At 38.3% G+C, this 144,179-nt stretch overlaps 3 protein-coding genes across 3 annotated transcripts in view; 2 read left to right on the forward strand and 1 right to left on the reverse strand.

Moving 5' to 3' along the window:
• Positions 1-37,504: 37,504 nt before the first annotated feature.
• LOC139718450 (discoidin domain-containing receptor 2-like) lies at positions 37,505-103,821 on the forward strand. Its single transcript, XM_071629921.1, is given in 17 exon segments — positions 37,505-38,017; positions 45,864-47,067; positions 66,510-66,621; positions 71,318-71,555; positions 72,103-72,250; positions 76,555-76,607; positions 76,609-76,733; positions 77,398-77,732; positions 81,870-81,941; positions 95,167-95,277; positions 96,132-96,476; positions 96,988-97,094; positions 98,119-98,256; positions 98,900-99,030; positions 100,687-100,911; positions 102,358-102,592; positions 103,358-103,821. Coding segments are annotated over 16 exon segments (2,766 nt in total). The 5' UTR covers positions 37,505-38,017; positions 45,864-46,982; the 3' UTR covers positions 103,664-103,821.
• A 9,245-nt stretch (positions 103,822-113,066) lies between these two features.
• LOC139718398 (sulfiredoxin-1-like) lies at positions 113,067-120,456 on the reverse strand. Its single transcript, XM_071629870.1, has 2 exons — positions 119,796-120,456; positions 113,067-113,486 (listed from the first exon to the last, which is right to left on the reverse strand). Exons 1-2 carry the CDS (start codon positions 120,144-120,146, stop codon positions 113,277-113,279), a joined length of 561 nt encoding a protein of 186 aa, XP_071485971.1. The 5' UTR covers positions 120,147-120,456; the 3' UTR covers positions 113,067-113,276.
• Positions 120,457-134,905: 14,449 nt separating this feature from the next.
• Positions 134,906-144,179, forward strand: part of LOC139718399 (uncharacterized) — a 10,935-nt gene continuing 1,661 nt past the window's right edge. The window contains exons 1-9 of the mRNA XM_071629871.1: positions 134,906-136,125; positions 137,104-137,282; positions 138,193-138,427; positions 139,028-139,128; positions 140,000-140,129; positions 140,746-140,960; positions 141,633-141,880; positions 143,236-143,480; positions 143,836-144,038. Coding sequence (XP_071485972.1) covers positions 134,956-136,125; positions 137,104-137,282; positions 138,193-138,427; positions 139,028-139,128; positions 140,000-140,129; positions 140,746-140,960; positions 141,633-141,880; positions 143,236-143,480; positions 143,836-144,038 — 2,726 coding nt within the window. The 5' untranslated portion in view covers positions 134,906-134,955. The remainder of the gene's footprint in view (positions 136,126-137,103; positions 137,283-138,192; positions 138,428-139,027; positions 139,129-139,999; positions 140,130-140,745; positions 140,961-141,632; positions 141,881-143,235; positions 143,481-143,835; positions 144,039-144,179) is intronic.

Genomic DNA, 144,179 nt, shown 5'->3' on the forward strand with positions numbered 1-144,179 from the left:
CAGTATAATTCACCCTGACTATTGGGAAACAGGAAAACTTGTCAAAAACTTTGCCCAAATAACGTTAAAGAGAAGTAAAGAATGTAAATAAGTTATGAAAGCTTGTGAACTCAGAATATATGTATATGCTTTGTGTTCATGGGTACACTGATTTAGGCCTTAAACCTATAGATGAAGAGAATGGGTAGTCTCAACACTGTCACTTTGTTTTATCAAAATAGTACCCAGGTATGTGAAGTCTTGGAAACTTTGCCATCCAATGGTAACTACCATGGCAACAATACTCAACAGCCAATCAAAATCAAGAATTCCATGGAAGTTACCATTGGATGGCAAAGTTACCATAATAAGTAACTTTTATGCAATGGGCCCCAGAGGGGCTGTATTCATTACAGCAATGATCCTAGATTCAGAAACATGCAAATTTTTGTAAGGTCCTGTACTGTAAGAAGAGTTTCAGAAAAAAAACCCAAACTCGTAACTCCTTTGCTAATTTTAGGACTGACGTGACCTGTGACAAATATTGAGTGTTTCATATTCTATAGAATTTGTAGTTTTATAATGCATAGAATTTTCAGGTGTTAGACCAACATTACTGTTTCCTATGATGTTTGCTGCCCTCAACATGTTCTGAAGCAAGCAGCAACTTCTTGTACTCTCTTGCTGGTCTTCTAATCCCTGTCCTGTCTTTGATCGGACGGCTTCTAAAGGAATCTGTTATCCATCTGAATTAACCCATACATTAATTCTGCACCCCAGGGTTAACTGCTATGAATGCAGGGATAATAATAATAATAACCAATATTTATATAGCGCTTTTTCTAAACAGACACAAAGGGCTTCAACAATTGTAACAAAATACCAAAAAAATCAACAGTATTTACAAAACAAAACAGAGAAAGTACAAAGCAAAACAAATAAACACTGACTTTACACTTGTCAGATCACTAGCAGTGGAGGCCTTACTTCTGGAACAAATAAGTTTTCAACAGTTTTTTAAATTGATCTGTGTTAACTGCTGATTGGACATTTGTAGGGAGACTGTTCCAGGATTGAGGATACCAGTCTTAATGTGTCAATTTTTAATGGGGGGGGGGGGGGGGGGGGGGGGGGGATCAGTGACTGCTGCAAAATTTAAAAAAAGAAATGGATTTGTATCTGCAGTTCCACTACATTTTGATTCAACTATCCAACACATATCATTCCATTCTCACAATTATTTATGCCTAGAGTCATTATTGGGCACTGTAAGTCTTATAACACTTTTAATAATGATGGGAGGTAACTTTTTAATAGGTCGCCTACATCACCTTTACATTTATCATCACATACCATTGTAAATACATGGATAAGGAGATTATTTTATTATTTGACAGAGGTAATTCAATTGTTCCAAGGAATTATGATATTTTAAAGGTCAAGTGATAAAGATTTATATTTGTGTGTGCATGGGATTAAGATTTCCATGCTTGGTTTTTTGTTAATATGATACATAGAAAGTCAAGGCATTATGTGCTGAGTATGCTTTGATGTTGTGATATGAGTCTATATAGTATTCATGATTAAAGCTCAAGGTATAGGCCTAATCTAGGGTGTGATGCATGAATGAGTGTGTGACTCATTTCAATAGGCTTCCTAAAGAATTCAAACATTAGAATTTCAGTGCATTTATGTTGGTATAACATATAGTATACAGTGATGGCCTATATTGTGAGTAATTTGCTTTTGGAAAGATATGAATCTTAACCTTGAGTGCAAGGAGACAAATGATTGGGTTGTAAGAGTTGGATAGTTGCAATTCATTAGATGACTGAGGCTTTCTTGTTGCAGTCTAAATAGGCTGCTCAAAGATGGCTTGAATTTGTCAACCATGCGTAACACATGACTGATGTGTTTTTCAGTTGATAAGATGTGTAGTTCATGAATCATATGGAATGTTACATGATTCTCTTCAATGCATTCCATTCTAGGTATGAAGCAATTAATCCTATTTCAAGGCTTCCAAGTAGAGTAAAAACCCACTAAAGAAGACTCAAGCCCTCTCCAGTTACTTCAACACCCACACCCATTGACTTGCACATCCTGTCCATTCAACAAAACTGAGCAAAGCGCCCTATTGTAATACAGATGTCTTTCAGGCCCTCTGTTGTCCCATTTAGTGTGTGTATCCATAGGGCATGTTTGGGATAATCAGCAAACACTGTTGACAATAGAGAAGGAATTACAGCATGGCCAAGAATGTTTGCTAGGGTGAATGAAGACATGTGGCTCTGTGGCTAATGACCACCAACTGAGAGGTTTTTGCCATCATCCCTGCTGATCTGTTGATGCTATTCAGCGACACGTATTAGCTCATCAGACATACATGTAGGCACTACATACTGTAAAAACGGTAATAAAGCAAAGACATAAGGGCCCGAATTCATGAAGGTGGTACAATAGAGACCCTAGTTTTGTATGGGGCGCAAAGTGTTGCATGGCCTATTTCCTTACGAAATGGTCATTTTGTCAACGAAATGACTGATTTCGCAACGAAATAGGTACAAAATGTCATTTTGTTATGAAATGGCTGATTTCGTAACGAAATAGGCCATTTGACACTTGGCACCCCACAAAAAACTATGGTAGATTGTACTACCACCTTTGTGAATTCAGGCCTCAGAGAGTCAAAGGTTGCAGGTTTTGCTTTAATAGCAAGACTTGTAACAGATCACAGAGGAAGCTTTTCAGTGCCCCAACACCTTTTTTTTCCCCCTTCATGTATTTGTGTATGCGTTCAGATATGTAAATTTTAAGCACAACAAACATAGGCCTACTGGCTCAATCAGACATGAAATTTGAAGAGACTTCTTTGAAGAGAGTTTCATGAGCATCATGCTTGGTTAATTTTTAGGTGATCCGAGTATCCTCTCGGATCACCTTCTGTATCTGTACGGATTCTTTGTTTTTCTTCTTCTTCTTTATTTCTCCTCAAAAGTTGTGCAGAGGTTAGCTCAGAAAGTGCATTGCCTCTCAATGTCAGACTTATACCATATATGTATCATGTCGCAAAGACGACAGCGCAAGTAAAATCATAGTGATCAGTCGACCGTGACGTCACTATGACGTCATTATATGAAAACACATTTTCATGCATATCTCATTAATGGAATGGAATATTTCAATGAAATTTACGTCACATATATTTCAAGTCAAGCGCATTCTACTCATATTCTCAAAATTCATTTTTATTTCAAAACGCGCGCGTACGCGCGCGTTGAAATATTTGTATGCTCAAATCCAGCTCAAATTTTTTTTGCACACGTTTCAGACCATTTGGAGCATTTTTTGAAAAATTGAAAAAATCGGACGGACGCGTACGCGCGCGCGCATATACGCACGCACAGCTCATATGCAATTGAAATTTCCAGTTTTTTCACTTTGATCGCATGTCTGAAATGTCAAGGAATATTTATACCACGTTTCAAGTCAATCCGACTCAATATGACGTCATACGGGGCCGTCAAAGTTGAAATTCCGCGCGCGCGTCAATGGCGATATACAGTGCAACTATGCCAAAAAACTGCCAATTTTAAATCCGATTTTACTCGTCAGGATGGACGGTGACCCCCCATTTTCTTTACATATATTGAAAGCTGATGAGTTGTACATGTCATTTCATGGGTAGGCAATGCTGACAAAATGATTAAAAGATATCAAATTTCTTAATAAAGTAAAAAAAGTAAATTTTCAAAATGACGTCATCAAATTACAAGTTTACTCGAGCGTATCTCACTTATCCTTTGCCAATTTTCTCCCATATTTCAGTATGTTGTAGCTTATGAAATGTTCTTTCATTAATGTAAAAACAACATTTTGATTGGATGACGTCATCGCCTCGTAAAAATGGATTGAATGTATCCTTGTAGAATTTGACCAGTTTACGTGTTATCTCTATGGGAGAGCAGTTTTTCTGGCAGTGAAAATTGACATGACTCTCTTTTTCGAGCACTAGCTCACTTTTGCTTCGGTGAATTTTTCCCAGATTTTAGTATGTTGTAGCTGAGACTTTGGGCTATCGTGAGTGTGCCCTTCATTTTTTCATACGACGTCGGCATCACGTCGAAAAACTTGGTTGAAAATGGCACGTGGCTTCGATGCAGCATCATTTTGCTTAATACACAGGGCCTATGGAGCATGAAATAGGTCATTGCATAGCGCATCCGACTCGTAATCCTAAGGTCCCTGGTTCGAGGCTCACCCCTGCCAATATTTTTTTTTCATTTTTTTAAACACTTTTTTTCTTCTTTTTCTTTAGTTAGTCTTAATCTCCCTTCCTAACTTTATCTTTTTCTGATTTTTTTATGCTTCTCCTTCAAATTTCTATAAAATAACATATTTTTTTCTTTATTTTTCTTTCTTTCTACTACTTTCTGTGCAATAGATGAACAACAACAATGGCTATCAATCCCATATTTTGCACATGTTTAGTTCATGTCACGTACATTATTTCATAAAATAACAACTACTTGATCAGACACCATCTTGGGTATGTAAATTAGGGTCAAAGGTAATAAATGTTTCATCCTGTATCTTGGTGAATACATGTCCTATCTTTCCCATATTTTGCACACACAAAGACCATGTAACAAGGATCATTTCACAAAATAACCACTTTTTGCTCAGACGCCATCTTGGGTGTGCAAAGTGAGGTCAAAGGTCATATGTACTTCTTTCTGTATTTTCGTTATGACGTGTTATCTCTATGGGAGGGATTTTTTGTAATGTGAAAATCGACATGCTTTTCTTTATCGAGCACTAGCTCTCACTTACCCTTCGGTGAATTTCTCCCAGATTTTATGTTGTACCTAAGACTTTGCATGTTGCATCTTGGTGAATACCTGTCCTATCTTTGCCATATTTTGCACACGAATATAGACGATGTCGCAAGAATCATTTCACAAAATAACCACTTTTTCCTCAGATGCCATCTTGGGAGTGTAAAGGTGGGTCAAAGGTCATATGTATTCGTTGCTGTATCTTCGTTATTCAGTGTATACAGAATTGGTACCAAAGATGGCAGATATGACTCCCTTTTCTAAATGAGAATCCAAACCTCACACGGCCAATGTCTCTAAACACAGATGAAACTTGTATTGTCATGCCTATTACGATCAGGACTCGAATCATTGATTAAAAAAAAATCGGATCACCTTAATTTGTCAGTGATGACAAATTACAATCTCTAGTTAGGTGATCCGAGTATCCTCTCGGATCACCTTCTGTATCTGTACGGATTCTTTGTTAGGTGATCCGAGTATCCTTCGGATCACCTTCTGTATCTGTACTGATTCTTTGTTATTTCTCCGCAAAAGTTGTGCAGAGGTAATCTCGGAAAGTCCTCTTCCTATCAATGTCAAAATCATACCATACATGTATCATGTCCCAAAGACGATCCTCCTAATAAAATCATAGTGATTAGTCGACCGTGACGTCACTATGACGTCATTATATGAAAACACATTTTCATTCATATCTCATTAATGGAATAGAATTTTGCAATGAAATCTACGTCAAATACATTTCAAATTATGCGCATTTTACTCATATTCTCAAAATTCATATTTTCTCTTAAAACGTGCGCGTACGCGCGCGTTGAAATATTTGTATGCTCCAATCGAGCTCAAATTTTTTTTGCACACGTTTCAGACCATTTGGAGCATTTTTTGAAAAATTGAAAAAATTGGACGGACGCGTACGCGCGCGCACATATTCGCACACACAGCTCATATGCAATAGAAATTTCCCGTTTTTTTACACTTATCGGATGCCTAAAATGTCAAGGAATATTTCTACCAAGTTTCAAGTCAATCCGACTCAATATGACGTCATACGGGCCCGTCAAAGTTGAAATTCCGCGCGCGCGTCAATGGGGATACACAGTGCAACTATGCCAAAAAACCGCCAATTTTAAATCGGATTTTACTCGTCAGGATGGACGGTGACCCCCCATTTTCTTTACATATTCTGAAAGGTGATGAGTTGTACATGTCATTTCATGGGCTGGCTATGCTGATAAAATGATGAAAAGATGTCAAATTTCTTAATAAAGTAAAAAAAGTAAATTTTCAAAATGACGTCATCAAATTTCAAGTTTACTCGAGCGTATCTCACTAATCCTTTGCCAATTTTCACCCACATTTCAATATGTTGTAGCTTATGAAATGCTCTTTCATAAATGTAATTACGCAATTTTGATTTGATGACGACATCACCTCAAAAAAATGGATTGAAGGTAACCTTGTCAAATTTGACCAGTTTACGTGTAATCTCTATGGGAGTGCAATTTTTATGGAAATGAAAATTGACATGACTATCTTTATCGAGCACTAGCTCACTTATGCTTCGGTGAATTTCTCTAAGATTTTAATATGTTGTAGCTGAGATGTAGGGCTATCGTAAGTGTGCCCTTCATTTTTTCATACGTTGTCGGGATGACGTGAAAAAACTTGGTTGAAATTAAAGTTTATCTTCGATGTATTGAAATATTTCTTTCTTTTTGCAACTTTCTTTGCAATAACTCAAGAAAAACAGCCCCTATCACCTTCATATTTTGCACATGTTTAGTTCATGTCACGAACATTATTTCATAAAATTACAACTACTTGATCAGACGCCATCTTGGGTATGTAAATTAGGGTCAAAGGTCATAGATGTTTCATCCTGTATCTTGGTGAATACATGTCTTATCTTTCCCATATTTTGCACACGTAAAGACCATGTTACAGGGATCATTTCATAAAATAACCACTTTTTGCTCAGATGCCATCTTGTCTGTGCAAAGTGGGGTCAAATGTCATATGTACTTCTTTTTCTATCTTTGCTATGACGTGTTATCTCTATGGGAGGGAATTTTTTAGATGTGAAAATTGACATGACTCTCTTTATCGAGCACTATCTTACTTATGCTTCGGTGAATTTCTCTCAGATTTTAATATGTTGTAGCTGAGACTTTGCAGTATCAGGACTCGAATAATTGATAAAAAAAAAAGATCGGATCACCTTAATTTGTCAGTGATGACAAATTACAATCTCTAGTTTTTATTTTGTTACTGAAAAACCAGAAACTTTCATGTGCATTTCAATTACACAAGAGCCAAGATTTGCAAAATGAAGGTGCATGCGTAAGTTTTTGTCTACACTACAGACATTAAATGCCAGTGGCAATTCACAAAATTTCATGTGACACAAAAGACTGTCAGCTCCAATTCTCGAAAATTTCATGCTTCCATGTACTGTACTAGTCACTTGCACACTTCCCTGGTTGCATTCTTGTAAAATTCCATAAAATCCACTGGAAGTACTGGTTAACAAAATAATATTCCATGACTGTTTTTGTAATGCATGTTAGAGGGGAAGAAGGATACCATTTGTTTTCTTGGAGGCTTATTATCTATAAGCAATCATTGTCATAATAAGTTTGATGTTCTGTACAGTGTAGAGGCCAATTTCTGTTATCAAACTTTGCAGGGAAAGCAAGGCATGATTCTGTCAAAAAGTTGACTTCTGTACTTGTATTTAGTACCTACCAGTTTACTCAAGGGCTATTAAATGTTGTAGATATTGTTGAAAAACTATTTAGTGAACATCAAGTTATTACATTGATAGGAGTCTTTACTCTGTTTTTAGCATATTTGTAGAATATTTTCCACATCGTGGTATCTCTTCAGGCAAAGGAAAGGGAGATACCTCCCTGCTAGATGATTAAGTCTTAAAATGAATAGAATGAAGATAAACATTGGAGAGCTTCATAGCCCCATTTACCTCATTCAAGCTGAAACCATTATTTGACCCTCGATTCAGAATGGGTCTTTTGTTACTGGCCTGTAATGACCTGGGACACTTCAAAGACACCGTTGGCCTTTCTCTTTGTTGTGAAATTTCTTGGTTTGTAAAACACAATAGAGTCACCAACAATACCAGGTTTTAGCAGGTTTACTAGATATTTTGAGGTGCTTGTCTTTGAGGAACCTTACACTCTATGCAATCAGGCCAGTGAGTTTTCATTAAACATGTCTTCCACCACTGGCATGGAGTTTTCTGGTGTTAAACTAAGTTATTGAGGTTGACAGAGCTTAAGGATCTTGGAGTGGCAGTACTTTTCCATTATAAGCTTGTACTGATTTTGAATGCTGATAAATTGTTATATCAGTCATAGCCTGTTGTTTGAAGTGTTGAGAAAAAAAAGATCTATCCTTATGTTTCGTAAAAATCTCATTTATAAACAGAAATCTTGTTTGCTGTAAAAGCGCTAATGCTGGGTTTTTGTTTCATCTGCAAATGGTAAATTATGCCTTTAACCCGATGAGGACGAGTCCCGAGTATACTCGGGCAGGTGTCTATGGGAATTGCGTGTTGTAGCAAAATCAAACCGTCCTCAACGGTTAAGTATGCATCATTCCTAAAATACAACTTTCCTAGGGTGCTTTTATCAACTCTTTTTCTCGGCAGAAACAGGTTTTCCAAACGGCTTTCAGGGAATTTTTACGAGATGATAAACGCAAAGCTGTTTTGATCATGGGGTTCGGAAAGCCTTTTTGAAAACCGCAAATTTGTGCTTTCTGAAACAGGTTTCCGAAACAGGTTTCCAGAAACCTGTTTCTAGAAGCCCTTTGAAGCGAGATGAACGCAAACCTGTTTTGAAATGGCTTTGTATTGCAGTTACGAACCATGTGGGTCAAAATGCGCAATGCAGCTGCGCAGTGACAAGGCCAGTTTTCGTGTTCGCTATGAGTTGATAAACGCAACTATTTTGGAAGCCGTTTCTAAAGGGCTTTGGAAACGGCTTTGGAAAGTCGTTTCAAACAGGGTAAAGATGATAAACGCAGCCATGGACAGCAGCACTTCGCTGTCCCCTTCAATGTTTTCGGCAGCAATTGTTTGGTTTGCATAGAATATATATAGGACACGCAAAGAATATCAGTAAATGTTGTGCTTCCTTAACTGTAAAGTGCTATATAAACTAACATGCAGAAACACGCATTAGCCAGATACTTGATTTGAAAGACATTCAGTTGCTAAACCTGGCAAACAATATTATGCACAAATGTGCGCAAGATGGTTATACATTTTCATGATATTCATACTAATACTCCTTTTTCAGTCCCGGGATTAGTAACAAGGATATTTGAAGAAAAACTGAAAGTAGTTATTTCGTACAAGATTACCACCAAGTTCATACAGGATTTCAACATTTCCTCTGAAACACAGCTTAAAAGAACCTGTTCTTTGGTCTCTACTATCCAAACTACAGAAGAGCAGCTTGGTGCCTGGAACAGCAAAGCCAGTGAAATGCAACGCATTCAGTTGTCATGCTTTAGAACCTATGCATAAATTTGCACAGATTGCGAAGAGATTCCATTCACTCTCCAACACCTCCCTTGTAGGAAGCTGAGTGTACATATCCTCAAGAGGTGATGTTTTAGAAATTATATAGGCCTGAATGTTTGCTTGATCTACACGTAGTTTCTTTGAGGTCCATGATGTCTTTCATGTAATTGCAGTTACAATTGTTGTAGTATTGCAGACTTCCCTTTCTCGGAGGGAATGTAACTTAATGCTTGTATTGGTGCTTATCATGCTGAAACCACAGGGCATGCTAGTGTAGCATGCAGTATGCTTATAAGTTACATGCTGAGCTCTGACCAGCCCCTTTGCCATTCCCACAATTCATCTGTAGGCACTGCTGCAATACCATCAGAATTGTTTTTAACAATGAATTGGAATATAGCTGCACCATATTGGCACACTGTGCTTGAAAGTTCTTCCTTTTCTTTACTGCTGGTGGTGTTGTGCTGTGCAGATGAATTAAACAACCATTTTTTTTTTTTTTTTTTTTTTTTGGGGGGGGGGGAGGAATATCTTCTTTTTGGCTAATGATGGTCGTCTTAATTTTGGATTTATCACTGTCATATTTTCTGAACTAAGAGCTGCATTATGGCTGAACTCACCATAAACATATTTCTGACCTGATCCTCACATTCGTTTGTAAAGTGATAATCATTAACTTGAAAACCTAACCTATGATTTTGATAGCAGATAATTTCTTGAAATTGAAGAAAAACTCACACCTCAGATAATTTCTTGTTGATTTCCTTTTCAGAATCAGTTGGGGATTTGTGGAACAGAGCAAATGGTGGCATTGGAGGCTTCTGGGCTTGACCGAATTAAGTTGTGAGTTTTCCAAAATCGTCATCAATTTTAGAGACAATGCAGTTCTACCATGAATTGACAGTGTTGCTCTATTTTCCACAGTGCCATTGCTTCTGCTGTGGAGGAAAACTCCAATTGAATAGGTTTTAACTATTAAGTTATTCATTACCTTATCAGTGCCAAGGATTGCTTTTTAATGTAAGTGCATGACTTTAAGAATTATTGCAATTCTCCATGATAATACCTAAATTGTTACCCACCCACACTAACACAGTCCACGTGAGCACGTGTTATTATAATACATTAGTTAGTTGTAGGTTTTTGTCCTGTTTTTATGTAAACTCATAGTGATAAACACAGTTTCTTCAACATCATATGAGTATAATGATAATTAAATTGCTTTCAGCAGATATTTTATAATGGTTTAAAGGGAAGCAGTCCTGAGATTTTCCCTGTACTGATAATTAAGAAGAGTAAAAAATATACACTTTCACCAATTTATACGCTTGGACATCAAAAATTGTCTCCGTACGCGATTTTTGAAAAATAATTCCTGCAAGCGATCGTGAAAGAGCCGGCAAAAAGATGCTACGTAGTGCATGCCCTACTCACCAAGTTGACAGCCGTGCCTCTAAAAACCAATTTAAGTGTTCAAATGATTAGTTGCAATTTTATCATATAATGTGAAAGTTTGTGGTTTTATAATTTCAAACAAAATATTTCAAGCTTAGATATATATAATTTACGAAAAATTAATATTGTAAACATAAATTTATATGTATTTTCAAACCAAATATACCATGAACTTGACATCAAATAGGCACGGTCGTTTTCTAGCTTCCGTCCGTGTTGCATACTTCTTAGCGTAGAAACCACTCTCGCGTGCAAATCCTTACCATACCAGTGTATACATACACAGTACACTCGACTCCGTCCAGTCGATTTTGGCATTCAAACCGAAGATAACCTGTGCATGAGAGAGTCGAATTCTTCAAAGAAAATATTGTTTGTATCTCAATATTTCTGTAAGTAGTCAGATAATCGCCTTTCCTCGAAAAAAAAAAATATGACGTGAGCCGGGAAGGGTAAACACAGGGGGTCGTAGGGATATGATTTCGCTCCACTTTGCCGTGCATGTCCAGTCGGCACTGGCAGCAGCTAGCTCAGTGGCACTGTACTGTGCACAGTCCAACCCCGGCTGCAGGCCCACGGTAAATTAAACATAGCTAGCCACTTTCCTTACCTCTCTACGCTTTTTTTTCCCTCGGTTCTCTTCGAATTCGATGCTCGAGGTATTTCTGTTTTATAACTCATGTGAGCAAATGGTCAGGATTGCATCTGGTTTCAGGAGTTTTCTCGGTTTATAACCGAGGGCCACAGCCTGCCGGTCCACGTAAAAACATCGCTTCACAAATTGTCCACGCACAGGTAGGTCACAACACGATTTCGAGATTTTGTAGGCCCTAAGTTTCTTATGTTCGGCATCGTTGTACCGATATTTCCCAGCCATACAGCTCACCTTTCACGATACTTTTGTTGGTCTGGGACGGAAAAAAAGAATTTTCCTGGGAAATTTTCTGCACGATTCGAGCAAAACTACTGATGTAAGATAGCCTGACCAGACGACGCTGAATGCGGTCGCCCCTGTAGTGTACTAGCAGGCCTGTGTAGAATCGTTTCTACCTTCAAATATGTACACTCTGTACGTACTATAGAACATGCATGAGCGGCGACAGGTAGGGCTGCAGCTGCGCTTGAGACTGGAAAAGTGCGAAGGGCAAACCGCGTACGGGGTGCGTACGCGTATCTACCGTAGATCTATCATCTAGTTGTACCGTCCACACGTGCGAATATAATACACAATACATACACACACACACAAACACACAACGTTGTAACAATGTCAAATACGAGTCGGAGTAGCCACCGACGTCTTCATGCATCCGGGTAAACTAGGGAGCGTACGGATAACGAGCAGAACACGGCTGGGAAGAGTTGTGCATCGACGACGTATGACTCTCCGCCAAGACTTGCTCATTAGCATATTCACCATGCAGAGTCACACTTTTTCAACCAAAATGTACGAGCTTATTTGGTGATTTTAAAGTTTGTTTTTGGTGAGAGTAGTTCATTGGAGGTACCAACAACAACATATTTTTTTAAATTTCGTGAGGACTGTGTCCCTTTAATGTTGTGATCTACATGCTAAGTCACAAGTAAGGATAAACATGAAATAGGTAACATGATGATGTTAACATTTATTGTATGCAGTGCATAACCTTTAGCAGTATTGTCCTGTAATAAAGCTCAATACACAAATAGTATGCTCATGACTGATAATTTACATCATCCTCCCATCAAACCGTGAGTTAATGGAGGAAATTGCCTAGCAACAAGGATCTTGTTGCTATGATGATTGTGAAAAGTGTGGTGAGATTGAGGTGGTCAGTGCACAGGAGTGACAGGTAATTAGTTGCCTGGAAGGCCAGGTTAATGAGAAGTTTATGACTCCAACAAATGATTAGCCCACTGGTAAGATGAAGCTTGGCAAAATGTCTGTTTTACTGAAGAGCTCTGGCTGTAAAGTACTCTTTTAACGTTCTTTTTAGCATTTCAAATTAAGTCTGCGTAGCAATGGAATCTGTTTTCCTGATCTTTAAATACATTGTAATATGGCAGCCTTCTAAGCCACTTTTTAGTATGCAAGAGATATTCCTTGCCATTTTCCACTAATAAGTGCATGGCAACAAGTGGCCATATCTGAGTTTTGTTTTGTTTTGTTTTACCTTCTTTGATAGAGAATAATTGTTAGCACTGAAATTGGTAAGTAGTCTCAGGGCCTCGTGGTCATGTACTGATACAGCCAAAGAACTGTTTGCAGAAGAAAGGGCTTATAAATAGGACTATGAATAGAGACTGTCACGTAATCTTTCTGCCAGATCTTATGCCCACCTTTGTAATGTGACACAATACGTAATATTGTACCAGCAGCTATTCAAACATACATACTGATGAAACATTAAAGCCTTGTGACATGAGTATTTTTAATGTAATTTAGTGCCAATCCCATGTGATAGATATGTTACAGAACCTAAATTACAGCCATGTAAGAAAGCAATGATGATTATAACACATTGACTACTTGCATAGCACTTCTTCAAGAATTATTGAAGTATTTGAATAAAATTTATATATATATATATTTTATATTTTTACTCTTATGTTGAGCTAGAGTTTGATCACTACAGCTTCATTGACACCAATTAGACATTACCAGTGTGTAAAATGTGCTTGCAATATTGGGTCACTGGTAGCAAACAACCAGTCCCAGTGAAAATCACTTGCCCGTCATCACCACAGGTCAGATATACTCTAGTTTGGGAGTCTAGACAATAAATATTGCATTTAGAGGCACATTTAGAGGCACAACCTGCAATGCTTCTAAGTGAATATTTGCAGAGTAGATGCAGGAAAAAAAAGTTTCTTAAGCCTTTAAAATTCAGGGTCAAGGGTAGAGCACATTTCATGGTGTCATTAAGTGAGGTTTGAAACTGACATAAAGCCATGCATTCCAAAGTTACAGTGGGAGCAGCCTTGTGATAAGCTTTTCAAATCATTGATTGACCATAAGGTATTGATCCATCACTTTAAAAAAGAATACAATTTAAAAACTATATTTTTGGTGAACTCATGAATGTTTTCAGGGCTCAACTTGAAAGTAATATAATGGAAATTTATTCATTCCATCACCATTAAATACTTAAATAAACCCATACTGCACTTTCTTTGGTGATTTGTGCAGATACTGTCCCTGTATTTTGAATTTGATTGTCAATGAATATACTGTGCCACCATAGCCTTCCTGTTGGACTTTAATAGACCATGTTGCTACACCTACATGTACTATGCAAGTGGCTTGACACATGAAGGGTTAAATAGAAACCCAAAATTTTAATAGGAAAAGCCATTATAGGAGTTGAATTCTCTAAGCACAAAAATGAAACATTTACAGTACTTACATTCATTTTGTTTCCACATAACATTTTGAATTCACTGAGGGTTATGCTTTTTCAAATAAACCCAGGAAATCACCATCACAATTGCACCTACCTGTAGAGTTACACCTGCAATTAATGAAGGAAAGTTTCTTGAAAAGCCAGATGTCAAATTCTTAGGTGTTGATAGATTGATCCTACTTCTTATTGGGATTGCTCTTGTTTCAAGTGCAATTCTTTACCATGTGTAACTGGCTGTAATTAATTGGAATAAACAGAAAATCGGCAATACATCTTTTATGTGTACAGTGTATAAAAATATACACTTGGTATATACCCTTGTGCAGAAGCCACTATAATTAATGTCATCATTTCAGTTGATGTGCATATAATGTGGCTATGACCAAATGGCTAACATTACTGATTAATGAATACGATAAAACTTATTGAATTTCTAGCTTATGTTTTCAATTTCAAATCTAAAGTCATTTTTATGTACAACCTTCTTAATTTTGTTCAATTTTGACCCTTTTTTGTCACCTTATTAAAATACATATGATGTGGATGTGTGATTATAACATTCATCGCTGTTTTCCTTTTCATAATTTTTCATTGATTATATTTCAATGTTTCCCCAGCCCTGTCTTTTACACTACTAAAGTTTTATCATTTCAGTTTGAAAAGTCAAAGCTGCATGGTATTACATAGCACAACAACAAGAGCATGTAATATCATGTGAATATGAAGTTTTTAAGAATTAGCATTGAACAGAGCTTTTATACTTCAAAAAGTAAAAATCTGTGCCTGACCAGTTTTACCACACTCAATACTTCCAATCAGGATAGGATAAGAGTAACAGAGCCAAGTCTCCCAGATTTTGCAGGAGGTTTTCTGAAAATTCAAATCTCCTCACGTGTAGATCAGAGAATAGAAAATCTCATTGACTGAAAAATTATTGTTATGCCTGTTGAGATGTACACCCGTACATCATACAGGTATGCAGGTATTAACACACAATTATCTCTCTGACTGCTGCCTGGAATCTCCCTGATTTTGTCGACAGGCTACCTGGAATAAACTTTTTAGTAAATTTGTCAGCATAATGATATTTGTTCGTAACATATTTTCAAACAACAGCATGATTATCAAAACTTTCGTATACAGATATTTTGATGCATTTAAACACCATCATTCAGCTCAGTGAGCACGGTTCACAAGAATTTCTGAAATAAAGTCCCCACAATGTTAAGCAGTGTCTGTAATAGTTCATCATTCCATGTTTTTGGGTTGTCTCCTTTTCAACATCTCTGGGTCTGATGGATTGATATTTAAGTGTTCCCACACCTACAGTTTGTACCCTATGACAGCAAGGTGAGATGATGCAGTTCTTGAGACCCTGACATTGTGTTTAGATACCGATAGTACCAAAAGTTTTCTGTTCTTTACAACACCGAATTGTATTGTATTGTGTGATAAGGTTGCTAAATGAAGCTCTGTTTTCCCTCTATCAAGCCTGAGAAAGTAGTTTCCTTGTGGCTGAGGTTAACAAGCGCAAACAACAGGACAAATGAGAAAGGAAATGTTTGTTCAAAAGAAGAAGATAAGCTAGCAGTAGGTGACCTTTGTATTGACTTTACATGAGAGTTGAGGATAAGCCCACAGAATTCAGCAATTGTTTGGTGCAATTTTGCTAAAGGCACTGAATTGCAAACAGTAACAGATTATATGAAAACATGCCTGTATTATCATATACTCAGTTGATAACAAGGTTTGTGATAAAGTATTGTAATTGTTGAATTGTTATATTCCTACATTTATAAATTTATATAATTTGAAAGAAAGTGAATTTTAGAGAGTGACCCCAGTACATAGTGATGATGATATAAATGATCATACAATACATCAATTGTATGGTGGGATTGTAAAACCAGTAGGTAAGCACATGAAAAGAGAAAAGCTAAGTTTGTTCCAATTTTTGATGAAATTTACACTATTGATTGGTTTCTTAACACAACTCCAAGAAGTGCTAGTGAAAAACATCACAGTTCGTAGTACTCTTAATCCCAGCCACTCCATGCATGGGGCTAATTATTATGATTAATGTCCAATGCTAGTCATGATTGGCATGTGAAGCATACACTTGATAATTAAGCTTGCTCCAATTTGTCAGTCATTTTAATGTTTGTTTGAGGCACTCAAGGAATATGGCAAAACAGTCATTATACCCCCGCCAAACGAAGTTTGAAGGGGGTATATAGGAATCAGCGGACGGTCGGGTGGTCGGGCGGTCGGGCGGTCGGGCGGTCGGGCGGTCGGGCGGTCGGTCGGGCGGTCGGGCGGTCGGTCCGTTGCAAATCTTGCGTCGCGAACTACTTCCTCAGTTTTCAACCGATTCCCATAAAACTTGGCACAGATGTGTGCCTTGGGTTGTAGATGTGCAAGACGTATTTTTTGACAGTACCCAAAAGTACGTTGCCATGGTAACGGCATATTATGGGCAAAAATGGGTACAAATCTTGCGTCGCAAACTCCTCCCACAGTTTTTGATCAATTTTTATGAAATTAGGTACAGATGTTCATCTGAATATGTTAATGTGCAAGACACATATTTCCGCAGTGGCAAAAAGTGCGTTGCCATGGTAACGGCATGTTATTGGTAAAATATAGGGCAAAATGCTTCATGGCAAAACTGCTTCATCAGTGTTCTTCCAATTCTCATGGAATTCATATTAAATGTTTGTCTTAGGATATAGGTCAGCATGACACATTTCTTGACAGTGACAAAAAGTATGTTGCCATGGTAACAGCTCACATATTATGAGCCAAAATGATGGAAAATTTTGTGTTGCAAACTACTTCCTCAGTTTTTGCCCAATTTCCATGAAACTTGGTACAGATGTGTGCCTTTGGTTGTAGATGTGCAAGACGCATTTTTTGACAGTACCCGAAAGTACGTTGCCATGGTAACGGCATATTAATGGCAGAAGATCAAGGAAAGATCTTGCGGATTGAACTACTTCCTCTGTATTCGACTGAAGCTCATGAAATGTGGCACACACATTGGTCTTGGTGGGAAGATGTGCAAGACATATTTTTTGGACGTGTCGAAAGCTGCGTTGCCATGGTAACGGCATATTAATGGCGGAAGATCAAGGAAAGATCTTGTGGATTGAACTACTTCCTCAGTTTTTGACAAAAGCTTATGAAATATGTGGCACACACAATAGTCTTGGTGGGAAGATATGCAAGACATATTTTTCGGATGTGTCGGAAGCTGCGTTGCCATGGTAACGGCATTTAAATGGCAGAAGATCAAGAAAAGATAATTCCTCGGGTAAGACTGTCGTCACGGGGCGGGGGTATTAATCACCTTAAGTGATATTTCTAGTTTTATTGAAGATTTGCTGAGATAGCATGGATTTCAATAAAAAGCAACAAACTATTCTTTGTAGCATGCGGTCATAAGATAGCCCACTAATGTGATTACAGTAATCCAAGCCTTCCGGGTTTTCTGACCCATTGATGTTTATCCCGCATGAGAGTAAAGCTTGTACACCTGTAATATCAAAAATTCAAAGTGAATTGTGATTTGTATTCTTTGCTTTTACAAGACAATATATTATGTTAGATTTAGAACCTCAGTTGTAAAACACTAGTTTGCTTTCAGTCTTTGAAGGAATCAACGGCAACTATTTGCAAGATAGTTGAATCAAAAGAAATAGACCTAAAAGTTGCAGTAGTGATGGCTAAATAAAGGTGCTTGTCTTTCAATAGTGGGTTGGGTCATGAGGACAGCCATATTATGCCATAATGACCACCACAAAAAACCTACCCAGGACTTTTGTTGGAGGGATTAGGGCAAATTCAATCCCCATTCAAGGTCTGTTACCAGGAAGCTGTTAAAAGCGGCATATTCAGCGAATGCTACACCTTTATTGTCCAGTAGATGGCTGTTTGTGTTTATTCCCTCGTAGAGATGTGTACAGTAAACTCCAGTGCAGTTCTCTACATGATATAGGTTCATTCATCTTCATAAAGCCTACATCTCTTGACATACAATGTATAGGCCTACACTCTAATGTGTGCTGTTTGAAGGAATGTCTTGAAAAGTCTCATTGAGTGAATCAAATATTCCTGGTGACTGTCAGTACAGTATGTCCCAAAAAAAAATTACAACGGGGCCCTCTGCAATGATATCTTTAAAGATAATAAAAAGTTTTGGTACCTCAAAAGTGTCCTTGAATTTCCTTGCCTTAGTTTGTGTTTCAGGTTAAAGTACCTTTCATATAACTAACACTGTGAGACTTACTCGCCCCAAAGTGCTCTCATGTCTTAGTAATCATGCAATTAACTGCGACCAGCAGCCCCATACGCATAGCGACCAGCAGTCCCATACGCATAGCGTAATCGGGCTTCGCATTGTAGCATTCAGGATCATGACAGATTTAGTATCGCAGGGTAAATGTCAACTTCAAATCCCATAAATTCTTCAATTTGAAGACTTACCAATTAAGTTGAAGTATTGAAAACAGGCTTCGGGCAACGTTTGGTTCTGCCTATAGTCCCTTTCTGTTCGAATTGATGACTGAATGTGACTCGGTCGACAGGACCTTAGGAGAGCTACATACAGTACACTGAATACTACAGCCAGTGCCTGCGAACACATCATATGCAGCCCGCACACAAATTTCAAATCCATGAACGGATAAGATGTTTGTGTGCGCATGCGCTGGCCATGGTATCCAGTGTATGTAGCTCTCCCAAGGTCCTCTCGACCGAGTCACATTCAGTCATCAATTTGAACAGAAAGGGACTATTGGCAGAACCAAACGTTGTTCGAAGCCTGTTTTCAATACTTCAACTTAATTGGTAAGTCTTCAAATCGAAGAAATTTTTGGATTTTAAGTTGACATTTACCCGCGATACTAAATCTGTCATGATCCTGAATGCTACAATGCGAAGCCCCATTACGCTCTGCGTATGGGGCTGCTGGTCGCAGTTAGCTATGCGTACAATGGGCTGCACGCTGCTGGTCGCAGTCAGTGGTTTCGTACAATATTTATCGACGCTGGTCAGCGTCGGCTCTGGTACGAAACCATTATTGCATGATTACTAAGACATGAGAGCACTTTGGGGCGAGTAATTCTCACAGACAACGTACTTTAACCCGAAACACAAACCAAGACAAGGAAATTCAGGGAAGCTTTTGAGGTACCAAAACTTTTTATTATCTTTAAAAATAGTGAATCAATCTAAATACAAATTCATGGTATGAAACTATAACTCATTGTCCACATCTTACAGAAAACCCCATTCGATTTGCTTCAGTGGTCAAAGAGAAATGAGGAATTGTGTAGCGGATGTCGGGAATCTCTTCTGTCCAAATTCCGTCTATTACTCACACACAAGAGCATTGAATTGCTAAAATTGGAAGAATCAGACTCATGACATGCTTTACAACAATCCACATTTCTCTGTGACTGCTTAACCAAATTGAATGGGGTTTTCTGCAAAATAGAGCTAAGATATTATATTTTAAGACGCTGAAGTAGCACTTAGACAGGTTGATCATATTGGGTGTTATCAATTCGAAAATCTGATTGTAATTTTCAGGGCGACTTACTGCAGTATGTCCCCAAAAAAATTACAATCAGATTTTCGCATCGATAACGCCCAATATGATTACATTTTTAAAATGCTACTTCAGGGTCTTAAAGTATAACATTTTAGCTTTATTTTGCAGAAATCCCCATTCCATTTGGTTAAGCGGTCACAGAGAAATGTGGTTTATTGTAAAGCAGGTCATGAATCGGATTCTTCCGAGTTTAGCATTTCGATGATCTTGTGTGGGAATAATAGACAGAACTTGGACAGAAGAGATTCCCGACATCCTCTACAAAATTCCGTATTTCTCTTTGACCACTGAAGCAAATCGCGTGGGGTTTTCTCTAAGATGTGGGTAATGAGTTGTAGTTTCATATCCTGAATTTGTATTTAGATTGATTCACTATTTTTAAAGATATCATTGCGGAGGGCCCCGTTGTAATTTTTTTTGGGACATACTGTATAGGCCTACATGTATGTTGATGACATCCCCACATTTAGCTTGTACTGTGATTGAGAAAGTCAATTTCTGAGTGCAATTCAATAAGAATTCTACTTACTGGTCATTTCATACAAAACAGCAGTTAGGCTGTATACATAAAATGGCACCGGCGTGTAGGCCTATATGGTATTGTGAGAAAGACCTCATTCTAGAGGTGCGTATGTGATACTCACTATTTTCTTGATTTTGGTTTTAAATTCTGCACAAATTTTTCTTTCAGTCTCACTTATCGATTGTCACTTTTGTTACTTTGTAACAAAATAATGTACTTTTGTCAGGGAAAATGAACCAGAAAGGAACAAGTACATAATGTTCTGTAGAATATGCTGAAATCTTTACTGCTTCCCTCAGTGGGATGTCTGTATTTCAAAGATTTGGAAGCAATTCATGCATGTATTTATCAGTCGACCATAGCATTGCAGCTGGAATTGATACACAGGATCGAGAATGCAATCTGTCTGTTATTCACTACCTGTCTGCAGCCATTGAACACACTTCTCTTGCCAGTAGATTTACTGGTAGCCCTGAGTGTGTCATCACATACGGATTAATCTCAACCAGCCTTCGGTCTCACATGAGAGAACTCACCTTCGCCTGGTATTGCAGGTGTTTTGAGGTGAAGCTGGACTCTAGAAGGTTTCTGTTTTCACTTTCAACCTTTAACTCCAAGTTGATTCCCATGAGGAAGAAATTAATGCCCCAAACATAATTGCACACATGAGGCCCATTTACACTTGCTTGGAAAAATCGCGATTTTTCTAAAATCGCGACATTTGGGTGTAAGTTGCTAAGCAACTACACCCAAACGCCCTCGAAACATCGCCAGAAAAATCGCCAGCCGGAGTGCGATTTTTTGAAACATCGCGAAGTTTGAGGCGAAGTTAGCCAGTGTAAACCCAAGCTGCAGAAATATCGCGATTTTTCATCACGTGACTCTCGGTATCGGATTGCACCGGGAGTTTACACGCGCTCCCGATCCCTCTTTGGAACGTGTAGAGAGTACGTCGGTCATTGGCCGGAGTACTAGTACACAGTATAGACAGCTGTGTACAGCCACAGGTCTGGCCGATCCTCGGTCGGCTTGTGGTCTCTCACCGCCCCCCTCCCTGATGAAACTAGTACACTGTACGTGAAAACTACTACTGGTAGCAAACCTGAAGTTCTCCAACCACTTATCATCACCCTATGACAACTTCACAAAATAATGTTCTCCCAGAAATGCGTTGATTCAGATTGTGGGAGTGCCCGTACTGCTCTCGATATATATACGTTGTTTGTGGAATACTTAGTACAGGACTCAGGAGTACGTAACAAGTGTAAGTTCTTGCTGTCGCCTGATAAAATACCAGTCCTAACTTCCAAGTCTTACTTCCCACTTTCGTCATATCGGCGAAATTTCATGATCCTCCTGAATGCTGCTACTACGCATGTGATCTAACTAATAGCAGGGAGGTGAGTTCCTCTCACCTCCTTGCTAATAGCAAGCTATATAGTTCTACCGTAAGTAAATTGTCTCGATAAGCACAAATTTACAAAGCCCTGGCTCAACGTTCCAACCAGCCAGCTGTGATCGATCAGTATACTGCTGCACTGCAGTGAAAACGAAAAGAATAGCGCGCGCTTCCACCCAGCTAGCGTGTTGAAAACAGGTAAATTACGCATGCGCACTACCGACCAAAAAATCGCGATGTTTCGTGAAGCTCAAACTTTGCGTGCTTTTGCGCAAGTGTAAACGGTGGAACCAAATATCGCGATTTTAAAAATCGCGATGTTAGTAAGTATAAATGCGGCTATGTTTAAAGTCTTGAATGAAGTCATACTGGATACATAAAAGTGGGGGGAATCTAATTAGATGTCGAAGTCTCCAATTATCATGTGTCCATACTGTAGGCCTATATATAAGTCCCAAGTACTTTGCCTCCTATGTCTGGTTTGTATCACAACGCCGGTTTATTAAATGATGATGACAGTTGTGCTGTTTATTGATTTATTCACCTGGTAGATAGCTAGGACTTTTATTTGTCATTGGATCAACAGTGTGAACTATCTCTTTTGAATTCCTATTCTCAGGGTAGTTCACATCATTCTCACAGTCACTACTAAAAGTTGAAAGTGTGTGAAATTCTACCTGAAGGTAGTAGCCCTATATGAGGATTAGAGTGCATAGGCCTATATTTTTGTTGCTTTGTAGATCTTGTAAATTTATATGTGTAGGTCTACATATTCTGATTTAATGAGACCATATTGGTGAAGAATCCATTACCATATTTTGTGGGAATTTTGCTGCTCTTGGGTGATCAAAACTTAACTTTAATGTGGAACTGTTTGCTGTTTGTGTCTGGTCATAGAGGATGAATCGAAGCAAGAATGTCGGAGAAGAAAAGTTCAATACCAAAACAAGTTTGTTGTCTGGTGCGTACTTCACAAGAGCTCCACACATTTGAACATGAAATTTCACATATCTCCCATACTTTATTAGAAGGATTTATTTCTTTGTTGCTTTGCATAAAGATGTATCAAGATCAGTGTGTTGCAATATCCTCCAATAGAAGAGTCAATACAGTATCTTCAAAGTTGTAGCAAATGGCCTATGTATAGCAACCCTACCCTGTTTTATGTTGATTTTATGGATGAAACAAATGAGAACTCAGGCATGAGTTCTTTGTATTATATATCATACCATTGCTGATTGTCAACTACTTAATGAGCATTAGTTTGCATTTACTAAAACTTTCAGTCACCTGATACGTGCTACCACAGACATGTGTGTCATGCAGGATATTTATAGGCTCATACGGGGTTTATCAAGTAAGTTTGGCAAGTAGGACAATGTGCTTTTGCCGTAGAAAAATTGAAAGCAGCATTCAGTGGGGAAAAGAGAAGCTGTCTTGAAATTCAGCAGAATTTGCCTGCAGTTGAGTGAAAAAAAAAAAACCCACTGAATTTGTGGGAACTGATCCCACTCAAGGAGGTACTAGGCATATTACCTCCTTGTCCCACTGCATACCATGTGCAAATTCCTGTGATTTATGATTTTGTGAAGCATGAGTCAGTGCCATATGAGACAGGTGTGACCTTGATTGACCTATTGCATATTGCCCACTGAGCTGTGTTCACACATATAACTCCATATGTGTTTACACTCTCTCTCTTGGTCAGATCTTGACCGCTCTTCAAGTGCTGTTGTGTTTTACATCCACAAATATCTCTTTGCTCTTTTTTTTAAAAATAGAAAATGTGGCTGAGGATACTGAGTGTTAGTTGACTATTGAGGGAAGTTACTTGTTAAATGTTATGGTCAGCCATGGATTGTCATACCTTCCAGGATGGACAAGGTCAATTCTGCCCACTCAGGGTACTTCCATATAGGTGCATTGAAATTGGGCTCTTTCCAATGAATACACACCTGCTGCACACAGCAGAGGAACATGGGGTAAACTCTGTTTCATTTGTGGTCTGAAGTATTTTCCAAGTGCAGGTGTTTCCTATTTGCACATTGTTCCTAGGGGGGATTATGTCTAGAACATGGCCCAGAGTAGACTTGTGGTATTTGTAAAGTGTGGGTCTGTCTGTCTGTCTGTCTGTCTGTAGGTGTGTGGGTTTGTGTATGCATGTGTGTATACATACAACATCTCAGGGCAGTCCCATTAGCATGTATAACCACATTGAAAGGTCCTAAGAAGACAAAATGTGATACCTATGGAGTAGGCCCTATGACTTCTCTTATACAAAAAAATGCTGATATGTAGGGCCTTCCACTTCTTGTTTAGTAAAGGGAGAGTAGAAAACTTAATAGGAGTTTCTCCTTGAAAACTGTGCAAACAAACAAATAAAGTCTACCCACACATATACACAAGGGATATGAGACTGGGTGTATCTGCAGCTGGAAGTAGTTCTTTGCTACCAAAGAGGAAAATATGAAGTTTGTGAGTTCCATTTATCATATGGAAAAGTTGTGCGCATCTGCTCCGCACTCCCCGCGCGAACTCGTTTAACACGGGAAGTGAACATCAAAATTAGTGCTTTTTGATGAATTGACTGTAATAATGCGAAGCAGGTCACTTTTTTCGAAAACCTTCGGGCGGATTTTGAAACTTTAAAATGTTTTGCGTACAATGATGCTAGATTTGCAATTATTCAATGAGGGGAAAGGGTAGACTTTTTGGCATTTAAATATCCATGTTTTCATCTTCCCTATGGAGATTTCGCTAAATTTCCCGATTTTCAGGGCTCGGTGTACAATCGAAAGCTTGTCAAATTTTACTGGAGTATGGTATAAATTTTCTTCGGGCGGATTCTGAAACTAGAAGATTTTAGCTTGAGATTCATGTTACGATGGTTCCTACTCGTCAATAGGAAACGGTAGACTTTTTTGGATCTTTCCAGACATAGTTTTATCAAAAGTTGCAGTTTGCTAAGATATTACAGCGCTGGGTCTGTACGTACTTTGCACCAAGTGCATATCTTCCTATATCCCTCTTAACGCCGCAGCGCGCCAGTGCTCGCAGTGCGCTGCGTAGTTGCGTGCTGTTGAAATTGCTGAGCGACAATTCACGTACCGATCCGCGAGAGGGAATTCAACGACAGGCCTACTGGAGGGAGCTCATCAAGTTAGATAGCTTGTGTAGTTGTTTCATCAGTATGAGTAAGATAGACCTATGAATAACGAAACGGCTTATAGTATCAAAACGTTCAATGTTAGAGTACCTACTAAGTATCAACAAAGCGTGTTTTTCTGAGCAGTCATCACGTAGCCGTCTCGGCGTCTGCACTGCGTTGCTACCATACGTACTGTGTACTAGCTATAGGCACATACAGCCGTAGCCTAGCCTGGCGGCGTCTGGTCGGGCTAGCAGTACTTGACGCGACGTACCGTAGGCGCCGCGCTGCCTGTGTGTGTAGTGGTGTGTAGCGTATGGATGGATTGGGGAAAATGTATCATTTTGATCTGTGCGCGCACGACTGCACTTAGCCTACGTGTAATACTTTCTGCGCGTTTTAGGGTGAAACTTTTTCATATATTTGCTAAAATCTGAATGATGGTACACAAGTACTTGTATCCAATCAAGTTACAAAAAAAAATTAAAAAATGTGTGGTACAAAGTACCTCTAAATGATGGTACACAAGTACTTGTATTCAATCAAGTCACAAAAAAAAAAAAATGTGTGGTACAAAGTACTGTAGTTCAAATGCACCAGACTACAAATCATATTGGTAATACTTGTGCTACCTTCAGAAGTTTCCATTAAGTGTAGATTTAGTGTTATTTCATGCGATACAAAATTTGAAGAGTGTTGTATGAGCAGTATCAGTGTCCTGTGACCAAAACTGAGTCCATGCTGGTACCTATGACATGCCATGTTGAGAGGAAGTACAGGATCTGATGGTGTCATGAAAATGTGATGGCACTTGATCCCCAGTATTAATAATTCATTTTTACAACCCATTAAAAGAAAGTAAGTGCATAGCTCATCTTACAGTTGACCTATTGGCTTCTTGTATTTTTTTTCCCTGAAATCTTTGACATCTGCTACTGTGACTAGTGTGAGAAACACAGTACCTTGCAGTGAAATCCAGTCAAGATGTTTGTGGTACATGTGATAATTGGTAAAAGCAACTTTCTGACAATGAAAGCAGGATTCTTCTACCAACATTCAAAGGGTCATGCCTATTATTTTACCAGTTTTCTCAAATGTACACTTCTTTTTGCATGCACAGTGTTGCTTGATCATACCATTTGCATAGGCCTACTGTTTCTCCACTGTTTCTGTTCTTTCGCTCCATCACCCGATATTCTGTTTTCCTTTTGATCACTGACTTCTCCCGAGTTCTTGATCCCTTCTTCCAGGAACTGAATAGCCCCCGTGACCTTTGCTCTGAGCTTGTGTACCTCAGCATTTATTTTGCAAAAGTAAAGAGATGATGTATAGAGGTCATTGGAGGGCTACTGCCTTCTCCCATTCCATTCAAATGTTAATGAGGATGCTGATGGTGCACTGGAATCATATTGCTCTGTGCCTCACACTCTATGTGACTGCTTTCACTACAGTACTGTGCATGATTTCCCTTTTCTTGTTTAAAGGGATCATATGAATGAATGAATGAATTGCTTTATTGTCCATAAAGGAAATTCTCTTTTCACTGGTTTTTTTACATGTAGTCCACATAGTGAACAAGACAAAAAATTACAATTACATATTACAAATTGACAAATTCATCATAGTTCAAAGGTACATATTGCATAACATATAATTCTGCTTGCCCAATGTATACATAAGGATAGCATATGAAATAGACCAAACATGGATAATATACAACTGTCTTGTAAATCAATTTTGGCCAAAAAGTTCTGTATCATATAAGTCATAAAAAGAAAACTTTCAATAATTGCTCATATTAATGTTTTCGTTAAAAGAAAAAAAAAACAACAAACAATATAATATAATCTTTAATTACAACATATGAGTTTAATTTAAGTTACGAAAATATATATATATACATGGTGAGATGTATGTGTGTGCAATAGCATTTGAGAGTAATATGAGATATAGTGTGAGTAAGGGTGGTATGTATTTTGTATGTGTGAGTGTGTGTATGGGTGCGTGTGTGTGTGTGTGTTTGTGTGAGTAAATTCTTCTTACACACAAATATTTCAGAATTACGTCATCAATGTAATGTTACATCAATGTTACATCTGATACACCAAAAGAAAAATGAGATTATCCATAATTATTACAATCAATTGATATCTGGGTAAGGTATTCATGACGGGTGTGACACAGACCTTCGGACTTGCGCATTATAAAGATGTATGGCGTTAGGGATGAACGATTGCCTGAAACGAGTTTTCTGAGTACGTGGAACACACAAGCGAATACCTGAACGGTTGAAGGTAACGTTTTCTTTGAGTGGGTGGGTGGGGTCCTGCATAATCTTCCGCAGTATGGAAGCAACTCTCTCTTGATAGACATCATCGAGGGATGGGAAGTCTAGCCCTAATAAGCGTTGGACTATTTTTCTGGGACGATTTAGCTTCTTCAAATCACATTTTGTTGCTTGGGCAAAATAACACACAATATTATAAGTTAGAACACTCTCAATGATGGAGTTGTAGAATAGAGCAACGAGTCTGTCTTCCACGTGGAGCCTTTTCAGGGTCCTAACGAAGTAAAGCCTCTGATTTGCTTTTTTCTGCAATGATTCGATATTTTTTGACCAGTTTAGTGAGTTGCTTATGGTCGTACCCAAGTACTTGTATTCCTGGACTTGTTCCACTACTACCCTGTGAATTGTAACTGCCCTATGCTCAGTGGCATTACGTCTGTGATCTATGATCAACTCCTTTGTTTTCGACACATTTAACAGTAGGAAATGATCATCACACCATTTTACAAAACTTTCAACTGTGCTGGTGTATGCTTCAATATCATCAGATGCAAGATAACCTGTGATGACAGTATCATCTGCGTATTTTATGATGCTACACTGGTTTGAGGAACATCGACAGTCACTGGTGTACAATGAAAAAAGTACTGGGGACAGGACGCATATAGTTTTGGTTCAGGTTTCTAACATTTTTTTTTGTGAGATAATGAGAAACCTCTTATAAAATATGAAAGAGCATGTAATTCCATGAGGAATTCAACATTTGTTTGATGAAAATTTATTTTGAAATGGCTGAGATATCCAAAACAGAGCGATTCTAATAAAGTGTGGGACCCATGTTTTATTACGATTGCTTTGTTTTACTTTGTTTTTGGATGTTTCAGTCATTCCAAATCCAATTTTCATCAAATAAACTTTGAATACCTCTTAAAATGGTATGCTCTGTACTATTTCATTTAGGTGTTTTCTTGGTATCTCGCAAAAAGTTAGAAGCCCAATTCTTATCTCCACTAATACTGCAGCAAATTGCTCTTATGAAATTCATAAGGTTGAGACTAGACAAAAAAACATTGAATTAAGGAGATATGAGAGTCCTACACTGTATGGATGATAGCTGTCTTTCAACCATCACCAATATCATAATATGACTCTGAAAATGTTTTGGCTGATACAGATAACACAAGGAATATTTAGAGAGTTACAACTTTTCATTTTTCAAACTGACATTTCAACAATTAATTGGAATGTGACCAGAATATGCAAAAATTGCCAAAGACAAAACTGCTTGTGACATTCTGCATTGTATATCAGAGCTGTATGATATTCCATTGCATGTTTCAATCAAATACAGGTATGCAATCTTTGTAAGCATACATTACATACATGTGCCATTCACATGTGTATATTCAAAGAGTGTGATCTTCTGCAGAAATTATCATTTGGGTAAGCCAAGCTCATCTCCCCAAACACATCTTGCTGGACAAATTATTCAACCATCAAATGTGCACTCAGAATCAAGCAAACCATAAAATGAAAACATGACCATGATTGTTACAATGTAATTTTAGAAATGACATTATGCGAACATAATGTCAACTGGTCCCTTTTAGACATACAGAATAGCTCATTTAGCATAAAACATATTTTAAACACATTTGAACACTTTTGTTGAGGTGTCTGAAATGGCTCAGTGTGTAGTCACAGCCACAAGTGTGATATGTATTTAAATGCGACATCAATTTTAAGCAAGGATAAAAAAAAATGAAAAGCTTGTTTGTTACTTGAACCAATGACATTCTGTGTGTCATCATCTGCAGAGTTATGATAAATTGCCTGCATTTCTCCGGCAGGTGTAATTGGGGGAAATACTTCAGCACTGTGTAGTTGTCTTGGTTTTGAGCAGACTGATAGCTGCTTGATAACCCTGATGTTGTGGTCTGAGTGTTTATTTGCAGAGAGTCACATGGCAGTATCCATCTCAGTCAGAAGCACTGGCAGATGATATCAGGCAGTGATAGATCATCTGTCATTGGCTGCAGTCTCTGGATAGACAGATTTTTTCTCAGATGCCGTCCTAGGGAGTGATGCTGTCTAACCGCTCTTGATGACCCTCATGTTTATCAACATGTAGGGGTCCAAGGGGTCCTTAGTGTGTCATATCTTACCCCCTGTTCAGATGCAAGGCAGGTTATACCAAAACTCGATAAAGAAACGACATATTATAAAGAATCATCGTATAAGCCGACAGACTGTTCAGACGCTAATTTTGACCATTCCGGAAAAACGTTGTGTAGATGTGCAGTTTCTCACTGCACATGTTGTTGTTGTCATGAGTGACTGGTACAAGGTCACCTTTCGTTCTCGCTCCCATTGAGCCCCGCCCTGTTATACCGTTCTATGGTCGCCGTACGTTCAGACGCACAATGGACACAATGGAATGCTGATTCGTTATCGAGTTCTAGTTCGAAACGATGCTCTGACCATTATTTCGCTATACGTCGTTTCACTATACATTGTTTCATTAGCCAGCATTCAGAAGTATGAATTCATCGTATAGCTTTACCAGTTTGGGATAGCTATACCGTTCTAGTGTAAGTTTTTTGCGTCTGAACACCCTGTCAGGCTAGTTTGCAAGGTTAAAGTGATGTCAGGGCCTTCAGTCCCAACTTGTATTGAAGTCACTTTGGCTACTCGTCGCCTCAAACTCCATAAAGCTGATATGGAACTTGTCTGTGACTTGTACTACTAGATGACTGACAATGTGAACACTAGCATCTCATCTCAGTGTAAAGGCGATGTGGGTGTGTCCCCGCATCAACGTACTGTCTAAAACTAATCCCCCTGCCAAGGAAGCTGTACTGCTGAGCGGGTATGAGATGGCTCCAACTGTGAATGCGTCTCGCATCAGAGGGGATACACAGCTTTGTTGAGGTCAATGGACAGATGTTGCCAACTTTAAAAAAGCAAAAACAAAAACAGATAATACTGTAAAAGTGGATATTTTCGCACGACTAATTTTTCATGCTCAGCAGGGTAAGAAGAGTTTCACGTGGTTTCAATTCCGCGGAATCAAGACCTCAACTACTGGAACATATGGCAGGCAAAAATATTCATGTGCTTTTATTTTTGTGCTAGTTTCTGGTTGCGCAAAATGCGCGAAAATTTCAACACTGCAAAAATTTCCACTTTTACAGTAGTGTCTTTATTATTGGTATGGTGCATGTCAAGGATGAAATAACATGATATCTTCCCTTGACAGGTCTTTTGTTGGACCTCCTTCATGTGAACTAGTTGAGGCCAGTGTGGCTATACTTGTGTGCTACTACACATTCTCATTGACTGCTGAAGTTCAAATGTCAAATTTATTGATAATAATGCGGCACTTTTCCCAGTTCTGTTTTATGTGGAATAAATTGACATCTTATATATAGGTGAAACAAAGCCTTCTGTCCCTACAAGAAAGTCCGTATGAAAGAAAAATATCACAGAAGACAAAGAAGAAGAAAATATAAACAACGGATTACCAGTTTGAATTTTCTATTGAGGTAACATACACAGATGCAATGTTTGGTTGCCAAGTGCTCATATAATCTTGCTGCAATATTCAGTTTGAATGTCAGAAGGCCTCAACGGAAGTTGTGGGCCGTTATGTAAAATAGACCCTATTATATTTCATCTGCCTCTAACATAAGAGCTTAAAGAATGCTTGATGGGAAAAAAAAGAAAAATGAGGGCATATTATAGGCCTATTCATTTCTCATATGTCAGCGCTGTGTCTAGCTAAGGTGATTTATTGCTGGTATTGTATTTCACTTTCCATCATAGTTCCTCTTTGGGTTTCTCCGTGGGGTATTTGCCATGGTTGTACATCAAAGGCTATTGAGTTTATTCAGTGTCATTATAAAAACACCTTGAGTGTGTATGTTCATATCCTGCATTTTTTGTTGTCAAACTCTAAATATGAGATGGCACTTTAAGGGATATGTTTATGTGAGCTAGGATAGATAATATGTCCCCTATCATATTGATTTTATACTTTTTCTTGTCTGCAGTGACTTCCCATTGTGATCAGTTCCTCAGGCAAACATACATTAGGAGGTACATAAGTCTTCTCAATTACAGACATTTAATATCCTTTCGGAAGTAGGAGCGTATACCTTGATGAAAGATACTAAATTTTTGTACTCTGGGTTTTATGACTATCACTTCTGCTTGGCGCCATTGGTCTTAGATTTTGGCAGAGATATGGAGGAATTGTTGAAATGGGAATAATGTTTCAGCATCCATGCATTGTGATGCTTTAAAGGTGGATGTCAGTGTTTTATTACAATCACCTTTTTGATTTATATGTTTCAATAAAAGTGTTTAATGGTATATATTCTTTGGTACATTCACAGTTTTCACACCATAAATTATCTCTTAGTTATCACATCACACCACATCAATTTGAATACAAAGAATTGCAGACATCAGAATGTGTGTAAAATCATTTCATGAATAGATAAAGATGATATAAAGCGTAAAAGAACCTTCTAAATTTTAACACTGGAACAATCACCTCCTGTTTCAAGATGTGATCTGGACTAAATCCATCCTATGTATGAAATTCCTGTACATACATTCAGCATGCCCTCTAAGAGCTAGCCCACCACTGTGAACTCACTTACAAACTATGCAAACAATTAGCTAGAAAAAAAAAATCCTTTCATGAAACTAAAGTAGGAGTTGCCCCTTTGTCCATGGCTGTAGAGAGAATGGAGTATAGCAGTTACTTTGGTAATGACAGATTTGCTTGCCCTCAGATTTGGGTGGAAGAAACCAGCAAAGAAGTTATCAATTCTGTTTTTGTTTTGACGAACTTTGTTGCAAGAGGACATACCATAGTTGTGACTGACCACCCTTCTCTCTGGAATCCACATTCCAGTGTTTGTTGATATCTAGGGGTTTGTGGTACATTTGTGGTTTACTCCAGCTCAAGAATATTTCATATGAAGTCTGCACTCATTTTGTGTTCAAAGGACTGCAGCCAAAATTTTATGTCAAAAGAATGCACGTTTAGTATAGTCATAAGGGCTTTTTACACTTGTAAATTTTTGCTTAGTCCCGTACCAACGGTGGGGCTGGAGGGGGGGGGGGGGGGGGGCCTTAGCCCCACCGTTGGTACGGGACTATCCTTAGCCCACTTTCTGTTTACACTCGTTTTTGCCAAAGTGGGCTAGCCCCACCGATAGTCCGGTACTATCTGGCCCTGCAAAATAGCAGGGTTAGCACCGCAATTGCGGTGCCAAGCAAGTGAGTGTAAACAGAACGAAAAAATAATCCTGGGCTAAACGACGGAGACGAAGTCCAACCCTCACTGACCAATCAGAAACGAGGTAATCAAGTGCTGCCGGTGCGTGCATGTACGTGTACAGTACACAGCGTAATCATGAATATTCATGTGGTTTGGAAAGTCCGGGGCTAAGAAATACGAGTGTAAAAAGGTCAGTTTTCTCCTTAGCCCCGGACAAGAGATAGTACGGGACTAATTGGCGAGTGTAAAAAGCTGAAAAAATTGGTACGGGACTAACGATAGTCCTGGGTCAGAGAAAGTCCGGGGTTAAGAAACACAAGTGTAAAAAGGGCTCAAGAATCCAAGACACCAAACATAAGATTGAGCACATCGCTAAACATTTTCATGTTTTGAAAACGTCAGCTGCAACTAGGTGTATGCACTGTTGCATCCCTGTAATAGAAACCAACTCATGAAAATTTTCTTGTTTGAGTGAAAAATCTTTCATTCTTAATATTTGTGCACTTTGTAAGTTCAATTTGACATATGTTTATATACTGAAATTCTATCGAGACTTCATGGTTTCAGTAAGCTGCTAAAGAATATTTCACACTAACTTGAGGCATTTTTGTTCCCCCAAACCTCTAACGAGGAATTTGAGAGTGATCATCCATCATTGTATGGCAAGAGGGAATTTGTGGGTACCTGCAGGGTCAAAGGTTAACTTATGATGAGCAAGCCACAGAAATGATCTTCAATGTTGGACTTAACAGTGGCAGAATTTTATTTTCTTGTAGAACCCAAATCCCCCATGACCTGATGCTACCTTGACTTTATCCCAGTCCCAAGGGAGATGGTTTGTCACTCTGACTCACTAAAGATGTCTGACAAGTTGTATTCTGCATTTTGAATGAGCTCTGATAATACGGGATGGCTTGCTTGATAGATGAGCTGCCACACAGAAGGATCTGCTTACCAGTAAAGTTGGCTTTGAAGCCTCCCCTCAGCTCCACTTACTCAGATTATGAAGATGAATGAGATTCTGTAACAGACTAGTTATACATTTAGCCACTGTTCACGTTGCATCGACAGCACACTCGCAAATTCATTTTTCCTGAAACTTTCCCGTGAATTCTGTAATTAAAAAAAGTTGATATTCCTCATGAAAGGTTTACAGTTCTGAATTTTAATATCAACAATATATGCAAATATGACTGATTGACACTGAAACCTTTTTCACAATTGTGTACTAGGCTAAATAACATTTTAGAATTAATGGCATTTGCCTAGTTTAACTCTACCCTATCAAACTGTCAAGCGTCATAGTGTATGGGCCTTTACTTCAAAGTTTATATCTAGTAGATCAGGAAATGGACTTTTCATTCACTCCTAGAAAAAGTATTGTCAATCAATAGGCCTATCTGTCTGCAAGTCTCAATATGAGCTCCCCTTGCTTCAATGAAATTTGACTTCAAAATACTTTGTTGTTGATCCTGTCATGGTATTTTTTATGAGACATTTAGCTTGTAGCATCAATGCCTATTCTGGACTCTCATACTCTCACCTAAATTGTGAGGAATGTCAGCTCCACATCATCTTGATAGTTTCCTCTTTACTGCCAAACAATAATGAATGTGAGGGTGAAGTACAAATGTAGATAATGTGTTCATTTATATAAGACCTTTAATTGATTTTCCTGTGACCGACATCACTGTTTTATAAAACTTTGAAACTTCACTACTCCATTTCATTCCCCAAAGATGTGTTCCAGAGGACATACAAGTTGCTTTAGAAAGTGTATCAGATCGGCCTACTCCTGAAAGTGAAAGCTGTGTACCTCTAGACCCCGCCCCCTCTGTATCCACCTGCAATCCTTCAGTTGCAGTCACATGACCTGCAAATATAAGTTATCAAGCTCCAGGTAGGAGAGTGCATCTGATCAAAATTGGTAACAGTCATGCGGCATCATTGGATGGAAACACCCTGCTGTGATGCACAATACAGGCTTGTTTTTATATTGAGACATACAAATGCATCTATAGTGCATCTTGTTATACAGACCTGGATGAAACGTATGCAATATAATGCTTCTATCCAGGATCCAACATGGAATTCTGTCGGATTTGAACAATTGTAGAGTGATGGACTTTAAATCCATTTTTTATGAACAGAAAATGAGAATAAAGGTCAAATGTTTTTCAGCCATCTGAGATGCTGGTAAGGTAGAGTTGAATTTGACTGGAGGCTGGTTCATATCAAATGACATCCACAGTCAGTAGGCTAGCAAAAATTTCATTTGGCAGAACAGCAGGGGACTTTTCATGTAGGATCAGTGGGTTGTCAGCATCAGCCTTGCCTCTTGTATGCCAACACTTTGACTTTTAGCTTCTTGTATCACAGAATAGAGGTTCAACTACCCTTCTTGATATGTACATGCTTCAATATTTAGGCCGTACTTGAATATTCATAGTGGTCTGCAGAAATCTTTTCAATGTCATAATCATACTTATTCTGAATTGCGGACTGATATTGGTTATTAGACACACATATTGTACTGTCAAAACAAATGATGAGACTAAAATAGAATGTAGCATAGGATATTACCATAAAAGCCATTGTGATATGCAGATACAATTTTAGCTGTTTATTTGTGAGTGAACTTAGAATCATTCGGAACATGTCAGTTTATGGAAATGATCCAGAGTCCCATAGGTTTGTATAGACAAACAGATACATATTAAAGATAAATAACTAATATTGTGTTTTTCATATTTTGTCTGCTTGATCTCTCACTCAGACACCAAGTATGGATGTATGAGTGTAGTGTCTGTAATGTCACCTGCTGTAAGAAAAGTTCTTTGAAACTAACTTCATCCAATCTTGTAATCTAGCTACAAATATGTTACTGGGAATAATTTTGATCCCCCATGCAACCCCATTGAAAGGAATTACAAAAGTTTGGCTGGAAGACAAAAGTTTGATTTAGGTGTGCCTAGTATTTTCAGCGCCGAGCCATACATGGCCTCCCAGGGATGTGGGATGCTTGCCTGCGTCACTCAGTGCATTTGTTCCAGGACTCCCAGCAGGCTATTGACGCCCTTCCAGGCTATTTGGCTGCCCAGATAGAAGACTTGTCCGCCTGTTTACAGATAGAGCACCATCACTACATGCAGCACTAGAAAGCTGAAAATGCAAGCAAACTTGAACTAGTAGTAACACATTTGCAATGATTTAGAGAGTAGTAAATTATCTGACATTGTGTACAGTGACGACCTTGACATATATTTGGTCTTGTGACTTTTACAATGTTAATGAATTTTACTCATTTGCTGAATGTGCACAAGAACAAGCGTGTATCCTTTGCTGCAAATGTAGTCATTGAACCCCAGTCTTTTAAGTATCTTTCAAAATGCCATGTCCAGTATGAATAATTTAAGCAAAAGCCAGTATCACCACTCCAGTCATAATTGTTTTTTTTTTATAGGCAAAGTGTGAATCTGACAGTGTATTACATGCAAAATTTAAGATACCCTAAACACTCACATTACTGTGGTAGTTATTTTTAGATGCTCATAGAAACAACACTGTTATGGGTGATTTACAATGTACATTGAAATGGAAAAAGTGTACTTTCTTTTAAAGTGGATTATCAGTAGAACCGTGCAGTTTGTATCTTAGTAGACTGCAAGGTTCAATACATTTTATATGTGACACGAACAGGAGAATGTAACATAAGGCTCATTTACACACGTCAAGAAAGTGGGAGTCTACTCATGATTCAAATTGTGCTTTCTTACACTCTGATTCACACACACACACACAGGCAAAAAAAAAATGGTGACCTAAATCAGGGAGGTGGAAATCACACCAGTTCACAAAGAAAAATTGTGACTCGATTCGCACCGATTCACAAAGAAAATTCGCAACTCAAATTTCCATGCACCATTCATTATGCATTGATACCAGTACCGGTATGCGTAAAAAACTGGCATGATTTCACACAGTGTTCATGTACTCTTCATGCCGCAAATAATCATGACTATTCAGAAAAAAGCAATGTTTACAGTTGTTTATATGTTGTTACATTTTTTCTTCTTTAATTAAGGTAAATGATGAATCCCTGCCATGTCCTTATGAGGATAAATAGTTTCAGTGAAATGGTTATGAATTGACACTGAATTATATTGAAGTAAAGAATGTTTTTAAGCCATTCTTCAACGAACCAATACAATCAATCACTGAATTTCATGAAAGAAATGAAAATGTAATATCATTACTTCATGATGATCCATCATGACAGCTTCTTCAAAATGCTTATAACATCTGGTGGTGAAGGGGATGAAAGGAATGACAAACAGTCTTTTTGGACAAACCTAATGGTGTACTCACAGTGAAGTCTTGAAGTGTTTTACACTTGACTGGTAATCCAAACCAGATGTGGAATACTGTGCGATCAAGTCACTGAATGTACAATTTTGTAGAAATGTTCGTCTGATGCTTCCTTTAAAGGGATGGTACAGTATTGGTGGAGATGAGAATTGGGCTTTTAATTTTTTGTGAGATAACTGTACCAAGAAAACACTTATGATGTAGTACAGAGCATACCATTTTAAAGAGAATTTCAATGTTTATTTGATGAAAATCGGGTTTTGAATGACTGAAACATCCAAAACAAAGTAAAACATAGCGATTGTGATAAGGTGTGGGTCCCACACTTTATTAGAATCGCTCTTTTTTGGATATCTTTGCCATTTCAAAATCAATTTTCATCAAATAACATTGAATTCCTCATAGAATTACATGCTCTTTCATATTTCATAGGAGGTTTCTCATTATCTCACAAAAAAAAAAATGTTAGCAACCTGAAATTAGTTCTCAACCAAAACTATACAATCCCTTTTAATGTACGAAGTGAGAGAGAAAATGAGGCTGAGGTGTGTGTCTGAAATCACACTGCACCTCAAAGCAAACATCAGTTCATGTTACAATTTCTTTTAGTGTAGTGATTTCTGTTCCTGAATTTTCATTTTGAGTTCTTCATTGCTGTGACAAAGATATAAAGAGGAGTGTGTTCTTGAAATATTTAGATCTGAAATTCAAAGACAATGTTCCAGTGCCAAATATACCTTTGTTTTTGAAAACTTTGGAATGTGTCAACACTGCCAGCATTGTTTGTATTCAACCCATGTCATTCCCAACAAAGACCTACCAATTACCTTTGAAGTCAGTGTGTGGTTATGCAAATGAGGTGGCTCCCCATGGCTTCCAAGGCAGATTGTGTGCATTTGGATTGCTAAATGACACAAAAGCCGTAGCGATCAATGGGTTTTGTGTCGCATCCACCGCTCATTCATCCAGCCAGCTGAGTCAGGTCTATTCTCATACAAAATCACTGGTCATGCAAGGAGGAATAGGATTCTGTGTGAAGATATTTACTGGAATACACCTATTCTCAAATAGGCCCTTTCTTCAACTAAAGATTGAACACAGTTGATGCTAGGAAGAATAGGATTCCGAGTGAACATATTTACTGGAATATTCTCAGGAGTCATGGTGATGAAAATGTGGTAAGTTTTATCAAGCAAAGGAGCTTAGATAAACTGTACGTGTGTGCTCAAAGATGTGTTATGGAGTAGGTTTCCCCTTCTGTTTTACTATGGTCTTCATCTTGGATTAGACTGTTGTTTTGCTGGTGTGTAAGTCACATCAAAATGTCATGTTTTAACTCATCTGTTACTGTAAAAGAGGAAATTTTCGCGATGTTAAAACTTTTGCGCATTTCGCGCAACCAGAAACCAGCGTGAAAATAAAAACACATGAATATTTTTGCTTGTCGTATGTTCTAGTAGCTGATGTCTTGATTCTGCGGAATGAAAAACATGCAAAACTCTTCTTGCCCGGCCGAGTGGGAAAAATTTGTCGTGCGAAAATATCCACTTTTACAGTAATGTGCTTAACTGCACCTACACTGAATGCAGATCTTTGTGGGGTATTCTGTCTTTACGTGGAAGTAATGTAAAATACGCCAAGCTTTAAAACGACACAGGATGTTCAAAGTTAAATTTTTTATCTCGTGTTCTCAAGCTCTGACTGAATATGAGTACATGTATTTTCAAGGTGTTCTGTGCAATATAAGTGCAACAGATACTAATCCACTGGGCTAACATCTAAATAACTGTTTCAGTGTATAGTCTTTTGGGTAAACAAAAGATTTAGGCTCATTAAGACGTGTTGAAATCCCTTAGCCTCTGTTCAGTCCAACTACCCGGTATTTTAATTTTGAAACTTCCCAGAAGGCCTATTTCAACCAGTTCAAGTCATATTTTACTCATTACTCAGAGCTTAGGACTGTGTAGAGTGTGGTTGCAGCAGTCGTCTCACTACAGTAAAGAACTGTTAGACAAGACACTGGGATGGAGAAACAGAAGGGTTTAATGTGTAATGTCATACTAATTGTATGAAATGCTGTTTTGACCAGCATATGATGCAGCATGCTATAACCTGTCATGCCCTCATACCCGGATTACGGTGTTGTGTGGTATCACCTCATTTTCTTACATTGTAGGCCTTACTTGTTTTAGCAACATGGTGTAAGTGAGAGGCAATGAAAATGCTGGTTTGATTTATACCCTCAGTGTGTTACCATTGGGCATCCGCTACAGAAAAATAAGTAGGCCCCTAATTATATGTAATCATTTGATAAGTGTCAACAATGTATCATAGAAAACCCTCTCTGCAACACAATTCAAGCTAAATGTGGCATTTAAAAGTGTGATGCCATGTCTGCTAGTTATACCAGACCTGTGTAGAGTTTTCTCCTCCTTCTTTTTTTACCCCTCTTAAAACATGTTGAGGACGAGTCCCAAGTATACTCGGGCAGTTGTCTATGGGAAATGTATGTTGTAGCAAAATCAGAAAAAGAAAAGTAGTGGCCAGAAATTAAAAGGAGATATGAATTCCCTGTTGAATTTTAGCTGCCTGATCGGGCCACCAGAATATAATCTTTTTGGAAATTTGGTGACCGGACATCAATTTCCAGCGGGCCCGGACAACTGCTAATGTCGAACCCTGCAGCCAGTCACCTCTTTGCTACATTACGTTACATCATAACCACAGTTGCATGCAGCAGACTGTTTTGCCAATTGTGTCTGCAATATTTTTGGTCGCCATAACTTGCCGTTTCTTTTTCAGTGTGAATGGAAAGCTCAGTCACCAACATTTTAATGTGATATTTTCCAATGAGAATTAAGAGCCTTACGTAGTCATGTAAGCCTTCGTCCTTGTCTCTGCTTCCCTGAATGTTTATCCATTGAACACCAGCTTTTATTTTTACATGTATTATTATTCTTTACACATCCATATCTTCAAATCTCATTACACGATACCTACAGTACATAGAAAGTGTAGTGGAGAAATTTTCCTTGAGAATTTAAAGTTTTTATGTGGCTCTTGAACTCACAGTTCTTTTACGTACTGTAAAAGCTCTTATTTCTGCGTACAAACATTTTGGCAAATGAGGAGGTCACAGACAATTCCACTAGATGTTGTTTTCATGATTTACACTGAAGCTATCATAAGTGCACTCATGCCAGTCCATTCACTCCGCAAATTAAATGTGATCAAAAGATCAGGTGCCGACATTTTCGCATGTTAAATTAGTGGCCCAACAAGAATTCACAAAATTCTTGAAAATTGAACCCACATGAAAATAACAGCTTTTACAGTAGGCATACTTTCTTCCAATTTTATCCTTTAATAAGACACACTGAAACAAATGAAAAGTGAAGAATAGCTAATTCCCCTTTGAAGTTTTTATTGTCTTTAGTTCAAACATTTTATCCATCATGTCTAATGAGGATTTCTTTTTAAATCTATGATTTTTTCCCCATTAGAAGCATCACATATTGAATGAAGTGCCACTAAACCTAATTCATATTTCCCTATTTGGGTATCGGCTGAACATATGATATGGACATGCTGTTCGCACTGGTTATATTGATGCCGTTTATAAAACGTGTTTGTGTGTAGTGTGTGTAGTATCCCTAAGGTCTCTGTGCCTTCACATCAAGCATCAGTACTAATAGATAATTCATGAAGTCCATAGGAGGGTTTTCTAAATGAAGCTTTTGGGAGTGAGTCATCTATATAAGCAATTAAATGTAATTGGTGGCTCAGTTGGGAACTTTTCTATTTCTCATCAGAACCCAAGGCCAGTTCGCAATTCAGATTCTGATTAGAGACAAAGAGAGAGAGAGGAAAAAAAGAAGAGAAGGGGGAGGCAGTGAGAGGGAAATTGAAGTGTTCGAGATCTTTACAGGGCTTCTGTTTGATAGTAGTGTATGTTTAGAAGATGATGTAGAAGTACTTCATTTGTGATGAAAATTAACAGTGATGTAATAGTAAAAAAAAATAGAATACTAATTGTAATAATGATAACAGTGGTTTTAAATCATCATTGTTATTATTATGCATTTCAGGATTGTTTTGGAGAGCCAGATGGTTTAAAATTAGATTCAAATCAACACTGTTTTTAATTTTAATTGAGATGTACAATAACATCATGGCTACTTAGAAGTGAGAAGATATTACATGAATGAAATTTTCTTGATGCCAGAGCAGATATAGATGCACAATTCTTGTGCCAGAAGATGTCAGCCCTAATATGATAAAAACCCTGATAACCAGTACTAGAGAGGTAGGTCATGCCTGCCAAGCCAGCTCTGCAATTGAAGGCAAATGCATTTCTGGAATGGATGAAATTTGTGGCAATTACCACATAATGCCAAGGCACGCTCCTGGTAGATGGAGCGGAACTCCCCATAGTGTAGCATTGAAGAGGGAGAGGGTGTCACTAGTTTCTTCTACCCAGTGGACCAGTTACATTATATGTTGTGTCTCATAAGCAAGGTGCATCTGGAGTTCAGACATTGAAGAATCAACTGAGGATAAAAAGATCTCCTAAGCCTATTACACACTGCGCTAGAAGAATCAGATGAAGATGTTTGAATGAAGTACCCAGGTAGGCTTTACAAGTGGTCTCATCCAGGGACAATAAACTCGGGTGAAGATAGATTAATCAAATGCAGCCTCTTCTTTAAAAAGGAAATTGTGATAATGACCTGCATCTATTATTATTAAGCAAGGAAAGACCAAAAAAAGTTGCTTACATTTAGTGTATATTAATTCTCACAAAGTCTGAATTGATTTTTGCTAGAAATGATAAGGTGATTTGTTTGATTTTCTGCACATCTTCTGTATTCCAGTTACATGTCTATCTTAGATCATAGATCATTACAACACAACGTTATGTATTATCAGAGCTCAGACTAAAAACTACAAAATTACAGAAAATCAATTTTGAGCAAGCTGCAATCTACCATGAAGACATTGCACGGTAGGTTAATGAAGGGGGAAAAACAAAACTTGTACAGTGCTAGAGAGTACATTTTAGACATGAAATGCATGTTTTCAGAGCTGAGCTTTTTCTTTTTCTTTTTAAACAGCTTTGATACAGAAATGATAAAGGTTCTATCAGGTTATTAGGCTGCTGAGTTAGGATCTGAGATTTCTGTTAGAGGTGTAGTTACATGTATATACCTTGGAGCCTAGACATACAGTTGAACCTCTCTTATCCGGCCTCCTTTTATCGGGATCTCTCTATTATACGGACGCAATCTCGCCGTGATTTTTTTAAATAATTACGGGAGGAAAGGGGGATTCCCAACTCCTTGAGAACTCCTATACAAACACACATGAATTACATATTACTTCCAACATGATTAACATACATTACATCAAATTTCCTTCCAAATTGCTTACCTTCAGACATTTTAACATCCCCAAACATCCCCAAATGTAACAATGAAAAGGTTGCAGTATACACATTACTACATGTGGTACTACAATGGGCTACATCAGTACATGTGTATGTATGTACATGTATAAAGCATTGAGTCTCCCGTATCCGGCCAAATCCCTTATCTGGATGAGCCCGGTCCCGACTTGTCCGGATACGAGAGGTTCAACTGTACATATAGAGGTAGTTTTATTAAAGATAATGCAGTGGTGAATAGATGGGCAGTGGAAGTAGAGGGTGAAAATAACTTTTCCCAACCTCGAACACAAGATATTTAGCCTGCGAATTGCAGGTGCTGTTGACGATTTACATAAGATTTAGTGTTAATCATTCAAATATACAACATGAAAAAGTTGGTTTTAATCAATTACTCTGTTGAATTTTTATTGTGGACATTCATTTTTAAAATTACATAGAGATTACATTTACATGTTTTTTGTTTTTGTTTTTGCAGACAACTGATATGCACAAGGAAACTGAGAAATATTTATTCATTATGATGACTTGAAAGATTTCTGTGTATCCTAATATATTGTAGCTTTGATTGACCCACATAGTGTGTTTGGAAAGTGGTTGATAGAAATGACAAAGAAAACCATACGTGTGGGTGCATGAGTGCGTGTGTGTGTGTGTGGGGGGGGGGGGGATAGCTAAGGAAGTAAATGTAGGGCAGTCACTATAAACCTTGTCAAAGGCCTCCTGCTGTGTAGTGACTTCAAGAGGAACAAGCAGAGGGTGGTAGAGCAAACCACTAACATGTGCCAAACGCTAACATTCTCAGCTTTTTTTAGGTCTCCAGCTCCTCACTCAAGACCACCAGTTCTATTCAACAGGATGGATGTCTTTTAAAAAGGCTAGGCATTCACCTATTCTGTAAAGTCATGAGGAAGATTTGCCGGAGTAAAATTAATGGCAATATTTGTATCTTAGAAGAAGCGCTTGTTTCTTGCCGGATCAAATAAAATCTTTACAATTAACTCATTCCACAATGAACTTTGCCGTCGTGCACAATTGTTAGTGATACTCATATTTTCTCTAATAGACAAAAATATTAGGTGACATGGCTATATCATGCCTTAGACACTTTGCTCAAAACATTGCAAAAAGGTTTCTCTTGTGCTTGTGAACTGCAAATTTCGCTACAATTCTAAGGTATACAGACATTGCATCCATGGTTTTTACGTGTCTTCAAATCCATACTCAAGTGTGAACCTGTGAAAGAGGTACGCTGTAGTTAAAACAGGAGTTCCAGGTGGCCAAATGTACCATTTACTGTCATCAGAACCAAGCAAGAGTGCATCTACATAATGTGACTGATCAGTGGTAGATCCGTGTATTTGAAGAATCAGAAAACATGTGGGGAAATGGACTGGACAGAAGGGAGAGGAGGAAGGCGTTCTGGACTTGCCCTGTCACTGGGAAGTTTGTAATTGCCGGAACACCTACTCCAATATCCTCAACACCAAGGCCATTGGTCGTTTATAGGCAGATAAAAGAAACAGGAGTGTTCCTGCCATGCATGAGAAATTCCCAGAATGTGAAGCCTGGGAATTGATTCAGTTTACTTTATCATGTTCATGTTGTCAATAGTTAAGTTCACACGCTGTTCCTAAAGTTTATGTCGCAAACTAAACAAAGATGATTAGCTTGTAGTTTAGCACTGAGTGGACGCACTTGAAAGTTAGCAATCTTAAAGTTTAGTCGATGATTAGAACCATGAGACATCCTAGGGTTTACGCTCTCTCCATGAGCCACGAGGAGTCCCCACACGTAGTTTCGCTCTGTCTGGACACAATAATCAACAAGCTTCTGAGTTAGTGTGAACCTCGCATCTTGTTTGCTGCGCTATTTTGTATGGCCATAAGGTCATTTAGCAAAAACTCTTTACTTCCATTATAATCATCGACTGGGGCTCGCTTGTAAGTTGTAACTTAAAGTTTAGGTGCGCGTGTGAACCCGCATTGTGACTTCATGAGTGGAGCTAATCATCAACAGTTAAGTTTTCAACCTAAACTTCAAGTTTGGCAACTGCATGTGAACATAACTAATTATGTTAGTTAATAAAAAAACACAATAGCAAACAATGTTTGCTATTGTGCATTCCCTCAGTCTTCCACATTTTCCTTGTAAAATTCAGTGTACTACAATCAATCATGTTTGCTGTCGAAAGGGAGGTCGATATGTGGTACTACTGAAAACAAAAACCAAAAACAGAAAAAGTACAAACAAATTGAGGTATTTCTACAGAAAATGTTACCCAAACGTGAGAAGGGGAAAAAGATACTGGTAGTGTGAAAAATAGCAAGCCTTGTTTGAATTATAAATGCCAAGTGTGAGAGTACAGTACATGCACTTCTCAGATGCTGCAATGTGTGATATAATGTGAGACGAATGTTAATGTTGATATCACTGAAAGAATGTTATCCTGAAATAGCCCATAGTTCTTGGAAACTTATCTTTAAATAGCCCATAGTTTTTGGAAACTTTACATTAGTGTGAGATGAAGTGTATAGATGACAGGCAAATTGAGACTTGCATGATTTTCTTTTAGATGACTTTCTTTCAGTACTGTCTGTGAAATCAGCTATGTGCTAGCTAGAACATATCAGAGCTCTGCCATGCTGACATTGAATGACTCCTGAGAATCCTAACGAATCATGACCTTTAAGATGGTAGGATCAAGGTGGATGGAAACTCAGTAGGTTTCTATTGCAAACTGACACATTATGAGGGGTTTTTTTTGGGGGGGGGGCAATAATTCTTTCTTTCTGAGCTCTGATGGGTCTGGGAAACTGCATAATCAATGTGATTTTACTTTTTTACCATACATTTCATGTGAAACTTTGATAATTGCCTCTTGAGAGCAGTGATCATGAAGCAAACACGTTCTCATGTGCATTGAGCAACCTCTTATTAATGTAGACAGAATAAAATCTTTAATCACTTTGCCATTGAATATATAGACCCTCTTTAATACACTTATTGTGCAGTGACAAGATATTATGGTCTGCGTGTTTTCATTACATGATGTCATTGAGGATCACAAAGTATATGGTTATTGATACGAGAATGACTCCCTGCAAGCGTTATGTTTTATATCTACATAAATCTTACATCAGAGAAGAGGGCCCTTGTCCACAGAAAATGAAAGGTCTTGCTATGAGCAGAAAGTGCAGTCCTGTCCTACTAGCAAAGTTACTGATGTCATTACTTGGATGCTGTAAGAATGAAATTATGTATGTTTCATTTTCTTTTTCTAAAACATGTAATGAAATGAGCAGTAAAGAAAATGAAAGGTGTTGTTGTAAAACTATGACAAAGTTATATTATCGTAATGAATGACATAAGATCCATTCCAATTTTGCCTTTAGTCAGTATTTAATTCTTTTAAAATAGATTAGGTACACACATTTTGTATTTGTATCCTTTCCCATGCTGATTCTATTAAGTATCATGCATAGGCTCTGTACAGTCATTTACCTTTTTAATTTAGTTTTCTGTGATTTATGGCATCGTCATTCATGCACACCTTTTTTCTTCCCTTTCATTCTTTACAGGAGCTTTGTTCTGCTGATGCCCTCAGACAAAGGTCACTGAAGCCTGAAAGCGTAAAATCCACCAACCCGCAATGAGCTGTCTGCAGACACCATCTACAACAATAAAAACACCTCATCCCACTCAGGTTAACCTCCTGTCAGCTCTGCCTGACTGGTGCTAAACAACTACCATTAGTTTGGATTCTCATTGTTGTAACCCCTTTGGCCCCTGAAAGTACCTGAGAAAGGATCACCACTCGGCAGTCAAGTAGCTGTTAGCAGACCAGTGTGTAACCGTGGAAGGGTGCAGGTCGCACAAAATAGCTGTCTGCCAAAGACATGACAGTGGGACTCACACAGTGACGGAGTGAGGATTGCGGCTACACATCGCCAGATGGAGTTTGTGTGTGTGGATAGGCATTGAGCTACTGCCATCTGCATTTGTAAGTAGCAGACAACTTGCCCACCAAACGCTGGCAAGGCTCCTCTGCCCACCGTGCCCCTGTTCTCTGCGCTGTGGATTATGCGCTGGGAATGTAGGCACACTGCTGGATGACACTAGCATGTTTTTGCAGCAATCTGCTCTACAAGTTGTGTTTTGGAGTATGCATGACCGAAGTGGAAAAACAGACGCCTGGCTTTTAGTAGAGAGCTGTATGAAGCCATTCTGTGCTTTTTAGTGTGGATCTGTATCACAATTTGGAGATAGCATTTGGATGGCTTATTGATGACAAATTCCCTGATGTGTGGATGGATATACAGAGTGAAATATATCCATAGTTGATTTTTGCTCTTTTAAATACAACTGCTGTGAGTTTTATGCCTTTTTATGCCAAACAAAATGATTTCTTCCTGATGCACATCTTGTGATTTAGGTGACTTATGGATGAAGTAACATCACATAGATGCATTGTTTTTACGAGGGAAATGTACTTGCCATATTGAAATGGACGCTGTTACCCTGTGTAACTACAGTGACGACTTGATGCACGAATGGAACATGACTACACTTAGTCACATTGCTTTCGCTTAGGTCTAGTTGAGTTACCAGACCTTACAAAGCTTGAATTTTTGCAGTTCTATGCAAGATACCTAATTGCTTTTTGTGATTCCTGCTTCTTGGGGAAAAGACCAGTTGTCATGGAGACTACACTCTACATGTCAGTACTCATTGGTGTCATCACAGCAGTACTCCTGCAGGGAGCTGAATCTTCCATTGATATAAGTGAGTATGAATATCTACTATACCTTTGTCATTTGAATAAACTATATGTGGCTGCATGTTAGTATTTACCTAATATGACCTAAGATGAAAATATTGAATCTGTGGAGTAAATGAAGCACAGGAGTGAAACACCAGAGAGAATGAAAATACTACTAAAGGCTGTATCTTGTCAGGCAAACATACCGAACATACCAATACTATTATTACTTCACCAAGTTTCCTTGAAATTGTAAGCATTGATAAGGGAATAATAGAATAAAACTGTAAGTATAAAAGTATAAAGTTATATATGGAGTGTTTGCCTAAGTTGACTTTGACCTTTAATCTGTAACTTACTATATGTAATTAACAATAGCCTAAACCATGCCTCGAAGAACTCACTCATAATTTGTTGTTGCTGTAAATTTGTTTGTACAAAGTTTATTGTGTACCCTCAAGTGGTTCTCATGTTATTTACGTGATGAGAAAATTTTTTATCCACCTAGTGTGAAAGACAGAGAACATACAGAGATAGACAGACATGAATACAGAATTTCCCATAGCACCACTATGTGCAACTATTTAAAGGCACTGACAAAAACAAATGAAATAAAACAAGTAGCTCATAAGTGAAGAGAAACTAGAATGCTCATATGTGTAAAGTCAGAGTCCAAAGGCTCTTGTTTCAAGTGAATTAGGTTAAATAAAAATGTAGAGTGTGCCTTGCAATTTCCCTTTTCAATCCAGAGGAACCCACATCCACTCTTTCCTTATGTTATGTCAAAATGTAATGTATTGATTTAGATTGTAATCAAATATCCACTTTATAACATTATTTTTCATTGTTAGAGAGACAGTGATAGACTGGTCATAACAGAGATCAATGAAGACTTATCTGTGCAAATTGATAAAATAAGAAGAAAAATTGACTGCACTTACACAGGAAATGGGGCAAAATATGGCATAACCTAGAGCAGAATCACATTCTGGTATACAGCATCCTACATGAAACAACATTGATATATGACGTACAATTGCAAGCTTTTGTATCTACCACAGGCTGTAGTCCAACAAAGGAAATCCATGTTCCAGATCTATCCCAGATTAGTTCTTGCCAAGAGAAAAGAACTATAATTTTGTAATCTAGATTTTGTTTTCCATGGTTGACTATTTGGAAAAGGAAATGAAAACTATATCGCAGACAGAATATGCCAAAGCTGTCTGGAATTGTAGCTACCAGGGAATAAAGTTGACCAGAGATATGAGATTGCTTGATTTAGCTAGATTTGGCAGAAGATCAGAAGGAATATCCTGCAGGCATGCTGCATTAAATCTTGATTTGCTTTCTGATGGAGACAGTGCCTATTTTCAGGGAGCAGTAACAAGAGACACAATATTGAATGTCAAGATTAACAGATGTTACATAGAGATAGACCTCGCAAGCTTTAGGGGCATTTTTCAAATTCTGACACATTTGTCTGGGAATGCAATCATATATTCAGAATTATGCCACTTGAAATATCATCTTTACAAATTGCCTACAGGAACTTTGGTCTCTGCTAAAAACAACAACAAACAAACAAGCAATTTCTGGAAATTTGAGTAATGGGTCAGATTTCTATTTTCATTCGCAGAAAGCATGTGTACAAGCACTTTTCCGGAAAAAAAAAATAAATACAGATATGTGCTTTGCCAGCACAATAGACATGATCGTCAATCTCTTCTAAAATTCTTCAATTGTAAGTGTGCCAATTGCTATTGAGATGCTTCCTTATGGAGCTTTTTGAAAGCATTCTTTGCATCCAAGTTTGGTTCAGCCTGTCAAAAGCACACAATCTAGATTGTATAGATGTATATTTTGTGAAGGATACCTTTTGATCAAATGTCAAATCAATATTTAGCAAGCTCTGTCATACAAGCTTGTACATTCCTCAAAATTTGACACTTTATTCAAGGCTCAACATTAGCAGTGGCAGTATGTCCCAGGGGTACTGAATATTTTTGTTTGACCACGGAATGTCTAAAAAAGGTGTCTTTTGGCATCTTGATGGGGAAACATTGTTCAGAATGAATTCCTATATTTCTTATACTCTTATCTTTTTTTTTTCTTTAAACCAAAATTTCCAATTTAAAGATTTTGGTGGCCCAAACAAACCACCAGAGAGGAAAGTTAGTGTCAAGCTTTTTGTTCATGGATTGGTACACAGGCTGGAGTGCTTTCTTTGCTAATTGGTGCAGATGTCTGGAAACCATTGATTGTCAAAGGAATTGAGATTCCCTTGGCTAATCCTCGTAATCCCTTTGGTGTCACAGTGACCTTCCTTGTTAGACTGTGGTACATTGCTTCACCTGAGTGGGCTTGTTGATCTACAAAGAGGTATAGTTTGGATGGATTACCAAATGCAGATAAAAAAGCTGGCATATTATGCTCAGTGACTGGGCACATAAAGGGTCAAGTCATCACAGAACTACTGTCTTTCATTGCTCAAAAATTGAGTTTGACATTACCTAACTGCATCATTTTGCTAATGCTGTAACCTAGGGGAACCCAAGTGGCAGTGTTCCATACTGCCAAGATGTACATAATATTATTCCAGAGACACACTTGTGATGTCAGCTTACTGTGCATTATACAAGCTGGGAAAAGTAGTAAGTTACTCAGTTGAAACAAAATACTCTCCATTGAGAATTCTATGCAGACAAAGGAGGATTTTTCTTGGAATTTAATACCTTTTCAGCATTCATAGAATGCAAGGCATGGTTCAATGACCAGCTGGTCAGAAAGGCAGGACTTTTTTTCTTCTTTTTTCCCTTATAACACAGACATCGTCCCAAGCTGGGGACTTTACCCACAAGGGCTGATAAACATAGTAACAATGTGATCCAATTCTAAAAGTATTGTACCAGTAGTCAGTTTCTCTAATTTGTCCCGAATTATTTCATTCAGCTTTTTTTTTTAATCGTTTAATGGTTTTAGTGAAGTTTAACTCCACTTGGCATTACACAACTGCATTTGCCAAGTTCCGTTGCATTCATCATTCCACAGACATGAACATGTAGATCATTTATCTAAGGGATGTTACCATATTGCAGTTTTACATCAAAATGAATGACATACTGTACATAGCCTGAGTAATTTCTCGTGAAGTTTTCAGTGTAGCCAATATAGAAGTATCCCTGTAGTGTTCGGTGACATTCTGTTCACTTAGGCAAGAATTTTTATATCAGAGCTTAAGAGAAGTATCAAGTATGCATTGCAACAAAAATGGAAGTGTTTAGAATCTTTCAGGTTTCCTTTATGTCTGTATAAATCAGTGAAATTACTTCATTTCGATCATACAAGTATTTCATTAAAAAGTCAGCATTACTTGTGTCCTATACATGTGCAAAGAGAGAGACAAAGAGAGAGAGAGAGAGAGCGAGAGAGCGTGAAAAGATGTGTACTTGAATACCTTGAGAAGTATTGTTAATCGGGTGTTTGATGTATCATTTCATCACTTGCCCAAATGTGACATTTACAGTGGGTGTATCAGAAAAGTTTATATTGCTATCAACTAGTTCATGTCCGGGGAAACTGGAGGGTAAGGGATTTTCAAAGCTCTTCCATGTGAATGAAAAATGAAAGGGCAATTTTACATCGTCTCAAACTGATGTTACAGTAATATGACTATATGGATATTGCACATGACGATTGATACTAACTTGATTCACTCAAATTGTAACATTTAGAGGTAATGGCAGTTTCATGGCTAATGTACAAATGAGGACAAAATCTGAAGCTTTTATTTATCACCGCAGCTTGCAAATAACAGAAATTTTATAAATATATATATATGTATACACATTCCTCCCTACATGTAAGTGTAACTGAGATTAATACACTAGCAGTACTTGCCACATGCTATTTAATTCTTATTAGTAGAACCAGCATTTGCTGTTGGGCGGAAGTTCAGTGGTCTAGTGGATAAGACGCCTGTCCCGTGATCAGAGGGTCATTGGTTTGAATTCAGCCTGAGTTTGTTGCCCATGATTTTTATTTTTATTTATTTTTTTAATCACAACTTCTACTAAACCACTGATTAATTCAGGGCCTATTTACGTTGATGTAGTACATGTAGGGAAATTTGGCAATCACTTGCCACCGATGTTGGTATTTTTCATTCTTATTTGTCTGTTTTTAGTGATAAGTCATATGAAGGACCAGTATTGATTCTGTTGTCACCAGGGTAGCAATGAGCATTTAGAGCTATCTGTTAGTGGTAGCTGGAGACACAATTTCAAGGGATGTTGTCTTGATAATAGTTTTCTCTCCTCAACCTACAACTGTCAGTCACAGGAGCTGTGCCTCAACTGGCATACATAAACATGTAGGTCACATGGACTAAAATTAATGCTGATGTTATGGAACAGGATTTCATCTGACACACATGGATGCTCTGCTGCCTTGCAGGGGACGTGCATCAGTGTACATGAATATTGATTATTCTATGGCAGACATTCACACTGTATTTAGAGAATAGTTTTATGATGTTATATTCAATCAAGTTACAATGTAGGCCTACAGTTTAGGTCTTCCTGAGAAAAGGGGAAATCATTTGAGGTCATTAAAGGTGTTACATGGGAAGATATCAGAGCCCGGGTATAGTTTTGTGGTGTGATTACTAATGTCTTGTTCTTAGTGTTGTATTTGCCAGAAATAGTTATTGAATCTAAGTAATCCTATCAATAAAGTTTTCATCATTTTTCATTATGTGGACTGCAGCAAAATTTGCCTTTCCAAAACTGTCATCCTCATGAAATTACCAGCTACTTTACTATCTATGCTCAGGTGAATATTGTCATTACCCATGCTGCAGTATTGCAGGAAAAAGTATATAATTACAAAGTAGAATCAGGTCATACAAAGTGAGCATGACTTTTAGCAGCTGTCCTTGATTGCTGTGTAAACTGATCATGTACCAGCACTTTCTAACAGAATGTACTTGCGTGTTGCAAGGCAAGGTTACTTAAAGTCCATGTTTAGTTTTGGTAACTAGATATTTCAAGAGAAATATACAAAAATCTGTTTGATGAGTGTAAAAATGAAGTATGAGCAGACTTATATGCAGAAATGTATTCACAAGACATTGTGTGAGAAGGACTTATAAATTCATTTCATTCGTATCACTAACAATTACTGAACAATTGCGCTTAAAATATTTCTCCATGTTTTAACTTCAAACTACTCAGGTTATGAAGGTCTATAGCCTTCTTTGCAGTTGAATGGTAACATACATTGTAATGAATCATTATAATTCTATTTAGCTGTCCTTTCTTATATGTAGGCCTATGTTTTTGTTGTTCGTTTGTTTGTTTTTTTTTTACACCAAACCTTCACTGAAGCTTTAAGTATGCAAACTGTATACCAGTAGTTAATACATTGTTTGAACTTTTCGTGTTACTTGTGTCAGTTTTCATTTCCGTGCATGGCTATAGCTGACATCAATGTGAGAGCAGGGTATGGACTGTAGTAGATTAGCTGCCTGCAGTGTATCATGTGGAATCACATGATTCAGGGACTGTTTTTATTGTTTGTCTGAACAGTGTATATCTTCGGCACCCACTCTCTTTTATTCTTTCTTTCTCTTTCTCCCTCACCTTGTCTCAGTACCACTTCTCTTTTATTGTCTATTTCTCTCTGTTCTCTGTCGATATCTAATCTGATGACTCCTGATTAGATATCACAATGTGAGATCTTGCTATCACAACATACAAGATCTGCTATTGAACCATGATGGAAAGCTTTTCTTTTCCATGTTTAGATATCTGTGGGGTTAATTTCATGTACATGTAATGACTGCATATTCTTTGCTTTGTCATTACCACTTTTTGATGTTTGGGCAGTCAAGAGAATTGAAAGCATTAGGTATATTTTGTGTGCCAGGTGTGGACATATTTTATGTGCAATTTGTGATTTTTACAATTGTTTGTATAAATATGTCCTGCAAAGTTCATGAACAGAGTCTGAGAAATTATAGAGAAGTCTGACTGCAAAAAACAACAAGCTGACTTATCACACAACTTCATGTGTTGTTTAATATTAGGGATAAATATTATGTGCAAAATATTTCTCTAAACAATTATTCATGACCACATAGGGTTTTTCTTTTCAGTGTTTAAAGAGGAGGCAGCACTTTTTAGATTGATGTGAGTGCTTAGCAGGGTTTTGTTCGTGCTAACAATCTTCTTTTCTCCTTGGTATACTAATATTATTTTCTCTCTTATGCATTCACATTCAAAATTAATGGGACAAATATTTTTGTTGTTGTAAATGTCCATATAGTGCATTATGCATTATAGCTGATGGTAACGTTTTTTTTTTTTTTTCTGTTACATAGTTTTAGCCCCTTCATATGTAATCCTGGTGAGAATGTAAATTGCATACCATGTATCCAGCTGAGTTACACAGTTACCTTTCATTTCACCACTGGAGAGCCCCCTGCAGGTGAAGTGTGGATGATGGAGTGTGCAAATATTCCATGTAGCTGAGAGTGTACACATCTGTCAGCATAATACATCACAGTACACAGGGAATTCAGCATGCATAAGCAGGCTGGCTCTTCCCTCTCTTTGCTTCCCACCATCATTATTTCTAACCTTACCTCCTTCTTTTCCTGAATGTCTCAATGTTGCCATACCAGAGCAATAAAATGGTTCCAGGAGTATTACTGTGAAATTGGTCATATTTTGTGCATATATTTGTTGTCATATTTACAGCTTTTATGTTGTATGTTAGATTTGGAATTAGTGTTTTTCAATTGCAAAGAAACATAATAGTTTAACCAGAGAGGCTATTCTGCAGTGCATACTGTAAAAAAACAGAAATATTTGCCGCATAAAATTTGTGCGAATTGTAGCTGACGGCCTTTTTCGCGGCATGAAATTTCTGCGAATTACCACTGCCATTCAATTTCTTGTCTACACGAATATATCAACTGCTGTTTGCATTTCAATATCACAAATCATTGTGCACAAAATTGGCAAAAATTTCTGGTCGGTAGTTATCTACTTTAGATGCCGAACTTATGGTAAGAACTTACATGTACAAATGTAGCCTACCTGTGTAGTTCTTGCACTGCAGAATTTCATCCATTGTAGAGCTCATCCCATAAATATCATTTCATAATCTTCATTGAAAGTTACTTTCTCTTTGTCATGAATCTCTTTATTCTGATCAATAAATAAGATGTTTCAAATATATATACCAGGAGGCAAGCATGAACATTATGCATAATGAGCATATGTTACAAAAGCAATTAAGATATGTGTAGAAGACATTGATTGAACCATGGAGCTACTTAGTAGCTCCATGATTGAACCCCAAACTACACAAAGTCTGTGCCCTTTCTTTGACTCGTCCCTCACTTGTTCACCTCCTAATTATAGCCTGGTAAGTCTGGTAGCCATGAGGCCATTTGTAAGGGTAAAGAAACTTAATGACATACGTACTAATTCAGTCTTAGAATTCACAATATTGAATTTTATTGCTCAAACTTTGTCCCACAAATGACCTTCGGAAATAATTAATGCATGGGAATCATCTATTCTGTGGTAGCAGTAGGGCATTCTTTTTCTTTGAAGTATGCTTTTCACAATATATCAGAAAATATATATTTTTGTTCTCTTCTTGTAAAATGATTTTCAGTGAGGCATGTGACATGAATGGAGTGTGTCCATTGTTTTATGATCCCTCGTGAGATGTATTGCCTCATTTATTTGACTGCTCAGACGCTGTGAATTGAGATGTCGACAGTGGGATTGGCAGTATGCTATTAAAAATCAAAACTGACTTGTGGATGGATTACTGGGATTGTGTCAGCTGAAATTTGATAGGGAAGATGCTGAGAGTAGAGGAGGCACAGTGAGAGAAAGCAGCCTAGAGTTGAGGTAATTAGGTTGAGATCTGTGGGGGGTTAGAGTGTAAGGATGACAGAGGGGGAGGGAGAAGAGGAGGGGGTAGGGAGGGAGAGAGAGTGGGAATAATTATTTGCATGAGAAGTAGTCTCGCTCTTCTAGACATGCGGACCATGTGGATATATTTCACTCCGCTAATAGCAAGATAGCGTCATATTTTGTTTTAGCAGAGAGATAGATCAGAGAGATGTTGGAAGACCAAATAATAATAGACCACTTCTGACATGTTATTCTGCAGTCTTATTTTCTGAATCCTGACAGGAGCATGAAATATTTGTATCTTTTCAATGTAAGGTTTTATTTTCTTATGTCATTGATATGCTTCTGCCCAAAGGGTGCCGGAGGCATTATTTTTCCTGCAACGCTTGTAAAACTGCTTAGCTTCATCACATTGGCCTTTACAGTGTACTGTGGCTTGCAACAAGCTAAAAGGGTGCATATGTATCTGTCTGCATTCATTAAAGACAAGATTTTGAATCAATGTTGATAGCAAGGTTTGTTTGATAAACTTGTACCAGGGATTGATCTGCACTAATGTAAGTAATAGGATATGTCATCAAAGTTTTAGGCAGGGCTTTGTGTGCCAATGGACTTGGCCTATATGATATGTTATTCAGCAATAGATCTCAAACTACATTTGAATACCTGTCACACATATTCTGTAACTCCTGAGGTCATCCTATTTTACTGCATTTAAAATAGATATATTTTTAATTGAAATTTGAGTGGACCTTAATGCTGTTTATAGGCTTTAATATGAGAAATCCAATTGATGTAAATTTCTGTAATGTATTTCCTGTTATTTGAAATGTTCTCTGAATCAAGATCAAACCTCATGCTGTGATGATTTTAACATGACATGTTTCACTTGCTGTGCATCGATAGAATACAGGTCTTATAAACCACAAAGCATTGTTTAGAAAGGGGTCAGAGCCTACACACCTTGTCTGGGTTCAGGCAGTGTGTGACGGTGGCAGTCTTTAGTCAACCAGTTCTCATTGTTCACAGAATGACTTGGCCAAGGTCAGCCATATCATCTCAGAGAACCAACTCTACCACATCCTTGATGAAAATGATTTTAAAAAAAATTATCAGACATATAGTACATGTTATTGTAGATCAATGCTATTGAGGAACTAATATTTACAGGAATTATATGTTGAAAACTTATATCAAGGTATAGCTACATTTGAGATGAAAACTTAACTATCCTGTGCTTAGAATTTCCCATTTAAAAGTATTAAATGTTTATGGTGTTACAGTTGTTCAAATTTGGAAGTAACGATACTTTCGGTCATGGGTTGATGTAGACCACGTTGAATGTTTTGTCTGATGTTTTGATGGTGAAGTAAATGTGTCTGAAGTATGGTGTGCTTGAAATTTTGGATAAGGATTACAAATTGAGGAGCATTTGAGCAGGTGATGATTGATGCCAATAGAAACAGGAAGCTGGTTCTTGTTACAGCAGCAATCAAAATCATCTGTCTCCTTGTTTGATGTGATTCATGTGGGTTATGAACAGGGAGCAAGGTCCAAACGAGTGTCAACAAAGCGATTAGGTACACAGGAAGCTCTGGGCCATTGCTCTTTGAAAGTACAGCCACTCTAGAGGACAAGATGAAAGCCAAAGGGAAAACAATATTAAAGGACAAGTTCACCTTCATGAACATAAGGATTGAGAGAATACAACAATATTAGTAGAACACATCAGTGAAAGTTTGAGGAAAATTGGACAATCGATGCAAAAATTATGAATTTTTAAAATTTTTGTGTTGGAACCGCTGGATGAGGAGACTACTACAGCTCGTGAGTCATATGCGTACAACAGTATAAAGAAAATGTAAAAGAAAATTCAACATATTTTCACTTTTTTCGCATAATAAAAGAGCTCTTGACTTGCCTCTTTCTAAAGGCAGGGGGAATAATATTACCCATAACATTTGTCGGTAACGAGTCAGGAGAATGTGTACTTTTTTCAAAAGATGGCATTTTGTGAAATTCTCTCTATATTTTCCTTATATTGTTGTACGCATGTGACATCTAAGTTATTCATACACTGCAGTAGTCTTCTCATCCAGCGGTTACTGCACAAAAACTTCAAAAATTCATAACTTTTGAACGGATTGTCTGATTTTCCTCAAACTTTCAATGATGTGTTCTACTAATATTGCTACATTCTCTCAATCCTTATGTTTATGAAGGTGAACTTGTCCTTTAAAGGAAAGGACAAGTCCACCTTCATATACATGTGGATTGAGTGAATGCAGCAATATTAGTAAAACACATCGGTGAAGGTTGGGGAAAATACGACAATCCATTTAAAAGTTGTGAATTTTTAAAGTATCTGCACGTCACTCCTGGAATAGAAGATTATCACAGTGTGTGATGTCACATGCATAGAAGAATATAAGGAAAATACAATGTAAACAGAGAATTTTACAAAGTTTGATTTTTTGAAAAAAGTGCACATTCCCTCGACTTGTCTCTGTCGTAAGTTAAGGATAATATCATTCCCCCTGCCTTCTGAAAGAGGCAAGTCAGGTGTTTCTTTATTATGTGGGAAAAGTGAAAATATGTTGAATTTTCTTTATATTTTCTTTATTATCATTCTATGCATGTGACATCACACACTGTAGTAGTCTTCTAATCCAGGAGTGACTGCGCAGACACTTTAAAAATTCGTAACTTTTGAACGGATCATCTGATTTTCCTCAAACTTTCACTGATGTGTTCTACTAATATTGTTGCATTCACTCAATCCACATGTCTATGAAGGTGAACTTGCCCTTTAAAGGGATGCAATTGGAGCTGACAATATGTTCTGGATGAATCTCTAAATGTACAGTGTAGCTGCATGGTAGTGATAATGTTACCAATGAGACTCACTTGTGATTGAGAGAGGAAAATTATGATCATCTTCTTTTAGTTGTATACCTATAGATCTATGATAGTTTAAGGGGGGGGGGTGGAAGATAGCACATGAAAAGTAAAGTTGATACACACACTTCAGAGTGATATAGCTGTAACTGGTTGGTGCTTCTTTATTCTGATGCTGATGACAATTCTGATAAAGAAATTTTCCTTTTCAAAAATTTTGGTGGTTGTTCTTTAGGTATCTAGGGCCTATATGTATAACTGTAGCTCAACCAGCAAATGATCAGAGTATATCAGCAGTGTTCCAGCATGATAACAGAGCCCTTATTGCTCCGGTCATAACTGCATTGCTTAAAGAATATTAAAGTACTTAGTGTCCGTCATTGTGTTCATATATCTTAGTACTCATGCTTATTGCACATACTGTTTGTTTGCATAATTTTGTGCATGTTTCAAAATACGGGCAGTGTTCATACGTGACCCTGCATCACAAAACTAGCAGAAAGTTGCCACACATGGATTTTCAATAATGGGCAAATTCTGAAAGAGCAGACTCAAAGCTTTAAAATAATGTTTAACTCAAATCAAATAGACTCTCCTAACCTATGGGAATATTGGAAAGAAAGCACACACTGTGGAAAGTGTGATCTGAGAAAAGAGGCTCTGAAGTATAGGGTCTGATCTATTCAAGCGCTTTAATCTTTACCAAACCATGCTATGCTGTAGCTGTGTGATGAATGGGACAAAAACAGGATGTAAACCACTGTAGCAACAACAATGAAAGGATTATCAGATTAAGCTGGAATTGACCATGCTCTGTAAAGCACATTCTGTTCATTATTAATTTTAACTTTCAAGGCAGTTAGCATTCTCCCCCAAAAGTTATTAGAGTTTAAAGTAAAGGGTGTGCAAAGAATTTTCAAGAAATGAAAAGGGGCCTCTAAGACATACCTGATCTCACCACTCTACTGTGTACAAACAAGCTGACCAACAAAAAAAAAGTGTTGTAGAAAACCTGCTGAAAACACACTTTCCCATCCATTTTATGATCCCAAACTCAGGTATAATGTAGAAAAAGAATAGCTCTTTCAGAAAATATGAAAAACCCAAGATTGAATTGGTTGACCCGTTTCACCTTTTTTGAGTCCTCGCGTAAAATCAAGGGGTGCGACTTATTGTTGTTTTTGTAATGCACGGTCACATATGAAACACCAATCTAACAGGGTTATTTATTGCACTAGTGATTTGGGTTCATGAAAGCTCCACCTTGAACTTGAATGGTAGGCAATGATAATATCAATAGCAGGGATATGTTGACTTGAAGGTTCAATCATGGAGCTACAAACGACTGGTAGCAACTATGGTTCAACGAAACAAAATTCTGAGAAGTTTTTACAGATGACTTGCTCTCCCATGAGTACAGTGAAATCTCTGACTCAACTTCTCTGCAGTCATAACTTATTTAGATGGAATGTTTAGAGCAGCGAAAAATGAAGTGTTTAGCAGGTCAAGTAAATTATTACAATTTATTTTTATTTCATTTATTTATTGATCTATTTTTGCTAACTGAGTGCTTGTTTTATGACACTGCATGCTGTCTTTAGGGGAAATGTGGTTGGGAAATAGCAAAGCCACAGTTAAGTCGGTGGCTACCTGTACATATCTGGGTCAATCCATGTCAAATCATCCAGTGCTTGTCACCCGACCCCCTCCGATTTTCTTTAAAATCGCACCAAATGTTCCCCAAAGTGTCTGACGGAGAATCCCAAAATATTTTGCCCCAAGGTCAATTGGTTGCTAAGATACAGCCTCACATAGCAACCAGTGCGCATTCAGAAAAATTAGTTAAAAGAAAATTAGGCATTTTTGATTGATTGTGGTGGCATGGATATTTATGCAAAAGCGTTCATTTTCTGGAAATTGAGAGAACTTTATAGTCTTTGCAAGAAAAACTGACTGTGACGCGAAATTGACTTTTCGTTAACGTGCACGAGGTCACCGAAAATGGTGTTAAATGTTAATTTCCAAAGTTTTGATGCCAATTTAGAGGCTAATATCTTCCACATTTCATCACCTTAGGTTCTAAAATATTAGGCTGTTGAAGGCTTTGACTTGCTCAGTAATTTTGAAAAAAATTGGTGCATTCATGCCCACCGTTTTTATGGAGAGCGCCCTCAAAGTTGACAAAAATGAAAAATGTGCCTAATTCAAGGTCACGGATCATCCTTCGTCCCACCTAGGAATGGCACCAATTTTTGTGTATTGATAGACATTTACCTATATTATCTTGGGTTATCAAAGAAATTTTGCTCCCGAAATGTTCAATGGCAAATTTACCCTACCGAAAATGGTCGTAAACGGCCAAATTCCCATGTAATATCACATATTGGGTTTAGAGGACATTTCAAATGTCCACACTTTCAAGATGAAAAGGCCTAGCCCTGTGATATTTGCAGTAGGGATAGTCTGTTATACATATTTTAGTAATGTATACCACAAAACACTTTCATTACATAATAATGACCTTGAAATTTAATCCAAATTTTGATAAAAACAATAAATTGCTCCATTTTCCTCATTGCACTGCATACAATATTATGTAATACGTGTTCTGTAACACTTTTCACAGAGCAATATTTCAAGAATTATGAAAGCTGACAGCCTACCACAGTAAGGTTCTAAAGTATTTGTGCTCTTCTTTCAGATTTTGTGTCAATTTGATCATGAATGTTATACCCTTGACCTTGAAGTGCTTCTAAAAATAGCTGTAAATTTGTTAACTACAAACCTACACACAATCATGACAGGTGTATTATGGCATGCTATACTAGTCTTGTGATTCTTTCACAAACACAAAAGCTTTTTATGGTGTAAATGTATACAATGTATACTGGAATTAATCTATACATGCTTGCAAGATATGTTACAATTAATTACTTTGTTCTGACAATGACCCTCAATTTCAATCAAAAAAGGGGACAGTAATATTTTGTGATTTTGTGTGCATTTCCTATGGAAAACAGTGCTTTGTGGTGAAACTCATAAAAACTTGACCATTTTTAGTATCTATCACTTTGATTGATTAATTCTATTGTAGTTATGTTAGAAAAGTGGGCTGTGACAATTCCAATAAAAAAAAACATGGTTATGATGTATAAAATAGAAAAACAAAGAAATACATAAGAAATTCCAAAAACAAGAAAATACATAAGAATTGAAATGATTTTGGAAGTTTTCATAAGGTACAGAACAAATCCCCCGAAAAAGAAGACTCTCAGTCCTTTTAATGTGCGTTTCACAGGCTAGAATAAGAGTCTTATTATGTTGGGTGCAATGTCCATAATTATCAACTATTATTACGTACTTAAATACAGGTCTTTATGGAGAGGAATAGGCATTTCTCATGATTTTGAAGGTCATAAATCGAGGGTCATTATCAGAACAAAGTAATTGATTGTAACATATCTTGCAAGCATGTATAGATTAATTCCAGTATATACATTTACACCATAAAAAGCTTTTGTGTTTGTGAAAGAATCACAAGTATAGCATGCCATAATACACCTGTCACGTGTGTAGGTTTGTAGTTAACAAATTTACAGCTATTTTTAGAAGCACTTCAAGGTCAAGGGTATAACATTCATGATCAAATTGACACAAAATCTGAAAGAAGAGCACAAATACTTTAGAACCTTAATGTGGTAGGCTGTCAGCTTTCATAATTCTTGAAATATTGCTCTGTGAAAAGTGTTACAGAACACGTATTACATAATATTGTATGCAGTGCAATGAGGAAAATGGAGCAATTTATTGTTTTTATCAAAATCTGGATTAAATTTCAAGGTCATTATTATGTAATGAAAGTGTTTTGAGGTATATATTACTAAAATATGTATAACAGACTACCCCTACTGCAAATATCACAGGGCTAGGCCTTTTTATCTTGAAAGCCTGGACATTTGAAATGTCCTCTAAACCCAATATGTAATATTACATGGGAATTTGGCCATTTACGACCATTTTCGGTAGGGTAAATTTGCCATTGAACATTTCGGGAGCAAAATTTCTTTGGTAACCCAAGATAATATAGGTAAATGTCTATCAATACACAAAAATTGGTGCCATTCCTAGGTGGGACGAAGGGTGATCCGTGACCTTGAATTAGGCACATTTTTCATTTTTGTCAACTTTGAGGGCGCTCTCCGTAAAAACGGTGGGCATGAATGCGCCGATTTTTTTCAAAATTACTGAGCAAGTCAAAGCCTTTAATAGCATAATATTTTAGAACCTAAGGTGATGAAATGTGGAAGATATTAGCCTCTAAATAAGCATCAAAATTTTGGAAATTAACATTTAACACCATTTTCGGTGACCTCGTGCACGTCAACGAAAAGTCAAGTTTGCGTCACAGTCAGTTTTTCTTGCAAAGACTATAAAGTTCTCTCAATTTCCTGAAAATGAACACTTTTGCATAAATATCCATGCCACCACCATCAATCAAAAATGCCTAATTTTCTTTTAACTAATTTTTCTGAATGCGCACCGGTTGCTATGTGAGGCTGTATCTTAGCAACCAATTGACCTTGGGGCAAAATATTTTGGGATTTTCCGTCAGACACTTTGGGGAACATTTGGTGCGATTTTAAAGAAAATCGGAGGGGGTCGGGTGACAACTTTTCTGAAAATTGGATGATTTGACGTGGATTGACCCGTCTATGAATTCCCAGTAGAGTAGTGTGAAGCAAGCAAAAATGATAACACTTGTCACCATCATGTGCTTTTACAAGGCAACATTATGTATTTTATGCAAGTAATGCTGACATTTTAACATTATTTCTGAAGGGAGAATGGGAGATTACTCATTTATAACCCTGTCTATGTTTGAACTTGGTCCATATTATCAAGACATTTTCCTTTTTTCTATTCCTAAAGTTTTCTCATTACATACTGTTAAGGTATGTAGCATTACATGAGAAACAAAGTGAAGCCAAAATGTAGCACAGTCCTTACATGGAAGATTTTGTATCACCAGAATTGATCTGGAGCTTTAATAGGCTGCTGCAGCCTGCAGATGCTACCCATTTTAAGCATCTTCCAGCAACATGGTGTAGTAATGCATAGTAAATGCTGCTGATGCTCCGAAGTGACAGTCTCAAACTAGGGGAACATAAGATTGCTCGTATAATAGGCATGCCTGCATGCATGTGTGTATGTGTGTGTGTGTGTGTGTGTGTGTGTGTGTGTGTGTGTGTGCATTGTGCCGATGGGAGGCCAAGACTCTTCATTTCTCCATTACAAAACTGTGTGTCATTAGTGTTGGGAGTGGATTGTGTACCGGTATATCTGCTCAGATTGAATGTTGTCTGGTGGCTGGACAGTAATAGTTTGGGTTGGCAAGAATTTTTACTTCAGGATGTGAAGTTGTATATAGTATAATGTATGGCGTATAATCAAGAATATACTTCAAAGAGAAAGATAGTTGAAAGGAAGAGAGAAAGAGAAATAACACAAACCATATGTTAAATATGATGGAATTTAGACCAAGGAGGTACCACACTCCTTGATCAGAATAAAATGAAGAAAAAGAAATGAATGATCAATACCAATGAACCATCATTGTCATACGTTTGTATGATCAAGCAATTACGTCATCTTTTTTTCTTTCTTTTTCCATCCTCCTAGATTTGTACTACTATACTGCTGTTATGTGCTATTATCATTCAAAACAGGAATCTAGGAAAGTGATTTCATCTTTTGATATTGAAAGTACCTTGCAGCATAGAAAAGAGTTTTTCTTCTGGTGTATAGAATGCTAACATGTGCAGCTTCATTCAGTGGATTATTCATATGTATATTTAGTTTGTGTGAGAGAGTAATGCCATACTGTTCAACTAAAATTATTATTATTATATTGTTATTTTTGCAAATTTTGCAAGAAGCCAAATTCACAAAATTAAGATGCACAATTTTTACGGTCTTTCTGCTTCTTGAAGCAGCTGGGTGTTGTGTGTTTTCTTCACTCAGCACCTGCAACTCTTAGTTCTGATACTAATGAAGACAGTTTTGTGTAACTTTCATCAAACACCATGATCAGGCTGTAAAATAAATCACAAAAACCACACAAATGTATGCATTCACTAAACTACATTGTACAGATAGATGAATTCCAATTTGTTTCCTCTGATGAGTGACTGGTGTGCTTTATATTTTTCAGGCTTTAGATATGTGAGAACGAAGGCTGCCATGCATTTTCATTCCCCTTTGTACCGATGTGTTTACACTATTGTGTATCATAGGATCACAATGAGAGAGTTTGGATTCATCAAGAATATGCCTCTCTCTTCTAATTACATTTGCCTCAGGCTATTTTCCTGTTTGATATGGTATTATCATGAGATACGAAAGAAATGTCATCTTCTTTGTCCGTATGCAGCTCCAGCCCCTATTGTTGTGCACTTCCATTACCATGGAGTGGCAGCTAATGACTTAGTCATAAACTCGTACAATAGATGAATTTATCATTTCAGAAAAAAAAAAAACGCCCCTCTTGAATCAAATCTTATCTTTTTAATATAGGATACAGAGTCCGGACGGTAGGTATACCCTGTTCCCCGTTTTCCAGCTCACACTAGCTATTGCTGACAGTACAAACTGTGAGTCATTTCGCAAACACACCACGTCGCGGGTTGATAGACAATGAGATACCCTTGTGATTTATTGAACTGGGATCAATAAAGAGATGTTGCAACATCAGTCAGACTAACTCAAGGATGCACGCTACCATCATTCCCTTCCATTGCGCTGTCAACTGACAAGATGAAAACCCCTGGGCAGTCAGGAGTCAGTACAGTTGGACAATATTGAGGCAGGCTTCTTCCTTTGTCCTCATCTTACTCTATGGCAAACCAGTCAAATCTTTTGATAAAGGCTTATTTTCAAATCTTATAGAAGTACAATACATGTATGTCATATAGCAATACATATCAGTATTAAGAAGAGAGCAATTCCGCAGGGAGGGAGAAAAGATTTTATCTTTCAAAGAATGAAGGACCAAATTCAGTAGTTTAAAGTGGTTGATATTTTCATTTCTGATACATTGATGAAGAGAAAAGAACTCCATAGCAAAGTGTAATATGATAAAGCTTTCTACTGTTTATGCTGATGATATGTATCTTGTGTTTACTTATTCGAATGAATAATAATAATAATGATAACAATAATAATGATAATAACAATAATGATAAAAACAAATAATAATAATAATAATAATATTGATGATGATAATAATAATAATAATATTAATAAAAATAATAATAATGATAATAGTGATAATAATATAATTTAGTAATATTGATAGTACTGCCATGCAGTATATTTCATCCATCAACATACATTATAGAATTGTGAATATGCTTTGAAGTCTATTGGTTTATAAGTTGCTCAGGAAATTTGTATATGGCTTAAAATTATTTATTGCTCGTTATACCAATATTGAAAGTTTTTTTTTTTTTAGTGACGTTTCCTTTTGCACTCACAGAGCCTTTATTTGATACTGTAAACATAACGTTGAAAGATCAGATACTTAATTAGTTAAACAAATATCGATTCTCAACTTATCACTATCACTTCATTTGGAATAGCATCATTCGTAACTTTTGCAAGATATGTGTGCATTGAATTTGAAGTTTCCAAGGGGCCACAGTATAGTGTAGTCATTGAACATAAGGGCAGTGATGCAGTGATGAAATTAAATTACTACTACTACCCTTCACACTGAATATTGGTTGTCATGAGGAAGTGATCTAATCTTGCTCAGGAGCTAAATGACATTTTGTGTGAGATTTCATTATGCATTAGGTCTGTGGAAAATAAGTGGAATATATCTCCATTAACTTCATTGTTATTTGTCATGAAGATGAAATGACATCACATGGGGCCCTGATGGGCATTAAGAAGGATTATTTGAGGAAAAACGACATACCACACTCGAGCCGTGACGTGCTTGCATCTTTATGCAGGCTGTGGTGGCCCAGCGTGGCTCGCCTCATCACACAGGAAATTATGCGCATCCAATGTGGCGGGAGCTCTCCTGAGCTTTCCCTCCACACACTCCATCTGTGTCTGTTGCTATGACCACTGTCTTCTCAGACCTGGTAGCCATCTCACACTTTTTTTTCCGTCTTTCTCTGCTCTGATCCATAAGTAATCACAAGTTATGATGGCCTAATTTGTTGGCTACTGCTTGAAATATAGATGAACATAGGAGCTATTTTGTTGAACTTGTTCTGGCTATGTTGACAATATACCATCAAATGACTCATACAATGATGTTGTGTGACAAGCCTCATCCATGTTATCAGTACATTGCAGTAGCTTCCTTTGAACATCATGTTTTACCATGAGGTAAACATTGACCACAATCATGTGCAATTTCATGTTACAGAAAAAGCATGGCAATGATAGGAATGATATAGTGCTCAGTCTGGATTGAAATATGACAACCGAATTCCAGTTTTGATGAAATAAAGAGACATAGGCAGGTATTAAAGGAATATGTGACCAATAGAGTTGTTACAGTGAAGCATTCAAGTCATGACTTAACTGTGTTTCAATGTCTTTCTCTTATCTCTTTTCAGATACATGCCTGTATCCACTAGGCATGAATGATAAAACCATCAAGGATGAACAGCTATCTGCAAGCTCTGTGTACATGAATAACACTCTCTCTTTTGGACCCCAGAATGCAAGGTCAGTAAAAGTTGGCAGAGGTTCTCCTATAACTTTTCTCATGTGATACACATTTATGGTTTATTATAAGGGAGCTCTTTACAGAAATTTCCGCATGCTATGTTTATTGTACAAATATTGTGATAACACTGTTGCAAAGCCTTGGTGTATTGTAGGTTTGGTAAGGAACAATGTGACTCTTCAGGTTTGTTCCAAGTAGTCTATGTATTGTTTTGCAGCAACTTTGTGAAAATAGCTGATCGTGCTTAGAACAAGTACAGTATGTTGATAAGGGACATAGAACTCTGGAATAGGTAGTCAGTTTTGCCTATAGTATAAAGAAAAGAGTTTAGTCAGTAATTTAGTATAGTGATATGTAGGGGAGGGAGAATATAATATTGATATATTTCATGATAGTGGCATGAAAGTTTGGTAGGCCCTATTTTTTTCTCTTCTTTCTTTTTTTTTTCACAATTTGTGGCTCGAAGATTATGGTCAAGCTTCCATCCATATAAGGACAAAAATCATCCAAAATATGTGATCCTGTGACACCAAAGTTCAGATGAATAGTTTGTTTCCTGATCAAGGGAGAATGAATAACCACATTTGCACAATGTGTTATGTGATTCTTTCTAGTAGGCCCCTATAATTTCCGGACCACTGTCATTAATGTGAGGGTCTCTTTTAACCACTTCTATCAAAGCATATGTGCACTTTTAATTTCAACTGCCATTGTACCGTGCATACACTGTACCTGCATCTTTCCACCATGTTTATCACTGCGGCTGATGGCCTGGGTTAGCCCACTCCTAATAGCTGTCACAGACAGCTGAGAAAAGATGGTCTGGAATCTCAGAATTTATGTTTCCCAAGTCTGCATTGCAAACAGAAAAGAGCCCATTATATCTTGATCAGTCTGACAAGACTTTCAAACATTAAAGAAACTGTGTTTAGAAACATGTTTCATGCTACTCTAGTATTTTTTTCTTCACATTAAAGCGAATGTGAATCACATATGTAATCTCTCAAATAATGTTTGACTAGTGGTGGTCAAGAGGTAATTTCTTATTGTCTAGTTGTGGTGGTTCTGATATTGGTAGTTATGATGACAGTAATTATGATAGTGTGAAAATAATAGTCATAGTAGCAGTATTAATAACTATCACAATTATGGTAATGATAATGATGATGGAGATTAATATGATAATCATAATCATCCTTATTATCATCATAAAATGACAGGAAAATAGCAAAAATGATATGCTGGTTTTCTCTGGCACCATATCAGCCTTAGTACAATAGGTACCCACCTCCAACATGTTCAAAAACTGGACAGCACTCTGATTACACTCCTTTTAGTTTGAACCTGATGACCCCTTTTCATTGCTAAGGTGTAATTAGTCATAATATTCCATTCACTCAACATCTGTTTAACGTTTACAAGACCATCAATGAAATCAATAACTTTTCCCTCACCAAACCACCCACTGGAACCTCCCATGTCAGTGCTTGGTGTGTATAAAGTCACAAGTCACTTCTTAATCATCAATGTCATTTACAGTGAGTCAGTGTGTGTCTGTCATATTCCATTAGTACATTTTTTCTCCACAGTAGGGGAATGAGACAATGTCATAGGTAGCTGCTCAGTCACGCCAATGCTCTGATTGAATCAATAATTTCTTAGCTAATCTAGCTGGTGCTGATTTACCACTTAGAAGTGAGGAAACCCCGCAAATTGATGTGGTAATTCGTTGGTGGGAAACGGTGACAAGACTACAGTGTGGAGGGCATGTAGAGCACGCACTGTTGTGTCTGCCCAGCGGCAGGATTGACAGCTGGAAAAACAATCATAGTCCAGGCAGATGTCTGATGAATTATTGCTTTTTTAAGTACCATCAGATTCATGTATACCATTTCACAGCAACATGGACATTTTGATGAGTCTGGGTTTGAGAGTGACAGGAGGGGATGACTGAAGAATGGTGACATATCCTCAGAAGGAAAGCATGTGGTGGTACATTATCTTCTCGAAACATTCTAGCCATATTTCATATAAATACATACATTTGTGTGAGTGTGTTTAATTTATCTTTCTTGTTATATTTGTTCACAATATTGAAAGAGGATTGAACAAATTAGGTTAATAGCATGCATGTTGACATAAAACCCCCTTCCACACAACTGATGACACCCCTTTGAAAAAAAGAACAAAAAAGCCCACAAAGTTCTTCCACATTGACCTGATAACCCACATTGCCAAAAGTATTGGGAAAATGAAATCCATACTCCATGTAAGCTGAGTAAAGGGGTGGTGCTGATTGAGTAAGGACTTCTTCTAGCAGAATGATGTAGAATCATTGGGAAGTCTGACATTTCCCATGAAAGCTAATCCCATGGAGGGAGCCATTGCATTCACACTGGGAAGAATTTGTTCACACTTGATTTTTTTTCTTGTGTCGTCACAAGTCTCCATGTAGAAAGCTGTATTGTAGATGACATCAGCCAAGGAGGTGCACCTCCCTGCATCAACACATCTCTTGTAACAGGTGTGAGGTACTGAACTTACAGGGAACAGATAGGCAGATATTATGGTTCTTTGGTTGAATCAATCTTTTATCCACCGCCCACCAAGATACTTTTAAAAACCATGACTAGTGCAGGCTTGCAAGTATAGAATTGTCCATCAGCAAAATAATATGTGCCCCAACATGCATTACAGTACAAATCCTATTCATAGACTAGGACACTAGTGGATCAAAGTCTGTACCCACTGGATACCATATTTTTCTCTAGATTGGGCTGCTTGCAAGAACCTGTAGTGTACACTTATTCTGAAGTGTTACAGGAATTCCTCAATAATTATTCTTAGTCAGGCCAACCATGGCAATTCATAGTTTCCTCATGATACAGTCCCTTTAGTGTAGAATTGATAGGAAAAGGTAACCGCCAAATCTTCAAAATTTCTGCCACATAGATCAGCAATATACACTATGCCTCATTGTAAGTACAAGTGTACCTTTTCTGAGTCATGAACCCTAATATTTTATGAATTGAAAGCAAGGGGGAAAAAAGGAAGAAGTTTAATATACTAGATGTGTGCAAGGATCAAGACACCCCTAAGACAAGGACTTATAACAACTGTCAAAGCAACAGCCATCATACAGGCGACAGCTGTGAGTACAACACTTTCCTCCACTCATGGAAACTGGGGTAATAATTATATGCAATAGTGATGCATGATGACTAAAGTGAGCCTAATTATAGTCACAACATGTTAAATTTTGTAATGGTTTTAGAGAATTCTTGCCCCTTCATAGAAGTCCAGATAGGACATTAAGAGAGGAAGTCAAATGAAACAATAAAAACCATGGAGCCCTGTTCACCATTTCCTGAAGCATCATCATTACCAGAAATGTCCCTGTTCAGTGATAGATCAGAGAATGAAATCATGCTGGTGTGAACAGCACCACTGGCTATTCATATTGATGTAACAAGAGTCTACTTCACATAAGGAGAGGATTTCCTCACGGATGTGTTGCCTTTTCTTCTACTGTCTAGTACCTATGTCGCAGCTGGTTCCAAAATGTATTTTTAACAGCAAGGAAGGAAAACAAAGTGAAAGTTTTTAATTTGTCCTGATCTTTGATACTTTGATAATGCTAGTTAATGCCAAGGAAGGATGTGAGATGACTCTCAAAATATGGGCATGCTGTAAAAGAAGACCTATTTATTTTTTCATTCATGATCCATGAGTCCAGTGTGTTTGTTAAGAGAATGTAGGCATTTACGCTATGTTTAGGCATGCATTCATGTGAATTGGTAATAACTTTTATTTCAAGCAGCTTGATTTAGATTGATTGATTGTGTTCACTTAGTTTCTTGATGTGCCTTTGCTTTTTACAGTTTGGTCAAGTTATACATTTTGTGGGATCAATGTGCATTTGTTGGATTTGATAGTGGGCCACCTGGCATTTCCGCTTTTTCTACCCGATTTTTTAAATATTTCATGATTTCCCTTCCTAGAGCAAGATAAATGTAATCGACATTTGGATAAATTTTATCCCATAAATGAAAATGAGAATAAAAAGGGGTTATTGTATAATTAGTATAAATTTTTTGTCAAACTAAAATGCCAGTGTCAATCCCCTCCAAAGCCTTAAAAAAAAAAAAAAAATGTATCATGTACTAGATGTACTAGTATTGGACAGATTTGTTTATGTTTTTAAGACATGTCTTTGTGAGGGCATATTGATATGATTATTACAGTTAGCTGCAAAGATATGGGACACCGTGCAGAGAAGGCATCAGATCTGTCTGTGTATCATTCTCCATGTGTCTCGGTTTGATAAGATTCAGTCAAGGTTGATACACAGGTAGAATGCATCATGACATTTAAATGATTTTGGCAAATGTGTGATGTGTATATATCTAAACCTGTATCGATAGATAAAGTATGATACATAGAGGCATATTTGGTAATGTTATTTGGGAAGGCCAGTTTTTCTTGTTAGAGAGTTAAACAAAAATTTGTCATGAGCATTTTCTCTTGTAATTACTATTATGTACACTTAATAACTATTAATTTAAAATGGAACTTTTACAGGGTGCATGATTCTACACAAAACTGGCTGTAAGTATTGATGGATGCACTATTGGATCAAATATGACTCATATTTGTATTTTGTTTTGTTTTGTTTGTTTCTTTTCATCTTTCCAGACTTCACTTAAATGAAGGAGCTGGTGCATGGTGTCCAGTCAGTGCCAAGCCAGAAGCCGCTGGCCCCTATGAATATCTCCAGGTAGACTTGCTCAATCTCACTGTTGTGTCGGCCATTTCCATCCAGGGCCGATGGGACACAGACTATGGCATGGAGTATACCCAGTTCTTCCGCATCGAGCTTTCGCGGGATGGCGGCCGCTCATGGCGCCGCTACGTGCAGAGGAATGGAGAGGAGGTGAGCTCTAACCTTCATGAAGAGATAGAACATGCCATGTAATGCAGTCCATTTCATGCCAAGACTCCAAGGTTTTCCTTGATGTAACCAATTGTTTATAAGAACAGCATATTGATAATGAAACATTCAGTGTATTGTAATTACTGCTTATAAAAACATACACACACATGCAATCAGGTGATATGTAGCCCCATTGGAGGATCTTAATAAAGCACCTTATTTTTTTCCCCCTTAGGATTGCAGGGAAAAACTAAAACTCAATCTTCTTTTTTTTCCTCAGAACTTATACCTTTTACTTGTTTATGGCTTGTTTAAATTAGCAAAATTCTTAACATCTCATCAGTGAAGTCAAAACAAGGGACGGTACCCTCCTAAATCATAAAACTGGTATTAATATCAATCTGTAGTTTTAGGAAAAATTTGTTAATTTAGGAATACCTTGCTTGTTGCTATCATCATGGGTTGATCATTATCAAAGGGAGTATTTGTAATCAAGGCAGAAAAGATGTACATTCACACCAACATGTCTCTTGTTTGCCAATACTAGGAGATCCAAGGGAACAGGGACACCAATACAGCGATGACCCGACACATCAGCCCCCTAATCATTGCACAGGTGCTCAGGATTGTACCTGTTGTCAGGGTAACAAGCTCCGTCTGTATGAGGATAGAACTCTATGGTTGCAAGTGGCTGGGTAAGTATTGCAAGCGTTCAATTCTTTGCATAGTAAACACATTGTCTTGATAGTCAGTCTGCCATATATGTAAATACACATTCCCTTTTTTTAGCTCACCTGAGCCGAAGGCTCAAGTGAGCTATTGCGATCGCTCTTCGTCCGGTGTGCGTCGTGCGTCGTGCGTCGTCCGTCGTGTGTAAACTTTTTACATTTTCATCTTCTTCTTGAGAACCCCATGACCGATTTTCACCAAACTTGGCAGGTAGCATCCCTAGGGGGATAGGATCTCAATTTGTTCAAATGGGCACCATGGCCCACCTGGGGGGCCCCAGGGGGGCCCAAACACCCTAAAATTAACGAATCTTTAAAAATCTTCTTCTCTAGAACCAGAAGTGATAGGGCTTAATTGATACTATGAGTAAGTACATTGATGACTGTAGTTTCAAGTTTGTTCATGGGGGAATCAGGGGTCCCCCCCTTGGGACCAAAGGGAGGGGGGTGGGGAAGGGTCCTAATGGAGCCTAAATTGTACATTTTCATCTTCACTTTGAGATCGCCATGTCTGATTTTCACCAAACTTGGTAGGTAGCATCCCTAGGGGGATAGGATCTCAATTTGTTCAAATGGGCACCATTTCCCACCTGGGGGGTCCCTAGGGGGCCCAAACCCCCTAAAATTAAGGAACCTTTAAAAATCTTCTCTAGAACCAGAAGTGATAAGGCTTAGATGATACTATGAGTTAGTACATTGATGACTGTAATTTCAAGTTTGTTCATGGGGTTGGCGGAATCAGGGGTGCCCCCCCCCCCTTAGGACCCAGGAGAGGGATGGGGAGAAGTCCTACAGTTGTAATGGAGCCTGAATTATACATGTTCATCTTCTTCTTGAAAACCTCATGATGAATTTTGACCAAACTTAGCAGGTAGCATCCCTAGGGGGATAGAATCTCAATTCCTTCAAATGGGCACCATGCCCCTCTTCGGTTTGTACATTGATGACTTTAGTTCCAAGTTTGTTAAGTGCAGATCCAGGGCAGCCTGCCCCCCCCCCCCCCCCCCCCCCCCCCCCCCCCCCCCCCCCCCCGAGTTGAGGGGAGAAGGATCCATATGCAGACCTAAAGTTTCCAATGTTCTCAGGTAAGAGTGTGCAAGAATGCATGGAAGGTGAAATTGCGATACTCAGGTGAGCGCGTGAACCTCGGGTCTCTTGTTTGAAGTAGAGACACTCCAACACATACGTATCCTGCTTTCATCTCACTGGATTCAAGTCAGCTCAGTCTAGTAATAGGACCCCTAGGTAATTGCAGTGTAACACCTTTTCCATTGGGGATTACATTTCCAAAGTAGCATTTCTCATTAACTTTATTGAATCAGACTGGGAAAGGTCTCCAGTTCACCTGAGTGAATACACCAAAGGAAAATGAATGTCACAGATGCTGTCAATGGAAAACAGAACAAAACAAAAAACAACAAAAACATGAAAACCCAAATGCAAAGCATACTGTTTTTCACATTGCAAAGGTGTTGGTCTCGTGATACAAATTCAAGCTAGGACTGTGTGTGTCTTCATGTCTTCTCTCATAGTTCTGTACATAAAACAAATAAGAAACTCACTGTGGCCTTCCATTACAGAGGGATGATTGACTCCACTGACTTCACCTGTCTTTGTTGCCTAGCAACCAATGCAATGCCAGTCTGCTTCTGGTATTTCTACTCATGTGCCAGAAAGGATGAAAGCTGCCTATGGGCAGAGTTAGAGACTTTATGTAGTGCCCTTGAAATAGGCCTCTGAGCTAGATGTAGCTCATTTATTTTAAGGTCAAATTAAATCTGAGAGTCATCTTGAGAAGCTCTGTGTGTATGTTTCATATTTTAGGTAAACATTGAACCTTCAACTTATGTTGTCTGTATAGGAGTTGGTTAGATAGGTCCCTTCACTGCCTCTCTGAAATGGCTAGAATTAATCAATTGCCCCTTTTATGGTAGGTCTCACCGTCACACATGAGAAGGGCTACTGAAGTATGGCAAGGTTCTAGATACACAGCAGCTCATTGCTTTGGCAATGTGCCCAGTGTGCAACATTTGTACTCTCAGTGCAACAGACCTCTTTATTTTCCCCACCCAGAGACTGATTGGCTAGAGTTCCCTTGTGGGAACCTTGCTGAGAGCATGAAGAAATAAGAGTGACTTTGCGAATGTGTTAGGGCTTTGTCAACAGAACTGGAAATTGGAAAATTTTAGGTGAAGAGAAGAACAGATAAGGATGTAGATGTACATGAGTGTGTGTGAGAGAGTGTCATTGTCGAGGAGGAGGCAAAGAAAAAGGGGGGGGGGAACATGATGCTGTGAGAAAGGAGGAAAATAGACTTTGAAAAGCTGAGAAGGGAATTTGATCTTTTTGAAAGCTGTAGTAGAAAGCCCTTCTGTGCATTCACCAGGTTAATGGGGCAAATATCCTTAGAGAAAAAGAAGCTCATTGTCGGAAACTACCATTTATCAAATAATGATGAACTTTTAAGTGGGGTTGAAAAAAAAAGCAACAACAACAGATGCCAAATCAGCATGAATGAGGAGAGATGATGTGGGTTTCTGTTTGAGAATTATTTGCCTTGCCTGAAAATTTGCTTGTGCTTAAAATCCTGATTTTTGTGTTTGAGCATACTTTCTGAGCAACACTGCCACAATTCTGATTTTCCTTCACTGTAACATTAACTACTTAAAGAGAGGCTGACAAAATTTGTCTGTAAAGAGATAATGAACTCAAAACAAACTGGGTTGTCATCTTTCATAACTGGAGTGATGGTGTAAACTATGGCAGTCACTGAAGTTATAGTAGCAAGAAAATAACACTGGCAAGAGTTTAATTATATCAGTTGGTGATGCAGTTCATGAGACAGAGCAAGAAATGGTGGGAAATGGGTCGGAGAATTTCTCACAGCAGTGCAGAATACCAGTGACTGTGTTTGTACAGCTTGAAGCATTACCCGACAATAACAAAAAAGTGCAAGAGTGAGAAAAAATTGTTATGTCTCTGGATGATATGGGATCAGATTTCATCTCCTTGGAGACTGAAATTGAACTGACCTTTCCTGACCTCCAGCAAAGTTGGATTTTTTTTTTCCTTTGTTGTGCAGGGAATAGGCATGTTTGGAATGTGGGCACATACAATGTAGTAAAGGCAGAAGTGGCTAAATTTCTTTCTTTTTCTTGCTTCCATGTCTCTCTTAAGAAGCCATCTTGACTTGATCTGATTTAGACTCTTATGCTCACCTTGCCTCTCTCTCTCTCCCCCTCTCTACAATGTACAGTATATGTGTGATGAATGGATCAATTTGTATACTAAACAAATGTAAAAAGAACTCTCCCTCTTCTCCCTTCTCTCCTTTTTTTTTTTTCTCTCCCTCTCTTTCTCTCTCTCTCTTCTTCATTAAGCAGCCACTATTCTGGAGTGTAATCAGCCTGGGGCTGTTTTGGGGGTAGCAATTATTTATAGACAAGGGCTAAATGTGCCATTAGTATTTGAATTGTTCCATCTCAAGCCAGTTGACAGACTTTGTCATGAATAATCCATGCTTCTCTACATGATGATATCTGGCTCCAGCTAGATAAACCTTCTCCACTGTCCAAGCCTACAGAGTGTTGCCTTCTCTGTGTCCATCACTCAAGTTATGCTAGATGTATATCACCATCTCAATGTTTTCATTCCAGTATGGTGCAGATATATTCCCCCTTCCTTTCCCCCTTAACCATTCTCTCACCATTTATGTCATATGCCTACTCTGTAAAGTCAGATCCTTTATGATGGGGGTATAAGTGTTGACATACAAGATGTAATCAACAAGTGTTCCACATATTGATAAGAACAGATGCAAAAATTTGGCTAATGCATTTCTTGATTATAAATAAAGAGTTGTATGTCTATGTATAAAATTGTATATGTGTGTGTGTATGTAGAGAGGGAGAGAGATAATGTGTAAAAATTTTCCTCTCCCTCACTATATATCTCTCCTGCCACGTTTTTAGGGCCTATACTTATGATGGATGATTTGATTTTGAATCATGTTTAATCCAGCAAAGAATGGTTTTAAATCCAAAATGAAAGGTACCCGGCAATTTCATTTCACATCATTCTTTAAAAGCTTGCTCATAATGATCTTACCAAAGGCAGTTAAGAGCGTATACAGACAAATGGTTTTGTTTGTTCAGTTGAGTGTGACCAGAACCCTATTCATGATGTGAAATGTTTTTTAAGTTGTTTTATGGGTAGTCCAGTCTTGCTTCTTGTGTGTCACTGTGAGGATTCCTACTTTAATTTCTCCACAGACCATTTGAAGTCATACTCCATGCCTGTTGGGGACACACGAGGAGAATATGTGTTTTGAGGACCACTCATATGATGGCTATACGTATGAAGGGAAGATGATGAATGGGCTTGGTCAGCTGACTGATGGCATGTTTGGTCACAGCAACTACAGGCTCAGCCCCCTTAATGTCCCCCAGGGGTAAGGCTTCATTCATTCTAACAGACTTTTCATTACTTTATCACCAGGGCAGTGATTCAAGTGACTGTGTGCGGGATAAAGCAAATGTATGTTGTGCGCAAAATGAGTATTATGTCAAGTTGAAATATTCACCAACAAAGTGATTTACAGGGTCTTGATGTTCAAACATATCCAATCCAGTATCTAACTTTAACAAGTGTCAGTCTGAAAATGATGTTACAGTATCAACTTCAGCATCACTTGCTGTTGAATAATAGTTATGTTGAATCTGTATATTGTGTTTGAAAAGCTATATTCAGTACAGAAATAAGATCAGCTGATGTTTGTTTGGCTAGATTTAAACATCCACTTCAAGATGAATGCGTGTAATGAGCACCAATTCACAAGCTTGTTATCTATCATAATTCCATGGTCTGTTTAAGAGTGTTGATGATGCACAAGAAAAGTGTAAAAAGATTGCCTAATACAGACGTAGGATATTGTATGAACAATAAAAGCATCATGTCTCACACTGAAAACAGTGTGAGACATATTGCCCTCTTGATAAACCTGTACCATAGAGAGTGGGACTGAGTCTGTGTGAATCTCCTATATAAACACAGTATTTGTATGATCATCCTTATACTCATCAGTGTTGTTTTATCTGTTTGATTATCCTCAACAGGTATGAATGGATAGGATGGCGCAACGCAACCCATAGTAACCCAGAAATCGTCTTTGAGTTTGACTCCCTGCGCAACTTCACCAGCCTTGGATTCTACGTCAACAACTACTTTTCCAACAACGTAGAAATCTTCCAGGGAGTAGAGGTCTACTTTGGTATCTTCCGTGATCAGTACTCACCGCGTTCTGTCTACAAGACCATTAGACAGGACAGAGACCATCAGGATGCGCGATGGATCACGATTCACCTGGCCAACCGTGTGGCTCAGTGGCTGAAGGTCAAACTCTACCACCGTGGCCGATGGATTCTCATCAGTGAGGTCTCCTTTGAATCAGGTATGTGAAGTTTTTGTCACCTAGCTTACTGCTGTTTGTATTCCTTAAACATTCAGTCATTCATATTACCTGTACTTTGTTTTGTTTATTTACTTATTTCCTGTTTTCTTGAAGCCATCACAGCACCACAGTATTCAGGGTATACTGGTGTCATGCCCCTCCCCCCCCCCCCCCCCAAAAAAAAAAAAAGACCCAAAAACATTTTTGTACTTTGTTTAGATGTACATTAAGCTAGTTTTTCACTCAGTGCAGTAGGCTGAAAGATGCTATGACCATAGTACTCTGTTTTGCACTTGTAGTCAGGCTGTGACAGTGCCAAATTTGAGTAGTATTTGATGGTCTTCATCTTGTTTTCAGATATCAGTCATGAGAAAATGACTTCACAATTTTGTCTTTCTGTAAATGCAGAATTAATGTCTGCAATAAATGTCACAAATCATCAAGTTATCAGTAAAATCCAAGATTACTGTGGTGATGGACATTTTCATGCAATTAACATCTCACCCTAGGTCACTAAATACCACTGGTCTACAATATGTAAATTTTGTATGTATTTCTATACACATTTAAATGTCTCCCTGAAATATGTTAATTTCATGCAAGTTCAGTTATGTACAAAATGTACCAAAAAAAAAAAAAGAAGAATATATATACATATATATAGTTGTATATGATAGCAAAACAAAAAAACAAAAAACAAAACCACCCAAGAAAGTGCAACCACTTTAAAAGGGGGTTGAATGTATCCAGTAATTTATCCAGTTCCAGGAAAAGAATTAAATTGATGTTGCTGTCAACGGAACCTATGAATTGACAAATACGTACCCAGTACCATGTGACTCCCAAGTGATGTAATGATTGACATATGGTATTTTCTGTTAACCTTGAGGATAGTACCTCCATGATCATGATTCAAGCAGTGCTACTACAGTATTCAATATCTATTTACTTTCTTTGTGACTTTCTCAATACAACAAAAAAAGTGTATTCAGGTCAAGGACACATGCAAGGTGATTACTACTGCTGTTAAAAGGGATATGGGCAGCCAAGATTGCCCTGCATTATTTCATCAGTGAATTATGCTCTTGCCATGTTCATTGCACATTTAAAACCATCCATATTTCCCTATATTATTGAAATCTAGCACTTCATGCACTAACAGTCTATCACTGTGGTTTGAAAGTTACACAGGGAACATACAGTATTATGGGGAAATAAACTCATGTTTCTTCATCATTTGCCTTAAACTTTTTTTTTTTTAGAATTATTCCAGACAGTGTATGGTCCAAAGCTCTAGACTGCACTGAGCAGTCTAGAGCTTCAAACTATTTCATTCAATGAGATATGTAGCAGGATTGACTGTCTATCAAACCTTTGTAGGTGAAAGTTCCCTATTTTGTATTCACAGTGGAAGCATAACTCTAGATTACAATGAAGCTATGTAGTGTTAACAATATACTATGTGGTAAACCTTCAGAAATTGTGGTGTGATTATTTTGTAGAATTGCTTTACAAAATTCAGTACTGTTCACCAAGTAGAGGATATAGTTTATGGTGTTCTATTTTTGTGAATTTTGCAGGTCAACTGGTATTTGCAGAGTTAACAACTCACAAAAAATATTGCTTCTTGTAACACAAATACAGTTTTATATCATATCTAAGATGGAATGTCGCTAATTTTCTCTCTTGAAAAGTAATGGCGCTTCCTTCCTATTCCATCAATATGGTCCTAGATTGCAAATTCAATCACTTGTGAAATTGTTTTACAAGTTTCAATTAAAATATACCCATAGTGATATATGAAATGCAAAAATTGAAGCCAGAATTCAGATAGAGTTCTTGACTCTCAACTACTTGCTGTGAAATATTACATAATATTATAATGATAATCAAGTGTGTTAAAAGGAACATTTTGTGTCATTAAAATAGAAGAAAATTGAAGCTTGTTAATGTAATTGTTGTATGCTGTAGTCATGATAAACTATACACTGTATGGGCTTGTCTTACTTTTGCTTCTTATAACATCAATATCTTGGCAAATGTCAGTCTAACAACCACATCAGTGTATACTGCATATAAACCAGATGTATGCACACCTGGTAATCTAATATGGTGCTGATTCAATTCATGCAGTACGGTATGAGTATGAAACATAAACAGTATCAATTGCAGAGCATGACAGACGATAATAGACCAGGGTTGTATCGGTATGCCTGTGAGCAGGTCTTGAGAGAGAGGGCAGAAAATCAATACTCCCTGTCTGCCCTCGGTGTGTTTACATTATCTGTTTTAGCTGACTTTAATACACTGTCAGGTAGCATTGAGTACATTATGTGTTCTTGATCTTTGGCTTCCCTAGTCTTGCGTATTTTCCGTTTCGTGAAATACATGGAAACTATTCTTTTAAAATGGAAAAATCAAAAGTAAAGGATACTAGAGTCATAACTAGAAGTACTGTTCAAACTCTAATTAAAATGGTGACTTTGTGGGATTGTTTCAAAGTGGTAGGTTTTTTATTTATAAAATTGTTTTAATTGAGCCTTTGTCTGGAGGCATTATAATATGATTGGAGCTTGCATTTAGTCACAGGTAGAAGCTTGCACATGTGCAGTTGCCTGGTTATCACTTTAGACTGCATAAGGATGTTTGTTTTACATTACTTCACATACTTTGTATGCTGTGGATAACTCTTGATTCTGACCCACTGCTTGTTCTGTTCACATTTGCATGTTTTTCTTTGTTACAATATATTTCATCAGTAGACATATTTAACATATTTTACGATATGCTTGCATTGATGCTTACACTTATTATTTTGTTTTCTCTCCCCATAATCAATTCAGTGCTTTTGCATTTCATGATATATAAATGTAGTTTATAATGCTTGGTGAATTCATAGTTGCCATTGATGAATGAACCTCAATCTATACCTACAATGTATGCTGGCATTTGTACAATAAGGGTTTCAGCAACGATAGTTGCGACGAGCTGTTTTACAGCATACACGTGTGTGATAATGATAAGAATTTTAAAAAGTTGTCAGACAGGCCTTTCTGAAGGCACATATGTGACCGTGCACCTCAAAACGAACATAAAGTCGCACACACTGATTTTGCGTGAGGACTGAAAATAAGTGAAATGGGTCAACCTAGCCTAACTTGACTTTTTCATATTTTCTGAAAGAGCGGGTCTTCTTTTACATTATGCTAAAATTTGGTATCATAAAACAGGCAGGAAAGTGTGTTTTTTTAGCAGTTTATCTCGAACATTTTTGGTAGAATAGTGTGATTAGGTGTGTCTTTAGAATCCCTTTTTCATTTCTGAAAAAGCTTGCTGACACTCTTCCCTTTCAACTCTAATAACTTTTGAAAGGATAGTGCTACTGCTTTGAAAGTTGGCATTAATTATGGACAGAATGTGTTAATGAGGCATCTCTAATTTCAGTTTGATCTGATAATGCTTTCATTGTTGTTACTCTGGTGGTTTACTTCCTGTTTTTTGTCCCATTCATCGCACAGCCAGCACGGTTTGGTAAAGATTAAGCGCTTGAATAGACACTGTACTTCAGAGCCTCTTTTCTCAGTTCACACTTTTCCTCAGTTTGTGCTTTCTTTTTAATATTTAGATAGGTTAGGAGAGTCCATTTGATTTGAGTTATACATCATTTTCAAGCTTAAAGTCTGCTCTTTCAGAATATGGTCTTCACTAGAAATTCATGTCTGGCGGCTTTTTGTTTGTTTTGAGGTGCAGGGTCACATATATGAGAGAAGAGTGCCGACAAAGTTGATTTCTCGTGAAAAACATCTCTCTTAATACAGGAATTCATCAACAGCATCAAGCTTTTTTATAGTTTTTCATTTTGTTTTTCACCAAAGATTTTTTTTTCAAGAGTGTAATTTTAAACTTGTATGAACTATAGCATTCAGACATTTTAAAAAAAATCTAATGTACAGTATCAAAGGCATCTGCAAAGAGAAATTACCTTTGAGTGCTAAAAGCAAGTTTATGCATTCATCAGGTATAATGGGTTAGGACAGAATTTTAATTTGTGTCTGATTTTGTGTGCCACTCAAAGAGAATGTTGATGCATATTCCTTGTAACGTGTTTGCCACCACTTATAATTGACTCACTGACAGAAGACATCCCCGACAACTTTGACACTAGTACAGCTGGGTATGACACTCCTGTAGTAGAACCGCCATCCTCAGGTTTGTGCCTACCTACAATAACTGCTTCTTTAGACAATTTGGGGTGCTACATCATCAGTGTGTTCAGGTCAAGATCCCCATGATGTGTCTGTAGTTTGCTGAGCACCATCACACATCATGCAGGCATCTTGCAGAAGTGTCACCAAAGTGTTATCACACAGTGGAAACATTTTTTTTTTTAATTCTCAAAATATATCTAACATGATATGTAGGGAGAGATTCTCCTTTCTGGCTACTTAATGTCCAAAAATTAGACATCATCAGAATGATAACTTTGTTAATGCACACAACATGACTTGTCCTCCTTCATTTGTGGGAAATAGAATGAGATGAAGTAGCACCCTTCAGTTTGTTCATTTATTCAATGGTAGTTATTCTTTTGTTCCTAACATTTCATATTTTAACAGGATTGGTTTGTGTTTGTGGAATTGTAGGTATTCTGTACAAAGTCACATGCAATGGCAAGAAATTTCTTGACTATCCTTTTCTCCATGCTCATAAATGGTGATTTCCTGGACCATGTTAGTTTTAAAGGTGGTTGTCATGTACATATCTGAATGAAATTTCGTATTTGTAATTTTAAACAGGAATATAAGGATGAAAAAATTTACAGATCATGATTTCAGTTTGGAAGTAAAGGAGCAAGCTCAAAATCTAAAATTTGAGGATTTGAGAAGTATTTAAAGAAACTGAACCTTGCTTTGTTGAAGGTTGTAATACATTGATGATTTACCTGATGCAATAATAGGTCTGGTAGAGGCCAATTATCAAATCATTCAAACATTTCTTAGCTTGCAAAGAATGAAGAAATTCATTAAGTAATTTCATTAGATCTGATTCAATCATTTATTTTGACCGTCTATGATTTGAATGATTTTGCCTAATATCACATCTCAATATCACATGTTGAGGTTTAATTATTATCAATATTTTCTGAGATTATACATGACTATAAATCAATTCAAGGGTAATTCAATGAAATTTAGTTGAATGTGGTAATAAGTTAAAATGGAATATGGGCTGTCAGTTAAATGAATTAGGATTTGCTTGCCAGGGTTGTGATGAAGCATTGATATGAAACATGACAAGCTTGACTTGCTTTGATAGTGACATAATCTGTCTTGCTCTAAAGGATATGAATAGGATAAGTGTACCTTTTGTTATTCTTCCTTAAAAGATATCAAAAGTGGTAAAATATGATATCGGGGTCTACCATCTGTGATTATATACCATCTATAAAGTGATAAAAATTTGTATATGCGAAGATCTTTTACTGAATGTGCATCCCACAGTGCTTGTTAGTGCATTCTATCATCTCCATGATTTGCTGGCATGTTTTGCATCTTGTGTTCTGCTATAATTTTGTTTGTTATCCATTTATGTCTTTCCCACAAAATCCTCCCAACTGAATTGTCATTTGGTAGTCCATACACTGTATTTATGTCTCCTATTAACTGTTGTAACCAATTGCAGCAAAGTCCACACCTTTTCCCTGTCTGTTTTGTTAGTTTTATCCAGTCATTTGTCAACCTGTCCCCATAATGTCCTATATTCCAACAAAGATGTACATGCCATTGTAGTTTACTCTCTTCATGTGTGTGTGTGAGAAATGATGATCGTCATCCCATGTTATGTGTTTGCCATCGCTTATACTTGACTCACTGGCAGAAACCATCCCCGACAACTTTGACAGTAGTACAACTGGGCATGAAACTCCCGTACGATCTTCAGGTTTGTTTTTGTCAACATATAGTAACTGTTCGGGTGAAAGTTTCTGCTATAGCTAATAATCACATCCCCTTCTCAGAAGTGGTCTCAAAGAGCTTTTATTTACATCGCTACTAACTCCTTCACTCAAACAAACTACTTGTCTCTATTTCAAAAACATAATAAAGAAATGACAGGTATGATTGTCATATTTTAGAAAATGCACAAAAGAACATACAGATTTAAACATAACTAGGCCTCTTGCTCATCAAAACATATTTACTAATGATATGCTTACAAGTTCCCACACCTATTGAGCTAAACTAAATAGATGCTATTTAGTCTAGCAGCCAGAAAGGGTCCCCGTGCACCCCCCTTAAAACAAAATTCTACGATATGTTCGGAGATCGTCAGAACCTGTATTTTCCGAATCCGGTTGTCGCCAGCGGAAAAAAAGGTTGCGCGCGCGTCTAATTTGCATATTTCTAAGATGGGCGCCGCCCGTTGCTAGGAGACGGATTATTTTTGAATAACTTTAGTTAGGAATAACAAATTACCATAAAAATGGTATCATTTTGAAGAGAATTAAATTTCTTACAAGCTGATACCCCATTTGATGGGATAGATAGATGTTGTCATGAAATATTAAGGAAGGAATTATGTTTTTTAGCATTTTTCTAAAAAGATAGGGAATTTGGTTATAATGTTCTTTTCCATACATTTAATATGCATTTACAAATAACATTTGAATTTTCCTATAATTATCCCCAAAACATAGCTATTATCATGTGAAAACGGCTTTCCAATACATCAATTCCTTTAAAAGTTACACGACATTAAAGGGGATATGGTTCAATAGGTTTTACAGCAATATTGAAGGGTTACAATGTCTCCGCGCGCAATTGCGTAGGTTCTGTATGTGGGGTTTGTTGTAGATCACTGCTATCTATTGATCAAATCTCATCGAAATCGGCGAAGAAAGAAAGAAAAATTACACTTTCTATTCCTTATATGAAATAAAAATGTTTTTTTTTTCTATTCTGTGTTACCAAACTCAATCCATTCAGCTTCCCATATGAACAGTTTCTTGTCTTTTTGGATTCCCTCCAAGAACGTGAAATTAATCACAACTTATCTGATATTAAAAAGTTAAAGAAAAAAAATTACGTGACAGTTTCCTCTTATTGTAAGATTAAAGTGAAAAAAAAGAAGAATCTTATGCTAAAAGCGCTAAGAAATAAAGAACTTGTTAAATGACCTTTCAGAGTTTAAAATGAAACATGGCTATCTTATTTTTTTATAACAAAATGAAGGGAAGTATCTGTGTAGTTCATGTCGGCCCATACTGGGTTACATCATAAATTCTTCAGAAATGGTCCCCGTGCATCCCCCCCCCCCCCAAAAAAAAATCTACGATAGGTCAAAGGTCAAAGATCAAGTGAAATACATGCTCTCCTATTCATCCAATTAAACCTAGGTCAAGGAAGGTGACCATTCAACACATTTGTGACAAACATGCCATTATAATATTTTGCCAATTTTGTGAAAATGTAATCACACATTGTCCACATGTACTATAGACCTATTAGGAGAATCATGCATTATGGCGGAGGCATACCAGTCGTCATAGCGACATTTCTAGTTTAATATTACAACGAAGATTACGACTTCTATTAGCAGTTGGTAATTAAGTGGTGTACGAAGACTAACTCAAACAATACATCATTATTTGAGTGGCTATAATGTACAATTGATAAAAACCCAATAAATCTGTTTTTTTTTCAGGTTATACAGTGCGTATCAAAAAAGGTAATCCAACTTTGGCGGGCTACTACTTTACAATTGTCAGCTATGGAGAGCTCAATGTTTTAATTCTAATGATATCACAAACCATCGAAAGCTATGCTGCCGGCTGAAAGCAATAACAAATTTACTTATTGTATATTATAGAAAGAATGGCCACGCGAAAGTAACAAGATTAATGCTCTGTTACTGGGAATTTGAAAACAATAATGACATTGTTTCCATTCCTGTTGTGTCGTTGGTTGTTGGCGTGTTTCCTTTCAAAGAGTGAAAGTAGTAGTAGGTTAATAGATGTCGGCGTTAAAGCTTGTACAATATAACAATATTGGTCACAGTTTATTATTCCGAAGGTTCATTTTTTCCCCCAAAGGTTCATTATTCCGGAGATTCGTCATGATATAGATAAACGGGCCCAAATTAGTTATTGCTGAAAGCAATAACACATTTACTTCTTGTATATTATAGAAAGAAAGGCCACGCGAAAGCAACAAGATTAAATGCCCTGTTACTGGGAATTTGAAAACGATAATGCCATTGTTTCCATTCCTGTTGTGTCGTTGGTTGTTGGCGTGTTTCCTTTCAAAGAGTGAAAGTAGTAATATAGTAGGTTAATAGATGTCGGCGTTAAAGCTTGTACAATATAACAATAGTAGTTATAGTTTATTATTCCGAAGGTTCATTTTTTCCCCCAAAGGTTCGTTATTCCGGAGGTTCGTCATGATATAGATAAACGGGCCCCAATTTGTTATTGCTGAAAGCAATAACAAATTTACTTCTTGTATATCATAGAAAGAAAGGCCACGCGAAAGCAACAAGATTAAATGCCCTGTTACTGGGAATTTGAAAACGATAATGACATTGTTTCCATTCAAAATTCAAAATGGTCACCTTCCTTGACCTAGGTCTAATTGGATGAATAGGAGAGCATGTATTTGGGAATTTTAGGACTTTAACTTGACTTTGGCCCTTTCATAAGTTTATGCATTAAGTAATTTTCAAGGTATGGAGAAAAAGTGCAATTTTTGTATTGAGTAGAAAATTGTTACCATTTTCATCTGGCCTTTGACCCTAAAATTCATAAGAGAATCACTGTCAGGCAGAACATGCATAAATATGTACTAAGTTTCAAGATACCATGAGCCACTTCCGAGACATGGAGGAAGAAGCAAGTTCAGCACTTTCTCTTGATCCTTGATCTTTGACCTTTTTGGCAAAAAAAAAAGAAATTTGCCAGAGAATCTCTATTTTGGGTTATACATGCATACACCAAGTTTAAGTCCTGCTGGCATTGCATAAATATGAGGGAAATAGTAAATTTTGAAGTGTTGCCCTTGACCTTTGACCCCATGAACCCCAAATTCCCTAGATAATCACTTCCAGTCAGTACATGCATAATATATACTATGTTCCATGAAGATCTCTCTCTCTCTAGTCACGTAGCATACAAATATGCAGGTGTGGTTCGGATGAGAGAACGCCATTGTCTGCGGTCAGCGGCAGCTCTGGTAGCCTCTGTAATGCTTGCTCCAGTCACCTGTTTGATGTCATCAAGCCAGCTTGCTGCGGGTCTTCCTCTTTTACGTTTTCCCTCAACCATTCCCTGGATGATTGTTTTCTGCAGGCAGTGATGTCTGGTAGCATGGCCAAAATATGTCAATTTTCTGGCCACAATATCAGCCCGTAGTTTCTTTTCCACTCCAAGCTCCTCTAGCACCCATGTATTTGTTCTTCTTTCTTTCCATGGTATCCTCAGTATCCTACGATAGCACCACATCTCAAACGAATCCAGTCTCTTCTTGTCTGCTGACTTCATTGTCCAGGATTCTGAGCCATATGATGCCACGGCAAAGGCTGTAGATCTTAGTAGCCGGACCTTGAGGGAGGAAGGGAGTATAGTTTTCCAGAGCTTTGTCATACTTTGTACCATATTCCGGGCCATTGCTAGTCTTCGTTTAATCTCCTGTGAGCAGTCCCCTTTGGTGTTTATGATGGAACCCAGGAACTCGAAGCTTTCCACCTCTTCAATGGCATCACCATCTAGAGAAAAGACACCATCTGCAAAACTCCGTTCTCCATCTACAACCATGATCTTAGTCTTTCTAGTATGCAGCATTAGCCCCCTCTCTTCACTTGCTATTTTTACTGCTCTGAGTAGATCCATCAATTCTCTTCTGTTGTTACAAACCAGGGTGGTGTCATCCGCATACCTGAGATTTGTTACCCGTTGGCCACCTATTGTCACTCCACCAAGGAAATCTCCCAGGGCATCTCTCATAATCCGTTCAGCATAGATGTTGAAAAGCTGGGGCGATAGTATGCATCCCTGTCTGACACCTCTACCAATCTTGAACCATTCTGTGTCACCCTTGCTTGTTCGTACTGTAGACTCTTGATCTTTATATAGCTTGCTAATGAGCTTCACTATATGGCTAGGAAAACCCATTTCTCTCATAGTGTTCCATAATTTTGCATGACAGACACAATCAAAGGCTTTGCTGTAATCTATAAAGCACAGGTAGAGTGGTACAGAGTGTCCTCGGCAATTCTCAATGACGTTTCTGATGTTGATGATATGGTCTCTCGTGCCTCTTCCTGCTCTAAAACCAGCCTGCTCTTCAGATATCTCATTTTCCATCTGCCGTTTCATTCTGTTGTTGATGATCTTGAGTAGTATTTTGCTGGCATGGCTTATCAAACTAATGGTGCGATGGTTTGAGCACTCCTTTACATTTCCTTTTTTAGGTATCGGGATAAAGACCGCTCTTCCCCAGTCCTCGGGCCATTCTACATTCCTCCAGATTCTGTCACATAGTTTCCACGTGATGTTTATGCCTTCCTCACCAGAGGCTTTCCATAACTCGCCTGGGATATCATCCCAGCCTGGTGATTTCCCGTTCCTAATTTCTCTCATTGCTTGGCGCACTTCCTCCAATAACGGGGGTGGTTCTAACTCTTGTTCCCCTAGGTTGCTGTTGGCAGAGTCTGCCTGGGTCTTCTGCTCGTAGAGCTCCTTGCAGTACTAGGCCCATCTGTTCTTTATGTCTGTGCTCTCTGTTAAGGTGGTACCATTTCTGTCATTGATGACATCTGACCTTGCTGATGGTTTTTGAGTCATTTTCTTTGACCAGAGCATACACCCTCTTAGAATCACTCCCTGCTCTTTCTATCTCCTCACATTTTCTCTCAACGAAGGCACGTTGATCAGCTCTAACTGCTTTTGACACTTCTTTGTGTTGTCTTCGCCACTCAGCCATATCCCCTCTCTTCCTCGCATCCTGTCTCTTGTCAGCAAGTCAGTTCTAATGTTGTTCTGGATAACCATGGTTGCTTCTTCTTCTTCTTCTTTGGGATGACCTCCTTAACTGTGCTTAACACTGCTTCTTTCATTCCTTCCCACAGTTCATTGGGAGACAGCTCTTCATCATCAATCTGAAGAAGTGCCTGAAATCTATTGCTCACACTAACAGTGTACTGTTCCGGTATGTTGTCTACGTCAAACCTTAATGGTGGTGTCTCTTTCTTCTTTACTTTGAGCTTTAGTTTCAGCTGTGCAACCAGAAGCTGGTGGTCACTCCCACAGTCTGCACCTGGTCTTGTCCGAACACTGAGCAGTGAAGAGCGCCATCTTCTTTTAACGAGAATATAGTCAATCCGGTTTCTTACATTGTCCCCTGGGCTCTTCCATGTCCATAGTCTTCGGGGGTGCTGCTGGAAGAAAGTGTTTCCAACAATCAGGTCATTAGCTTGGCAGAAATCTTCCAAACTATCTCCACGTTCATTTCTTTCTCCCAATCCATATTTTCCGACGATCTTAGACTTGGTCACTGATTTGCCAATTTTTGCATTCCAGTCTCCCATTATCACAAGAACATCTTTGTTCGGAATCTTGTCAAGAGTATCTTGGAGCTGATCATAAGTCTTCCATGGCTTCATCAGATGCAGTAGATGTTGGCGCATAGACCTGGATGACGGAGATGTTAAATGGGTGACCTTCCAGTCTGAGAGTAATAATTCTTTTGCTTATTGGGTTGAAACCCAAGAAAGACTTAGCCGAGTTTTTGTCCAGGATGAAGCCTACTCCGTGTTCCCTCTTTCCGCCGTCTTTGCCTGAATACACAACTGTGTAGCCATCTTCGGTAGTGAAACGACCTTGGTTGAGCCACCAAGTCTCTGAAATACCAAGCACACTGATATTTTGTTCTCCCATTCGGGTTATGATGATCTCCATCTTGTCAGCATTCATTCCTTGAACATTCCATGTCCCTATAATTCTAGGTTTTCTCAGGTTTGTGCTGCTCCTTTCATGCACAGGATTATCGGCAGTATATTCTGCGTCCTTACAGCTGTGCCTAGTCGGTGCAACACGCTCCTCTTCCCCAGTAGCCATTGACGCATCATCTGGCCTGCGGGTCCCACCATCAGATGCCGGTTTTCCACAATGTTTACGAACTCTCATAAGAACTATTGTGGCCAAGAAAATGCAGTGGGTGGCCGGGTCCTTCTGCATTGCTGGATGGCCATCGTTGACTCTCCAGAGTCGATGCCCTTGAGATAGATCTTGTTTTTAGTTCCACCAGGGTGTCCAGCCACCCTCCTCACCATTCTCCAGTTGGAGACTGGTGGGTTTGCCGGTTTAGTCGCCGACAATCCGACCCTGAAACAGGTTGTACTGGGCTACAGGGTACCAGTAGCAGATCATCCTGACCTGACATGAAGATACCTTGAACAATATCCAAGATACAGAGAAAAAAAGTAAAATTTTAACATTTTCACTTGACCTTTTCACATTTGACCTTAACCTTATGACCCCAAACTTTTACCAGTGAATTTTAATTGGGTAATACCTGTATACACTAAGTTTCAAGAAAATATCTTTAGGCATTGCAGAGATATGAGGGAAATAGTGAAATTTTAAGCATTTGACCTCGACCTTTTGACTTTTGACCTTGAGCATGTGCACCCAAAAGTTGATAGGCAGAATTTCACCCCCAATACACATACATGCCAAATTTCAGGGTTTTTTTTTTTTTTTTTTTTTTTGTTACGCTGTCCACAAAATTCATTACGGACGGAGAGAAGGACGGACGGAAGGACGGACAACCCGAAAACATAATGCCTCCGGCACCACTTCTTGGCGGAGGCATACAAAAGAATCTAGATTACATAGGTGAAGTAATCTTGGAAGATATGTAAATATTGATATGTACGGTATTGAAACTGTCGTGTTGATTATCCTTATGGTACGTTACCACTCTCGTGGCATTCACTAAGCTGGGTCCACTTTCTCGATTCGCCCGAAATCGTGGTCTTACTCGCGGACTAATCGTGCTGATCATCAGATAATCAAATCTTGATGTCAGTCAAAGACATTGTGTTGATCGTAGTAATTTTTCAAACAGTCCAATAATTCTTCTACGATCAACACGATTACCACCATAGACCTCAAGATGTGATAAGCCATGATAAGATCACCACGGTCACTCGTAGACTAAGAATCGATTTGAGGTAGATAGTATACATGTATTAGCATATCGAGACTCGCGACAATGGCAACCTAGTGAAAGTGTTTAACGTGCAATGTCAATAATCTTTTGGGTATCGATCATGCACATTTATAGTTACTCTATCTAAAAAGGACCGGCGGACGAGTGGGGCATGGATATCTGAAAACATTGGATGGTGTATTTAACTCATGCATGAGTTGTTATTCCAGCGGAACTTACATGCGCTCTATAAAGTGGATTGCACGTCAGATGCGCCTATAGCAGATACACTTCAAATCATTTTAGCAAATTTATCTAATTATAATAGATGTCTAATTTCTGTGGAAAACATGAAAATATTGTATTCGTTGTGGTTAAACATTTACACTCTGAATATGTCTAATGTTTAACACATTAGTCATACACAAACATCCTTGAACACAAACACACACAACACAAAAGTATACAAACCTGCATAAATATAAACGTGATATATATATATATATATATATATATATATATATATATATATATATATATATATTTGTATATATATATATATATATATTTATATATTTATATATAGATATAGATATATTATATATACATAGTTATAGTATATACATGCACACATACATACATACACGCATGCATGGTTAATGTTCCCTCAGACATTTCCCTCATGTTTTATAGATCCATGGTCTACTTAACCATAACATTTTTTTTTCTCTCTCTCTCATTTTTGTATAATATTGATTATTAGTCACTCCTAACGGATTCAACAACCAAGTTTACGTTGTATTGCATTTAAATCAACCCATGTAATAAAGTTAAGTGCATGAAATCATTTTTTATAAAAAAAAACAGAATTTGAAAGCGACTGGATTTGACTTGCAACTATTCGTTTTTATCAATGCCATTCCTTGGTATTTGTAATCTATCTATTAGTTTCTTGGCAATAATAAACGTGTGAGCAATATGTTTAAAAACCATCAGGCGAACCACCAAAGAATGAGAACACGTATGTGCGATCTTATCTTAAAAAAATAAATTGATTTCCTGCTAGAGCATGGTGAGAAATATTTCGCTTGTGCGGTATACATGTAACTCTTATTTCGACATCTAATTAAAGCATTCGAGTTTGATGTTCCATGAATGCATTAATGGCGTATTGAATAAATTCACGAAATTCACGACTGAGCTCATTTCCCGTGCATGAATGCCTGTGTGTGATATTGGAGGTGTGAGTATGTGTGTGAAGATGATCAGAAGAATGAGAGTCGATGAAGAGAAGTTTGATTAATATCGATATGTTGGAAACCCCTATCCAGGTAAGCCCGTTTCGGCCGTCATGAAATTACACCTCTCGTAAGGCCTTTATTCTATTTGATGAAAAAAGACGTAAACTAAAAGTGAAGCTGAGTAGATCAAAGGTGATAGCGAATAAAAGATTTAATTTGCTTTCATATTCCACAAGATGTAATGATATTTAATCAATAATTTGAATGTAAGAAGTGATAGGGTCTCATACTTGCAATGATTATTATAGTATTACACGCGTTACGCAAGTGCGGCCGTCGACATTACCCTTAAATTTCTGTATAACCGTATTGAACCTTTTCCCTTTAATGTCGTGTAACTTTTAAAGGAATTGGTGTATTGAATAGCCGCTTTCACATAATAATACTTATTTATGAGGTTTAACTTAAGGAAAATTCCGATGTTATTTGTAAACAGAAATTAAATGTATGGAAAAAACATTACTGAAATCTGTATTTCTTGGGAAAAATGTAAAAAAAAAAATCCTTCCTTAGTATTTCATAACAACAACTATTTATTACATAAAACGGGGTATCAACTTGTAGGAAATCTAATTCTCTTTAATATGATACCATTTTTATGGTAATTTGATATTCTTAACTAAAGTTATTCAAAAATAATCCGTATCCTAGCAACGGGCGGCGGCCATCTTAGAAGTATGCAAATTAGACGCACGCGCAACCCTTTTTCCGCTGGCGACAAGCAGATTCGCAAAATACAGGTTCTGACGATCTTCGAACACATTGTAGATTTTTTTTTGGGGGGGGGGGGTGCACGGGGATCATTTCTGAAGAATAGTAACCCAGTATGGGCCGACATGAACTACACAGATACTTCCCTTCATTTTGTTATGAAAAAGTAAGATAGCCATGTTTCATTTTAAACTCTGAAAGGCCATTTAACAAGTTCTTTATTTCTTAGGGCTTTTAGCATAAGATTCTTCTTTTTTTTCACTTTAATCTTCCAATAAGAGGAAACTGTCACGTCAAATTTTTTTCTTTAACTTTTTAATATCAGATAAGTTGTGATTTTGGAGGGAATCCAAACAGACAAGAAACTGTTCATATGGGAAGCTGAATGGATTGAGTTTGGTAACACAGAATAGAAAAAAAACATTTTTATTTCATATAAGGAATAGAAAGTGTAATTTTTCTTTCTTTCTTCGCCGATTTCGATGAGATTTGATCAATAGATAGCAGTGATCTACAACAAACCCCAGATACAGAACCTACGCAATTACGCGCGGAGACATTATAACCCTTAAAATAATATTGCTGTAAAACCTATTGAACCTTATCCCCTTTAATGTCGTGTAACTTTTAAAGGAATTGGTGTATTGGAAAGCCGTTTTCACATGATAATAGCTATGACTGGGGGATAATTTTAGGAAATTTCAAATGTTATTTGTAAATGCATATTAGATGTATGGAAAAGAACATTATAACCAAATTCCCTATCTTTTTAGAAAAATGCTAAAAAACATAATTCCTTCCTTAATATTTCATGACAACAACTATTTATCCCATCAAATGGGGTATCAGCTTGTAGGAAATTTAATTCTCTTCAAAATGATACCATTTTTATGGTAATTTGTTATTCCTAACTAAAGTTATTCAAAAATAATCCGTCTCCTAGCAACGGGCGGCGGCCATCTTAGAAATATGCAAATAAGACGCGCGCGCAACCTTTTTTTCCGCTGGCGACAACCGGATTCGGAAAATACAGGTTCTGACGATCTTCGAACATATCGTAGAATTTTGTTTTAGGGGGGGTGCACGGGGACCCTTTCTGGCTGCTAGACTAATTGTTGTCATGGATAATTTTCTGATTGTTATAAGCATGGTGGGGTACTCTGTATATATAGTGCATAGTGATTTAATGACAATCATTTTTACATATATTATTCAGGGACCAAGGTGCACTAACAGCATTCTACAGAGAGATTCAGTTGGAATCAGTGTTAAAGAGAGAGCATTTTTGTATGTTGTCTCCCTTCCCACCGCCCACAGAATTATTTAGTTAGCTCAATTTGTGTAAAGCTAAAGAGAAGACCCTTGAAAGACCCTTGCTGTAGTGGCCAGATGTTTGATTTTTTTTTTAAAGTTTCAGAGATTAAGAAATATCAAATCAATTTTGAAATATGATATAGTGTGCATTTTTTTTTCTCACTGATTTATGCACTGCTTAGGCAAAGCTCACTTTGCTCAAATTCATATTATTGCCCAGCATGCGTTGTTACACTCAATCCTTTTTCTTATCTTGGTATAATGAAACAGAAACCAGTATCAGTAAAATAGACAACCCCCCCCCCAAAAAAAAAAAGAAAGAAAGAAAGAAAGAAAGAAAATAGGACATGAAAGAACATCTTCAAATGTTATTTTTGTGTAGAACATGAAAGAACATTATGAAATCACCTCATAGACTTTTTATCAATCTTCCATTGCTAAATGCAAGTGCAAGTTTATGATGGTTGTCATGTTGTAACATGTTGTGTATTGTGTTCATCAGCAAATTTTAACCTTTTTTGCTTTTCCCCCTAACATCATTTGTGAGTGTATTTCATGTTTCCGCCACATCTGGTATTACCACTTGTATACATTTGTTGACTTAACAATTTATCTTGTTGCAGTTTCTGTCCTTAATGAAACTTTCTTTCCCTTATTCATGTGGTAAGTAGAAAAAGAATAATGACTAAAATGCGTTCAGCCGCCCAGTGGTAATTGAAAGAGTTTGGTCATCTCTTGCATAGCCCTTAACAGGGATTTGTAGATGTTTGGTAAGATGTACAGGTGGTTACAAAAAAAGTATGAATGTACTTTTGTGGGCAATGGCTGTAATGTACGGCCTTTCACTAATACGTGTACTCATTTCTCCACAAGTAACCACCAGAACCTATGTTCTACTATTGGTAGGTCCTGCAGATCGCACAACTGTATCCACCACAGATGCTGATCGGTATGTGCCAAAGACAGGCAATGGGACGCAGAAGCCTAACCTCATTAGCTCCACCAAAAAAGGAGCTGGTAAGACCTTCCTGTAAAGGTTTCATCCATTTTACTTTGCTCTGAAGTAGAAAGTCTTATTCATTAGTATATGTTTTTCCTTGTAAATGTTTGCATATAATTGAATGCTAGAATGATACATAATTAAGCTGCAGTAAGCATGAATCCTCTTGATCTTGTATGATTGTCGAGTCGATATGCTTTTGCAGAATGTGCAAAACCTAAAAATGAACAATTACATGTATCGTATTAGAGGAATTCACTGTATCTTGTGATGAGGACCCTTAGGTTGTCATCGTGACAGTGACATCCCCAAAGAGGTATCAATGTTTTCCTTTGACTCATCAAAGACCAATGTTGTAAACTCAGCCAACCAAATTGAATAACATTTCCACTTTACAGAGTTTCCAAGGGAAGATGTAATACAACACCCTTTCCCCTTTTTGCACGATATCATAACGTCTCAATTCATGCAGTCAATGGGATGCTCTATAGGTCCTTTATGATTTTGTGTTACAATTGTAATATAAAACATTTGTTATGATGTCAAGATTTGACTGATTACTGTGACTACTCTGTGAGTTCATGTTTATATCTATGAATTGCTTAGTTCTTATGAGTTTTAAATCCCTCTGAAACTGAATATTGATGTCAGTTTATGTGAAATTATATTGTGTTACAATTGTAATGTAAAACATTTGTCATGATGTCAAGATTTGACTGATTACTGTGGCTACTCTGTGAGTTCATGTTTATATCTATGAATTGCTTAATTCTTATGAGTTTTAAATCCTCTGAAACTGAACATTGATGTCAACACAAGATTGTAACTTGCTGATGATGATTCTCTCTTTATCACTTTTATTTTCTGCTAGGAGTTGATATCATCCCCAAGACTGGTTCACCCACTGCCACAGTGATTGGAGTTGTGGTAACCATTTTACTCCTCCTTGTGCTGGTCTTTGCTCTCCTCCTCTTCCTCTACCGCCGCAAGTACATCAAGCTCAAGCACCGCCTACCAACAATGGCCTTTGAAGCCAACTGCAATGGGGGTGGTGGCACCATCAACAACTGCAATAGCAACACCATAGCCATGGGCATCACCACAGTGCCAAGCCGACGCTCTAATCCCACCTACCAGATCTCACACCCCGACGATGAGCCCCAATACCATGTCATCGACAACATGATGGTTGAGAGTGATGACGACTTGGATGCTTGTGAGTCTGACTCTCCTCTCTCTGGTCTGGCATACAAATGTAGCTGCTACATAGCCATAATCTACTGAAGCATTCATCATGGTTTTTTTTCACAGCCAGAAAGACTTAAGTAGGGAAGGGGTTTATAGGTGCCCCTTATTTTATCTCAGCCATCAGAAGTCAACTTGTACAAATATTGCACATATCTTTGTTGTTGCTGCTGCTGTTGTTGTTGTTGTTGTTGTTGTTGTTGTTGTTGTTGTTGTTGTTGTTGTTGTTTTGTTAGTCATAAATTGAAAGGTAGTAAAACTGAGTTTACATCATATCAAAATTAGGAGAGAAATACATAAAATTTGTAACAAAAGATAAGTCAACATGTTCAGGTCTTCAGTATTCATCCCATAAGGGTGAAGTGTTATGCCATGCAAATGAAGGAAGAGTGGTATATGATGATATAATTCTGCTTCGTGGCAGAGAAGAGGATATGCCAGTATTACCTTTTCTGTTGTACTTCATGATGCCCTCCACACAGGCTCAGACTCATCCAGAATATATGCAGAGCCAGAGAACCCAACCTGCACATATAGGGACAAACACATGCTGCAGCACTATGCCGAGACAGACCTCATCAACATTCAGGTGAGAAATCAATGAGGACAAACATTCGAACGTATGTCCTATCTGTTTGTGCCTTCCACACACTCAAAATAACCATAGATTTTCACAACAATGTCGCTTTATACATTAGAGGCAAGCATTTACATCAAACACTCCAATGTCTGTAAACTTTGATTTTAGCATGACAGTGTTTTACTGTTTAATGATACTGTCTCATACACTGTACATGACGCGTGCAAGCATTTTATTTTTTTTGTACACTACCACAAAGGGGGCTGAAGGTATTATTTGATACCGTTTATGAGCATTTAACAAGAAACATATTCATTCTAGAGATGCTGTATATATGGAAATGAAAAAAGAAAATAAAATAAAATAGTATTCTCCACATAAACTCACTTGAGAGTTAGGGTTGCTATGATGCATAATATATGAGGGGAGGGTGTGTAGATGTTAATTATTGAGCAAGCACATGATTTTCATGGCATGTTTTATGTAAAATCCAATTGGAAATTTGTGAGGCATCAACATTATCACCTCAGTTGATTTCCATAGGTGATAATAAAACACTTCAAGCCATTAAAATCCCATTGCTTTTTTATGTTGTGTTCAGTTTTAATGAAACTTGTCATTCTGCGTGATTTTAGTTAGTTTATGAAAGTCATAGCCTTCACATGGAGCAGACTCTTACGAGGTCAGGGGAATAGCGTGCACTGTATACAGTAAGATGCATTTAGGAATTAGATTAAAGCAGGGAAGTGGTGTGAATATCGCTAATATGTACAGGGTTGCATCAATTCACTACAAAGTTGTATGCAGTTTTATTACAGGGTGTCAAGGTCAATACATGTTGTGCACTTATTGATGCGTGGGAACATGTACCAGTGAAGATTTTTCAAATTGATGAAACTCTTCCGTCCAGTTGTTTTTATTGCAACTCATTGACAAATTACCCTACATTGACTGAAGATTGTTGCTTCCAAGTTAGAATGTTTACAGTCAGTTTTCAATACGAATCCTCTCTCAAACACTCTTTTGACGACAGGGTGTGTCAGGAAACACAATATATGGTGTTCCTTCACAATGCATAGAGAAGCTCAACAACAGCAGAGTGCCTTGCCCGGAGTACCCAAGACATCAGCTCAACTTTCTGGAATTACTTGGTGAAGGAATGTTTGGAGAGGTATTTATCTGATCAATCAGAGAGAAGTAGATTCTGGGGGTGGGGGGAATGAGCTTCATGAGCTTCATATTCATACATGTGATTGATTGATAACACACCATTATCTGTGATCATAATAATCAAAGTTTCTCAATGTCACATAGAGTTAGGCTCATAATTCTTCTGTTACAGTGATTGGTATTTGAGAGTCTCTAGACATGGTCTGTAAGCAGGGAAATCTTTCTCACTGTTGGAAACCAGTTGGCTTCATTTGTTCAGTTCTCCATTGATTTCCAGTTATCAAAAGAATACCAGTTCTTATACAGTAATGTATTGACAGTGTGATCATGTTGTTTGTCACTTTGAAATGTAACCCACTGAGGACGGACTGATTTTGCTACAACAAGCATATCCCATAGACACCTGCCCTGTCCTCAACGGGTTAAGGAGATGTTGTGTTGCTTGTACAATGTGTTTTGCATTGATATATTTGAATGAAAGTGTGAAATGTATATGTAAGTGACAATAAATTGTGAGGAGAACTTAAATAACAAATGATTGCAGTGATGCATGAGAAAAGTCTTATTGTGAAAATATGTGGGAGAATTTTTAGTATGTATGGAGCAAAATGTATGTGTAAACATCTTAAAATCACTGTTTGCAGGTTCATTTATGTGAGGCTGAGGACATTCAAGATTACATCGGAAATGGCTTTCCATTTGAAAATAAAAACAAGGGAGAAAAGACATTGGTGGCGGTGAAAATGCTGAGAAAAGATGCATCCAAAAATGCGAGGTGAGTTACATGTACAAACCAAAATGCTGTGCAGCCCCTGTCATGTAATTACAGCACTTGCTGGTTGTTATTAAATTATTTGCTACCCTCTGGATTCCCATTCACATGGCAGTTATTACTGCTGTGAACAGCCTTAACTACCATTCACAAGGTATGTTACTTTTCCTCTCATTTGGCTTGTTATCAGTAGTTAGAGTGCATGACAGACACAACTACTCTGCAATAGCCAGTCAAAGGTCACTAGGGGTAATTTGTCTGCCTGGGGAACGACAACAACAACAAAATTGTAAGAGACAGTCCTAATCACATCTACAGGCAGCTAGATACTGGGTGCAAGGCAAACAAGCCCAGAAACACTGGCTGAATTGTGACTTGATGACTTTTCCACGCCTTGTTGCAGTCGCTTGGGAAGGGTGGAAACTCGCTCAGAGCTGTACGCGTGTTCTCCCAAAGTCATGAAGGCACAAGAGATACTTTGTGCCTCCCAAATTTGAAAGGAATGTGTGTTCACCAGCATTCCACAATGACATCTGTGATTTCTTCTTTTTATTCTTGAAGGTGACATGATGTGTCATTTAACAGGCAGAGTAAGATAGGAGATTAAATTACTAGGGTGATGATAGTGCATGTTCGTAGAACTGCACATCTTTTTAAGTACTCTTTACATTTACTTGTGGAGAAAGTGACTATGCCCTCTATCTTGCACAAGACCTGTGACTTCACATACATATCCCACAATCACATACAGTATTAATATATATTGAGTTAATTCCAATCTCTGTCCCAAAAAAAAAGAAAAAAATGATGGTAAACTTACAAACATTGAAGTGCTGTCAAATGAAACAGGTTCATGCATGGAGTCTTCATATTGGGATAACTCTATTCTTATTTACCAGAGTACATCTTGATGTCTATAAAGGCATTGAAAATTATAAAAGTTGTCATGGGGAGCTTTTGAATTGCATTCATGTTTAAAATAACATGTAGAAGTCTTCATCTCTAACAGAAATAAAGTCAATTTATGTAGGAGAAATTATTTGATATGTGCTCATAAACTGAAAGCAAATTTAGTAATATTTCCTAGTCTTTGAAATGATACAGACCTGTGTACTAACAGTTGCTGCGTGTCAGTTACTATGGCAATCAGCTGTCTGAATTTCTTGATACTGCCATGGAAATAATTATCTTGTTGATTATGAGTATGCAGTGGAATCCTGGTGCAATTTGAATTGAAATGCATTTTGATATTTGGGTAACAATTTCTCTCCGATGTTCTGTAGGATATGGTGTGCAAGTGCAAAGTGAAAATTATTGTGTAGTCACTAGATTTGATGACTCAGTAGTGACTAGAACATGTAACCTGCAATTGATGTGCATAATAAATGAATGATTATTTGGAAAAGATTTCACCAAGGCAAGTGGTGGGAACAATCAAGGTCAAATATGGAATGTGTTCCTAGTTGACAGGCCCAAAATTTATTCAGGCAAAAAATTCCGCATATAGGAAAGGATAGTCTGAATAAGTTCTTTGAAACAGTTTGGATCAAATTGAATTAAAACAGATGTAGCCAATTCAATGCATTATTATTCCTTTTTAGGCATTTTGCAATTATTGTTATCAGAAGTGGCAAATTACTATCCTTTTGATGTCCCCAGAGCTGACTTCATGAAAGAGATGAAGATCATGTCCCAGCTGCGAGACCCAAACATTGTTCGCCTTCTAGCAGCCTGCACAGAGGATGAGCCATACTGCATGATTGTGGAATATATGGAGAATGGTGATCTGAATCAGTTTCTCTACGAGAGTGACCTCTGTGAAGTCACCACAAACAACTGCAATGCAAATTTTGGCTCTACAGCGCCAAATAGAAGAACTGTTAGGTAAGATTTACTTCTACTTTTTCTCTCTTATGAAGGCTACATGAAATTACAAGTATACCAGTAGTAATGTGGATTGTTTGTTTGTTTGTTTTTTACTTGATGTCAAAACCTTCCAAGGTGGCGCTCATTTTTTATTTATTTACTTTTTTTGTTCTAGCACACACAATACTTCAGCAGTGTTAAACTAATTTTCACTAATATTTCATCTGTTGTTTATTTCAATTGGGATGAAATGTAATTTATATAATGTAGACAAGATTATAGGTGCTTCTAAAAGTTCTAAGTAGTCATGATTTAGAGCAGGTTGCAGGTGCTTCTAAAGCCCGCTGCACACTATACCACCTTCTAAACCATGAGACCAGGTCAGGTGACCTTGCAACGCACACTACGCAACCCGACTACACAGCTAGGAGTATGACCGTTCTGGCTTCAGTAGAACGACATACCGAAAAGTATAGAAGCACATGCAGTGCGCACTGCATGCACTTGCATTATACTGTATTGTGATTTGCTGAAACCGACCTGTCGTGAAAATTTGACGTGTCAATTCTCTACAACTGGCACAAAGACCCAGTCACATGACTGGAAACTGGCAAGGTTGGTGATGTCACACTTCGGGTCTTAAAGTTGTATGGCCGGTCTTATCGTATAGTGTGCGCTGGGCTTAAGTAGTACCCCTACGGAGGTAACATTTTGAAGCAGGATGAACTGGATTGAGGATAAGATGAGAACTGTAACCAAATACCTGTGATTTATTTTAAAAGACATGAAGTGTGCTATGTGCTACTGCACCATCATCCCTGAATGGTTACACTCACTGCCACCATCACCTCTCAGCCTCTTACACAGGTACTCGGGGGGAGGGTCACATGGCTTTGTGATGACATCAGCACAATTAGCTTTTCTACTTACCTTATCTTAACTTGTCATGACACAGCCTTTCTCCACCGAAAGCTTTTGGAGAGATTGCAGGGATGTTGTGTAGAATGCTGTGCTTGCTGCTTCCATTGTGAAAGAGTTAAAAAAACTTGCAGGATATTTAGAACTTCACAGCACAGCCATTCAAGTACACAGGAAATGAATACTGCGGCGTAATAATGCCAATGTACTCTTTCATACGCACATTACATTTATAGCTCAATATTACTGTAATTTGCAAGAGAAAAATAAATGAAATTATGAACAGGGCCTGCACTGCACTTTTAAAAGTGGGGGGGGGGGGCAGTTATGAAAACATGATATTTGCACATTATGTCGAATATATATTGTTATATAATCTTGCAAAAATCTCCCAGTATTAATAGTTGAATGACATTTGCGATGATACATAATTTATATCATTCTACATCACCATCACTGTCTTTAAACTGATGAGATTACAGAACTGTTACAGGAAAATGTGTTGTGATTCAGCTAAATTCTACATATTGTTTTTCCCATACTCAGTGTGGGGGCGCTGGTTTACATGGCAACTCAGATAGTGTCCGGCATGAAGTACCTCTCTGGTATGAACTTTGTCCATCGGGATCTTGCCACAAGAAATTGCCTCGTAGGGAGGGCATATACAATACGAATTGCTGACTTTGGTATGAGTCGGAATCTCTACTCGTCCAACTATTACCGGATAGAGGGTCGGGCAGTGCTTCCTATCAGATGGATGGCATGGGAGAGTATTCTCATGGTGAGTAGGCTTGATGGTAAGCTGGCTAATAACTACTACAAAGAGCTTAACCCTTTGTGTGCCAGAGACTTTTGACAGGTGTGTACAACGCTGTTGGGTTTCTGTGCCAATTGGCACTCAAAAGCATGCTAAGGATTTCAGTGTTGAGTATGAGGTATAGTGAGAGTCGATATACAGTTGTAGCATTGGTTAATATTCTAAACAAAAAAACAAACAAACAGGTATGCATTCAAAACGTAACTGTATTCAAAAAAAATTTTATGCCTGAATTGAATGTTTGACTTTGTATTTCTCAGTATACTTTAAACAAAAGTCAAAACCTGGTAGAGACCCATATATAAAAGCCATCTAGCGATGATCATGGTACATGGTGCCAGATCATGTATAGGTATGCTTCATACCAGCTCATTTTTTTGATATTACGATATTGAAGTGACCTCGCATTATAAATGTCCTTGCAGACATACCAGTCTTTAACAATGCTTTCAGATGTACAGGTAAAGCCTTGACCTATGATTTGATGGTTTCACAAAACTTTCACTCACATGTTTATGTTTCAAGATTTGAATTCTGTTAAGACTGCAGAACAACACAAATTGTCAAAAATGTAATAGAGAAAATTGACACTCTTCAAATAATGCTGAATTCAATAAATGTTGTGCTGTATATGTGAAGCAAGTAATTAAATCTACTGCAAACATTCATCAGTCTTGAAAACAATTTACAATTCCTGACTTGTCTTTTTTCCTTGCCTCCTTTGTATAGGGCAAGTTCACATCCAAAACTGATGTGTGGGCCTTTGGTGTGACACTTTGGGAGGTCATGATGCTGTGCCGTGAGCAGCCATATTCACAGCTGACTGATGAGCAGGTCATAGAGAACACTGGTCACTTCTTTGAGAAGAGTGGCACACCCATTCTGCTGGCCAAGCCGCCCCACTGTCCAAAGGACATCCATGACCTCATGAAGAGATGTTGGCGACGTGACCCCCTTCAGCGACCCACATTTGAGTTCCTCCACACTTTCCTACAAGCAAGAAACATTGGCTACGAGCCCCCTGTCACGCTGTAGGCACATGCCACGCCTTGTCCATTTATGACTTTGTGAGGAATTTCTGATCATCCATCCATCGTAGTCCAAGTGTTGATTGTTTAATCTCTTTAAGTAAACTCTATTTGCAATCCTACACCATTCATCACACCATCTAATGAATGTGGTGCTAGCTAATATTTCAGGTCAGCATTTACAACTCGTCCGCATCTTTGAAGTGCATACAGTTGTACCAAAGGTTAATTAGCGAAGAACATGATTTGCCATATTACATGTGAAATAATGACTTTGCTGATGCACCAATAAGCGCATAGCTCCACGTATGATAAGTCTTCTTTAGTGGAGCTGAGTGAAAGTAATCCCATGAGGTAGAATGTGGTTACTCTGAACCAGTATTAACATTATGTGTTCTCCATAATTAATCAGTAATTACTACATAGAGTAATCATGTGTCAGACACATATGTGCATTTACATGTATATGCAAGCTCCATTGATCGAAAATGTTGATGAAAGTAAAGGTTGATGTGAATCACCATCTTTAAGAGGCTTTGTTGGGATAATGCTTTGGAGTCTTTGATCTCTTGAGTGCTCTCCTACAACGTACTGTACTCACTGTACAATACCTGCACCAGAGGAGTGATCAAATGCTCCAAGATGTACCGTACCATATCGAGCCAAAGGTGGACCACTTCCCAATGTCCTCCAAAAGCATACTGTACCATGCCATGCCAGAGAGTGCTTAAACACAAAATTGTCCAAAACAGCTGTTGATGTGAAAACGTGTGTAACATCCACTGTGTCATAATACAAAGTTGATTCTCTTTGGTAGTGACACCTGTATAGAGCATAGATGCGTTAGATGAATGTATTGGTTGCTACAAAACATGTGTTGATCCCTCTGACTCGAGTCCAAAAATAGCTCATGAGTTACGCTATCTCCACAGAGTGCTCGAACACTCCCAATCTGCTCTGGTATGGTACAGTACCATATGGTTTGGTTTGGTTTGGTTCAGTTTGCTTGTGAGTGCTCACACATGGCCGTGATCATCCTTACTTCTTGCATTTAGCCAAATGGTTCAATAGATGAGCAGTGACCTGCTAATATACTGTAAAAGTGGATATTTTCGCGTGACTAATTTTTCACGCTCGGCCGGGTAAGAAGAGTTTTGCATATCTTTAATTCCGCGGAATCAAGATATAAACTACTGGAAAATATGGCAAGCAAAAATATTCGCGTGCTTTTATTTTCGCGCTTGTTTGTGGTTGCGCGAAAAGCGCGAAAATTTCAACAACACGAAAATTTCCACTTTTACAGTACCAAAATGAGATAAGGTTATCAATTTCTGTTCTCAATCACTCTGGAAATCATCATAGACTGATTATCAATATACCTCACTCGCTGCTCTTTTACCTTCAATGCCAACAGTGACTACAAATCAGATAAACTTGAAATACATACCCTGCAAGTATTTTCACATCACACCATATGTCTGCTTTTCACCTTTTGAGTTACACTTGCTCAAGATCAAGGATTTTTTTTTTTCAGACTGCTCAGAGGGATTGAGATTTTGGGGAACTCATTCTGAGCTTATTCCAGTACATTTACAATGTTTGCTGTACTAGCTGTGCTGTAATTTTTCAAGTTTTGTGTACAGGTCTATTCCAGTGATAGTGTGTTGATCTTACAGCTGTTCTCTCCGTGTCTGCTAGCAATGACTGTATTTTCTGTCATCAGCAGATATGTATGATGTTGTTGTTTTGTTTTTTTTTTGTACTTTCTCAAGAAGAATGCATCTTACAAATCCAACTAATGAAACAACCCAAACCTAAACTCCAATTCCAACCAACAAAAGCATTGCTTAATTCTGTGCTTTTCACACCTGGAGGATATCATTTCAATGATATTCTGACTAAACTGGATTTTTCTGAACTGTACCAATTACATGCTAAAAGTCATAACTTTTTTTTTGCCCGATATATACATGTACTTTCCAGGGTAAGAAATATAGTTAATGTGTGTGGTTTATATCAAAAGACTCTGAGAGTGTTTCCAGTAAGGAAGGAAAGAAGTGATCATTGTTGAGTTACAGTGCACTTTGATGCATTGAGATGTTAACATACGGCATTGGTAAAAATACCATGAAAGCATGATTTGACAAATGTCTGTGTGCCTGTAGAAACCAGTGTATTGCTGTTTTTATTCTGAGGCTGTACATATTTTTCCACATTTGTATTTCAGAAATTCCTGTTTGCTTGTGTTTGCGGGAAAATGAAGTAAGCCATTATTTATCCTATATATTTTGTACCACCGATGGTCTGTACTGTCTCTGTACGTTGCAAATACTAGAAAACCATGTAAACATTTCAAACTTTAAAAGAACTTGGTTGTGAATATTTGTCAGTTTGGGCATGGTTTCCACTCTGTCATATGCAATGTGAATGTGTTATTTTCTAAAAATCTTTGGAAGTATCTTTTGTAGTTTATTAACCAATTGTTGCCTGCATTCCAGTACCTATGTATCACTGTTGCTTTACTCTTTGAGCTGTACCCTCATAGGCAGACAAAGCAAGTGTCAGTTGATTTACTTCAGAGATTGTGTAACTAAGCCTTTGTGTATGTGCTATTGCCTTTTCATGGGTACAGGTATTCACCTGATAATATGTCAACCCCATTTCATTTTGCAGTCATCTGCAAGAAACCATTATTACATGCAAGAATGAAATCAAGACTGTTAGCATTTATATATATATATTTAAAAAAACAACATAATAAATTGGTGAAGAGTAAGAAGCTCTACTGTCATATTTATTTTTTCTCAAAGCATTCATTAGTGATTGTGGCCCTAGATTGCAAGACATTCAAATCAATCAAACAGGTTTTTAGGTATTTATACGTAGTCACTTCAAAACCATTCTTTCAGGGCAAGTTCTTGACAGGATCTTTGACATGTGTTGTTTATTGAACTTTATCAAGGTTTAAATACTAGTATGTACATTGAACTTGTACATTAACAATTGACCAGCTCCATTACATGGCATCACAATGACTCACATCATGTAAACCAGGAAAGAACTGGACTGTGGAATTTTCCAAGAGTGAACTGAATTACATATATATTTTTAATTACCCTTTTTTTTTTTGGGGGGGGGGGGGGGGGAGGGGTTGAGTTGGCGAGGCTTGGAGAGTAAACATCCATCAAATTGTGATGAATGTTTGATATTTGTATTCACTTGAACAATGATTGTTCTTTTTTTTATTCAATTCTCGCTTTTTTTGTGCTCACAAACAACCTTGTATGTGCACTATCTGTAAATTTCATATGCCAAAGTATTGATTTAGCTATTATCTGTATATTTTTGTAAATAACCCAGCATTACTGTGTATGTCACTGTGCTCTTTGTGTAATTGTAAAGGAAATATTATGTCAGCATATATCAAGTATTTGTTGAAAATGCCATGAAAATCCAATAGCAGGTGTGAATTGTATCAAACATATTTGCTGTTATAGCAATTGTAATGATTGTGTTGAGTACGAAATTAAGTGCATTCCTCTTTTCTGCTAAAAAGCATTATGTGAAATCAGAGTTTTGACAAAGTCAAATTTCTTTGATGCATAGAATAGTTGAAAATCATTTTTTTTTTAAAATATACATTTCCTTTAGCTGGAATGTCATTTATCGACATACAGGAGGAAAATATTAACAATATCAAAAATCAGAATCAACTTAAATATAGTGTTCTTATAGTGCTGTTCAGAGCTTGTGAAGTCTTATTGTTGCCACAAGTACACTGTGTCATTGTCTCTTCAATCATTGTGAAGGAGCCGAAGTTCTTGTAGTGGGTTCCTTCTTAATAAGCACTAATGTGAAACACTGCTCGCTCACCGAGCTGTAGTGTCTTCGAATTGTTTGGTTTGGTGATAGGGCATGATCTCACCATGGAGTATGAAGAATATTTCATAATAATTCACAGGATTTTTGAAGTGGTGTTACATGTACATTACATACACTTTGCCGTTACCCATAACATTGATTCTAGTGGATACACAAAGTGTATGGAGGCAATATTGAAGAACAGAATGAAGACATATTTTGGCATGAAACCTTCTGCACCCACAATTAACACTGAATTTTACATCATGTTCTTTCCAGTCATCCAGTGGGAAAGCTCTAGATGTAATTTCAAACTTGAATGTGCCTTGACGACACCTATAGTCTACATATTATCCCAAACCCATTTTCATTATTCCTGTGGGGGTATGTACAGTCACTGTAATTTCATTAGGATATTATTGTCATGGCACCCACTCAAAGGGACGCTGTCTGTTATTTCATCACATATTCACAAAAAATAGAAGCCATGTATGACATTATATCTTACTTTAACAAGTTACTGAAACTACACAAATGAAGGCATATCTATTACCTCTGGATTCATTGGCAGACATTACATGGCTCATTACATGTTTTAATCAGGTCTGTTGCTTAATTAGGACAAAAATTTTACTCCCCAGTTATCCCCATCGAATGGTGGTGGCTGTATTTGAAATTTGCATGACTCATTTTGCTATACATGTGCTTCATTGATGATAATCAGTTTCATCAGCATTCTCACGTCTCAAATCCAGTTTTCCTCAAGCTTTATACATTTGAAATAGATTCTCCCTGCACATATCTGTGGATTACAGTTTATCTGGTGGAAAGTTTCCACCAGATAAGCTGTACTCCAAAGAAAAAATATCAGCATTACTGACATATTGGTGTCTTCATAATACTGTAAAAGTGAAAAAATTTTGCACTCGACCAGGAAAAAAAAAGGCATGTTTTTTATACAGCAGAACAAAACATGTTTTTTTTTTTTGCACTAGTTTTATGGGTTATATGTCACCAAAAAAATGTGCGAAAATTTCCACTTTCACAGTACACATAGTAGATGAATAATTTGGTTTAGTATGTGGACTGTAGGTTGTTACATTGACCAGGGTACTTGCCTTCTCTGCTTAGCTTTTCAAACTGCTTTTATTACAATTGAGCACTTTGTAGTTTCTTACAAGATTGTGAACTTTGTGATATCAGTGGCATCGATTTCTGTCTTGATGGAAAGAAACTCCTGCCACAAGCCAAAGAATATATATGGCTGAATATACTTGTATTCATCATGCCTCTTTAAGACAGATTGCCAAGCAGATAAGTTTATTTGGCATTGTAAAAAGACAAGATATTCATTGCCAAGCAGATAAGTTTATTTGGCATTGTAAAAAGACAAGATATTCATTGCCGTCAGGATATGGTTTCTCTCTCTTTATATTTAGTGTGGTGTTGATGGAACTCGATTGTATTGATTCTTCTATCAAATCACTTCATGGTGTATGTTTAAAGGAGAAAAAAATGATACTAAAAACTTATGCAATAAAATGGCAACAAAATTTGAAAGTCAATGTGTGTGCATAAAGAGTTCATTTATGGAGTGAATATATTGGCTCTATTGTTATTGTTGAGGCAAATGCTCTCATACGTTTATATAGTCAGGAGTAAAGTGGCCTCTATAGTGTTGCCTAAAATCTGATTATTCATAATTCCTGGTCCTTTCCTTTTACGCGAGTACATTACAAAAGTGTACCTCTACATTGTACTTGTACCTCACATCAATTCTCATGTCAACTTATGGATTGGTAGATCAGGGCCCCGTTTTATCGAAAGATATAATTGATTATAAATTACATTACCACATTTGTAGGCTGCCATAGACTTACCATAGAAATCAACTATAATCAATTATAACTCTTCATAAAACAGGGCCCAGATGGAGAGATTCACCATCAACAATGACTCTGGCTTTTTATCTCTGTCCAAAGGAGGTCAAAGGTATTGAATTTACCACACATCTTTCCACACAATCATCCCACATAATGCCATGACTCCAGTAACCAAAATACTTTTAGTGTAATTCTTTTCAAAAATATATTACATGTACAGCTGTATGTATTATGACACTGGAAATAATTTGGAATAGTCTGTACGACTTTGCAAGGTCAAACTTACAGCAAAGTCAGAAGTTTTGGAGATGGAAATAACTCATTCTTTTATCTGACAGAATTCAGTATGAGCAGGCTATCCGCATGAACTGTGAGTGCCAGCTATCACAGAGCTTTTAGACTGGTCACTGCTGCAGATTGATTCTCAAATTAGCATTGTTTGAGAGAGGATTGAAGAAGTGCATGTGTATGTAAAATGTAATACACCTATCAGTTTTAATTTTAAACTTGCTTAATTAAGGAATGCTCTGGTATGATATTATGCTCGATTATCAGGGTTCCTCTAGTCAAATTTTGCAGTCTCTGGAATCACTTGTAAGCAAAGGACATATTCTAACTACAAAAATGTATACTACAAAGATACAATAACATCAATTTAAAGATCCTATGCAGTCTTAGGTTTTGTGTATCATTGGTCAACATGTAAGACTGGAACTAATACAATGTAATCATAAACATGACTACAACAGCATTCACATAATGCAAAGTTTTACAAACTTGGTTGAAATACAGTGCATATCAAAAAAAGAAAAGAAAAGGTAATCCAACTTTCAAGGGCTACGATTTCATAATTGTCAGATATGGAGAGCACAATGTTGTTTGTGAGGAAAGAAGAACTCTTCCTCTTTTTATTACTACTAGTACCTAATTATGTTGACAAATGTCATGCATGACTGAGCACATGAGCTTTAAAGGCAACAATGACAAATTGCACTTTTTCCAAGTTTAAGCGTCACATGAATGAATAATGAATGTGTCACTGAAAGGTTGAGATCTGTTAATGATAGTGGCCAAATGAATAGGCCAGTCTGTACAAATTACAAATGCAGGTTTGTGGTTAGGGTTTGTGTTAGAGTTGAACTTCTAACATTTTATGGTCCTTAACTTTTAACATGGCCACATGTCCGATATTTTGGTCACTCCCACAGAGGCCAACCCACAAAGTCCATTTTCTCTGTTCATATTCAACACACGGCTTGCAGCTACAAATCATGTCTCGAATATGAAGAGAGAAAAATAGATAATGGGTTAGCCTTTGTGGGAGTGACCAAGTTATCAACAACGTGGCCATGTTGGAGGTCACAGACTAAGAGGCTAGCAAAAACCCTAAACACAAACCTACAGTCATGCAGGCTAGCCTGTTAATTTGACCACTTTCATTGACAGATCTCATCCATTCAGTGAGACATTTGTTGTTCAATAACACCCAAACTTAGAAAAAATGCAATCTGTTGTTGTTGTTGTCTTTAAAGTTTGTGTGCTCAGTAATGCATAACATTTGACAACATAATCGGGTACAAATGGAAAGAGGAAGAGTTCCCCTGTCTTCACAACCAACATTGCTCTCTCCAAAGGTGACAATCATGAAATAGCAGCACTCCAAAGCTGGATTACTTTTTTTTTTGGGTATGCACTGTATATTCTTTAACAGCACACATCAGTACATGTATCATCATCATTGCAGTTGTCATCATAATTATTTTTTTTTCTTTTAAAGCTAATATGCCAGACTCGAACGTCATATTCATCACTCTTTACAAATGGCAGAATGTACATTAATGATAATTCAAAATCCTATATGTATTTGGAAGTTTTTTTCGTGTGAAAGAAATATGTGGTGCAACACATTAATCTCATCATTGTAACATGATTGTGACAGTATTTGTTCCAGTGTTACTTTAGATGGTACAAACTGTAGTTTTAAATAAGTCTCTAAAATTCAAATGGTCCAATCACCTTCAAGTAAACACAAAGTTTAGGATAGTGCCTCAATTTCAATCAAATTTTTATTCAAAATATTCTCTGTGATACTGAAATATAAACATATTCATTCCCACGGAGATAAAGCTTTCAAACATTATTTCATATGTACATTTTGTACTGTATAGTAATATTCAATTATGTTCTTGATCATACATCTCAACCATGTACAATACAGTTCTACAATTCAAAAAATATATCCTGTTAAAACATTACAGAGTGTAAATACATTAAATGCTGTATTGTATACATTCCCTTTCTCTTATCACATAAACTTACATATTTTTACCACGTTTGCATATTGTATGAAGTTTTTATGCAAATCATCCCAATACATGAATATCTAAGATACAAATTCAAACATTAAAAGAAAAAATCAAATCATTGTAGTCCAAGAACCTCATACATGTGAGTGTACCATCGGAACACTTCTTTTCAGCAAGTTCTACACTTCTGTTAGTAGTTCTTGTTCACACAATCAAAATTGTTAAAGGGAATCCCGCTTTATATTAAAAGTGAAGTTGACAGGACTACTAATTCCTTCTCTACTTGACCAGCAGCTTGTTAGAAATACCAGTACTATGTCAGCGCCTACAGTAAAGATTTGCTAATACTAAGATGATCATTTACACATTTTAACCAAACAGATTAGCAAAAGATTCGGGGTAGTGAATGTTGCTGTGACACTTGACAGAATGTGACCCATTACATGTCAGTACATGTATGACAAAGACAAAGACAAAGACAAATGACAATCAATCACTGATGAAATGCAAACTCTGCATCTTAATGTAGCCGTGTGCAAATACATGTTATGATGTATGACACTTTCAGTAGGAGATACTGCATTGAAATGCTATATTCACTGCACACTCAATAAAACATGCAACCTGTTACGAGCAAATCATAAGTTTTGTACATGTACATGGGGCATCCTGGATTGGTGAAGCAAGGGTCCCTGAATCATGTATAATAGGGAGTGGAACAGTATTACAATGTACATTGTAGGGTCAAAAGACAGCACAATAGGGCGTACAGGGCTTTTCCATAGCACATGTCAGCAGAGCTAGTTAGGGGCTAACAATGTGATTTTGTTTTCTTCGAGTGGTTGTCAGCAAAAGGCTTCACTTTACGTTATCCCATCTATTACATTAGAACATGTTTTGAATGTTGTTTTTTTTTCTCACTAAAGAAAATGTAAATGAAATTGAGCCAACACTGTTGTTGGCTCATTATAACAAGATTCCAAAGTTGACAGGCTAGCTCCTGTAAGTGTATACATGTACTTACTGGTGTTTTTGAGTGACCCTTTTTCTTGTAATGACCCAACAGAGCAATATTCCAAACCCATTAAGCTACCGGTAAACCATACAATTATGTAATTCCTTTTTTTTTCAGTCTAGAAACAAACACAAAACAACCAATGACCCCCCCCCCCAACAAACAAACAAACAAACAAACAAACAAACAAACAAACAAACAAACAAACAAACAACAACAACAAAACAGCCAGTTTAAAGAATCTTATAATGAATAATGTAATAAACCACTGTCAACTGCTATATATCATTTATAAATGGAACCTTGTGGAAACATGCTACAGAGGGAATGTTTCTCTTTTAGGTGATCTATTACTATAATGATTATTGATATTAAAAATGGAAGGCACAATTGGTTTCACTTAATGATACAACCACTTGTATCATATAAGTTGATATTGCTATTGTCCTTCACACATTCATTTTTGATTGAATGTGCCTGCAAGCAAGATATGCTTGAAGCAAGATTGCACTCAGGAAGTGTCCTGTGTCTTGAAAGGGCTCCAACAGTTGTGCTCTATAACAAATCGGGCGTAGACGAACCAAGATAAGTCTTGAGGTCGCCAACTGTTGAGCGCACCAGCTTACATGGAATTGTCTTCCTGTTCAGTCGCTTGTAGGCAGCATAGCGATGGCATCCACCAAAGGAGTAATAGTAGTTACCACCCTGACGGCCAGTGATCCAAAGAACATCGATTGGTGGGACCTTGTGACGCTGGCTTGGATCCTGCAGTAGAACCAAATATATCGAGGATTCCCATCATTATCAATCATAGACCCCACATCAAAAGCTGAATACTTGACATACATTGTAATAATCAATACATTGGCTTAATAGGTATTGAAGCAAATTACGGTATCCATAAATGTTTGAGTTGACCGTCATTAATACATGAGGTCAATGTATTTTTCTTTGATAGACAACCTTGGAATTGGACATTCAGAAACTAGAACAGGTTCTAAAATACCATATTTTCACAAGAAAGTAATATTCCTCGGCCAGTTAATGAATAAATGATTTATGTAATTGCATCACAAGCTTTCCACTGGAGTCTACACAAACTGCAAATAAATTTCTTGGCATAAATAATATTTCTCTCGCAAATGACGTGGTTACATTGCTAAATTATACTAACTCAAATAGTGATTCATAATATGCGAATATTCATAAGTATGTATAAACCAATATGCAATACCAACAGGATGCTCTGAAATAATTACAGAGCATGCACTCCATTATAACAAACAATGCTACAACTAACATTTATAATCAAACTAAAATAGGAACACTTAAAATTCCCAACAGAACTTCAAACATTGCTTTAATATAGGTGTGAGGGAATGGACAAGATGCGCTCACAAGAAATTACACCGACACAGTGTAAATTTGTTGGTTCACGGCTCTGCTGGGTATATAGGCCAGGTTTATTTTTATTCCCAACAAAAGAGGGCAGAAGTGGCTCTATCAAGACCTGCTATAGTGTCAAAGACAAACAAAATATACATTGTTATAATGGTTTCAAATTAATGATTACACCACCATAAGAAAGATATTTCCACTTATATAGCCTAGTATATGATATCGCATTACACAGAATGTACTAACCTGTATCAAAATGAACATATCTCCCTTCTGAATAATCTTCTATCTTATTCTACTCACTATAGTATGCAACACATCTAAAACTACATTTCGTCGGTTGAGAATGATAAGGGCGTTAAGTGACCACAAAACCCATAGTGTTCGAGAAGACTTAAAGCCCTTCTCATTCTCAACAGACGATTTGTACCAAACATTCACAGAGCTAAGAAAACTACAGGGGTGGTATTCTGTAAGCGCGATCCTTATTTCGATCCTAGGAGCGCGCGTAGGACAGAAAATAGGATACCCTTAGGACAGGCAAAATCGGTATTCTGTAAGCCTGTCCTAAGCCTATCCTAGGACAGTCATTTATGAATAATGAATATTAATGAGGAAAGACAGGACACGCCCGGCGCAGTATCTATAAGCCAATCATCTGGCTAATTTTACGCAATGCGCGCCCAAGATCTACATTGCTCAAACATGCGCTTCACGCAGCTCTACTGTGTGAGGAGTTAAAATGTATTGTCAGTCTAATTTTACAGTTAAGAATACAATTTTGATTATCAAAGCTTTAGCACGCACTTAGCCCACCATAATAGATGTGACCTTACGAGTTCCATTAATTAGCATTTAAAGTTTTTGCAGAAATTAGCTCAAATTTTTAACTTTTGGAGGATGTTGGGGTAAACTGATGGGATATCATCACTGCATGCCAAACTTCGCCCTTAATTCAAAGTTATTATAAAATATATAAGATTTTCTTAAATAAATAGAAAGAATAATAGTAATAATAATAATAATAATAGATGCACTCACAGACACACACACACACACATGCGCTCACATTATTCTATTATGATCGATATGCTTGTAATAATAATGTCTTGCTTATATAGTTACTGTTTGTCCCACTTAAACCAAACCAATGTTCCACTTCTCCCAGAAAAAAAACAACAATGATAACACAAATATGAGACTTATAGGATAACAGCGTAGCAACCCATTATATGGCTAGCATCAAAACTATTTTGGTCCGATACATGTGAGCCCCATTCTAAATATCAGAAAGTTATTCGAGAAACTTCATCAAATCACAATTTTTGTCCCACTAAATTCACCCTGCTAGCTCTCCCCTATCTTTATGGTAGTATAGACTGACATGCAGGGCAATGATAACAGAATAAATAAAGGAGATTACTGATAGATTAAACAAAGATATAAACATGGACCTACTATAGCTCCATGATATCCTTGTGTACGGGTGCTGTTCGTTATTCCGAAGGTTCGCTATTCCGAAGGTTCGTTAATCTGAAACACACAAATTCTCCATACCGAGAGGTTCGTTAATCCGAAAATGAAAAAGGGTTCGTTAATCCGAATATTTGTGGCGTTATTTCGAAGGTTCGTTATTCCGAAGATTTGTTAATTCGAAAATGAAATTTGGAATAACGAACCTTCGGAATAACGAATCTTCGGACTGGAAGAGCCTTCGGAATAACGAACCTTCGGAATAACGAGCTGTAACCGTATAAACACGTAAGTTCACTACATTTTGAAAAAAAAAAAAATGTTAACGCATGCACATGGACTGTTAGGTCACCGGGTGGCGTATCTAGGGAAAACGGCGCTCGGGGCAAGCGTGAAAATTGCGCCCCTAATTTCTGAAAAAGTGTTCAACAACAACCCCATCCCGGTAGGGACTTTAAAAAAAAGTCCACATGATATGCTTTTTCGAGCACTTAAAAGGGGTCTTTTAAGGGTGATTTAAATGTAATAAATTTTGATGAATTTTGGCGAGCTTACAAAACATGGAATTCTTGTCATTTCTTGCTTATCAAATTTTACAATTCTAATCAAGATATAGTGACGGCCTTATATAGATCCCTTTGGAACGGATGAAATTGCAGCCGCTGCTCCGTGTAACATTTTGCCAGCTAAATAAAATGACATGCGTGAACACAATAGACATTGTCATTTTGTACGCGTCATCATCACGTTTTGTTCTTATCTCTTTTTATTTTGTAGTAAAATTTTACGAGCGAGCGCAGCGAGCGACTGCCGAAAATTTTTGTATTTCAGCTTACAAAACATGGAATTCTTATGTAAAACACAATAAACATTGTCATTTTGTCCGCGTCATCATCATGTTTTGTTTTTATCTTGTTTTACATGGTTTCCTGCCCCCCCCCTCTCCCTTCCCCCGTCCGAGCGAGTTTTTTTTTTCTTCTTCTTCTTCTTCTTCTTTTTCTTTCTTTTTCTTTTTCTTTTTCTTTTTTTCTTCTTCTTCGTTTTTTTTTTCGTTTTTCGTTTTTGGCGCCCCCAAGGAGTGGCGCCCGGGGCACGTGCCCCCATGCCCCCCCCCCTAGATACGCCACTGGTTGCGTCACACACTACGTACGTCTTCACAATAATGTGAGCGTATGGATCGTTGCGTTACTAGTACTTTACATGACCGGCGGAACCGTGGGGGCCGTGGGGGCTCAGGCCCCCACACTTTTTGTGCACCATACAAAGAAATACATAAGGTGTCATCACTTTGGGCCCCCAAAATTTTTTTAACCCGGAAGTACGTAAGTGGCACTAAATAGAAATAGATAGAGATCTTGAAGTGTGCGGAGCGCGGTAAGGTTATGTTTTTCCAATGTAGACTTTTTTTTTAATTCGCTTGTCAGCTGAAGAAACCCAGAAATGGAAAGGGTGAGAGGAGCTGAGGACCTTCTTTTATTTTTTTTTTCTTGTTACCTCATGAAACCCGGAAGTAGGCCCCCACGCTTTTAAAAACGTTCCGCCGGCCCTGCTTTATTCTTCACGCGACCTACAAGCACACTGCGTACGTTTCTTTTTCTTTGGTTACTAGATCTTCATAGCAACGACTTCGAGGGTCACGTAATGCGGGCGGCGAAGGTAGGCTACTTGCGCTGCGTCCGCATGACGTTTGGGCAGACGTTGAGCATGATAACAACAATAATGACAATAATAATAATGATAATAATAGTAATGATAATGATAATAACAATGATAATATTAATAATGATAATAATTATTATCATTATTACAACATTAATTATAATTATGATAATAACTTTTGTTGTTATTGTGTACATAATGTACTTTTTATTTATTTTATGCCGAATATAATGAAGTGTGAATTGAATTGAAAATGGCGAACAACAAACAAATAAACACATACCAGCTAGATAAAGAATACAATTGTTTCGAGCATTATAGACTGCAGTTTTAGAATCCTCAGTTTGAGAGGAACAGATAACTCTGTTATACGATTCATGTATTCATTTTCTTGTTCATGAACATACAAAATAAGAGACAGTGGGTCGTCAGTAAGCCTATATACGCAATAGCCCGGCATAATCGCCAGAGAAAGATTGCCTAGAGGCTATCCTTATTTTTGCTCCTAAACTTGATCCTACTTGTGCTTACAGAATACCACTTATCTTAAGATCTCATTAACATCTAATTACATCTAATTAACATATCAAGTTACGCCCCTATCCTAAGCTGGGAGAGAAATAAGGATCCCTGACGTCACTATCCTATTTCTCCTCCTACGCGCGGTGTTACAGAATACCAATCGCGTATTTAGGAGCGAGAGCTGTCCTAGGATCCTTACAGAATACCACCCCAGTAGTATGCACACACTGAGAATACTTGTAGTAGCATGGCTACTTACCTACAGGAATATAATACAGTACAGTGGAACAAGTTTCTTTCTGTCATGCTATATACAGGTTTCTTTACTTCAACTTTATATTACATTCAGAGAGTACAGTGTGCAGTGACAGATGAAAAGTTAGATAACTAACTAGAGAAAGAGAAGAAGAAGAAGAAGAAGAAGAAGAAGAAGAAGAAGAAGAAGGAGAAGAGAGAGAAAGGGGAGGGGGATAGAATGTACACTAGCATCCTACTAACAACTACCATGTACAATGTACTATAAAATGCATAAACTATTAGACTATTCTCCAGACCCTTGTTACTTATTGTGTCATGGTATCATCCCTAATACTTAATACATGCTCAATTCCTTGGTCACTCACTATCCTATGCCAGTGCAAAGAGAGAGAGGGGAAGGGAACACGATGGAGAGATAAGTGAGGAACAGAGGGAGAGAGAGAGAGAGAGAGAGAGAAAGAAAGGAAGAAAGAGAAGCACATCAATGACTATTAAAGTCTGCATACATCAAGACTACTACAATGTGGTGTATAGGACCCTATTCACACATACAGCATAATGTCATCCCATACAATAAGCAAGTGAGTGACAACACAAATTTCCACTATAATGTTTCAGACAATTCTTATACAACCCAGATAAGTCTGAACCATACAATGTATATTACAACTGGAACCAAAATACTAACAATCGATCGAAACATATCTCCATACTATTTGCAAGGGAACACTAGTGTATAACAAATGACACAGAGGAATTGTTAGGTAGCTGCTTCCAGCAAATACATGTACTTGTTAACCAACTCCTTAAATACACATTCGATATAAAAACTTAACCTGTTGTATCTCTTAACATGATGGCCGCATCTGTCCAAAGATTACCTGAGTTCTCTGGCACATCCCGACAGGAACAGTTAGTGATTCGGATAGTTGCTAAAATTGCTCAGACACAGCATCTCAGTATTACTGCTCTCCATGAAGTTGTAAATTATTAATGTAAAAGCAAATGGCAGAGGGGCATTCTTGCCCTCTTGATCACACAACTTACTGGTAGAGAAGTTAATGAGGGGGAAAGACAAAGCAGACAAAAGAGGAGGGGGGGGGGACCTAGGGTGGGGGTAGAGAGAAGGAAAGAGGAGGAGAGACAGAGAGAGAGAGAGAGGCAGGAAACTGAGGATGCTTTGTGAATGAGGCAACCCATATAATCTTAAGTCAAACACTAACTTCCTGTGTTATTCTTATTAAGTTTGATGCCTTAACAAAAGTCCTGTGGTACTCCCTGTCCTCCACAAACATGAACAAATTATCACAACTGGAGCACTTGAGTTGTACACCTTGCAGTGGCCAGTGTGGGTAAGGGGACAGCTCTTTGTCTCCTTAGTTTGATATGGCTGGTCATGTAAACTTCAGGGTCACAATAGATACATAGACATTGTTTGGCAATAAATTTCATGGTCACAATAGATGCATGGACATTGCTTGTCCCCTTCTTAATCCAATACCCACAGTGCATGTGTTGTAGGTATGGGTAAGGACTAAAATTTATCTCTACCTGTATTCCACATAGAGACCTACATATTGTATGAGTACAAGGGAGATATGTTATAGTGACTTATAAAAGTGACACCACATTTTGGGCATCTAATCAAAGTGCTATGGCTGAAATAAAATGAAATTATTTAGGTGAAAGTGCATTCCCTTACATTGGTACATGTAGATACATGCACCTGTTCCTAGAGGGGCTCCAAGTCCCAACTATACAAACCTGTATTGTTTCCATTAGTGACATCAATTTGGCATTATCCAGCACAGGTGGGATGGGTCGGACAATGACATCCAAGGGAACGTCGTACACCTCTTGAATGGATTCTGTGTGAATGCTGCCTTTATTCACTCCACTCTCCGAGTCACCATCCATGGTAAGTACGCTTTCTGAAGAACAAAGTGTTCGTTTCTGCAACTGAAAAATGTCTGATATACTCCAGGCGGGGCACACTTCCAGTTTGGGTTTCTTTATTCTAACTTTTGATTGAGCAGCTGACGGGCCAAGGGCATGAACTGTTCTCACACGCATGAAGTGAGCAGCTAACAAAATCGTCAAAGTAGGCCTAAACATCAGGAAGATGTAATAAGGTGGCTAATCAAACAAAATATTACTGTACTTTTTTTTTGTGTTAATGCAATAAATCAGATTTCAAGTCCATCAGTGTGAAAATTTCTGAATTTCACTGGTCATTTCACTGGAACCAGTCCACATCTGTTAAAAGTGCTACACAACACTTTGTCTTTTGAAACATTCTTCCTCTATAGACACACGTACACAATGACCGATGTTACTCTTTTTATTTTGAAAACCAATTCAATATTGCAAGGGATAGAACCAAAGCATTAATCCACAGCGGAAAATGTTTGTCTCAGCCACGTTGTTCTCTTGTAACGGTTAATTGGGGCTTTTTTTTTTTGTGGCTTTTACAGTAAAATCATGAGAGCTTAGATCTATATTGAATACATTCGGTCTAGACCTACTTGTAGTAGCTCACCATGCATATAACACGGTACTTTTATTACTAGTCATGCTAGTTGTAGTAATACACTAGATCTATTGTAATCTGCAGTTCGTCGTAGTACTACTACTAGTAGTACTGCACAGCGGAAACTGAGCGGTCCAACACGGTGCGGTGGCCGCGGGCGACGGCGAGGTTGCAGCTGTCTGCTCAGTGCTGCGGTAGAAATGACGAGGCGGCGGCGTCTGCTCTGCTGACAAGACAAGCGAGACGTTGCTGTTGGTTTTCTAGCACAGCATTGTCAAACATCCGTCGCATGGGTCGACTAGTCGCCGATTTGGAGAAGCAGTTAAAAGCGTCTCTGTGTGGACATCTAACGTTACACCTTTCAGATCTAGCGTGTTACAGTGAACTTACAGGATGTCCCTAGCTAGCAGCGAGCAGCCAGCCCCATTATCATGAGCCCAGTCTCCACAGTCTGGCTTGGTATTGCCTATCATGCATATCGCATACATATTGCATCACTTTCCCAGAATATTAACGCCCTCTAACGGCGAACGAAGTAGCAGGTTGCATGTGCCAAACTGGATCTACCTCTGATTCATTATGCATGTATTACATCGTGTATGGCCTCATTGCATAATACTTAGTAACCAGCCACGCACGCCGTCCTATTCGAATATAAGGGAGATAGATTACAATGTGTGTCTTTATGTTGGTAATTACCTTTCACAATCACTTCCTACAAAAAATGAACGACACATAATGACACGGGAATGAGTGGGGAATGAGTGTAAACAAATATTAGTACACAAAATCGATTAGCTAAAAATAAAAATTACTTGACTGGGAATGTCCGGGTACTAATCTGACATATCAATACTAGTAGGGCCTATACAGAAATTTTCATCATTTTTCATATCAGTTTGACTTGTCGGAAATAAGCTGAAAAGTAAAAGAATTGGCTTTCCAGGAGGATACAGTTTCATTTTCATACATGCAACTTTAATTTACGCATTTGCAGATATTTCTGGACGCTATTGACTTTTGTTTTATTTGTTTTATCTTTGGGGAAAATGCTGTTTCCTTTAATGAATATAGAAACAAACAAAGTAAACCGATATTGAATTAAAGTCCAGAATGAATCTTCAGATTGTTCAAAAGTAATGACATGTAATGCACCTGCAGAATATTCTTTTTGCATGTATCCATTCATAATCAACTGAAGGCCGATAGAGTAAACATCAGCCATGCAGTTATAGGCCTATTCAGCTCTTGAACTTCCTTGCATGCTTTAAAAAAAAATCCGATTGGTGAGTATGGAATTACTTTGTAAGATCTCGAAGCCTGCTGATAGCTCTTGCATATCATTCACTTCCATACAATGCTCTTGGGTTTTATCAATGTTAAATCAACTCATAGTCATCAGAATCAATCATGTGTATTTTCTATAATATCAGGCCCCTATCATTTTTTTTTCCAATTTGCATATTGATGAATAATATTTTGTGGTGATAATATGAAGGCGGGCCACCCGAAGGAGCACTATATACATCCTGTGCAACTAGTGTGCTAAGTCCTGGGGTCAGTGGAGGTTATAGTTCATTAAAGGAAACCAAAACCCCAAGAGCAATGTGAATTGAGTGAAAGCAGCAACATTAGTAGAACATTATCACGTGGAAGTTTGAGGAAAATCGGGCAATCGATGCAAAGGTATGAATTTTAAAAGTTTTAGAGTTGGAACCACTGGATAAGGAGACTACTTGAGTTTATGACATTATTGTGGACAACAATATAAAGAAAATATAAAGAGAATTCAACATGCTTTCACTTTTCTAGCGTAATGAAAGAGCACTTCACTAACTGCTTTCAGAAATCGGGGGGAATAATCATTACCCTTTATGTCAGTATCAAGTTGATGGAATGTGTAACTTTCATGAAAAAATTTATTTTTGTGGAATTATCATTATTTCCTTTATATTGTTGTCCACACACGACGTCATGAACTCTAGTAGTCTCCTTATCCAGTCATTACAACACCAAAACTTACAAATAATAACTTTCGCATCGATTTTTCGATTTTCCTCAAACTTTCACTGATAGATGTGTTCTACTAATGTTGCTGCTTTCACTCAATCCACATTGCTCTTAGGGTTTTGGTTTCCTTTAATTTGGCAGGAAGTTCGTGTGAGAAATCTGCAATGAAGAGTTGTAATGTGATGATTTGGCAGTCGTTTAGTTTTTGTAAATAAGATGGTTTTGCACCATGAATTTCAATTGGGAACTGATGTTTTGCTCCTTTCTCTTTTTCTTTTTCTTTTTGATACTCGAATTATAGTAAATAGTCCGGCTCACACCTCCCTGGTTTATTATATAGGTACACCAGGAGAGATGCGCAAACACTCCCTATAGTCATCACAACTGTCCCATTCACGCTTAACCCATGTTTGATGGCACCTCTCAGAAATGATTGAAGTATAGTATGTGAAATATTGGATCTGCCGCACAGGATAGGAAGACAATGATTGATTTAATTCACATTGCATAATGACCACCAACGCTCTCAGGAAGATTCCTTATATCTTTATGATCGTGATTACTTTTCGCCGTCCCTATCATAGTAGGAGTTCATAAGTTAAAAAGGGATAAAATCAGCTTTCCAAGAGTTTTCAGGTTTAAACACTTTCACAACATACAGCTCTGGTTTACACTATAAAGCTTGTCTTCAGTTGCACATATTTTCTGGACCTGACTAACTTTTGTTTCACTTGATAAAATAAATAAACAAACGAAATACAGCTGACGTTGTGTTTGAGGTCAAAATTAATCTCCGGATTGTTCGGAGAGATGGCATCATCTCCGCATAGTACTGACAGCTGATTTAATATTTATTGTCCAGTCATTAAACCTCTTTGGAAGAGGAGACGTCACGGCGACTGCCGTCGTGTGACTAGAAAGACCCCCCCCCCCCCAAAAAAAAAAGAATTGGTTTGCGCTGTCACTATATCCAGAAGGCGACTAAAGGGAGACGTCCAGAAGACGTCTCTAAATAAGGTGACAACTTATTCGTCGAAAGTTTATACTTCCAATGGACGTGTATAACAGTTGATCTGGATTAGAGGAATTATACTCGTCAATTATTTAAATAAAACAAAAAAAACAAAAAACAAAAAACAAGAATCCAGACCTAAACGGAGAATGTTTAAATAAAGGTGGCAAGTGACGAATTTCATTGTCATCAGGATAACCAACACAGGAAAATGACAACACAAACCTTCTTCACGCTTGAGGCTGTGTCTCGATCCATTCTTTTCCACATAGTCTCGTTTTATGCGGATGCTCAAAGTCCCAGCTCCACCACTGGATGAAAATGATCTAAAGCAAAAGAACTTTATTTGTTCTGGCCACCGAAATTATTTTGTATTAGGCAAAATCTGCAGACCTCTGTAGACCCTGTCTAAATCGTATCAAAACCATGCATGTGCAAAACGCGATGACTATATTTACAACGGAAAAGACAAAAAGACAAGCTGGATATAGCATAATTACTCAATTAGGAGAAAACGACAAGCTGGGACAATAACAGCAACAAGCCCAACAAGAAGAACAACAGCCTAACAGTATTAAGAAACTACTTATTTCATCATTGTTATATATGAAGAACAGTACAGGTCACGTGTCACGCACTGACACGTCTTCAGTGTATGCTGCGCCTGCGCAGTGCGAAATAAACCCAGCTTCGGAAAGGTACTTCTTGGCGTGCACGCCTGTTATTGAGTTCTCCAACTTTCCTCCTATTTCATACATAAGTATTAACGCGTACATAACAAAATTGGCGACGAGGATAAACTTCATCAGTCTGATTAGTTTGGTTATACTCTTGTCTACCAAAAATGGCAACTTTTGGTAGTATCGGCGAGTTTAACGACAAGGATGGCAGTTGGACTCAGTACGTGGAGCGCATGAGCCATTACTTTGCTGCGAACGACATCTCCGACGGGGGTAAGCAACGTTCGATACTTTTGAGTGTGTGCGGTGCGTCCATGTACAACCTCATATCAAGTCTCTGTGCACCATCAAAGCCAGGAGAATTATCGTACTCTGAGTTGGTTACCCTGGTAACTAATCATCGAGAACCGAAGCCCTCGGTGATAGTCCAGAGATTCAAATTCAACACCAGGGTGCAGAAAGAGAGGGAGTCTCTCGCAGAGTACTTGGCTGAACTGAAACGATTGGCCGATTATTGTGAGTTTGGCTCGATGCTCAAGGAGATGCTGCGAGATAGGATGGTGTGTGGTGTGCGAGATGAGCGGCTTCAAAGGAGGCTGTTGGCAGAGCCCGACCTGAATTACGACAAGGCAAAGAAACTCGCCCTCGCCATCGAAATCGCGGACAAAAACACGGCAGATTTACGTGGTTCTACCCAGTCTGGTGAGGGAACCGTAAACAAACTTGCAAACTCCCGTGGCCGATCGCAGAAACCCTTGGGTCAACGGACACCCCACCCTCTTACGCAACGCCCGAAATCCACACCTCGCTGTGGGTGGTGCGGTCAAGCCGCCCATAAACAACGCAGTGACTGCCCGGCGAAGGACGCAGAATGCTTCCAGTGTGGTAAGCGGGGACACTACTCGTCTGTGTGCCGAGCGCAGCCCAAATCGCACCAACCAGGGGGGACGCGAAACCGAAAGACAAAAGCAAGGGGCTCTCGAAATTATCAGCTCGAGGACGGAGGAGAGGAAGCGTATGGAATTTTCAACAAATCTTCCAGTCCAACGAAGTCTCCTCCGATAACAACCGCAGTACTGGTCAACGGACAGCAAGTCGGGATGCAAGTTGACACTGGTTCCTCTGTCAGCCTAATTAGCGAGGGAACTTGGAAAAAAACGTGGAACGCAAGTCAGAGACCAACCTTGCGCCCCACCCCCACGGTTCTCCGTACGTATACAGGGGAAGCTCTCCAGATAGCGGGGGAGTGCGACGTTCGAGTGGCTACATCACAAGACGCAGATGCTAAGTCAGCGAAGTTGCTTGTTGTCAGGGGCAACGGCCCAAGTCTGCTCGGTAGAGACTGGCTGAGCATAGTCAAACTTGATTGGCACACGGTCAACGCAGTTACGGCCGAGGGGAAGCTTGACCGCCTGCTTACGCAATACAAGCAGTTGTTCGCCCCAGAGTTAGGCAAACTGAAAGGTGTTCAAGTGGAGCTGAGTGTGGACACGAATGTACCCCCAAAGTTCGTCAAAGCACGCTCAGTCCCCTTCGCGCTGAGAGACCGGGTTGATGACGAAATCAACCGCCTCGTAGGAGAAGGAATACTGGAGCCGGTCAAGTACTCGAAGTGGGCGGCGCCCATAGTGCCTATCGTCAAAGGTGATGGATCTATCAGAATATGCGGTGACTACAAAACAACCATCAACACTGCTTTGCGATCAGATACCTACCCGATACCGCGAATCGAAGAGCTTTTCGCAAAATTAGTCAAAGGACAGCACTTCACGAAATTAGACCTGTCGCATGCGTACCAGCAGCTAGTCTTGGATCCAGACTCTCGCGAATTTGTGACGATAAACACGCACCGGGGACTGTTTCATTACAACAGAATGCCATTCGGTATTTCTACGGCACCGTCAGTCTTCCAGAGAGCAATGGAAACTTTGCTAGCGGACATTCCAGGGGTAGCTGTTTATCTGGATGACTTGCTGATCACAGGTGAATCAATCAGTGATCACCTCGCCAACCTCGAACGCGTTCTTCACACTCTCGAGGAAGCAGGACTCCGACTCAAGCACGAGAAATGTGTCTTCCTCGCAGATGAAGTCCAATATTTGGGACACACGATCACGTCCAAAGGACTCAGCCCGACCGCCGACAAGGTCAAAGCCATCACCGATGCACCCCCACCCAGCAACATCAAAGAGCTGAGAGCGTTTCTGGGAATGCTGAATTACTACGGCAAATTCCTGCCTCACCTTCCGACCACGCTAGAGCCTCTACACCGTCTCCTTCGTAAGGACGAAAAATGGAAATGGGAACGCGAACATGTGAACGCGTTCACACGGGCAAAAGAGTTGCTCAAATCGGCAAGTGTTCTCACTCATTTCGATCCGAGCTTAGAGTTGATTTTGTGCTGTGATGCAAGTCCATACGGCGTTGGGGCTGTACTAGCGCACAAAATGTCTGACGGATCGGAAAGGCCCATTGGATTCACATCACGTACCCTGAGCAAAGCGGAACGCGGTTATTCGCAGCTAGACAAGGAAGGACTGGCGATCGTGTTTGGCGTCAAAAGATTCCACCAATATCTCTACGGAAGGAAATTCGAAATTGTCACTGACCACAAGCCTCTCTTAGGTTTGTTTGGAGAAAACAAAGCGATACCCCACATGGCATCACCGCGAGTTGTGCGTTGGGCAATCACTCTTTCAGCGTACGATTACCAGCTAACGCACAAAGCGGGGGCAGCGAATGCGAATGCTGACGCATTGAGCCGCCTTCCGCTGGCACCTACGATCGCAGCCGTACCCGTACCTGGTGACATTGTCCTCCTCATGGACGCGATGGAGAAGACGCCACTCACACCAGCGCGAATACGCGCCCTCACATCGAAAAATCGAGCGTTGTCGCGAGTTCGGCATTTTGTGACACATGGATGGCCAGATACGCGGATGCTGACGAAAGATGATGAGCTGAAGCCATACGTCAACAGACGCGATGAATTGAGCGTACAAGATGGTGTGATATTGTGTGGATCTCGTGTTGTGATACCACAACAGGGTCGTGCACAAATGCTAGATGAAATCCATGCTGCGCACCCAGGAATTGTGGCTATGAAAGGAAGAGCTCGCAGTTACGTATGGTGGCCACAAATCGACAAGGAGTTGGAGGAGCGAGTGAAATCGTGTGCTCAGTGCCAGATACACCAACGCGATCCAGCAAAAGCGCCACGGTGTCCCTGGGAACGACCGTCACAACCTTGGTCACGCGTTCACGTCGACTACGCCGGTCCCATCGACGGCAAAATGCTCCTTGTCGTCATTGATTCCCACACAAAGTGGATGGAAGTCGCGATCACAAAGAAGTCTACCAGTGAAGCGACTATAGACAAGCTGAGAGAAATCTTCGCCACTCACGGTCTGCCACACACGCTCGTCAGCGACAACGGACCGTGTTTTGCGAGCGAGGAGTTTGCGACATTCATGAGCAAGAATGCCGTAAAGCACATCCGAGGAGCGCCATATCATCCCGCCACAAACGGGCTAGCGGAGCGCGCGGTCCAAACTGTGAAGGCGGCATTGAAAAAAATGAGCGGACCTCTTCACGTGAAATTGTCACGGTTCCTTCTCAGCTACAGAACAACTCCGCACTCAACGACGATGCAGACGCCAGCGGAGCTGCTCATGAAACGACAACTGCGAACACGACTCTCGGCAGCGGTGCCTGATGTCGATTCCGTTGTCGAGGGAAAGCGAAATTCGCAAATGCAAAGTCGCCGTTCTCCACCACTTCGCGAATTCGAAGTTCATGCGCCGGTGTACGCGCGAAACTACGGGCAGGGAGACAAATACGTGCCTGGAGTCGTCATCGAGCGTGCAGGGCCGATGCTATACACGGTGGAGGTCATCTTCCGGGGTCAGAAGTTTCGCTGGAAACGACATATCGATCAGTTGAAAGCGAGAATGACGCACTCCGTGAAAGAAGACAATGACAGAGCAGTCGAGATGGACGCGAGTGTCGCGTCTCGCGATGACAAAGCAGAGAGCGACAATGCAGTCAACAATCGTGGTGAAAATGCAGTCGACAACCATGATGAAAACGCGGTAAACGATCATCCAGTTGACGGCGAGCACGATCACAACGACGATGTTGCTGTCGAGACGCGTAAAGGAACCGACAACGAAGTAGTAGTCGAAGCGACGCGCAAGACGTATCCCAAACGCGAAAGACGGAAGCCAGATTACTACGGATTTTAATGAACGGACTCGAACTGACCAGGATTAAGGACTTTGATTTTCGGACTTGGTGCTTAGTGATTATCTTAAGTCATTTGGGTTATTAAAAAAAATATATATTAATGTATGAAAACAAAGATGAAGAAAATAAAAGAGTTACAATTATGCAAATATTTGGCGACATTACTTCAAATGAAAAAAATAATAGTTTTGTGGTTTGAGAAGAAATATTTTGTTTTTTGGTTTATTTGGAAGTTTATCATAAATGAGTTTTCAGCTAAGGGGGGAGAGATGTTATATATGAAGAACAGTACAGGTCACGTGTCACGCACTGACACGTCTTCAGTGTATGCTGCGCCTGCGCAGTGCGAAATAAAACCAGCTTCGGAAAGGTACTTCTTGGCGTGCACGCCTGTTATTGAGTTCTCCAACTTTCCTCCTATTTCATACATAAGTATTAACGCGTACATAACAATCATCATGCCATGAGTTCGTGCCAGATGGTGAGACAAAGCCTTCTCTTCATAGTTTTCAATACAGTGCGTGATCTCCCTGGATCTTGGAATACGAAGTGACGCTCTCCCTGGATAGCGATATGCTGCTAAAGTGCGTGGGTTTGAAATATTATTTTAAAAAACAATCACTCCCCATCGCTCAAAAATAAAAGAAACAACAACAAACACAGGAAAATCAACAGCAGGAACACTCTGAAAAATGATGTCATCATGCGTGAGTTCGTGCCCGATAATGAGACAAAGCGTCCTTCATCTTAGTTGTCATGGTGTCGCCGGAATCCTACCGGCGCCACAGCGTGAGGCTTTCAGTGAATAATTAAGACAATCTTAATTCAGGTACGTGTATTATTTCAAAACAAACAAACAGACAAGTATTCACCATCACTCAAAAAGAAAGTAAACAACAACGACGAGGACAATAACACCAACAATCACAGCAAGAGGATAAAAAGCGGAATATTTAGGAACTTATTTCATCAGCATGCATGTCTGGATGAGTTTGTGCTCCATATACAAAGCGTCCTCTATTGTTTTTTCCTCTGCCATCTTGCCTACCCATGGTAACGTGGTCTGACGCTTTCCTTGAATAATGACGCTCGTAACATGGGTTTTAAAATGTTGCATCCATAATAATGAAAGAGGTTAGAAAGTATGGATGTCCATCGCACTTATCACTGTTATCAGTGAAAAAAAGAGTGAAAGACTAACACACAAACACAAAGCAGACAAAAAAAAAAGAGAGGAAAAAATCGTAACGGGCAGAACAGAAAGGAAGAAGAGATAAAGAGAGAGAGAGAGGGGGGGGGGGGGGGAGAAGGGTTGGGGAGGGAATTTGAACGGACATAGTATGGAGCGTGATAATAATATACATGTATTATATATCCGTATATTTATGTATACAAAAATATACTTAATATAAAGAAATTGAAAGATTATAGGTGACACCATAGAAGCAAGAGGAGACAGATAGAATGACACACTGTATAATAGATATTATTGTTAGTGACTAAATGTGCTTTGTTTAGTTCATTCCCCCTTGTAATAAAAACTTATAAATAATTGATGTTCAGCAAAGTGCCTTTTCATATCTTTTAAAATCCTGTATCCGCCTTTGAGTATGATGACTAAAACTCGACTTGGGGCCCGTTTCATAAAACTTGTCATCAGTGACAAGTTGTCATAGATGTGACAAGCTACTGAAATCCTTGCGTCTGATTGGCTGAGAGCAAATTTGTCTTAGAAATGTGGCAGTTGTCACTGATGACAAGTATTATGAAACGGGCCCAAGATGGCCCTTATCCAGCTGGGAGGAAGGGTTTCCAAATCACCCTTTTCCTTTGATTTTACAATAATGTGATCAGTAAATCTGAAAAACACTTAACAATATGGGTGTAATTTGTCCCCCTCCCCCGTTTTTTTTTCCTCCTGAGAAACATTACCGACATTTTTATACCGCACTGAAAGGATGCTTGTCTGTCCTTGTCCAGAGCCCTTTGTTGACCTCTTCTTCTTGTCTGAGCAATTGCGCCCTCATGCGATCATGCGCGTATCAGCTTTTTTTCTCTCTCTCGCTCGATCTCTCTCCATCTCATCTCGTACACACATCAGTTGCCTTGGCTGCGTTGTAAACACCAATTTTAGCACTTTCGTCGCCGTGATGACTGTAAGTGTTAGTTTTCATGTTTATCATCGTGGTCAATTGAAGCCTATTGAGAATAGCAACAGTTATCAGAAGCAATGTTTACGTTAATTCAATGTTTAATGCCAAGTATTTGGAATGAGAAGGTTAAAACTGTGACAGAAGAAGTGCAGTGTTACACTGTTTCAAGGTGTTTGCTTCTCGTAGTCCCACGCGTTACAGCGTATGATGTAATGGTTTGCCGGACCAGACGGAGAGACGCCGTACCGTGCGCGCTTCGCACGTTCACGGCGCGGCGTCGCGGCTGACTTGCTGTGCAGCACAGCGCCAGGGCCGTATATAGACCTAGGCCATAGTCTAGATCTATAAGTTAAACATGCTACTTACACTATCTAGCTGTTTGATTTTGAACTAGAACCTACAGTATAAACGAGTACGGAATAGTTACTAGAACTAAATCTAGTTCTAGTCTAGAGTAAAATATCCCGTTTGCGGCAGTTTAAGCATTGTTAAGGGTTTTTCCAACTTGTATATTGTAAACAAATCAGGCGAATTATTTTCAACCATTTCATACATCATAGACAAGATTATTCATTAACGCAATTGTTTTCATAAAAGAAATTTACCATTGACCAACGCAGTTTTCATGATTCTCCAGGGCAAAACCCAGCACAATTTTCGCCGATAAGGGCGATGTGCGACGTAGTATTTCTGCTTGCGGCACGATGTACAATCCCTATGCAATACGCGCGTGCTCCGCGATCTTTAGCTGAACGCCTTCACATGTCTCGCGAACATTGCGTAAGCGCCAATTCCCATTGCGAAAGCACGTGAAAATAGCGGGCGCACATGCATTGGCCGCAAACAAGATCGCAATTCTGGCAGTGTTGTTGATGTCTTTCTCGTGTTTTTCTGAATTTTTTCGATGGTAACATCCACTTTCCGAACAAAAATGGCGGCCCACATCGGCTCGCGAAAGTTCTATTTTATGTGAGGATATGTTTTCAAAATCCATGAGCATCGGGAAAACGACAAAAATATCAAGTTTCTTGGACCATTATTTCTTAATTGTTATGTTAAGAAGTACCGAAAATTTTATTTTGGATGCGATATGTTCTCATTTAGGTGAGAAAATTTCACTTTCGTCAGAGATCGTGCCCATTTTATCGGTTGTTTTTTGTTGATTGCTAGTGGGTTAAACTGTTAGTATATGTGTAGTGTGCATGTAACAGTGCAATGCTGTGTTTTAGCGGTATATTACTGTGTATGTTGTACCTGCCGCGAACAGCTGCACGGCCGCTAACTGACGCAGCTACTCTAGTCGTAGTAGTATGGTAGCCCTACTACATATCGACCACCTTCTTTTAAACTGACCGCGTATAATTCGCGCACGGCACTGAACACTTAGTATGCACTTCTCTGCGTGCAAAGCACATAAAAATGGATTGGCTTTGAATTGTAGATGAGGATGGTGTGGGAAAACGTGATAATTCACTGTTCATTAAGGGTTTTAATCAAGGACAAAATTTCGAATGAATATTTTCACCAAATCGTAATGAGGGCACAATGTAATGTCTATGGAAGTTTCTAAAAGGCTTCTAAAAAGCTTCGTACAACGCAGTGTTCAATACAACTCGGTTTGCATGCATTGTCAATGCAAAAACAGCGGTCGATCCTAATAACGCGATTTACCAAGGGGAGCTGAAACGAGGCCATGCAAGTTCGTCGGCGATATTTTTGCACTGAAACTTCGAATCGAAAAGGGAACAACGGCATTTGATAGAGCTGGATTTTCTCAATCACGTAGGCCAAGTTTTTTACGTGAATTTCAGTGTTAAATATTCTTATCAAGCAAATAAACATTAGGCGGTCGATGAGTAGTAGGTCCAACCCTACTAGTAGTGTCCTAGAGCCCCTACAGGTGGACCCTCCCTAGTCAATACAATGAGTCCCGTGACGTTGGGTTGTTGAAATGTTACCCCCTTCCTTCTTTTAAGTTAGATCTATACCCCCCTCTCATTAATGTTAACTAAAAGACCAGTCCAACCTTCGCGTTCAGGCTGGCACAGTATAACTGGGTACAACTACAAGGAGCGCCCCGCGGGGTTACCATCTCACTAGACTGGATCACTATTAAACGTTAGACAGCGATTCTGCTACGATCCTCAAAAATTGACAAAGCGCGGCATATCAAGGCTTGATTGCTTTAAATCTTCTCCATCGTATCTTGAACATTTCAGAAGCATGGAGGGTCATGGTCGTGGAGGGTCGACGCCATGTTTGCCATGAAGTTTTGAACATGTCCAAACTTCCATCATAGCAAGAGCGCACCGAAAACGGCATATTCGTAATCGTAGCTCTAATGTGGTAGCAATGCGTATGCCGTAAAGCATAACACAAGTGATTCGAAAGCGGCCTCCATCACCAATGAAATTTCCACTATTACGTAACATGAACCAGTCATCATGGTCATGTACCAGGAGGGTGAAAAGGGAGAAAAGCGTAGTAAATTTCTTTCTCCATGTAGTATGTACAGTAGACACATAACATACTTGCCAACATTTTCATTTGAGAAAGCGATAGAATCCAGGATGCCTATGCGGGCAGCGCTAGCTTGAATGCTGATGAAATCTTTCAAAAGCGGTAGTCTACCGCCAAATGCGGTAGAGTTGGCAAGTATGACATAACATGAATCTTTTCTGTTTATGAAATTGTTTTTCATTTATCATTGCTACTCAATGCAAGTAGTTTGAGTTGCAATAATTTCTTCATAAAATTGGCTCATTGTCCGATACACTTTGTAGTTTGCTCATAGGCCGGTTAAATTTTTAGTATACATACATTTCACCCATGACCTTTTAATTGAATGGCTGGCTTAACTAGCAGTGCAATTTCACACCGGGATCAACTGGTGTTGTTCTAAAATAGTAAAATGATAAGATATCGTGGTGAACTATTATTATGTACATCCTTGTTGGTTTGACACTGACATCTGACTGAAGAAATTAAATCATGTAGGCCCAATTTATACCCCGATTGCTTGAGATCGAAGGATGAGCGCGGCAGTAACGTACTATTATCACAGTCACTCTGATTGTCCCACTGTTGTAGCAAGGTCTTGATAAGTGTATGAATATCACAATATAATTGGTTTGATCACAGAAGCAGCGCGTCTTGTCAGCCTTGGAAAGTGGCAACAACGTGGCAGTGTCGTACCATAATCGTGGCACTATCGCCCACAGTGCAGGTTGAGCGCAGAGAAACCATAGTGTAATCGCCTTGCAGGCCAAAAATGGAGGTGGAGGGTGATTGTGCCATGATTTGCAAAATCGTCACAGATTGCCACAGTCGCAGTGAACGCCTTCCTAGCGAGATGGGGGTATTTATAGCTGCGGTGCGAAGCACAACACTTGTGTAAACAGTGTTGGGCTGTATAGTTACCCCCTTCTTCTTTCATTAAGTACAGTCTACCTTGTGTATCAGTGTACCTGTTCAGTGTACTACTGTTTATTGTCAGATTGGGAATAAGATTGAAATTTTTTATAATATTTATACTAGATCTCTAATCAGTTTATTTAACGCAAGCCGCCCATAATTAGACCACACACAACACAGTCCAAATTTGACCAACATGTAGAAACCTATATATGTTTTTGCGCACTGTCAAACCTTGGCAGGGGAAGTCGAACCTTGGTGCGGGTGCTTATACTTACTTAGGCCTAGTCCTGGAGGGTTTCTAGGCTCTATATAGGTCTATATTATGTAGGAAATATATCTTAGTTAAAGAGGCATAGACTCTAGTATTTGTGTAAAATTTACAGGTGTAACTTACAGACTTAAAAATTATGGAACTCCTTAACCTTACAGTACCTGCAACAAGACCAACATTGATTAGAATGTCCCTCTGATCGATGAAGTAGACTGCATTGTAAAAACAAAAATTTGAAAGATCAATTTTGGCATGCTTGGCCATGGACTAGTCTAGATGTCTTCTTCTTCCTGTTCAATAAAGTCCACCTCTAGTGTATTGTCGTACCGACCAGTACTTTAAGTACTGTCTGTTACTGTTACTGATGTGAAAGCGATAGGTCAGGTAAACATGCTAGATTCACTATCACAAATAATTCCTGCAATTGCTGCGGACAAGCAATTGTTTCCTAATGTTTTTCTTCTCTCTTTGATCTCAAAATTAGATGCAGCTGAATAAACAAGTCTTCATGAAAGGGACACAAATTGCTACAAAATGTCAGAAGTGAATAATTCCACTCCAGCCACTGCAGGGTTACAGACACCTGACCCCAGCAATATCACGGTAATGATTGAACCTGCAACTCCGACAGTAACAGAAAAAGATGAAACAGAAGGATTCCGTGAAGTTGGAAAGACAGATGATTTAGAACAAACAGGAAGTGTAAATGAGGAGAAAGAAATGCAAGATGATGAAACTTCAGAAAGAATGTCTAACTTAGCCTCTGATACTACGCCAATTAATTTGAACAACAATGAAGATAACAAGGACATTGAGAAAACTTCTGAAAACTCACCCACAGTAGTTGCTGGCAATGATGGTGAGACCAGTACAGATCAGTCTCAAAGCAAGCAAGATGATAGTACTGGAAATTCAATGGAATATCCATCTGCTGATCAAGGATCTTGTGAAGGAGATGAGAGAATTCAGCAACAGGAATCTGGAGCAGCAGACACAAGTAACAATGGAGAAAATGCTGGTAAATGTGAGAGTGAAGTTGAGACTGAAGTGGAGAGTACATTACATGAAAGTAGAGATACTTCATTAGCAGAGACAACCCTTGCAAGCAGTGAGCACAGTGAAACAAAGCCAAATCTTGTCAGTGAGACCACTTCAGAGGTCCAAATGAAAGAAAAGGACAAATCCGAGGGTGTAATGGAGACTGATGGAAGTATGGTAGCGCAGGAAAACCAGACATCCTTTCAAGTGACAACAGACATTGATACTGAACACATGGAAGAAGCAAGAAAGGACCAAGGTGCTGCCTCAGAGTGTTCAGCAGAGGATAAGGAGAGAATTGTGAAGACACCGGAAAGCATTGCAGTGTCTGTGGATCTTCCTGTCAATGCACCAGTAGGAAACATTTCTAGACTTGGCAGTGGTAGGCCTCTGACAGGTGAATCTGAATTTGTGTACAATGAGCATGATTTCCCAACTCCTGATTATGAAATGTATGGACCCACACCCACAGCTGTTGAAACGGAGAAAGGAGGCCAGCTGTCAAGTCCTGCGAAATTTGAGAAGACCTCAGCTAGCAGAGCCGAGGGCACAAAGAGTGTTACATTTGCAGATGATGTTAACATAGAGGGCAACAAAGAGACAGACAAGGAGGATAAACAGCGCCAGCAGACAGCAGACGAAGAAGGGAAATCAGAGGAAACACAAGAGAAGGAAAAAACAGAAGGAGATGAAGAGCAAATTGATGTGAAAGAAGAAACTAAAGAAGAGGGAAAGCAGGTATGTAAAGATGCTATTGTTTGAAGATTGTTTACATGCAATGCTTGATAATGATAGAAATTGAATATACCATTTCAGTGGTGCTCATCTATTTGCATGTACACTTCAAGTTCTTTTTATCTTTCAAGATACATTTCACTCCTTCAAAGTGGTTTCCTGGGTACCATGCAAAGGGTATCAATCCAAGTCATTTGCTTCAAAATAAAATAAAATCTTCAATGTATAGCAGCAGAATGGTACTTCTACTGTGAAATATTGGAAGTCATAATTTTTTAGGCATATATATGTACCTGGTACTTCGAAAGATAGTGAATGTGCAAACTATATGGATGAGGATGATAATGATCAATGATTGTTGTTTGCTTCGTTTATTAACTTTATTATTTTTTTTTTCATTCAAAAATTACTGACATGCACCAGCATGTGCCTGCAGCAGTCTTATGAATTGTGTTTTTCATTCATTTTGTCAATCCAAACACCCTTCTCTGAATAACTGTATTGTAATGAAGTTCATTTGAACTTCTATAAAACATCTACAGCATCCATAGGAGAGGTCTGTACAACATCTTCATCACTCTCAGAGGACTTCTGTATAACATCTGCAACATTAATCAAAACATTTAATATTAATCCCAACTTCATACCCAGAAATCAAACAAAACACATTTGTGTATCTTGTTAGTGACAACTTCGCTGATATTTCAAGAACTTTCAATAGGGTGAAAATTTCTTATCTGATGTCATTAGCACTTGATCTGGGCCCCATTGCTGGAAACTTTGTGTTTAAATGCAACTCAAAAAATCACACACAAGTCCTCCAGATTGCACGCAAATTTTGCGTTTAAATGCAAGTTGAGTTTCTAGCAACAGGGCCCAGATCTTGAATTCATAATCATATGTGACTGCCTAAGTACAGTGTATTTACCAAGTCACTTTTTGAATAAAGTTCTCCCTTTTTCTTCACAACAAATGCTGCAGGATGAAGCGGCAGCAGACATCTTTCCTACTGCTGTCAGTGAAGAGAAACTAGAGGAGGCCAAGAGGAGGCAGTCACAAGGGTTTACAAAGAAAGAGGGTCTTGCCATTGAGCTCTTTGGAGCCTCCAAGTTTGTGCCAGAGTCACTAGAGGATGTCGTCACCAAGAAGGCATATGAACAGTAAGTTGGGTGGGACTACTTCATTGACGTTGGTTTGGTATGGTTTATTTCTGCATTTAAGCAAATACAAATTCAACATAAATTTCAAAGATACAAAGAATGACAAATGCGATGATTAATATGATAACAAAATATTACACAAGTAGATAAGCATAAGCAATAGTATTGTGCAGTAAGCATAATACTTCCTACAAAACATGTAATTAAGATATTGTAATAGTGTGTGTGGTGTTTTTCCAGAAAAAGAAAGAGAAAGTTGAACGCAGGAGACTGACTGCCATTGTGAGTGGTCAGGCTGGAAATGGATGGGTTGCCGACATGGGAGAGAAGATAGATGAAAGATAGAAGGATAGATTGATGAAAAAGATTTTAGGGAAGCGGATAGTAAAGGACATAGATTGCCAAGTAGTTGGAAACAGTGCAAATGAATGGTTTATTGTACAAGCGGATGGATCAATGAATGGCTTGAATAAAAAAACTGGTAGATGTTACCTAGTAACATACTTACCTCATAGTTACTGTAATGAAAGTCAGTGCTGCTGAATAGCTGATTGATAATGGATTGCATTGATAGGATGCAGAATGAATGACTGAAGACAGACAACAACTTGATGATGTGATGCCCTGAGCACAAATTAATGTAATGGACCTCAAGAGTGACATTACTGATCTATTCAGTAATTTTGACCATTTACAGCAGTGTAAGAGGGTGAATCAATTTATAATGTTATGAATTGTGGAGGAAGCAACTGTCTAAGGCCATTGAGAGATTGTAAAGCGTGATTATGCATGTTTACAAGCTAAAAATATTATGTTGCTTCGCATTATTTGTTGACTGCAAGGATCCTACTGCAAGCTATTACAGTCATATCGCCTCTTGATCTACAAGTGCACTGTATCTTCTGTACAGTTTTGAAAATGGCTGCAAATTGATGGAAAAGGGCGAGTTCAGCCGAGCTGTGCTTAGTTTCGACAAGGCCCTTAATCTCCTCCCCAAGACAGTCCAGTTCTACCTGATGAGGGGAGAGGCCTACTTCCAGCTGTGTGACTTCCAGTCAGCTATCTTGAACATGAAGAAGGCATGTGTGCTACAGCCTGACAACAATGACTACTATTCTCGCCTAGCTTTTGTCTACTACTTCCAAGTAAGTATGGTGTTTGTCTTCGGGAGACTAAGCACAGTTTCTAGTGCATTCAAACAGATTATGTTACACACTTTTATCATATTGCCTGGATGAAATATCAAAATATAAATCAAAATAAATGTGTAGCAATGTAAGAAATCATTAAGCAACTTCAGAAAAATTTGGCAGTGTACACAAATATCTAAGAAAAATTGGAACTGCTCACAAGCTTGTGCTATTAAAGATAACAATGTAACTTGCAGACATTCGTAGTTGAATATGTTCCGACTAACTTGTCATGTATGGAAATGTGTCCACATACATCTGGAGTGGAGCCATTGATCCTTGACATACAATGATTATGATAAACATATGTTGCTTGTATTACTGATAATTCCAAATTAGAGTTGATATGCAAAAGATTTCTTAGTCTTCTATAAGTTGGTGAAAGTTGCAAAAGTGAAAATCATGATTATCATTAACAATCTCTCAGCCAGTTCTTGGCTTTTTACAGTGTTTTCAAGTTTGAGATTATAGCATATCAAGATGTCCCTGTATTTGCACATGTATGCCTTTATACTTGTATGCCACTAAAGTATCTCTGCACCCCTTTACACCCAGGGTCAAATACTGTTTGACCAGTGTTTGTTTGCTGAAGCTCTGGAGTCATTTTCCAGAGCAGCTGAGATGAGGTCTGACATTATCGCCTACCATACCAGAAGGTATTATTACCATTGATGTTTATCATTATCATTATTGATATCATCTTAAAGCACCATTTTATGCACTATTGTATGTAATAAGAATTCTGTGAATGGACGTAAGGTGTCATGGATAAATAGAGATATGTAAAGCATACTTTAGGATACTTCAGATCTGGTGGAACCGACGACTTTTGATATTACCCGCATTGGAAATATCAACTTGATACTGACATATGTTAGGGGTAGCAATTATTGTCCCTGCTTTCTGGAAGCGGTTTGTCAAGTACTCTTTCATTTTGCTAGAAAAGTAAATTTTTGTGGAATTCCTTCTATCTTTTCTTTATATTGTTGTCCACTCATACGTCATAGCCTCTAGTAGTCTCCTCATCCAGCGGTTCCAACACCAAAATTTTAAAAATTCCTAACTTTTGCATCAATCTTCCGATTTTCCTCAAACTTTCACTGATGTGTTCTACTAATGTTAATGCTTTTACTCAATCCACATTGCTCTTTGGGTTTGTGTTCCCTTTAATGTTTTCTTTCTTATTGAGTCAGCAGACTTAACTTCATGAAGAAAAAGATGATCTGCAATAACCTCTTGGTCAACAGCTACTTGTATGGAAGAAATAATTTCAGTATTTATAGTGAGGACTTACATGGTATGAAGATTCTTTTAAACCATAATCTTTTACATTTTGATTGTATGTGTAACAGATATTATCATCAGGTGTGATTAACAACGCTTTAAATCTGTAGTGTCCAAACCAGATATACTAAAAGTGAGTGCCAGAGTATGTGATGTTTTTCAACAGTTGTTACCTGGCACTGCAACAATTTGGTGAGAATTAGCTGTGTTAAACCGTGAATGTCACTCCTCTCTCCCTACAAGTATTGCTTGTCTTGCTGCACTGCAACGCCACGGAGAGTGTTTGGCACTTGTTAACAAGAGACTTGAGACAGAGAAGAGCAATCCAGATCTCTACATCATGAGAGCCAGATTGCATCAGCTCTTCAGGAATGTGAGTAACGCAAACATATCTGTCTCACATGGCATGATGGAAAATGGCTATTTTGATATCGAATTAGGGAGTGGAGGTTGGGGAGTTGAGGTGGGGGAGGGGAGGGTGGGATGGGAAAAGCAAGGAGGAAAATAGGATCATATTGACATAAGAACAGGACAAAACTGGGAATGTGGTTGAAGCTTGCCTTGCAAGTCAACAGAAATAATGCCACTGAACCCGGTGTTATCACAGCAGCAAATGTTGCCACAGACCTCATTTAAGAACTGATCCAGTTTTGCAGATTAGAGCAAGAAGTGGAACCCTTTAAGATGTGTTTCGAGATAGTGACGTTTTTGCAGCATTGGTGCTAATTATTCATGAGCCTTTGCAGTGTACCAGTAGGTCCTGGACAGAAGATGGTAATGAGGACTTAGATGTGTATTTTGGAATACCATGTAATCTGATGTACAGTAAGTATATATAAAGTGTGCTTCTGTTGGATAAACTGTTGTAAATTGTCTGTAATATGAGATGTGTGACACTAGTATTAAAAAAAGAATGAAAAAGAATGCAATCCTGACCGATTTTTTAATAGAGCTATAAACATGAGACAACCTTTTTCATTTCTACCCAGACTACCCTATGCTACTATGATCTGAAGGATGCCCTTGCACTAGACGCAACCCAGGAGGAGGCAATAAGACAGATGCAAGAGCTAGAGGTCAATGCAGAAGAGAATCGTAACAATGCCACACGACTCCAGCTCCAAGGCAAATTCAAGGATAGCCTGACAAAGATCACCATTGCCATAGAGATGAATCCTTCTGTCTCACAGTATCACTTACAGCGGTAAGCCCCCTCTTTTTCACTATTCTTTGTCATAATTTGCTCGATATTTTGGCAGGGGACATTCTTACATCTTCTTCAGCAGAATGTGTAAAGATTATTCTGTGTACTTGCTGTCCAGTGAGAGAACCAAAATAGGTTTTCGTGTACACTACAGGCTAATATGGTAGTACTGCGGTATAGCTGTTGATTGTCAAACAGTAACTGCCAGGTTCACATTTTTGGCAGTGCACGCGTCCTTGTGTAAGATACTCACCCACTCACCCACTATTAACCAGCCTTTGTAAGAACAGTAGACACACTTGTAAAAAGGCTATTGAGGGTGAATTTAGGAATGCTAGCTGTCATTCCATTTCTTCTCCTACCCTTGGTGTATGGTAAAACAAAAAGGCAAATGAAACAAAACGAAACTTAAACAAAACATAACAAAAGCTCGGTCCTGCAATATTCTTGTATGACATCATTGTAAATCTGTTCTATAGTGTGACTGTACCCCTACTCAATTGTGTGTGTGTGTGTGTGTGTGTGTGTGTGTGTGTGTGTGCTTGCTTGCTTGCTTGTTTGTGTGCATTGTGTTCTTAAAAGAAAAGGAAAAAGAAAAAGAAATTTTTGTGGATAATTTCAGGAGCAAAGCAGGCTGAAGTCAAATTATTTGTTTTCCATTAACATTTCCAGGGGAGCTCTCCAAAGACGTCTACACGATTACAATGCAGCTATCGATGACTTCCTTCTAGCCATGGATAAGACCGAACACAATGAGCATGACCGTGTGTACACCGATGCACAGCGCCAGCTACTGTTGACCTACAATGACTTTGCTGTGGAATGTTTCCTGGGGAGTCATTTTGAGGAGGCTATATTACTTCTCAACAAAGCCCTCAAGGGGGAAAAGAGGGAGAAAGGATTGTATATCAACAGAGGTGGTGAGTTCTGGAGTTTCCACTTATTACCTCCGCCAAGGGAGGAGGTATATGTTTTTGTTACCGTTGGTTTGTTAGTTACTGTAGTTAGTTTGTCCGTGTGCAAAATAACTCAAAAAGTAGTTAACGGATTTAGGTGAAACTTGCAGGAAAGGTTTAGAATGATACAAGTAACAGATTATTAAATTTTGGTAGTGATCCGAGAATTTTGGGGAATTTATGAAGGATTTTTGATATTTTGGCAGTACTAGGGTCAATGAACTTGGGAGTTCAGGCTGCGCGTATTTGAGGTTTGTATGGATGTGCGCACTAAAGTGCGTGCTCTAGTGCGTGCTCTAGTTTCTGCTAGGGCAAGGCGCGCCGCGCAGCTGAGGGTTTATGACGTAACAAAGGCTTCTATATTGGGAAATCGGGCGATTTTTCAGCATGTATACCTATGGGTGGAAATCACTGATCTCTGTGGACGAGCCCAAAGAGCTTTTCCCCAGTGGTGGAAAGGAGAAAAATCTCTTTGGGAAGAGCAAGATCATCGGTGGAAAGTAGCTGCTTGGCGGAGGTCTGCGCTCTCAGAGTGCTTTTCTAGTTCTATGTGTTATGCTTCCTCAAAAGCATTTCTCCTCATTTACACATCACGTTGACTCTTTTTAAGACTGATTGGTGAGTTGAAGTTTGTTGATAATATGATACTGATGATATGATGGAATTGTTGCAATATTCAGTTTTGTTTATTGCTTTTTTTCAAACATTCAGTCTGTGACTTCTGTTGCTGGACTTAGTTTTGTCATTTGCATTTAGAGGCTGGACCTTCTGTTCTGATATGCTTTGTACTGATGAAGCCAGAAAAGTTTTGCAAAAGAAGGTTTCTATCTTGGTACTCATGAATTCGTGGGCAGCGAAATATATTTCTTAAATTTCAGAATTGTCCTTTTAAATAGTTGGCCACAGTGAATTCATAGGAGAAGCTGTTTTGAGGAAGACAATCATGGTTACATTTCAGAATTGTAGGCCTAATCATGACTTTAGTTATAGGTTTCATGATCATGAACTTAAGTTTTCCAGTGTAAATATTCCCAAATTTGTTGAGGTTATGCAAAACAATCATTTTCATACGATAATGATATCTTTTTATCTCATAGCAGTGAAATCAATTGATGTTTAGGGAACTTTTTCACCTTGTGAATCCTTATCTTCAGTGAATTTCTATGGTTGAATAAATGCTGAGGTATTCTTGACTTGAACACTATTACTACAGAGTTTTGATTACAGTAATCAGTCTGTGAGTATAGCCATCTACATTGTTTGCACATCAATTCCTCCATCCACTTCCCTTTCTACTTGTTCTTTGCTCTCTTCCACAGACTGCTTCTTCCGACTACAGGAATACCATTTTGCATTGGCTGACTACCACCAGGCTTCAGAAATCGATCCTCTGGACCCAGCAATTCGGTCCAGAGTGGCTGCCATCCACAGCCAGTTTGGTCTGCAGGACTATGAGGAGCACAGCTATCAGGAGGCAGAGTCCCGCTTCACAGTTGCCATCCAGCATAACCCCCGTCATGGACCCTACTACATTGCCCGCTGTAAGGTTCGCCTAATGCTGGAGGTAAGCAATGGAAACCAAGTCATACTAAGGATAAACACCATTGCCAATGATTACCAGGATGATAGATATCAATGATGCTAGCATTGTGAGCAGTGTCATCATCCAATGCATCACTTAACGCCATGGAACATGGACACTACACCTGTAATATGTTTGAAAGAAATGGCTGCAAAAATATTTCAGGTTTGAGTGTTACCTGACAGGAGAAAGATCAAAAGATCAAGCAAAGTTCTATCTTGTTGGGGGTGAGAAGACATAATTTAGTATGTTGAACTGTGGCATTGATATGTTATAGTCTTCTGAGTTATAATCACAGAATCATAAAAATCTCTCCATGTACCGGTATATTCACCAGAATCAAAATGGTGCCAGGCAGGACTTCCTCATGGCTCTGCACTTGGACCCATCCAACATTGAGATCTTGACCCTGATGCCACGGCTCTACCCCGGCAAGTCTGTAGGTGATGTCATGCGGACTCGGCCAGCCAAGGAGGCCAAGATGGCAGCAGAAAATTTGGTCGTGACGGCATCTCCTGTCAAACTACCAGGACTAGACAGGTACACATTCAGCAATTATTTTGAAGACCGGCATAAATTTCATAGTTGTCCTATCAATGAGGGCAGACAAGTAAGCATAGGACAACTGAAAACAAAACAAACAAAAATAAACTAATTTCAGAAGGTACTTTACGTGAACAA

Source organism: Diadema antillarum, unplaced genomic scaffold, assembly GCF_040938485.1.
Source record: "Diadema antillarum isolate AM-2024a unplaced genomic scaffold, OU_Dant_1.0 scf00000094, whole genome shotgun sequence".
Classification (NCBI taxonomy): Eukaryota; Metazoa; Echinodermata; class Echinoidea; order Diadematoida; family Diadematidae; genus Diadema; species Diadema antillarum.

Bases quoted from the DNA above. Each gene is read 5' to 3' on its own strand.
- LOC139718398 (XM_071629870.1), bottom strand. From the start codon at position 120,146: ATGTTTAGGCCTACTTTGACGATTTTGTTAGCTGCTCACTTCATGCGT. The intron at 113,487-119,795 runs GTTTGTATAGTT...GTTCTACTGCAG, and splicing joins CACTAATGGAAACAATACAG to GATCCAAGCCAGCGTCACAA.